At 50.5% G+C, this 134,393-nt stretch overlaps 4 protein-coding genes across 5 annotated transcripts in view; 2 read left to right on the top strand and 2 right to left on the bottom strand.

Moving 5' to 3' along the window:
• Window positions 1-19,601: 19,601 nt before the first annotated feature.
• On the bottom strand, window positions 19,602-45,968 carry LOC308225466 (mucosa-associated lymphoid tissue lymphoma translocation protein 1-like; the record flags this gene model as incomplete). Its single annotated transcript, XM_080626418.1, has 14 exons — window positions 19,602-19,964; window positions 21,441-21,566; window positions 28,038-28,189; window positions 28,316-28,447; window positions 28,689-28,816; window positions 29,409-29,483; window positions 32,956-33,133; window positions 38,546-38,749; window positions 39,559-39,585; window positions 41,632-41,728; window positions 43,314-43,492; window positions 44,133-44,286; window positions 45,549-45,667; window positions 45,959-45,968. 14 exons carry the CDS (start codon window positions 45,966-45,968, stop codon window positions 19,602-19,604), a joined length of 1,944 nt encoding a protein of 647 aa, XP_080482544.1.
• A 5,303-nt stretch (window positions 45,969-51,271) lies between these two features.
• Window positions 51,272-87,698, top strand: ALPK3 (alpha kinase 3; the record flags this gene model as incomplete). The annotated part of the gene is made up of 14 exons (XM_080626509.1): window positions 51,272-51,414; window positions 64,066-64,104; window positions 67,333-67,454; window positions 74,984-75,101; window positions 76,401-77,421; window positions 80,782-82,621; window positions 83,364-83,511; window positions 84,933-85,060; window positions 85,659-85,694; window positions 85,810-86,084; window positions 86,441-86,529; window positions 86,766-86,983; window positions 87,182-87,230; window positions 87,377-87,698. The coding sequence occupies 14 exons, from the start codon at window positions 51,272-51,274 to the stop codon at window positions 87,696-87,698; spliced, it is 4,548 nt and encodes a 1,515-aa protein (XP_080482635.1).
• A 1,935-nt stretch (window positions 87,699-89,633) lies between these two features.
• LOC308225465 (sodium/nucleoside cotransporter 1-like) lies at window positions 89,634-100,029 on the bottom strand (the record flags this gene model as incomplete). Its single annotated transcript, XM_080626417.1, has 17 exons — window positions 89,634-89,757; window positions 89,849-89,960; window positions 90,371-90,469; window positions 90,950-91,031; window positions 91,459-91,656; window positions 91,851-92,019; window positions 92,211-92,341; window positions 95,706-95,831; window positions 95,974-96,054; window positions 96,359-96,439; window positions 96,808-96,885; window positions 97,291-97,404; window positions 98,169-98,310; window positions 98,675-98,864; window positions 99,283-99,374; window positions 99,792-99,889; window positions 99,961-100,029. 17 exons carry the CDS (start codon window positions 100,027-100,029, stop codon window positions 89,634-89,636), a joined length of 1,986 nt encoding a protein of 661 aa, XP_080482543.1.
• Window positions 100,030-115,131: 15,102 nt separating this feature from the next.
• The window catches only part of SHF (Src homology 2 domain containing F), a 19,825-nt gene continuing 563 nt past the window's right edge, over window positions 115,132-134,393 (top strand). The window contains exons 1-7 of one of the 2 annotated variants that reach the window (XM_080626714.1): window positions 115,132-115,793; window positions 122,943-123,072; window positions 124,082-124,300; window positions 126,519-126,656; window positions 129,965-130,136; window positions 130,495-130,614; window positions 134,143-134,393. The exon at window positions 134,143-134,393 is cut by the window's right edge and continues 563 nt beyond it. In XM_080626714.1, coding sequence (XP_080482840.1) covers window positions 115,329-115,793; window positions 122,943-123,072; window positions 124,082-124,300; window positions 126,519-126,656; window positions 129,965-130,136; window positions 130,495-130,614; window positions 134,143-134,329 — 1,431 coding nt within the window. In that variant the 5' untranslated portion in view covers window positions 115,132-115,328 and the 3' untranslated portion in view covers window positions 134,330-134,393. The remainder of the gene's footprint in view (window positions 115,794-122,942; window positions 123,073-124,081; window positions 124,301-126,518; window positions 126,657-129,964; window positions 130,137-130,494; window positions 130,615-134,142) is intronic. The other variant, XM_080626715.1, reaches the window with a different exon arrangement.

Here is a 134,393-nt window from a genome sequence, read left to right as displayed (position 1 = left end):
CCATGGATGCTAATTGCTCAGCGTCTTCCTCGGATGATGAAATTCCCAAGCACGCACTAGCAAGTCCTACAGTTTAAAAAAAAAGAATAAAAACTAATTGTAGCATTTGTGCTTCACATCTTCCACAGTTAGTGGTGGCTTTGGAAGCGGTGGCAAGGCCACCCCTGGAGCATTACGGCCTGTGCTGGGCTCACCACTGTGAGAGAGACTGGAGAGTCCAACAAAGGGTGCCTAAGGTGAAGAAGGAACCTCATGATGAGGCAAGGCTGTGAGCACTGGGACAGCTCATCCTGGGAAGAGAAGGCTGAGGTGGGCAGGAATCTTATTGAAATGTGCAGATAACTGAAGGGAGACTACACAGCTGAAGGCTATCTTTAGTGGTGACCAGAGCCAGGACCAGAAGCAAAGGACACAAACCGAAACGCAGCAGGTTCCCTCTGAATACCAGGAACATTTTTTCACTGTGAGGGTGACCAAGCCCTGTCATAAATTGCTCAGGGAGGTTGCAAGTGTCCATCCTCAAAGGTTTTCAAAAGCCATCTAGATTTCCTGGCAACCTGGTGGCCTTGCTTGAGGTCGGACCAATTGACCTCTGGAGGTGTCTTCCCACCTCAGTCACCATGTGGTGATGTGAAGTATTTTGATGTTCAGATGTGAATATGTCACCCATTGTAGGAAAAGATGAGTATTTCCTGAGTTTGTTTTTCCTGTAACATGACATTTTTACTATCTACGCCTGGCACTGGACATGCAGCATTGTTCAAAACGCATTGTTTCTCATCGAGTTAAATAATTCTTTTTTTTCTTGTCATCAGTCCCATGGGAAAAACATTCCTTGGGTTTTTTTACTGACACCCATAGCTTCACTTCAGTTCAGAATTGGTGTCATCACCCTTCTCCTTTTGGAGGTGACTGCCTCCAGACCAATAGAAAGGCAAAGGAAGTAAAGAAGAGAAAACACTTCCAGTATTGCAACTGCTACCTGTATTTGCAGCACCCCTCTATGAAAAGCTGTTTTGGAAGCTGTAAGGTGTATCTATTAAGAGAGCTGACATTTCTTACGCAATTTATAAAGAACTGCTGCAGTCCTGAACAAGTTGTGGCTTGCAGGAAAGCCACTGTAATTTGAAGGATTGTGCTAATTAAGAAATATAATGCCAATGGGAATTTAGCTCCATCCATGATGGCCAAGGAGGAAAGGCAGCCCTAAAGTGGCTGCATAGGAAGCTACATTCCCCTCCTCAAGACAGCAGATACACAAAAAGGACTAAGGAAAATCTATATTCTTCTGTATGTGAGCTAAAAATCACTTTTGGAATTTATTTATTTATTTGTAGTCCAATGTGGTAACTTGACAAATCTGGAAATAAACAAATAGTCCTCCTTTTTTCTGAGATCTAAATTTGTCCCTTTAGGCTTGTTTCATCATCTGAACTAAAGAATTTGATGTGGAAGAGGCAAAAGCTGTGGATCTAAAGGAGACATGGTACAAAGCGCTTGGGACGTGTCAAGGCTGGAGCGGTGGGAACCTCTATGTCCTGGTGACACCTCAGTGAGGGAAGCCTTTGAATGAAATACTCTCAAGTGATGTCCAGCTGCATCCAAGATCTTCACTTTTCATTTCTTCTCCTGCTTGGGGTTGTTGGTACTTGCTTCTTAGCCAGGGGAAAACTACTTCTTCCCAGGTGCTAGCTATGTTGGAGAGTGGATGTAGGCAGGCAGGCTGGCAGCTACAGTGAGACCTATTTTTATTTATACATAACAAACATAATAAAGTCCTGAGCGTTCATGCCTAGGCAACTGCCAGCTTTCAAATCAGTGATTAATTTGTTTCTGTCAGAGCTCGGTGTTACAGAGAATTACCGTGAGCTGGTTGCAAAACTTGAGTGTTATAAAACTATAATTAATGTTTCAGAAACTCCGGGGAAAGTTTATTACTGGCAGAGTGAGAATGAATCTCCAGACACAAACATTCCTCTAAGATAACAGCATAGCCTTTGGCATTATCTACACAAGAAAAGATCAGTATAACTTAAATCAGGGTAATTAATTACACAGATGTCATCTGTATACATTTAAAACCATTTACTCCTTTCACTCTGGCTTTCTGGTGTCCCTGGCGCCCAGGGCATGCCCTTTCAACAGATTTTCTCCCCTCCCTTTTTGCTTCTGGACACATATGCTGATGAGCCAATACATCTCTTAAACAAAGAGTCCTCTGTACAACGACTGATCCACCATGAACATGGAAAAGGCTTGCCTTTACTCCACATCCATGCTCAAGGCAGCTTGTAGTCAGTGGCTGTGGTACTCGCTTGCAGTGATGGACACCTGACCTTAAATTCCTGCATCAAATCAAAGAGAACAAAGAGAGTATCCCAGCAAGGGTGAGAATAGAAATAAGAACCCAATTTGGCAAAATTCTGTTAGAGAAGAACTGCTTCATGCCCTGCCATGCTTCTGATTTCAATTTAATGGAGTTGGAGAAGTGCTGAGATGGACTGATTTCTGATGGGGAGGTTGTAGTCAAAGCGTGCTGAAATGGCAAGGATGCGTATTTCCCATATTGCCTTCTGCTAGTGCAATAGCAAACCTGTTTTACGACTCGACTAGAAAGCCAGGAGAGTAACTTCCAGACAGCCAGTTTTCTTCACCCACGAGAACTGCAGGCTCTGGTGCGGTATGGACATGCTCCAAGGTCTGGGCAAGCAAGGACCTTTTGCGAAATCTTCTGTGCTGACAGTAGAGACAGCGCAAAGCCCTGGGCTTCCTATTGCTCTGCCTGAGTAGCACTGATGCAACCACTTGCAGTGCTCTGCACGTGAGTGCTGGATTCACGGGGGGGGGGGGCTGGGGGATGTCGTGGCTTCCCCATATGTTTCCCAAGGTGACAAGACTGGCTTGAGCTGATCTTGCTTTTGTGCCTCCAGTTGCCCCATGGGATGGTAGTGGGACTGCTCTGAGAACCAGAGAGAACTGATCCAGGCTTTATATACCTCTTTGGGGAAGAAATTAAACTTATGAGTTCACACATTAGCTTGCACTTAGCCCCATAAACAGTTGTGTGGGCAAAGACAGGGGTAGTTGGCTACCACGTGGGAACCAGCCAGATGGAAAGCTGCTGGAGCAGAAAGACCAGTGGCACCAAGCCACAGCCCAGGTTACTCCAGGAAACTCTTCTGAACTTTGCTAGAAAGTTTAATCAAAGCTTGAGAAAGCTGCAAGAAGAATAACTCTGTAAGAGTTCTCTGTCCTAAACTGCCTGTAGCACCCTCCAAGCAATTTCAGTGCAGTTGTATCTTGAAAAGCCTCATCAAGATCACTGAGAGATTGCTTTGCATGTTTGTGAAAAGAGAGAGAGTAATGTAGATGCCAGTGCAAGGTCAGTCCATGTTGCAGGCATAGCTGAGGGGTACACAGGATGTTGTGGCCTTGGTGGTAGCCCTTGCGTAATCCCATAGTTTACCCAACACACTGAACAGTATCAGAGCAGTCAAGCATGGGCAGGCTCAGTCCCAAGACTGGGCTTTCTGCATAAAGCCTTTTCTTCAATCAGTTTCTCCAATTAACAGTAAAATCTTTACATCAAACAGATGAAAAGGGTTTTCTGTTAGGATTTCTTCCCCAGAAACCCTAACAGTCTGCCCTTTAGCTCCATCCTTACCCTCTTGAGATGGATCTGTTGGGGAAGCAGAGCTTGACTCTGTATGTTACAATAGCCTTTGGTTATAATAAACTATAATTTCTTCCAACAGGAGGAACAAGCAGTCAATATGACCATGTTTGAAGGTAAGGTAGGAAAGAACAGATGAGTAGATGAAATTGCACTGTGTGCAAATTATCTCATACAGCTAGGAGAGACATTTAGGATTTAGAATGTATGAATATGTTTCCAGGTGTCAAACAAGGATTAAGTGCAATGTAGCCCCCAAATGAAGTGTAGGACTTTTTGCTTTCTGTGAAAATACATTGATAATCCTAAGGTGAATCTGACACTTCTGGAACCATTCACTGGCTAGAGAGTTTTCATATTTAAAATGCTAAAACTGAAATCATGTACAGAACCTCATTCCAGTAAGAATAAAATAGCTCAGAAATGAGGGCTTCTGGTGCACAGCCTCATTGTCTGTGCCATAGCCCATACATAGGTGAGCACCCATCTTTGTGCTTCCTGATGTTGCAGTGATCTCAGGCATGTTCCCAGGTGCACACAGGAGACTTGCTGATCCTCCCCTGGGCACAATGAAAAGTCTCCAGGGCCTGTGAGGCATCTGAACAATTTAATCTGCAGTTGGGCTGCATGAGGACGGTTCCAGCCCCAGGCAGAGTGGCACATGTTGAGGCTTTATCTCACAGCCTGCATTGAGGAGCATGGCCAGATTTAAACTCTGCCAAATCTGGAGCAGAGGCTTTTCTGCATAGCTAGGGACAAGAGGACAGCCACCAACCAAAGGATTTTTCTTCTTGCTTTCCAAACATTGTGAGTTCCAAGGAATCCCAGAGATGAGGCAAAAGCCCTTCATGCTTGATCTCCACCCTGTCATAGTTTCTTCTTTTTCTTTTTCCCCTGAAAAATATTAACAAAACCTTTTCATTCATTTGAAACTTAAAAACTCAGTGCATTTTTGTTTCCAGAATTGTATGTTACTATTTTCTCTTTCAGCACAATAGTAAGAAAACACAGCTGAACCTGGAAAAGTTCATGTACGAATTCTGTCCATCGCATCATTAGTCTCCAAGTATTTGTTATCACATGGTTATTTAACAGCACATACTAAACCAGTCTGTTCCCTTTGCCAGGATAGTCTCCATCATATCAGGAAATACTAAGCTGCCGTGCAACTCATTCAGTGCACTTCATACTTCTCCCCTGAAAACCCACAACATGATGGACTGCGAGGCCACAGCTTGGAGCTTGACTCTGCTTTCTGGGAAATGGGCCACATCCATGTCACCCTTTCACAACACCAGGAGGGCTGTTCAATCCCCTATCAACACAGACTGCAGTTTGGCTCATGCACTTGTATTAGGAGCTGGTTTTCACTTATGTGGTGCCCCAATGTGTCTGGAGGTGTGCTCTGCTGTCCCTTGCTCCCTGGTTAGTCCTTTCACCAAGCTCTCAATCAAAGATCAGTGTCTCAGCAAAATTGCTGAATTTTCATTCTGGTTTGTATTTTAGTAATGTAAATGTCTTGCCTTCATCTCTGTGTCCATTATTTCATACATGAGGGAAGAGCCCCCCACATCTGCTCACTTACTCCACGTTCATGTTGCAGTGGGATAATTGCAGACAAATCACTGCAGCTGCCACATATCTTGCTTTCTTCCTCACTCTGCTTCTGCTGCCTGGCACACTTCTGCTTTCTGCATCGCTCTGCCTCCTGCATCACTTCTGCTTCCTGCATAGCCTCTCATGCATTTCCTTTACCTCTTGCTTTACCTCTGCCTTCTGCATTACCTCTGCCTCCTATATCACCTCTCTCTCCTGCATCTCCTGTGCCTCCTGCATCCTTCTCCCTCCTGCATCTCCTGTGCCTCCTGCATCCTTCTCCCTCCTGCATCTCTTCTGCCTCCTGCATTGTCTCTCATTTCTGCATTGCCTTTAGCTCCTGTAACACCTTTAGTTTCTGCATCATCTGCTCCACATGAGGGGCCATGGGCAGAGCCATTTCAGCTTGAGGCAGCCAATACTGGTACTACATAGGACATAGTTCAATGCCCCTCTGTAGACCTTGCTGGAGCAAGCTGGAGGTGAAGGCTGGTATTAAAGCAGCAGTAATTACTCCCCTGGAGAGGTCACAGCCTTCAGCAAGATCTCTTAGTGCTTTCTGAGGAGCAGTTTTAGATGCAAAATCTATTTATTTCCTAAAAATTGATCTTTCCTTGCCAATTACTTTCTCTTCCTTCTGCTCCAGACTTTTGGGGTTTTTCCCTAGAGGGAGAGGTACCTTGGGAATTTACACACCATATCTCTCCTTCCTCTCTCACTTTGCTTTCTCCTTAAATTAAAACCTGGCTTCAGCTGGGACAACTGGTGGTGTGTCATGTGTGTCCCAGAGGCTTTCACTGCATTATAAGACTGAGCAGGCAGAACTGGTCTCTGCTCTGCCTTTGATAAGTTCCCTTCACACTTCTATGTCCCTGGAACAAAGAGCACAAAGAGCAAGCTCCTGAACACAGAGTCAAGCTGTAATCGAGGAATTGCAGCCAGTACAGTGACACAGAAATGCAGTGCTGTCAGCAGCCCATGGAACTGTCTCCTTCCCAAGTCCTGTCTCCTTGGGAAGGGGATGCACAGCAGAGGTTTCTTAGGCTTCCGCCTTGTTGGCAAATTTGGGCTACAAGTCAACAAAATATGGCAGGGTCTTGGCACCAAAAGGTGCGTTTTAAGGTTTTGTTTAGCAGCAGAAGCTATCTGAGATGATTACTTTTCCATAAAGATGACTAGGGTGCGAAGAAAGGAAAAAATAACACCATGTATCAGGCACAGCATCTCATAAGAGGTGCAGGATGCTGAGTACTTTTTTGTTCAAAATAAGCTTTGGGAGAAAGGTGAAGAAAGAGAGGAAACTGTAAGGGACTGTGACAAACAGGCTTTTCAGAAAAAAAAAACTCCAAACCAAAAAAACAATTGTAAGATTTGTTATGGAGAAAAATCTTTTTATGCCTTAAAACCACTAGGGACTGGGATGATAAGAAAGCACTGTACTAGCAGTCAAAAGTCATCTGAAAATGAAGTTTTTCATATGAGGCCCCCTTTGACCCCATTAACTGTGGACATTAGAGTATTTTCATGGGGTTTTTATCCTGTTAGATGTTCACTGGGCCCTCCGTTACGCTGTGCTGTCACTCAGGATCCTAAACAATGGTTTGTGGTTGCTCTGATGTGTCAGCGGAAGACATTTAAGTAAAGGACAAACAAATGTCTCTGGCCTTCAAGAAACAATTTTGCAAAGGTTGAACTCATATTGACTCATCCCGGTGCAGCGGAGATGGGCTGAGCGCTCTTACTGCAGCCTACAGGGAAGCAAAAGCGTTTCCTGTGAGAGAAAATAGTGGAGGGGAGCCAGGAATGAATAAGCAGCCTTATTGCATTGGGGATTAAAAAACCTCCTGCTATGAAAGGGCTGAGTAGGGCTCGTTAAAGCATTGATGAAGACAAAGAATAAAATTAAGATGGAGTAGACAGGGTAAAATTATAACCTACAGCTTTAGGGTAGGAAGGAAGTGAGCAGTAAAGGAATTGGCCTGTGTGGGAGGCAGCAGGTTTCTCATCTTCTCCTGGAGCATCTTGCCATGTCACATTGCTAGAGGTAATGTACTGGGCTGAAGGGGTTTCTGGTGAACCTCTGTTCTATCCCTGTATTCCTTCTCCCTAGGGCAATGCTGCCCAAGCTGGACAGAATCTTTTCAGAGCGTCAGCGTGCTGCTCTCAAATGCCACTGCTATTGCCATCCCTACAAACCCCCATCTTTAAGGTACTTTTCTAAGAGAGGGGTTTATCTTGTAGATCCCATATTCAGGATCAGCACCTGTTCATCAGGCCTGAAACACATCTGCACTCAAAGCTTGGTGCTTTGGGTCTGAGGTGGGTGGTGGGCTTTTTTCAGGGAGCAGAAGCAGGGAGTGACGAATTGCCCTACGAACAGGCTGAGACCCTGAATTTGAAGCCAGCCCTGCAGAGTCAGGGCCAGCAGAGATGGATGCACATCACACAAGTACTTCAGGAAGAGATGCTGCACTTCTGACAACTGTGCAGGGACCTTGTGTGTCAGAGACATTCCTTTTGATCCAGCCACTTGAATTGCCTGAAGGAAATTGCTGGAGTTTGCTGATGTGTTGGGGGTTTGTGACATGTTTCCTAATTTCCTGCTGGGGGAGTCGAGATGGATTGACTGTGCTGATGTCAAAGGGAAGAGCATTAAATAGGCTCTTGCTTTGTCTCACTGAGTGATAAGCATCCATCACCTGAGGAACTTCAAAGCCTGATAGACACTGGGACTCTGAAGCTCCCAACACAAAAGGGATATGGACCTGCTTCAGTGAGTCCAGAGGAGGCCACAAAGATGATTCTGAGGGCTGGAGCAGCTCTGCTCTGGAGCCAGGCTGAGAGAGCTGGGCTGGTTCAGCCTGGAGAAGAGAAGGCTCCTTAAGGGGAGACCTTAGAGCAGCTCCAGTGCATGAACAGGCTACAAGAAACATGGAGAGGGGCTTTGGACAAGGGCCTGTAGGGACAGGCCAAGGGGAATGGCTTTAACCTGCCAGAGGGGAGACTGAGCTGAGCTCTTAGGCAGAAGCTCTTCCCTGTGAGGGTGCTGAGGCGCTGGCCCAGGGTGCCCAGAGAAGCTGTGGCTGCCCCATCCCTGGCAGTGTTCAAGGCCATTGTGGAAGGTGTCCCTGCCCTTCCAACTCTAGCCATTCTATGATTCTATGATATAATTTGGCAAGGGCTGTAGACAGAGAGCATAAATCTCATTAGACCAGCAGATACTGTTGCACGGGGGGAAAGACAAGCTCCCCTGTTGAACCTCCACTGCTCATTCCATACCATCTTTCTTTGGGAGCTCTCCAGAAAAACATTACACAAATGCCACTTACATAGGAAAAGCAACCATCCTCTGAAGTCTTTTTCCTCGTCACCCTTCAAATGCTACCAAAATGATCATCAAAACAAACTTGCAGGAAGCATGCTAAGCTAGAGCACCACACGCCAATCCTGTCCTGCAGACATGGCCGAGAGCACTGCCTGTCACTGTGATCAAACTACATTGTGTGCATCTTACACTATGAAATTCTTCTGTCTGGGAGGATTCAAATGGTCTCGCTGAAACTAGATGTGAAAACCAAAGCTACTGTATGAATTTACGTAGCCAATGTGTGTGAGAAACCCCCCATCAGTGTTAAGATACTGTCATCCTAAAGCAGCTGCTCTGCACTGTCTCTGACCTCTGAGGCATGATCCTCCAGGGAGACCTACAAAGTAACTTTAGAAAAGAGAATTACAACTTTCAGTAGCAGGATTTGTAATTCACATCTCCACCAGACATCAGGGATGCACCACCTTTCTCTGCCCATCCTATTTGCTAAATGTTTTTGCATTCAACAGGCAGTGACAACTGCCTTCTCTTTTTCTCTCTCTATTAGCTGTGAAAGATGTAATACCTGCTGTACTAGCTAATTTGTCCCTCTGCCCTCCAGGAACTACCTCTTGTTCCTCTCAAATTACTCTTATCTATTCACACAGTCAAGCTGTGCTTAGAAGAATCACTCCCAGATACCATTTCCCTCTCCCAGGTTTAGAAAAGATTTTTTTTAAGAGAAAGTGTGAATACCCATCCTACTCTTCTTGCAGCCCCAGGGTATCTGCACACACCCTCCTCCTGTGCCACCAACTGGGTGAAGGACAAAAGGAACCTTCAGCAGGGAGGAGTGTCCTTGTGTTGGCCACATTTCTGATTTTATCTTTTCTTCATGAAAAACAAACTTTAGGAGAGCGTGAAAAGGCAGAAGACAGAAACTAAACAGAATTTCACAGCAATTGTTATAGACTCCTAGAAGGACTTAGGGTGGAAGGGCCCCAGGAGGTCTGCAGGCCAACCTCCTGGTCAAAGCAAGACCCCACACTTGCTCAGGCCACTTTTAATGCGTCTTTTCAATGTATAAATGGAGCTTATAAGGAAGATGGAGAAAGACTTTTTTACCTGGACCTCTAGTGATTAGACAAGGGGCGATGGTTTTAAACTGAAATAGGGGAGATTGAGATTGGATATAAAGAAGAAATTTTTTACAATGAGACATGGGAAGAGGTTTCCCAGAGAAGCTGTGGCTGCCCCATCCCTGGCAGTGTTCAAGGCCAGGCTGGATGGGGGTTGGAGCAACCTGCTCCAGTGGAAGGAGTCCCTGCCCATGGCAAGGGCTTGGAGCTGGATGAGCTTTAAGGTCCCTACCAACCCAAACTATCCTGTGACTGTGATTCTGATGCATAGGATATCTATGACCCCAACACTCACAATTGAAAAACTTGTATTTATCAGTCCATGTGGAGGTAGGGATGTGGAGGGGTCCCCCACTGAGAACCAGTTCTTGTTTCTGATGTTAGAAGGTACAATTCTATCTTGTTGCTCTGCTTTTTTCTGGAAAGCAAGAAGGTTGTCAGGCCATCACAAGCCCCCTGCAAAACACTGGGTCTGTTTTGGGACACAAGGGAATGACTTAGTAAAAACGAAAGGCCTGGGCAAAAACCCAGTAACAGCCAAAAATTAGAGGAAAACATGCTTTTGGAATCACCTTCCCAGAGAACAGAGCATGTGGACCATCACGATTATTTCTGTACTTTTCTCTGGCTCATGAACTATGCTTCTTCCTCAGCCCGTCACTTCTGCACGTGCAGGGAAGGTCTGTCTAGACCAGAGGCTGCAAAGAGGGACCACACCACACCACTTGCTCATCATGACAGCAGTACGCGTTCATGCATGCATCCTGCACTGGCTCACACAAGATGCCTTGAAGAAAGGAAACCAGAAGACAGAACCTCAGAGGTGCACTGGAACACACCGGTGTGGGCACTGCTGTGCAGACTCACCACAGGAACATGTTGGATCCATGTGAGCTCCCTGGTGCTCATACTGCAGAATGCACAAGGGCGCATCCCTACAAGTATCAAGACATACACATCCAACCCTTGCCAGAGTCCCAGATCTCTTCACCACATCAGTTCACTTCCAGATTTCAAATATGACAGCACAGACACATTTATATTCCCCAGGAAGTTTTCCCCCAAAAGCAGCCCAAGGATTCCACGAGTGAGGACCTGAGAAAATGCAGAGGCCTCAGATACCTGGAGATAAGAGCAGACATTAAAAAAGTATAAACAAAGGCCATCATGATTATTTTGCCACATCTCCAGACTTGAGAGGAAGCTGAAATAACCTTTACATAATCCCATTAGCATTTCCAGTGAAAATAACGGCATTTTAGAAGGCAGAACAATGTCTTTTCTTATCATTCAGAAAGGTCAAAGGTATTTTTCTGATTTAATATTTTATAATTTATATTAAGCCACACAGAAGAATAAGGCAGCAGGTGGGAGTGACATAGAAGAAGCTGCCCTCTAGTTTTCCAGTAACATATCATCCAGCAGCTGGGCAAGAGCCAGGTGTGGGAGCAACACCTCTTTTCTATTGTCTGTACAGGCAAGAAAACTTTCTGTTGTGCCCTGCTGTGGTAAGGCCCCTGGATGCTCCTCCAAGCTCACTTCATTGCCACTTGACGCTGTTTCACAGCTGACACTCGAGCTGCTGCAGTCCAGTGGATGAAAAACCTTCAGCCTGCTTGTCATTGTCTGTCCTTCCCCCAGTGGGGCAGGGTGCTGGCACAGCCCTGGTCACACTGCTGCAGCCTCCACACTGGGAAGGGGTGAGACAAAAAGAAAGCTGAGGAGAAGAGACCACTTTGGATGGGGGAGCACGAGTGAGAAAAAACGAAGGGCGTAGAGGCTGGGGTCTCAAAAATAGGTCATGATTCCCATGAGGAACCAAGGCAGTCAACACACACATGGACATGCATCAATGGTCTCCATGATGATGACTTTGCCTGCAGAGTAGCAGCAGGTTGGGACCAGCACCTCTTCTTCAGGTCCACAAAATGCCCCATCTCATGGGCCCTTTGGCCAGGTAGGGACAAGCTGTTGAGTGTTATGGTGGGTGCCCCACTGCTGCACAGGAGCTATGACCATACAACACTTGGGTAAGTATCTCCTGTTTTTTATCTCTGGTAGGGAATGTAAATTAGGAGGTTATTCTGTGCTGAAACATTCTGGAAAGCCAGAGCTGAAATCTCTCACTTGTCTCTTCCATCTGTTTATTTTTACCACTTAATAACACGTCTGTCTCGTCAACTATTCCTGACACCCTGGCAAGAAAATCTAACTCAGTGAAGACAGCTTTATCAAAGAGACTTTAGCTCTTCATCACTGTGTGACACCATGTCAGTTCTTCTTGTGTATGAAGTCTGGTCTATGATTTCAAAGAGTGTCTTCCATCTCTTTGAGGACCTGATATGACCAATATACTTGAAATTGTTGATTATTATGCAAAAGGTTATCCAAACTGTGAAGATAAGAAGCAACTTCAAGCACTTCAAGGATTCTCATTTGTTTTGTGATATGCTTCTCTCTTCACTGCCACATGATGTCATAGACTAATTTCAAGTGATTAGTAGCAATGGCAAAATAGTCATTGAAATAATCTTTGATAGGGGAGAGAACTCTGGGACCATATGAAAAGGCCATGCTATCAATAATTTCTCACCATTAATAAGATCCTAGTCTGCAGACTTCACCATGACATCAAACTGGCTTCTGTCTTTGCTTTCCAAAGAGCTATCCCACTCTCTGCAGAGGGGTAGCTTGCCTGAGTGCATGTCAGTGGTGCTTATCTCCTGTTTAATATGGATAATCTCAGGTTTATTGCCTTTGCAGTGAATGGCTTCACTCACCTCTTTTAATTAAAACTATCCTCCTAGTTTTATTACTAAGCAGTCTGCTGTTGGGGAGGCCTTGGAAGAACTGAATGTGAACCATCTCACAGAACTGTTTTACCACCTTTCCCTTATTTTCTAGGCCTGCCATAAATTTGGAACCAGCCAAGCTGAGCCAATGTCCTTGTTTACTCTTTGGACAGGGAGCAGTGATATTTCACTGAAAGAGTCTTGCATCTCCCAGTTTGCTGTTCAGAATCACTCTGAACACATCTACTCTTTTGGGCATGTATTCTGGTAGCAACATCACAGAAGCGTTGGCTGGAAGGGACCTAATCCAACCTCCTGTTTGAAGCAGGATGACTGCCAACGTTAGGAGAGAGGACAGCCGTGGGTGTCTCCATGTGCAAAGCATGATGGATAAAGGCCATCTGTGACACACCGCCTTTGATAGCACTGCCTGGATTTAAGGATTCAGGACCTCCTTACTAGTCCTGAGTCTGGTACCTTATAGAATCATAGAATTACAGACTGGTTGGGGTTGGAAAGGACCATAAGATCATTTAGTTCCAACCCCCTTCCATAGGCAGGGACACCTTCCACTAGACCATGTTGTCCAAGGCCCTGTCCAACCTGGCCTTGAAATCTTCAGTTACTGTATGGTGTATGGTCTTGTTATGCTTATAGGAGGCAGACAACCTGGTGTTTCAGAAGCGATCCTCAGCTAATGACCTAATGAGTGCATTTTAGAAAAAAAGCAATTCCTCTCTGAGGTCAGGAGATCATCCTATCCAGTCATTGCCTACAGGAAAGGTAGCATAACTGCTAAAGAACATGACAACCTGCCCTTTAGGAAGCTCCTTCTTCCCTGAGAAGGAATGAGGAATGGCCACCTAATGCCTTCAGGATCTCTTCTGCCTGTATGAGAAGCTACCAGGAAGGGAGGAACAAAACAGCATTATTAAGTCTTGGAGTCTCCCTGTACGTCCCTCTATATTTTCTACTATACTGCACGTCTTTCCATAAGAGGCCACCCTGGCCCAGACCAACTGGGTTGGCATATGTATCTAGTAGATAGCACCACTAGCTCTGCACTGTAATGCAAAGTAGGAAATGATCTGTCAAGTTCTGTACCAAGCGTAAAGTGAAGAGAACCTACCAGTTTCTAAAGAGTAAATTCCAATTTACTCTTGTGTGAGGGAGATTTGTTCCAAAAAGGGGGAGACAACTGAGCTAGTAAGTGAAAGAGCTCAACGTTCCCCCATACATTCCCCAGAAACAACTCCTTCAATGAAATTATGCTTTAGCCAGTGCCCCATATGTGCTGTCACTCTGCTGCAGCAGAGACATTTTGTGACCCCATCTAGGGCTTTCCCTAAGTTCTCTCAAGGAGAGGAGACACCTCTGGGATGCTTCCTCAGCCCCAACAGCAACCAGACTTGTGCAGTAGGCAGCGTAACCCTGAGAAAGCAGACAACAAGCTACTGCTTTGCACAGAGGAGGCATTTTCAGCTCTGCTGAGGCCACTCCACTAAAACCACACAGCATCCAGCAGTCTTATCCACACAACACTTACCACTCTATAAGATAATGCTTATTACCTTTACTTCATGGTAACTGCATACATGCCACCCACTTTTCTGTAACCTTCCCAGGTTATAGCGCATCTTGCTAATCATCTTGGTCAGCTGGGCTAATCCCACTATAAGCATGTCACCAAACACCTGGATATCACTGGTTTTTACTAGATAAGCAGCAGAACTCAATGGCTGCTAGTACAGCTGGGATGCAAGTTTGTTGTGTCTGAGCTCACTAATATGACTATGGTGAAAGATGATGGAGATGATGGAGGCACTTGTCCCTCTGTTGCATGCTCTAGATAGGTAAGGAAGAAAATATATCTTCCCACTACAGAGGATGGAAATCTTCATAGATACCCACCAGCAGGCCCCAGCCCTTCTGTTCTGTATCAGCACCTTTGTTGAGTCCAATAGGAGACAGCTGCTGCCCAGAGCCAGCAGGGATGGCTCAGTGTCTAGTGAGGGGCTGTACAAACCAAGAAACATCCCATCTTCTGCCCTGCCTCCATGCTACTTCTTGCGTACTCAGGAACAGCACACAGCAGCAATGCCTCAATGGTGTCTGAAACATTCACAGTGACATGCAGATGCCTCAGCTACCCAATGGTGCCAGGAAGATCCTCATGGCATGGGGACATGCTTTGGTGTCATCTACCTCCATGGCTGTGTCTCTCTCTGGCCTGAGACATGAACTCATTGCTTCTGCTCCCTTCTTATCCCTAGCTTGCTAGTTTACTTGTGTGACTGATTCTTCAGATGCAGAGAGACCTACGTTACACTTATCTCTCTCTGGTTGACCCTGGTGAGTGGCTAGTCCAAGACCAATCTCCCCTTTCATTGCTTTGGTCATAAAAAAGCCAACTAAGAACAAACCTTAATGGATCTGCTGCCAACAGAAGGGTGCCAGGCTTGGGTGTATATGCCAGTGCACAGGCAACATGCTTCTTGACTGCATGCTGGGCCAGTGATTTTCCAGTAACTAAGTAAAACCCAGACAGAATTGGCATGTCCCTGATTCTGCCTGCCTTGTTTTCTCACTCCTTTTGGGCACATTTGCCTTGTTTTGTCAGACACTGCCAAATATCAACAAAAGAGCTGAAAACTTCATCCAACCAAACTCTAGAAAATCACATCAGGCTGTTGAGCAAGGTCCTTCCCTTCAGTACATCTGCATTAGCAGAGAAGAAAAAAAGGGCAGCCATCTAAAAACAAAATGATCTCGGTGTTGCTGTTTTCATCAGTGATTAATAAATGTTTTAAAGCTTTGGTTCACTTGGTGCTTCTCAAAGAAAACATAGGAAAAGCAACTGTATTGCCTGCATAAACGCTTCTAACTGCTGTTTGTAGCCTCTGGGCACAGAGTGGCACAGAAACAGTGGGAAGTGGAGGGTAATGGCTGTGGCTATGAATGGATAAGTGAAGGTATGGAGGCAGAGAGGGAATGTAAATTAGAGCTGATTTCTTGGTGCCACTTTGCCTGCAGTTATGCATTTAATGAACGAGTCCCAGCATTTAATGGGTCTTGTAGCCCTTCCGAGGGAATCACACTAAGTAACGGACTGGTTTTCTTACTAAAGGTAGTATGAAGACTAGACATTGTCCAGCCATAGGGTCTTTGCAGGCTATGTCCCTGCAAAGAAATGCAATGGAATAGCATCAAATTTCCAGGCTTTTACATTTGGAGATATCACCTGCTACTTCAGTGTATGAAAAGGCATGGAAATGTACTCAGAATCGATAGGGAGTGAGGGATAACCTGAAATGACACAGCAAGGTGGGCATGATATATGCTGTCAGATGGGAAACAATGAGAAGAATGGCTGCTTGCTGCAGGTCAGTGTCATGGCAGAGAACAAGCAACTGATGTGGCAGGAAGAGGTGAGGTCAGGTCACATAGATGTGAGGGTAAAATAGCATTGTTCAGGAGCCAGGATGGATGGAAGGAGCAGCAATGACAAGAGGAATTAAGCACTGAGTGGGCAGAGGCTGTTGGGACTACTTGGCCATGGGCATGCTGTAAGCAGAGTATGAAATGATGGTGCACTGCATGGAGATGGGTGCTCCCTCCTTCCTACTCTTCAGGCTGGCCACAAGGAGCTTATGGCCCCCAAGGACTATGGATGGAGATCAGGAAGGATGTGATCAAGAGAAGCACAGTAGTCTTGGCTGAGTTGCCCAGCCTCGATGCTGGGATATGAAAGCATATAATTGAAAATTGACTGGCACTAAACAGTTACACCACTGTGAGGGAGTTCAGATTTCACATGTAAGGGGGATGAAGGCACACATAGCTTCACCCTCTCCTACAATGAATCCAGCTGGCAGTAGGGCACCAGGCTGCCATGGCCAGAAGCCTGGGATTCAAACTCCACTTTTGCAATTCAGCTTTGCAAGTGCTTATGTTCTTGGTTATAACTGACTGAGGTGCATGGAAATGTGGTGGTAACCCTCGCCTTGGCTGCAGGGTCTCCTTGGAGGAGCAGAAGAGCTGGTGACAGGGACAAGTCCTGTGGCTGCACTGAGACAGAAGGACCCAGCCACCCAAAAGCCAGCCCCACTTTACAAAGGAGATGGATAATTCACAATAAATCCTGACATTTCAGCTACATGTTTCACCTGACATTATATCATCCTATCTCATGTCACTTGATCCACCTTCTGAATCCCAACTTCAATATGCAGTTACCTAAAAAAAGAAACATATAAAAGCCTTATGGTTTTGAACCCAATAGGTCAACAAGAACCCAGAACCCAGTAAGAACACAGCAGGTCAATATTAAAGTCAAACCCTGGCAATTACATCAATTAGAGGATAAAATGAAGACAGTTCAGTTGGAGCCACATGAAGCTTTTCTGCATCACACCAGCAGTGTTTTATTCAGAAAAAAAAACCAGCCTCACTTTGACTGAGGTTAACATTCACACAAGGTGACATTTGCCATGATTAGATGAGCCAGAAACACATTTTGTCCCGACAGTATAGCAGGGTGTGTACAATCCTCATAGGGGCAATAAGACTCACAGCTCCTAAATGTCTGCATAGGCATTCTCACTGACCTGTCTTAAGTTTCTGCTGGTGTTGAGTTGATCTTTGGTTCTCCCTTCTATTCGTTCATTATTTTTTTGGTTTATCTTCTCCCTCAGACCATCTTATTTAAAATACGTTCTGTCAATTATTCATCATTTTTACATTTTCTCTTAGGAGACTTTCTAGACTTTAGCCAGATGGGGCCCCTTTTCTTACTCTTGGCTCTACTCACTGTGAAGAGAGTAAAAGCCTCCCCTGTTCTCTTTGGACAGGTTTCCCGCACTTGTAGGATGGTTCATCTGGAAGCAACATTTCCCATTTTTTCATGATGCAACAGACATTGTAGATAGAGATGCAAGTATCTTCACTGCTGAAGAACCACAACTTAGAAAATGCTCTCTACACCACCCTTTTATACCAAGACAGAAGACAGGGCTTGGATGCTCTCACTACCCCACCATCCTTGACCTCTCAAGAAGTCTTTAAGTCTTTCTTTCAGAGGACAACAGCCAGAAAGAAGAGAACACTGGCAGTCTCTAGTCCAGCATCCTGCCAGATCACAGAATCATTAGGGTTGGAAGAGACTCCTGGAGATCTAGTCCAACTCCCAGATCAGTGCATTAGCACTTTCTCCAGTCCAGAGTGAACTGTCCTTTGAGAATCATAGAATCATAGAATAGTTTGGGCTGGAAAGGATCATTCCAACCCCCCTAAAATGGGCAGGGAAACACTAGAACATGTTGCCCAGGGCTCTGTCCAACCTGGCCTTGAACACTGTCAGGGATTTACACATATTTACCACTTCTTTGGGCAACCTGTGCCAGGGCCTCACCACTCTCACAGGGAAGAGCTTCTGCCTTGTATCCAACCTGAACTTCCCCTGTTTAAGTTTAAACCCATCCCCTCCTTGTCCCATCACTACAGCCCCTGATGAAGAGCCCCTCCCCAGCATCCTTGTAGCCCCCTTCAGATACTGAAAGGCTACTGAGGTCTCCACGCAGCCTTCTCTTCTCCCGGCCAAAGAGCCCCAATGTTCTCAGTCTGTCTCCATTCGGGAGGTGCTCCAGCTCCTGGATCATCCTCATAGCCTCCTCTGGACTTGCTCAAACAGCTCCATGTCCTTCTTATGCTGAGGACACCAGAACTACACACAGTGCTGCAAGTGGAGTCTCATGAGAGCAGAGTAGAGGGGCAGGATCACCTCCTTCAACCTGCTGGTCACGCTTCTATTGATGCAGCCCAGGACACAGTTGATTTCTGGGCTCAAGCGTACACCGAAGCCGGCTCACGTTCAGTTTCTCATCAACCAACACCCACAAGTCCTTCTCTGCAGGCCTGCTCTGAATGACTTCTCCACCCAATCTGTAGCTGTGCCTGGGATGAACGTGATGGGATCATTGGTCCCTGTTGAACTATTTGATCATCCTCCCAGGCCCTTGCTGAGCAATCACCTGGACCTATGGTGTAACCTTTATCAAACAAATATTAGAGAAGCAGGCAGGGAGGGGACTGTGCTCACTTGGGTTGTCCTTTGGGCCCTGCTCACCAGTGGGTCTCTCTGGACAGCTGGTTCTCCACAAAAGGCAGTGCATGAGGTTGCCCACAGTGAATGAAGACAGGCACTTAGAAAAAAAATCTTGCACTAATAATAACTTTTTTAAGGCTCTTTCTCCTCCACCCTGGTTTTTCCATCTCTCGCATGGAGGAAATTCTGCATCTGAGAGGAACTCAGGACTGCACAGGACTTAACACCCTTTAACGCCCCTGTGTACCATGCTAGGAAGGGACAAGTACCTGCCTAGTGGCTGCTACTGATGGAAAACCAGCCTCCATTGTAAACACACACTTGACAGAATATCTGACCTTCCTTTTCCTGGCAAGTAATTGTCTTTCCCCAAGTATAAATACATTCTTGAGAAATACATATAACTTAAAACCTGCTTTGGCACAAGCAGGACTCACAAGGAAAGAAAACCACACTCTGACCCCAAGGAAGAGCTTATATGTTCACATAATTCCATCTGCCTCCCTTGGTCAAGCCTTGTGTCCCCTGCATGAGTGCGATGAGAGCCAGCAGCTGTAGTTGGATTTTGAGGCTGCATCACTACTCTCCACAGGTCTGTAGTGTTTATGAGTTCCTCATACGGTTTAATGCTGTCACGTTGGCTTTCAGGCAATGCCCAATTCACAGAACGCATCAGGCGGTGCCCTTTAAGCTACGTGTTGTTCCTGGCAGTGGTGGGGTGGCCCTGTCCTCTGCTAGACATGACAACAACTCCTTGCTGATCCCTACCTCTCCTATGGGATGGAGTTATTTCCAGTGGGCTTCAGAGCCCACATGCCACAGAGTGCAGATGGGAGAATCATTTCCAAGAAAGCAGCCTTGGCCTCATTTGGGAAGGGCGGTTGCCAAGACTGGAATTCTCCCTCTGATGGATTCTGATGTATTTAGCACTCAAATAACTGTTATCTCTATTGAAAATAGCTCCTAAGGTTGGGCATGTCAGCCCATGGGGTCAGGGGTGGTCCTGCCTTGGGCCGGCCCGCAGCAATGCTGAGCAGAGGTCACTCAGGTCGCTCTCGTCATTCTCCTCTGGCTCACTGCTGGAGTTGGAGGGGTTGCTGCTGGGCAAGCTATGGCCAAAGCCTGTCCTCACTGATGCTTGTCCCTTCAGATCCATGCTCAGCGCCGCTGCATCCCGGAGGCACACACCACCTGCACAGGCTGGAGTTCTCCGGTAGTTTGGCTGGGAGTAATTCATCTGGCTGAAAAACTGCCCTAGCAGAGATTTCTGGAGGGTTGTCTGCAGGCTTTCACAAATCCTCTGCTTTGTGCTCAGCTGGGTGTAATGCAAATCCAACTGCAGGACCACGTCTGCCTGGAAGGGGAGAGCAAATGTCGCAACATGAATCGGAGACTAAGACTTGAAGCAGAGCTTTTTTGCTCTTGCTGCTGTCAACAGAAATGCCAGACTTGGCTGGCTGGTCTGCAGGCTCACAGCCCCATGCTGTGGCATGATGAAGCAATGCTACTGTCAGAGAAAACGAGCTGTTACATATATTCGTGATGTTTGTGGGACTCGGACACAGTTCCTTGATTTCATAACTTCTCCTGAAACCAAGCCACCTCACTGGACATCTCATCAGCCCCGTCAGGGCACTGCCACTGAGAGCATCACCTCTGAGATGCTGGCACAGGGAGCAGGATTGGAGTGGGACTGCACTCATGCAAAGAATGGCACATCTGTCCTGGCCATGGCACAGGATTGCTGCACATGCAAGAGGAAAGCATGCAAGGGAAGGGACAGAACCACTTAAACACACACTGCACAGTAAAAGCCAACCGTTTTAAACAGCAGCGCTCGACAAGGATCTATTTGCAGCCTAGGACTATTTTAGATTTTTATAAAAGATGAAGAAATCAGAAAATAACCGTATTCATGGCAGCCAAACCCCTGGCCATGAACCTGAGCATGGGGCTGTGCCTCAGACGCCTGACTGTATAAAGCAGGGAGATGTATAATAGAGCAAGAAGATTTTGGCAGGCAATGCATGGTCCAGGTCTCCCATCTGCACTTGAAAGCAATGCTGAATGCTTGGGAAGGGTTCAGAAAAGAGCTCCAGGAACAATCAAGGATTGTAAGAGCTGCCATATACCAAGGCATGTCACGCACTCAGCAAATGGAGCTCGTTGTAGGCAGATCCAGGCAGCAGCTCAAGAGCAATGTTTGGTGGGAGTCTGCATGGAGCAGAGCAGATGAGCAGCTGGCAAGATCCACTGCCTGGGTGCTACAGGGAAAAAGAAATCAGATGAGAAACTAGGTGCTCACTGCTATTTGGGGAGAGAGAATCTGCTGGAAGAGACAAGCCAGGGATCTAGCAATTCTGCTGCTCTGATGGGCTTTAAATAGTTTGAGGGTCTTCTGAAGTGTGCCAAACAGGCATAGCTTGGGTCATGCTTCGTATTGTCACCCTGATAGCAGGGGATAATCCCTCCTGCTGCTTGAGATCCTGGCCAGCCCTTGAGCAAGCACACAGCCTAGTGAGACATCCTTCATCCAAAAGATTTGGGCTAGTCTGATCTCTCCATACAGGTAAAGAACAGCCTTCATGGCTGGGCAGCACAGAAAAACAGAGCAAACCAAGGGAAAGAAGATGGGGTTTGTGCCTCGAAGATGAACAAGCCCCTGTAACATCGATCCAGATGTTGCACTAACAGAGGCATGCCAGGCATTGTCCATGCAGTCACAAGACACACAGAGGGGCACATCCAGCTCGAGTTAGTGGGGATGGAGAGTGCAAGTTATGTGAGGGTGCAGGAGAACCACAGATATTTGCACCTGGCAGCTCTCTACCTGAATTTTCTGTAGTCCACAGAGCTGGAAGACACAGTCCAGCTCCTCCTGCTTGTACACAGAGGAGAGCAGAGACTTGACTTGGTCCCAGTGGCTCTCTTTCGGGATGGCCACACTGTCCATCTCCTGTGTCAGGAAAACAAGAAGAAACATAAGGAAGTTTCAGCATCAGCCTGGCCATGGAGGTGCAACTGCCCATCAAACATGCTGCTTCTCTGCACACAGCAGTGCCCAGGGTTGGCCTGTGCCCTTGGCACTTTGGCTGGTGGAAGTACTACAGAGTGCAAGAAACAGAAATGCAGAGCTTTTACACACTCGCCCTGTGTATATCAGTGGGAACACCTAGCTAAATGTCCCATGAGTCATGTACTGGGAAAACTGTGGTAATAATAGGATTTCCAGCAGAGCAGATAGCAGCAACAGCCAGAATCATAACTGGAGAAGGGAGAAAGTTTTCCAAAGACATAGCTGGAGAAGTGGAGTTGTAGTGGGTGCTGAGTTAGCCCCCTACCAGCTACAGAACTGTCAATTCTTGGGGAATTACTCAAGATCATCCAAAACAGCCCCATCTCTATGGGATACTCTCCAGTAATGATCATATATTAGAGCTGCTAATAGCACAAGAAGGGACAAGAGAATAAGGGCTTTACGAAATAGCATCTTGCTTTGGATTTGAGCACTCCAGGATTGGTGACAGCCCATGGGTCCACCAGTCCTTTCCATAAGAAGGCACTTACCTCTGCCAGCTGGCTCTGGCAACTAACACGGTGTGATCCTGCTGCCCTGACTCAGCCAGCACTAGGATGTCTGGCATGGCTTTGGGTGTGGGAGCGGAGCAGCCCCGTAAGGCTCCCTGCAGCCACAGACAAAGCCAGTGAGGCACGAGGAGGGTTCGACCCTTGCAAAATATTCTTGCTATTGTCAGGAGAAGTTGCATTGGGCGTGATGATGAAGGAGGCTGTTAGAACAGTGCAGGGGGGCAGAGGTTAGAGAAGCCTTTACAGACCCTTCCTGAACTGCTCCCCCCTGCAAGAGGCCAAAGTTTTTGGTTTGTTTTTTTTTTTTTTTTGGCTAAGAGAATATTGAGGGTAGAATCTGCAGCATCAGGGTCCTTCCCTGCTTGAAAAGCTGGCTGAACAGGAGTAAACCCCATTGCTGATCAAAACTGCACTGGAGGCAGGCTGAAGGAATACCATTTATCTGTGTACAAAGCAAAGCCAAATCCCATCTCTGTACTTGGCAACTCATTAATGGAAATACAAACTGAAGGGAGCTTAGGGAAGATCAGAGCAGTGAATGGAGCCGGCAGAAAGCGAGATAGGTATGCCAGTGAGAGGAGAACACAGCTCACATGGGGATGGAGCAGCTCTCCTTGCCAGGAAGCCTCGTTGTTCCTTCCACCAGCCTGAACTGTGCCTGAAACAGGAGCACCGCAACTTCTGCAAGGGACCACTGCCCTCTCCTGGTCCCTCCTTCCCTGTCTTGTTGCATCAGGCACCTGGCTCCCAGCTACCTTGATGCCATCACCACTATGCTGAGCCCAACAGCCAGGTTAAATTAAACCTGGAGACCAGAGAGAGGCACAAACCAGAACCACCTGGATGCCACTGCTGCAGGGCTTTGGCGGGAAGTCTGCCAAAAGGAGTGGAGTGGACCTGCTGCGTCCAGCTAGATCCATTCTCCAGCACATGCTTCAGGAGGGATGGGATGTACATGCTGCCGGCCTTGCCCACCTGAACCTACCATGCCAGCCTCCTGCCATGAAAAAATCAGTGACTTTCTGAGCCAAAGGTGGTGTCTATGCTTTCAATAGCTTTCATGGACTCCTATGAAGGTGAAAAAGTTCTTTTTGAACCCTGCTAGACTTGTAATACCCATGACAACCTAATCACTAGAAAGAGAATCATTCATGGCCAGAAGCTTTCCTCATAGTCACCCCACTATTATTGCCCTCTCATCCTCATCCATGATGATGCTGTAAGCACCCTCCTGCAGCCTTCTCTGTAGTTGCCTCACTGCTGTTTCCCATGTGTCTGTTGATTCCTGCAGTCCTGCCTTCCCCTGAGGCATCCCCATTCCTGTGGCCTCTCCAAGAGTGGCTCCTCCAGGGATCCATCAGCCTGTCAGAGCCACATTCCCTTTGTCCCCTTGCAGACACAGATGCTAAGCACCTGCTTTTGCAATTGTGTTAGCAGCCTTTGCAGACACTGAATCTTCAGTGATTAACATCGCAGTTGGGTTTCAACTAGCAGGACAGGTGTGCTCAGATTTGTGCTAATGCAGTGGACTCTTCTAGACATCTGTTTATTGCTCTGCAATTCTGAGCCCCTTGAGGTTGGACCACCCATTTTTTTCAGCCTAAGAAATGCCTGGTGTACTACAGACACGACTAGCATAGATAGAACAATATCCCATCCCAAGTAAAACCAGGAAAAGCCAAGCAGCATCAGGAAGTTTAGATACTCTGAACCCCAGAGCCTCCCTGAGTGGGATGAATCCAGTCCCAAGCACTGAACATCCAAAATACCCTGACCCATTTAGCAGTGGGCCCATACTTTCTTTTGCTTTCCCTTTGCTGCTGTTGCCACCAGATTCAGCTCCAGGTGGGCTTTGGCTTCCCTAACCCCATGCCTATGTGCTGGGCCATATCTCTGTAGTCCTCCTCCACCACCTGCCCTAGCTTCCACCCCTTGTACACCCCCTTTTCACGTGCGAGCTCCGTTAGAGCCCCCTGCAAGGCCACACAGGCCTCCTGCCACCTTTGGCTGACTTCTTGCTCATCAGGTGGACTTTCAGAGGTTCACCAGCTCTCCTTGACCTCTTGCCTCTGGAGGGCCATGTAACACAGAAACACCTTCAAGACATTCACCTGGGCAAGGAACAACCTAATCTTGAGGGGTCAATTAAAGCCCTGACATATGAGGTTCAAAGCAGGTGCCAGTAACTCATTATCCACAAGTATCTGCCCCTCTACTATATTCCCAGCCTCAGTAGCCTCCTGTGCTTCCAGAATCTAATTGCATGCAGGTAAGTCTTCTCTTCCATTAGTCTCCTTTATCATTTCTGGCTGCGTAGGAGTCAGGAAATGGAGAAAAGGATTTTTTAAATTAATTATTTAGTGAACTCATTATTATTTATAAAAGTTTTCCCCCAGGTAGAATGTGTTCTTTAATGAAGAGAATGCCCAGGAAGTGGCAAGGCCAGAGTTTTGGCTGGCCCAGAGTTTCACATATTCTAAATGGGAAAGCATAACTGGAGAGGCCATTAGGTCAAACAACTCCAGATTGAGTGACTTAAAAATGAGCAGATCCAACATAAAAGTTTAAAAAATAAGCATTTAAACAGAGCAAAGAAATGGGAACATCTTGGCTCAGCATCATTCCTTTGTATGTATGTCCTAGAGCAGCCTCTCTCCCTGAAGACAGTGCTTGTCAAGTAAAAATGCAAGCCAGGCAAGACACAGGATGGGACAGAACACTGCCATTGGGCAGCTAAAGAAAATGGATCAATTCTATAAGCTATCATCATCATTATCTCTGACAAGCCCTACAGCAAGCCCAGCCTCTCTGCTTAACTCTGATAAGCAGAATGTGGCAAATGGTGGGAAAACTACCATTTCCTCAAACAAACAGCTCCCTGGGTTCATTGCCAGGGATTACAACATATACCTCAGATCTAGCCTCGTTTTGTTTGCCTTCAGCCTCAGCTCCTGCATTTCAGCCTTGCAAGTGTGGCACAGACAACCCCCAGCTCCCCTTAGGATCCCCAAGGAGGCTGGCACAGTGAGGATGCAGACTGCTTGCTCAGATCCTGACAGGAGCCAGGTCCCCTCCTGCAGATGCCCGTGCATCTCCCTGTGGTCTCACAGGGCAGTGGGTGTCCTTGCTGTGGATGTCTAACATGGAGCAGTTGAATTGCAATTCACTGAAATGGGAGGATGTGCTGCCACGTCAGCAGACACCACTGGAGGTCAGTGTGAGCCAGCACCGCTGCGGAGTAGGATAGGGATGGGGATCTGTGAGGAACTGAACTGAAATCAGACTCCATCGTTCGCTGTCTCTAAGGTTGGTATGAGAAGCTGAGATGGGATTCCACCGACCATTGTCTCAGAGCTGGGTGGGAAGAATTGACTCCAACGTCCATTACCTGGGTGGGAGGCGCTGAGACAAGATTGTTCTGTTCATTATCTTGAGGATCGGTGTGAGGAATTGCTGCCCATTATCCCAAGAAATGCTGCAGACACTTGAAGAGCTGCCTGCAAGGCCAACGAAACTGGTCTACCAGGAATGTGTAGTACCTGACATTAAGAACAGAGGCACTCCCCCCAGCTCATAATAAAAGGGGGAAAAGGTAATCGCCAGGAAAGACATCACCATGAGGACACCCTCCATGAGGACACTCTCCATAAGGACAACTCCACAAGGACACCTCCATCAGGACACCTTCATGAGGACATCCACCTCTGATGAGTACTATGGATTCTTGGGGACACTGCTCCGACACTGACTACAGATGATGGAGGACTCCTACTTCTTCTGACACCAACTACAGACCCCCGCTGGACCCACAGTGGAGACTCTCTCTCTCTGCACCCTGAATTCTTGCTTAATTTCTGTCTTTTTTTCCTATTTGTCCCATCACTATCTCCTTTTTTTAACAGTAATTTCCTTTTTTATAATAATTGTCTTTTTGTAATAAAGCAACTGATTGATTGTGGTACTTGACCTCATTTGCGTCTTAATTCCACTCTTGGGATCATGAACAAAACAGGTCCAACACTGGGGTTTTCTCCAGTCAGACCCAGACAGGATCCTACTGCCATGGCTATATCGGGGTCCCTTTTTCATCTTGCCAATCCCTCTTACAATCACAGAATCAACAAGGTTGGAAAAGACCTTTCAGCTCATCAGGTCCAACCGTTCCCCAGCACTGTCAAGGCTGCCACTAACCCACACCACTAAGGGCCTTGTCTACACAGTTTGTGAGCACTTCCAGGGCGGCGACTCCAGCCCTGCCCTGGGCAGCCTGTTCCAATGCCTGAGCACTCTCTGGAGAAGGAATTGTTCCTCAGCTCCATCTAAACCTGCCCTGGTGTAGCTTGAGGCCGTTTACCTCTGGTCCTATTACTCATTTGTTGGGAGAAGAGACCAACCCCACCTCACTACAACCTCCTTTCAGGCAGTTTTAGAGAGTGATAAGGTCTCCCTTGAGCCTTCTCTTCTCCAGACTAAACCTCCCCAGGTCCCTCAGCCGTTCCCCATCACACTGTGCTCCAGGCCCTGCTCCTCCAGCACCTCAATGTCTTTCTTATAGTGAGGGGCCCAGAATTGAACACAGGATTCAAGGGGCAGCCTCACCAGTGCCCAGTGCGGGGTGCTGATACAGGCCAGGATGCTGTTGGCTTCTTGGCTGCCTGGGCACAAACTGTCCATGTTCAGCTCTGTCAGTCAGCACCCCCAGCTCATTTTCCACCAAGCAGCTTTCCAGCCACTCTTTCCCAGGCCTGGACCATGTCTTGAGACAGCTCTGAATGCAGGAGCAAGCAGCTGGGTGCCCCCTTCCCAACTATTGCTGATGTGGTATGGATGCACACAAACACATGCAGACACAAGTGCGTGCGCACACACACATGGTTTTCATGCATGGTTAAGGAGCTCACAGCAGGAAACGATGCTCTGGCTCCTTAATGGGCAGGCTCAGGCTCCAAACCTCCTGCTGGACACACTGCGCTGAATCAGTGACCACAAAGTACTTAGGGGCAATGCCCCTCCATGAGAAACAAGGTCCAAAAAATCCACCACAGTCACGCTATGCTTCAGCAAAAGGGCTACAGAAAAGGAGAAAGATGGTTAGCAAAAAGGAGCAACAAATTAAATCCTTAGAGGTGGCATGGATATCACCAGAAAAGCCACACTGGATACGTGGTCTGTTAGGAAAGGTGTGAGAAGGGGTGTAAGGAAGCTGGTACAGCTCAACAGGGAAGAAATATATTGTTGCATTAAGATGTATTAGCACAGTGGGCTAAGAAGGCGTGATTCAGAAGAAAAGAATAGAAGCTGTGGCTGCCCCATCCCTGGCAGTGTTCAAGGCCAGGTTGGACACAGGGGCTTGGAGCAAGCTGCTCTAGTGGAAGGTGTCCCTGCCCGTGGCAGGGGTTGGAACTGGAGGAGCTTTAAGGTCTCTTCCAACCCAAACCAGTCTGTGGTGCTATGATACAAAAAGCCAGATCTGTTTCCAAACACAGAAAACAGAAAGGCTCTTCGCCTCAATCAGATTAAATGCAGTAATTTAATTGGGCAGACCAGAAACCAGTCCAAGGGTAACTGGTTTAAGGCATCAAAACTGCCACAAAATCCTTTTTGTGATGCATTAGGAGCAAGGCAGACAGTCTGCAGGGTACTGATGCATGGAAGGAGCACTCAAAAAGGTGTTTGCACGGAGGATTATTTGCATCAGAGGTAGCAGAGGAGGGGATTTGTTTCCATGGCGGTTCAGTCTTTCCCAGCCCTAAGGATCCCTTGGGCTCACCCTTGCCACCCTCCCAACTCCACTCTGAGGAAAGGAGCCCATTGGGAAGCCAGGGAAGGGAGGACTCACAGTGGGCAGGCAGAACATGAGGCGGGTATCTGCGATGTGGGCCGGGGAGCGCTGCAGCTTGGCACACACGTAGATTAGGTTGGAGAAGAGTCGGTGGAAGCGCAGCTCTACCCGTGCCCCACAGGGGAAGGTCACCAGCTTGCTCAGCAGCTCTGGAAGGGAAAGACAAGAGGGGTCTTGAAGCATCCTGCCAACAACTCCATGAAGATCAGTGTCCCTGAGAGGCACAGAGACCCCCAACCCTCTCATCACCCCCACCTGCATCATGCATGGCTCACCATGGCTGTGTCCCCAGCACTCGGCCCCTGCTCCCAAGGGACAGATCGGATCCGTCAGGGATCGGGCTTCCTTCAGAGTGTGCTTGATCTCCATCACCTGCTTCCCAGTAACCAAGGGATCCTGGCCAATGTCTGGAGGAGAGAGTTTGGAGGTGCAAAGGTCACTCCAGGTTCCTTATTTATCTCATCAGCTTTCATACCTTACCTTAACATCTTTGTACTGCTGCCAGTTTACTAAAAGCTCATATATGACATGGCCTGCAGTTTGGTTTTTAGGGAGGGATGACTGGCTGGCTGGCTGGCTGAGATGGGGTGGCTGCTATCAATTCTCACCCCTGCTAATGAAGCAAGTGGTTTCTAGCTCATCCCTTACCTTCTAGCACATCCTCCAGCATGTGTGTAACCTTCTTCTCTTGCAGAATATGTTTCTTCAGGTATTTCATGAAGATTCCAGAGCTGAACTCCCCATCCTGCAACTCATAGGCTTCTGCATCTTCGCTCCTGGAAGAGTAAGGAATTGTCCTCACATTTCTGCAAGGGGCATGAAGCCCTGGGGTGAGGCAGGGCTTGCTGACTCCATCCAGACTCTGTTGGCTGAGTCCAATTTGGCTTCTTAAGCAAGGACACAAAGTGCTTGGTTTTGGCCCAGGAGAGGGTGGGAAGGACACAGAGGGCAGTAAAGCCTCTTTTGCCAACCTAGGGGAGCGTCAGTAGTTGAAAAGCCAGCAGAACTGGCACTACAGCAGTAAGCAACACTGATCATCTCAGGAGGCTTCAGGTGATCCCCTCATAGCACATGCATCTTGGGCATCAGGCTCAGGCCTGGAAGGACAGATTACAGGAGCTGATGCCACCTTCATGCATAACCTGTAACTGATGCACAGGCTGCCACTAGTGATGACAGGAAGAAGGACAGAATTGCCTGAACACCAAATGCTAGAGGTGGAGGGTGAGAGCCAGAGGAAACATCAGAAAAGCTCTCTCAAGTCTCCAAAGCCACTATGCACAAAAGGATGAGAGAAGATATGGCTGAGCCAGCATTTGGTCCTATGTCATGGCTTGGGCTTGCCAAACCACATTTGCCACTACTTACGTGGCGTATCCATAAATAGTATTGCCCCAGGGCTCCAGTGGCTGTACCTGTGAAAGGGCACACTCAGAGTTGTACCTGGAAGAGCAGACAAAGGCACTAGTCAGTGTCAAGGACATCCATCAGCATGTGCCTGGAGGGGACAGAACCCCTAAGCTCCACCAAGCTCTAAGCTCCACCAAGTCCATCTCCTACAGATGGCAGTTAAGATCAACCCACAAAGAACACAACCACGAGGAAGTGAATAGATAGGGCTAGCTTTGATCTATCTGCACCGGTGAGCTGCTCCCTGCCTGGCAAGCGAGTCTGGGCTGTGGGTACAACCATGCCTCCTCCTTCCTGAGGCTGGTTTGTAACAAGCCCAGGCAGCACAACAGTGCGGAGAACACATGGGTTCACTGTTGCTCAAGGGACGACTGTCCACAAAGAAGTCAGAGGTGTGCACATTGCGTGGCTACAGCTCAACCTCCTGTCCCAGGGGTCTGGGGTGTCCCACAGTTCCCTCCCAGACCATGCACACACCTTCTGCCTCAGAAAACCAAAGCACGCTACAGCTGATGCACCTCTAGATCTCACTGAGGACGCACACCCAGGTCTCAGAAACCAAACCCGGTTCCAGAACCCTTGTCTAGATGCAGCGAAATGAGCTCAGACCCTGTTATTTCCAAAATGAGGTATAATCTCTAAAATGGTTCTGGTTTCCACCAAAAAAGATATTATGGTTGCACATAATGGACAAGCCCTGTCCACCTGACTGCAGTCAGACTGAACAGAATAGGGACTGACTGCCTCCAGTTTACACCAGTGACTTGGAACTGTTCTCAGTCACACGGGTATAAGAGCCAGGCACAGAGGTGGCATTATTCTCTGTTATTCAATTCCAGCACAGTTTCTCAGGGCTGCAGCTGGCGTGCTAAGGAGAGCAGAAAGGATGGTTGTGTTGTGAGCAGCCAGCACATTACCAGTTCTGGTGGTGCAGTCTGGTGATGTTTAATGGCAACATTCATCTGGCTTGTGTAAGTTCTTTAAAGATGATCAGAAGAGAAAATGTGGGAAAGGAGATATGCTTCTAAATATGAACACTGAGCAGAGAGATTTATCTGCTCCTAAATGAATGCAGAAATCTGGGATTCCAGGTCCAAAGAGAAGTAAGACATGGGATCCCAAAATAAGCCAAGCTTCTGTTGTCCCCACGTTGGGGACATCTACCCAAAGCTGCTGACATGAACTGATGCAAACCTTTAATGATGGCACCAGCAGGCATCCATGGCTCCAGCGAGGCCAGCTAGTGCCTGCAGCAGAAATGCTGGCTGTGATCCCGTCCAGCAGAAAGTGAGCTTAAGCAGTGGCATTTCCAGACTGTGACCTGACAGTGGAGAAGGTGGCAGGATCCCTCCTGCTCCAGACCCAAAACCAGTCTAAGTTACACAGTGCATCCCATGCAATCTGTTTCTGATCTGCATCCCAGTTAGGACAGAAGGAGGACAGAATCTCCTAAGTGGCGTATGCTAGAAACCCTCATAAATTAGGGAATTCCTGGAAGAGGCAATCACATTCACCCAGAATCAGCATATAAATGTACAAGGCTACACACAGGCTCTGTGTTCCTAGCTCCTTCTCTGCTGAAGCTGAACATCTGCTACGACTTGGCAAAGAGGGATGTGTTTCTCACCGCCTTGGCATTTCTGATGCCAACATATGGGATAAAGAGATATTCCGGGTGAGATCCTCTTAGCACAGACACAGCTCCTCCCAGTTCATGCATGGCTGAGTGGACTGTCAACAGACTTGCAGCACCAGTCCAACCAAAAGGGCATTGGGAAAGAAGGCCCCAGGAGCCTTGTTTTACAGAGCGGTGTAAACACATGCAGCTCTGAAATTCAATGCTTTGCTGAGAAGAAACAGCAACTTCCCAAGAAAAATGAGCTCAGGAGAGAGCTTTTACAGCAATCCCCACAAGCCTGGTGATAACGCCTACTGCACTGGGTGCTGTGCTTGCTGTGGGGAAGGGGAAGAAAGAAGTATGAAGCTTAGGTGAGGAAAAACAGCCTCACAACAATGCCTAAATATCACAGTGGTTCTCATGCTGCATCCTTTTCGCAACATGTCATTAAGGCTCCACTGAGCACAGAAACCACTGGCAATGCCAAGAAAAGAGGCATCAGCTCAAAAGCTATTTCATAGATGGTCGCTGTTTGTGTTAGCAAGCCCTGTGCAGACTCCATGTCACGACACTACCTCTCCATCACACGCTGCACTCACATGGGCTACCAGAGGCATTCTAACCGAGCTCCACCAGTGCATCCATGAAAGCCAAGTGCTCCTGCTTGGCTGCAAGACATCCCCTGCCTGGTATCATGCTGGGGAGAGCAGTAAGTTGCTGTCACATGTGCCTTGGAGGCACTCGATAGTGCAGGGAAGCAACATGTTCTAAGCAGCAGTGGTGAGAAAGAAGGAAGAAAGGGGATGCTTCACTCTGGGGCATTCAGGGCAGGTATCAAAGGACATCAAGCTCCAGTGACACTGGCAATTCAGAGCTGTGGCAGCCAGTGTGTAAGCTATTCAAAGTGAGCATTCCCAGCTCTAAAAGGCACCTAAGATTTAATAACTTTCCAGGGGCTGGCAGCTCTTTCAGGGCAGCAGTATCAAAATCCCTGTCATCTTTATGGTTCTTAGTACAGGAATCACAGAAGGAAGAGGGAAATTTCTACATTTGATCTCCAGGTCTTTTCTGACTTGTAAATCTACCTCAGGAGACTGAAATAAATGGACTAATAACAGCTTCTACTGGAATAGTCCACCTACCTCTGCTGAAAATGGACAAGTAGTAATTTCCTGCAGTCCAGAAGCTGCAGGCCAAGGGAGAATGATAAGAATGATAAGCTTTCCACAGACAGAGGAAAAACGCTGATCTCAGAGGAAAAATGCAGCAGCCTGGGTCCCACGTTACAACAAGAGCACTTAAGAAGCATATAAGGCCAGTAAAAACCAAGTACCGCAGATTAAAATATTTTCCCATCATGTTACTCTTTTCACTGAGATGTTAACTAAAACAGAGCCAGGAGAAGAGAGCCTGAGCATGTGGACAACATGCAACATGAAAGTATGAGGTCAGCAAGATGCTGCTACAGCCTCCTGGGTCGGGCGGTTCAGTGCAGGGGGCTGAAGCACAAAAAGACAAACCCTATGTTAAGTTTCAGCCAACAATTTGTGTAGGGCAGACCCATCCCTCCACAGGCTTTAGACAACTTGCCTGGTTTTGCTAGGCTTTTTCATCCCCAAAAATCACAAAAGGGTCTCCACCCCCTTCTCTCAGGCAGCATCCGATGACTTCAGCATCCGGGAAAACTGGTCTTCCCAGGACATCCTGCAATACTTGACAGTCTCGCTGACTTTACAACCCGATAAACTGGGCTGTGCAGCACAACAGAGGATGCGGTCCCAGCAATCCAAGGGATCACCCCATGTGGTTGTGTAGAAGCCCACTGCTGACTCCTCACAATGCCATGCTCTGCCCATTGCAGGTGAGGAAGCAGGAAAAGCAACCTACCATTTCCTGCAGGTGTCCAGCAGGATGAGGTTCAGGGCCGTCTGCTGCTGCTGCATCCTCTGGAGGATCCTCTGCACGCTGATGCAGTTCTCAGGGGCGTAGGGCTGTGGAGCATCAACTGGGACCATGTAGTTCCTCCCCAGATGTTCATACCCATGCCCGGCATAGTAGAATACAGCTGGTAACAGGGAGAGGAGAGGATGAGCCATGGTGTGAACCTGCACTTGTGGTCTTCAGCACCATCTGTCATGAAGCCCCAAAGTCACTGAGTTTACTCATTTCCATAACCATTTGTGCTACAACGCCCAAACTCAGCACCTAGGTAGCACTGAGGGGAAAACCAAGGAGAGAATGCAAATAGGAGGAGAAATGCAGTAAATGGGGAAGGATAATAGTAAGTTTGAGGGTGGTAGGATGCTTTTGCTCCAAAAGGTGAACTTTGATTGGTAATTCCTCCACTGATAATCATCAGAAAGGTGTGGACTGAAGAGAACTCCATGTTCTCAGGAATGCCAGGCTGAATGCCACCTTTGGACAAAGTCTTGATTAATCATCATCTCCTGGCAAGAATCATAGAATAGTTACAACAAAGTATTTTATCATTATGAAATATACCTTAACAGCCTTTTAAATAAGAAGTTTGTCAGCTTCCTAGTTTTGGAAAAGAGACTAGCAATGGATTAGGTGATGGTAAACACTCTCCAGATTTCAAATGTCTGCCTGTATTTACACACCTATAAGCTGGTGAAAAATTAGACAGAGACTTGATCTCCAGTTGTCCAGAACACATAGACCACATGCTTCAACAACCTCAGACCAGACACCAGCCCTGTAAGGCTGATGAGGAGTCAGACTTATCCAGATATTGATGGAAAGACCAATACCCAACAAGAATGTTGGTTTTGAGTTTTACTCTAAAGCACGTGACACTTCGAAAAGGTTTCTGCCTTCACAAGAGATGGCAACACAGGGACATCCAGCTTGGAAAGCCAGTACTGAGGAGCTAGCCACAGCCCAAGCTGGTGCTTCTCTCTAACCCTTGTGTTTAGCGAAGGGCATTCCTGCTGCACAGGGATTCCTACATGGGCTGCAGCTTCTTGAAAGAAAGCTGTCTAGTGGCCAACTACCCCCTCCAAGCACTGACGCCGCTGCTTGGGGGTGCTGGTGAAAGCGAGCTTGGGGAACTGAAACAGGTTAAAAATAGCTCTGTGAAGTGATGCAAACTACCACAACTGAGGGACAGTGAAAAATGAGAGGTCAGAAATGGGAACAAATGGCTAAGAGACAAACTCCTCAGGAGAAATTCCTTAGTCAAATTTGCTGCCAAAGCCCAAACTTCAGAGTAACCTCTCCTCTCTTTTCCCTCCAAGGTTCTTGCCTTGGTAGTTCACAGGGCACTCGCTCTGATCTCTGATGCTGCAAGGGATGCAGTGAATGGGGCAGGAGCTGAATGACTGAAAGCATGATCTCATTGTATGGAGGATGGAAAGCACGATATTACATCAAAAAAGGCCTCAAGTCATCTTTGGTTTCTATTCTCAGGGGATAATGGAAAGTTACTCAAATGCTGTCTTCACAGCTGCTCACAGGGTTTGGGTTCCTCTTCTTGTGGCTCATCAGCCAGAGGAAGGCAGGGCTCTGATTTGCAGAAGTTTTATATTTTTAGAGCTTGCAAATCAAAACCTCTGCTGAGACTACAAAAGTATAAAACAGGGATCCTTCTGCAAAAATCAGACGCAGGCACTTCAGGTTTGGCCCCTCAAGTTATCAAGCACTCCTGTATGTGCAAGGGAGGTGATGACATCCCTTACCAGGCAGCATCACTGATACTTGGTAAAAAATGAAATACTATGGAAAAAACCACAAAGAATGATCAATCATTAAATCTTGTAAATCTTGTAACTTTTGAAGCCTTGTTGTGTACCCTGAATGTACCAACAAGTGCTCCTGACACTACATAAACCACAAAGATTTGTGTTCAAATCAAAATGACATGAGTTTCACATCAGCTGAGGAACTTTGCAAATCTCTCCTGGACCTCCTCTCTCCTCCTGAACAGGAAAGTCAATGATTGGCCTAGAGAAGGAAAAGTGTATTTTATTCCAAGCTAGTATTTCAGTGTTCTTCCCACATCTCGTGGGTCAAAACTGCTGATCAGGGACAAGCTTCTGAGTACCAAATTTAAAAACGGAAGCTCCAGGCACTGCTTATAAAACAGGAAGCATCAGCATGCAGCTTTATTAAGGCATGACAGTATATTCCTAGTATTTCACTGACAGCTTTCTGCTCTCATTGCACTTCTTTGACTCGGGACTTTTTAGGACCTCAAAATAAAATAAAGGGAGATTCCTTGTTTGCCTGAAGGCTGCATGATTAGACCACTCAGGGAATGTTTGCAGCCTTCAAAAACCCTCTGCAGCTCTTCTGAGAGGAGATCTGGAGGAAAACCAGTCAGATGAGCTACTATGTCCCTACGGTGAATTAGAGAAGCCTTTGGATCATCTTAAACACACAGCTAAACAATATTCCTGTGCCTGAAAATGAAACCAGCTTTTGCTCTGGGGTTGAGAAATCTAAGAACAAATTCAATAACAATGACAAAATCCTGCACTGAGGCAGATAAACCCAGGTAGCATTTTGGCTGGGGCTGAGTACTGCTTGAGCAGCAAGCCTAGAGATAAGGGCCTGGAGCCACAGTGAACACCATGCTGAAGAGGAGCCAGCATTCACTGGGGACAGGGCTATGCTAGCAGATGCAGGATCGCCAGAGAAGCTGTCACCACTCTCCTTGGCCCCAGGGGATGCTGCTTAGATCCAGTGTGCAGTTTTAGGGACTTAGTTCAAGAGGAGGGTGGAGAAGCTGGAAAAAGGCCAGCAGAGGCTACAAAGATGTTGGCTTCTTGTAGCCAAGAAGAGGCTACAAGATATCCAGGGCCTGTGAGGAGAGAGTGAAGGAACTGGGCTGGGCTGGAGACCGGGAGGCAGAGGAAGGTCTAGCAGCTCCTGGAGGAACAGTTACAGAGACAACAAAGCCCAACTCTCCTGTCAGAGTTGACCAAACAACATGGGGCAATGAGCACCAACCCTTAGAGGGTCATGTTTGACAGGAGGAAAGACCTCCCTGGAGAGCGGTGCAGCCTGGGACAGCACGTGAATAAATGGAGGGCTCCACGCCTGGAAGTCTTGACCTGATAAGGAGAGCTACAGCCAACCCTAACCTTGAGCTGATAACTTCAAAGTCCCTTCTCACCAACCCCCGTACAAGTGTAAATCACAGACAGGTAAGGACATGCAAGGGAGGGCAGCCATCCAAAGGGCCCTGCCATTCTAGGAAGGACAGACACATCTTCAGCTCTTATCAGCATCCTGAAGCTAAATAAATTGCTAGAAGCAACAACATGCACCATGCTCAAACACTAATCCATGTGGCTATGTCCTCTCTTCTGATCTGCTCCAGCAAAAAGATGTATGAATGCCTCAGCTGGAGTTAAACCTCAGAAGACAGCCAGCCTCACTCCTTGGGCATGCTGAGAGGTGTCTATGTTAGACCAGAGCCTCTCACTTCAGCCCGGTGACAGTCTTTCACTATTCAGCCCTCTCCTCCCAAGCTCCCTGCTTCACTTGAATGTCTAAACAAAGCTCTCCTGACTTCAGCTTTGGCAATGGCTACACAGCAGATGGCACCTCCAGGTTCCTTGAACCAGAAAAACCAGGTAGAAGCACTGGAATGCCTCTATGCAGGTGCTTGTCTGACGTACATACATGGACATTCAAGTCTGGCTATCACACATGCCCCTGAGGGGCTTTTTAGTTTTAATAGGCTGCTTAGGTTGTTTCTGAAGCTGCTTTCTCACCACTATCTGCCCTGCATATGAGTTACATGAATCCTAAACCTCTCACTCAGTTCTTGATGTTTATCCTGGAGTTACTGCCCTGAAAAATACACAGTTTAGAAGTTGTTAGCTTCTTCCTAATGTGTGTTTTTATTACTAAGGTTAATTTAAGTGATTTGTGCTTCACCTGGTTCTTTACATTTTATGTAAGGAAAACAGCTGAAGAAATGCTGGAAGAAGCATCACAGTGAGAGGCATCGCACTTCAGATGGAGAAACCCTGGGGCAATCAGCAGGCAGACTGATCCAATGCCTCACCATGAAGTCTGGATGCCACCAATTACAGCAAGAGTCCTCAATTCAACCATGCTGCTGGGATCAGCCTGTGCTGGGGTTTACTGCCTCCAAATAACAGTAGACCACTCAGCTTAGAAAGCTGTAAAGAAAACCACTCACAGGCTATGCCTAGCAAACACCTGAGGCTTCAAGGTTCACTAACCCAGCTGTTAGCGTTTTTCCTGACAGTGCACAAAGTCAGTTTTCCAGGAAGGGTCAGTGGCCACAAATGCAGAAAAGCACTAGAAGTTTAAATAAGGCATGACAGCACGAAAGGTTTGCCATTTCCAAATAGTTTTCTGTCCAATGCTCATGAAAACAAGGGAAGTGCCATGGATAACATGCTATTCAGTCCTCAAGCAACATGAGTAGAGAATAGGAATGGCAGTGCCATGGGACAAGCAGAGAAGCCCACCAGGGATATCTCTGGCCTGGGAGAGGAGGTAAAGCCCAAGATACAAACAGATTTCAGAGAGCAACCACAAGAGGAAGCTGCAAGTGAAGTCACAGAAATATGATGCTGTCAGGTGATGTGCTCAGCTGGAGCGGTGACAACCATGTTCTGCCCTTCCCCACCAGCTCAGCCTCCCGGGGTGAGTCAGTGCTTCCAGGAACAAGGTGGCTTTGCAGCATTTCACTCAGGGCTGTCCCCTTGTCCACTGCAAAACCTCCAAACCCCCTGCTGAGCACAGGGCTGGAATTGTCTCACCCTGACCTTCAACAAGTGCCCTGCTATGCCATGCAATTGGGAGGGTGGTGAAGATAAGCCTTGCATGTCAGTTTGGAAGGAAAAAAAAATCTACACCTGCAAGGTGTTTTCAGGGTATCTGTCAGGGTGAGAGAACCTCAGAAACCCCAAAGAAGCTACTTTCACCACCACATCTGAACATCTGCTTTAAGACCCACAAGATCTGCTAGTTGGTTTTGTGTTTGAGGAATGCTTCTCTCTGAGAATAGCATGCAATAAGCTCAAAGCCCAACCTCAAAGCCAGCTGCAGCTGGGAATGCTGTTCTGCAAAAAAACCAAAGTCCCAAATGAGACCATCAGGAAAGAGAAACAGGGAAATCATTGTCAGCTGTAGCAGTCACCACTAAAAAGGAGCTCCGCCTCTCACAAAGGAGAGTGTTGGGGGCAGTTGATAGTCAATCTCGATTTTGTCATCTAAGGCAAAATCAAAACATCTTCTCCCATTCATCATCAGAAGCTCTGGCTCCCTAAAAGCCTGGCATCACTGCAGACTATGCTGCAGGTCTCCCTTGCCCCCATATCCCCCAAAGGAAAGTTCAATTTCCTCTTTTTTAATTCAACAGCTGTTCATAAAACTGCCAAATCCCTCCTCCTCCCTGTCCTCTACTGCTGCTACCTGCACATCAGCTGCTGCCTGCTCAGCACTGGCAGGTACTGGGCTGGCTTTGCCTTACCATAGACTCCTTTCCCCAGGAGCTCCAGGAACCGACTGACTGCTGCCTCCATCTCAGTCTTGTTCAGATCCAGAAGGGAGACAACCTGGAAGCCCAGCTGCTCCAGAAGGAGGCTCAGCTCAAACACATCCATGACGGGAGCCATGAGGTTGGGATGATGCTGGTAGTGGTTATTGCCCACTAAAAGTGCTATCTTGCCTGTAGCTAAAAGAAATATCAAGTGACAAAGCTGTAAATGCTCAGCAGGAGACAAGGTCTCACCTCCTTCTGTTGGAGTCAGGACATGGGAAATCTTTTCTTACATGCAGGCAGGAAGGATAGCCCCTATGTTGCTATAAGCCTGAAGCGCCCTGCAAAAAGCCTTTGGCTTTCTGAACACTCACAAAATACACAAACCATCATTTTGCAAGAAAGACTCGGAAAGTTTTCGCTTAACAACCAAAATCCCAGGAGTGCAGGAGGATCCACACTACTGAGGCTATTCAGCAGCTACCCTACCCTAACCACAGGTCTTGCATGCCAGTGGTGCCCGGATGCAGTGAGCCAGGGTAGGAGGTCCTTTCCCTCACGAGGCTGAAGGAGAGAAACCCCAGAGTCCTTGCTTTCATTTTATCCCCACCTTCCACTGCAGGAAAAACCAAATTTATGGTACTCAGCAGTGGTGGAAGCAAGGAGCTTTTCCCTGCTCCAAGGAGGTATTGCAAGGAAGGGAAAAGGTGTCATGTGAACAATACTTTTAAACTCACTTTGGTAGGCACAGATGTGAAGACTGGGTTACTCATTAGGAATAATCTTACTCCACTTGTGGAAACTGATCAGGGCTTGGGATGGGACTCATCCTGTGCCTTGCAGTTCTGATCCCAGAAGCACAGAGCCCATGATAATGTGGGCATAGAGGCTTGAAGCGATATCTGCAGGAAAAGCACTCCTATGCCTTGTCCTCCCTTCTATCCTAGAGCCTGACTTCTAGTTAAAGGAAGAATTGCTCAGGAAGAAAAGATGACAGGACTCACCAAAAAACTTTTCAGAGCGACATGTACCTGGAAAAGAGAGAAGAAATGATACACCTGTGTATCCAGCACTCCAGTATCAACTCCCACAAGTCTCAAACCTGTTCCAACATCCCCCAGCAATGCAAAGCTGGATCATACAGCACGAAGAATCCACACAAGCAACACTTCTTGGGCCCAACTGCTAACCTTAAAAACATTGGTCTGGTGATTTTAGGATGTATGGAATCCTGCTTGATGTATGAAATCTTGAGCAGCTGGGAAGCAAAGCTTGGAGAAGGGGCAGGCCAGGGGAAAGAGAGCAGCATGGAGGAGCTTGAACCCATCAGCACAGGTCTGGGCTACTTGCACCCGCCCTGTCTGGGCTGCCGAGGTTCCCGGGATGATTTGCCCACTTCCTCACTGCAGCAAAAGCAAAGGCAACACAATAACTAAGGCTCAGCATAAGCTTCAAAACAGAGAGTTCTCCCCATGAGCAGCCAGTGCAAAGGAAGCCACCTCTTTGCTTTTGATTGAGGTAAAATTCCCAGAGCCTTTCCCTGCCTTTTAGCAGTTCCAGTTAAGAAAAGCCACCCTAAATGTGACTCACTTTCATGACCTCCACAAGTTCCCTTGCCCAGTCTCTTAAAATCATCATTACGCAACAGCTCCAGCTTTTCCCATTTAAATTTCAAAATATAATCCAGCCCATGAGAAAACCCTAAAGCCCTACCGCTCAAGAAGAAGAAATCAAGGGCATATTTTTAGTTGCCTAAAACTCAGGTCTGGAAGAGTTTAGTACCTAAACCAGTGTTGCTAAATGCACTAGAGTTGCCTGGAAAGCCATTCATCCTTTCCTGCCCCTGACAGAGCTGACTGTTACATGGTAAAGCTATGCAACTGTAGCATCTTGAACCCATCCCAATGCAGTGCACCCTTCTCACTGCCTGTCCTCCCTGGATGCTGTTTTGCCACCTGTGAGGAGGCAGTGAGAGTACTCTCTGGCTATGCAGGGCCAATTTACACTCTGGAGCAATTTTAAAGCCAGCCTAAAAGGTGACATGAGAAGCTTATGGCATAGAAAAATCTCTAGATGGAGTAAGGAGCCAGTAAAGCTAGCCCATGCTATTCCTGTCGTGCAGCAGGGCAGAGGGCCAGAGCAGGCTTCACACACCGAAGGTGGAGCATACCAAAGGCTTTGGGGACCCATCTTCTCCCTCTTAGCTCATGCAGCATCAGGCCTGGGCTGTGAGCCCAAAGGACCCGAACCTTCCCCAAATAACACCATCCTTTCCATCTCTGTGTCTGAGCGCATCACTTCATCTCAGCAAGGCTGTAAATGAGTTTTAGCATAGCAGCCTGCTGCAATTCGGCCGAGGAGCTATTAAATCAACACCCTGGCAAGGCTAGAAAACTGCATGAGAATCCGAGAGTGCTAAACCTCCCCTCAGGTGTCAGGTCTGTGACAGACTGCAGGACCCAGGAGCATCCTACACCACAGGAGAGTGGATCACTGGCTTTTGGGGTTTTTCTCTTACAGACGCCGCTTTCCTCACTGCCTCTGAACTCTGTTATCAAAGAATCCTATTTATCACAGTGTGACAGATGCCTGTGCTTGCCGCTCAGCAGGGCTTGCGCAGCTCTGCTGAGATCATTGTATCCAGTATATCCAGGGTGTGAAACTGTACTATGCAGGCTCTTTCCCTGACAGCTGCCACAGCACTGCCAGGACACTCCAGATCTCCTGCAGAGGCCCGTTTTGCATCTCTACTCTGAAGTGTCACACCTTTGTCTCCCTGCAGAAGTGGTATTTTAAACTCGTGGTCTTTCTTTATGTTAATAAAAGTGTGCAAGATCCATCTGAGCCAGGGGAAGATGCAAGCACCAGAGGCATGCATCCTACTTCCCCTAATCACACCCTCTGGAGCCCAGCTTCCCCCTGCACTGATTGAGCCACAGGGTAACACCAGCACTTGGCTCCCTGTTCACCAGTTCAGTGCTTCCAGGCAAGACAACTAAACCCCTTTCTGCCCTCCCATTACTTTTCATGCTAGAAGGTGATTTGCAGCAAAGCAGACGCGGGTTGGCTCTGCTCACCTACGTGAATATCCACTGCATTAGTCCAGTGCTCGCCGTGGCTATTGGAGGCACAGCAGAGGTATGTGCCGGAGTCACTGACCTTTGCATGGGAGATCTAGACAGAACAAAAGTTAAATCACATTATTTATGATGAAAGTTTACAACCCCCTGACGGTATCTGCCAAAGGCACCTGTGTTCCTGGAATGAAAAGTCTTTATTCTTCATTTCTTGCCTCACCAAGCTAAGGTTTCCCATGACTTCTGTCTTTTCTAGGAAGTTCAGTGGCACCAGAGGTATTTAAGGCCAGGCTGGACAGCGCTTTGAGCACACTGGTCTAGGGGGAGGTGTTCCTGCCCATTGCAGGGGTGTTGGAACTAGATGATCTTAAGGTTCTTTCCAACACAAAGCATTTTATGATTCTATGCTTCTATGCTAAGGTCTGCTGCTGACCCCAGCTTCTAGAGCACAAGAATCCCCTGCCCAATTGCCTTCCCTTCTTTATTCAGCAGCCCCAAAACCCTGTGTCATAGCCATACTCTGCCTCAGGAGCCACACTGTGTGTGGCCAAAATCAGAAGGTTGCCTGGTTTTCCTCTTGGGTATCATTTTCTAGATTTCTGATCATAGCTCTCTTCTGGCAAGTTTTCAACCCTTATGCATCTCTCTTGACATTGACAATAATCACAGCAGTACTGGCTGGTGAGGACCTATGTGGTTCTCCAGCCCAGGCTCCTATTCAGAAAGCCACCACTGGGTCAGGTTGGCCATGACTTCATCTAGTCAAGTACTGAAAACCCCCAAGGATGGACATCTTGTTGCCTTTCTGGCTCAAGCAGCATCACCCACCTCCAAATGAAGAACCTCTTTCTAATCCCAAGCCTGAACTTCCCTGGGAAAAGCACAGTCTGAGACCACTGTCCCCTAATATCATCTATTACTCCTGAGAAGATATTGGATCTCTTGTCTTCATTACCCTTCATGTGATGCCCCACAAGGAAATCTGCCTTTCTTGCTTCAAGAAGACAGCATTGTCACATTCAGCCAGTAACCCAAAATAAAGCCACACTTTTTGCTGTGTCCCTGACTCTTTTCTGTGAGGACTAACCACTTTTCCTTCTAGCTCTCCTGCAGGCAGGCAGCACTCCTGCACCTCCATCAGTCCACAGTCCCTGCGCTGACATACAATAGCTGTTCACGTGCCACTGCTGCAAAAAGTAATGAAAAACCTGCCAAGAGCCCATGACACATCCATGAATTGGTTATTTCTTAGAGAAGCATCTGCAGCTTTGAAAGAAGCCCAGAAAACATATTCCATCTTCACCTGGAGGCCTTCAGTCAGCTACCAAAGCAACTGGGGTGATACATGAAGTGCTCTCCCACAACCCTGCAAGGCAGCAGGGAAAAACTGCTGAGCATGAGGCTGCTTCTCAAGGGCTGGAGAGACTGGGAGGACAGGCAATGAGACACTGCTTTCTGCTGGCATCCACCTATCACACAGATCAAAACACGCCCGAGATTGCCAGGGAGATGCAAGCCAGGCTTAAGAACTGACACTGTCACATCCAGGATGACAATGACACAATTTTCAACAGTCTCTCCAAGGTTTCTAAGGCTCTCCCATGCCCACTACCCAGCAATGAGCTTCTCCTATCACCCACCTCAGCAGCCAAAGTGCCTGAACTATCCCAAGACAACATTACCCAGAGTTTTTTTCTCTTCTGGTGTTCTAGAAGGTTTCCATTCTGGTACCACTGGTAGCTGGGGGCTGGGACCCCCATGGCAGCACACTGCAGCTGTAGCGGCTTACCCACCTCCACCCTCTGCTCAGTGGGGTTGAGGACGATGACTGGTTCTCCTTGCCAGAGCCGAGGGGGCAGTCCTGTGAAGCAGCGACACAGAATTGGTCCTCCCTCCGCAAAGACAGAAAACAGGGGTCATTTTTTCTCCCTGTACAAGAACCTGTGCACACTGCCAGAAAAACAAGCTTTTCCACCCACTCCAAGAGGTCCCACAGGATGGCTGTGCTGCAGCATCACCACTGCACCCTTTTGCTTTGGGAGCAGGGAATCCTGGAGAGTGACACCCATGATAGTAAACAACACACCAAAACCCTGCCTCTGGCTTCCCAAACTTGATGCTTGCCCTTTCCTGCCAATGGCACAAAGTCAACATGCTGACATCAACCACACCTGGAGTTATTTTTGCGCAGCTCTGAAATAGCCATATTGCCTTGTCCAGTACCACTGTCAAGCACAAACAGGCAAACACCCAGTATAATTCTAGGAAAGAGGAGCAGGTACCTACAGCTGAGGTTATGCAGATCATGACAGGAACCTGAATCACCCAGAGAATGGGCACAGAGGTCTGGGTTAGGCCTGCAGGCTCATGTTCCTGAAGCAATGCTTCTGTATTGTGATTTTTGAGCTGGGAGGACACACTGCCCCGAGAACCGCACAGGATCACTGCTGCAAGGGTGGGCAAAGCATAAAATGTGGAAAAGCTAAAAGACATGCTCATACCTCTGGCAACACAGTGATGGACCTCCACCTTCACCCAGTCAGAGAAGATGGCATTTTTGTAGAGGTCGTTAATTCTGCAGGTGTAGAGTTGGGTCTGTTGTGCAGTGATGGGCAAGTCTTGCTTGGTAGCACCAGGAATCTGGTTGCAGGCAGACTAAAGGGAAAACACAGGTGGTGGGCAGCAAGTCCCCTTCATTGCTGGTAGCAGAAGGCACCAGCAGGCACCTTGTAAGACCAGGAAAAGTGCAAATTCTCCCTTCATCCAGCTGCAGGGATGTGAGAGAAGGAGCTTTTTCAATGCACACCCCACCCAGCACTGTTTTAACTTATTTGTCAGCAACATGGACAGTGGGATTGAGTGCATGTTCAGCAAGTTTGCTGGCAACACCAAGCTGTTGACATACTGGAGGGAAGGGATGGGATGCAGAAGCACCTGAACAAGCTTGAGAGATGGGCCCATGTGAACCTCATGAAGTTCAACAAGGCTAAGTGAAGAGTCCTGACCCTGGGTCAGGGCAATCCCCAGCACAGACACAGGCTGGGGAAGACAGGACTGAGAGCAGCCCTGAGGAGAACTTGAAGGTGTTAGGTGAGAGGAAGCTCCCCATAACCTGTCTGTGTGTGCACACTTGAGCCCAGAACCCTCCCGTGTGCGGGGCTGCACCTCCAGACTGTAAGCAGCCGGTCAAGGGAGGGGATTCTCCCCCTCTGCTGTGCTCTGGGGAGATCCCCCCCCATGCAGTCCTGGTTCAGTTCTGGGGTAACAGAACAAGAGGGAAGTGGAGCTGTTGGAGCAAGTCCAGAGGAGGCCACAGAGATGCTGTGAGGGCTGGAGCAGCTCTGCTCTGGAGCCAGGCTGAGAGAGCTGGGCTAGGGCAGCCTGGAGAAGAGAAGGCTCCTGAAGGGGAGACCTTAGAGCAGCTCCAGTGCCTAAAGCGGTTGCAGGAAACCTGGAGAGGGGCTTGGGACAAGGGCCTGTAGGGACAGGACAAGGGGGAATGGCTTTAACCTGCCAGAGGGGAGACTGAGATGAGCTCTTAGGCAGAAGCTCTTCCCTGTGAGGGTGCTGAGGCGCTGGCACAGGGTGCCCAGAGAAGCTGTGGCTGCCCCATCCCTGGCAGTGCTCAAGGCCAGGTTGGACACAGGGGCTTGGACCAACCTGCTCTAGTGGAAGGGGTCCCTGCCCATGGCAGGGGTTTGGAACTGGAGGAGCTTTAAGGTTCCTTCAAGCCAAGCATTTGATGATTCTATGATACTATGTGGGGCAGAGGCCATTGTCATGTACATGTACCCTTTCCCCCTCTCCTTCTAGCCTCCTTGTTCGCACCAGGTCTGCCGGCAGAGGGCCATTTCTATCACTGTGGGCAGGGACCCAGCCTAGTGCCACACCAGGGCTACCTCTGTTCCCACCATTACCTGGTACTGACAAAACCATTGGTATTGCAGCAACGTCTGTCCTTTGGCTCTGCACCGCAGGGTGAAGGAGTATCCCAAGGGGACGGAGACAGATACTGGCTGCTCAGTGATCACAATGGCTGTGGAGAAACAGTGAGCAGAGGTGGAAACAACCCAGCATTCATCAGGGACTTCCTCCCACCACTGGCCAGGTTCTATGGGCTGCAAGAGGGGTCTCAGCACCCACCCCAGGACGACAGGACATTTGGAAAACAAGGGATGCTCGGCCTTCCGTGCCCTGGGGCTGCCACGGGGCTCTTGGGTCATCTCCCAAGCCCAAACTCAAGGGGGGCAGCACTTTTCGCTCTGCAGGGCAAAAGGAGGTCAGTGCTCAGGCCGCGCTGCCTGCTGGCTCCCAGGCAGCCGCTCACCTTCCTGCATCGCTTCGCCGGCGGCTCCTCAGCGACTCTCCTCCCGGGGAAGCGGCAGCGGCGGCATCTGCGGCGGACGGGACGGCAGCGCCCAGAGCTCAGGGGGCGGTTCGGGCCCGGCGGCAGGGCCGCTCACCCGGGGCGGCAGCGGTCGGGCACAGTGGCGTCGGTGCGGGCTCCGGCTCACGGAGCACCCCGCGCGGGGCGGGGCCGCGGCCCCACACTCACCCGCCGCCCGGGGAAGGCGCCGCCGATCCCGCACTTCCGCGCTGCCGGGCCTGCCCCGCTCCCACAGCGGAACCGCGCGGGGCGGCGCCGAACGACGCCGGGGCTGCGCCCTAACACGGGCCGGCCCTGGCCTGCCCTGCGCTGCGCGGCTCTGTCCCGGGACGCTGCAGGAGACACCGCGCGCTCGTACCTTCGGCTGCCCGCCCGTACCTTCCCCGGCCCGGGTGTCCTCAACCCTCCCCACAGGGATCTTCCCCCCCTCTCCTCTGGTCACCTTCTCCCCATTCCCACGGATGTCCTCATTCTCTCCCCACGGCGCTCTTCTCACCCACTCTCTGCGGGTGTCCTCACCTCTCTCCCGGGGAGCTGCAGCCCCAAGGCTCATGGTGAAGCCGCAGCTCTGCTCCGACGGCAGATGGAAACCCTGCTGGGCTGCTTCTGAGAAATCCCCGCCAGCTGTGCCGGGCATCACGAGGGGCCCAGGGGAGGTGACTCTGGGCCAGACCGCCTGGAGGTTGCACAAGCCCCTTTGGGACTGGGCAAAACAGGGGTGGCCGGGGATGCCCTGGTCCCGCAGGGGAAACGACACGTTGGTGAGCACCAGGACTTGTTGGTGAGCACCAGGACTTGTTACTGCTGCAACTGTGACTTTCATTTCCAAAGTTAGGGCAAGTAAGGTCAGACTCATTAAACCAAAACTTATAACTTTTGAAGAGATGAGAGGACCAGTACCTAAAGTAACCTGTCAGAGGGGAGACTGAGATGAGCTCTTAGGCAGAAGCTCTTCCCTGTGAGGATGCTGAGGCGCTGGCACAGGGTGCCCAGAGAAGCTGTGGCTGCCCCATCCCTGGCAGTGTTCAAGGCCAGGTTGGACACAGGGGCTTGGAGCAAGCTGCTCCAGTGGAAGGGGTCCCTGCCCGTGGCAGGGGTTGGAACTGGATGAGCTTTAAGGTCCCTTCAACCCAAATCATTCTGTGATTCTATGACCCCATAGAAAGGAGCTAGAAATAGAGAGGACAGGGCATTGACCAAGGCATGACTTCTTGTCATTCCCAAAGAACTTCAAAGTGACTGGGGAGGGAGTGTGACACAAAGCCAACTGGGATGAAGCAGGTCTGGGCTCAGGGGTGCCCCAGTGATGGGTTCCCAGCCCCAGGGCAGACAAATTCCCACCAGCCTGGCTTCTCCACAAGCCAATGGTCCTGGGCAGCAGGTCCCCATGGTGCCAGGAGTGATATGACCAGGACTCCAGCACAAAAGGGACCACAGACTATCTGGAGTAGAAGCTGTGAGAGACACTCTTGCTCCCCTGCTGATATTTCCCCTCCCTCCCCGAGGCTGCTCACACTGTGCTCCTGCAAAGGTAGGAAAATGTGCTACATCTAACACAATCCAGAGCAATCCCTGCTTCTACAGAGACTGGTCTTTTCCTTTCCTGAATACAGGGAAGGTGATGCTTAGCCTAGACTTGTAGGGCCTTTCTTTGTGCTTACCTCCCCACCTGTCTCTGAGATCACACAGATCCTCATTTTCTTAATTTCTAGAGGGTCCAGCCAGGCATTTGGAAATACACCCTTGCAGGTTTAAAATAAATGTATTGCAAATGAAGGTTCTGGCTGAGTATGTGCCAGTAGCCCCTTGTCATGCCTGTCGTGCAGAATTATTATAAATGCGGTGCTGGTAGCTAATAAAAATGATCATGAAATTAACCCTGGCACCTTCCTGGAGCTAAAGATGACACTTCTGGTTGATGCAGCATCTCTTCAAATAGCTGCAGGTTGCTGTTTTTCCCTATAGACTGCTTCTCTAGGCTCTGGAAAGAGCATCCTCCATCAAATATCCAGACAAAAGATGTCATGCTCATCCTCTGTAAGAGCCCTTCACTGGCAAGGTCTGCTTGAATGTTTGGTAAAGAACCCGGGGGGGAGAACTTGCTGACATCACATTGGAGCACAGGAATGAGCCTGTGAGATTAGAAAGGGAGGAACTTATGTGAATGCGTGCAGGGTGGAAAGGGAAGGATACATTGTGTGAAAGGAGTGAGAAAACGTCTGCCACTCTCGCTGTGAGCCAGTGCTGGATTTGCAGGCAGAGGACGAAAGCTTTGCTAACAAGGATTGAAGCCTGGTGGCTGACTCCAGCTTAGGCTTCAAAAATTAAATGCTGAGAGAGCACATTTCCAAATGGAGATGAGAGCAGAGGGCACTGTCACTCTCTGTGAACAAATGACAGGAAAACAGATGCTGCAGGAGGAAGCTGATGTCTCCGCAAGGCGACAGGCGACAGGCACAAGAACCATTCAGAGCCTGAAGAGGGCAGAAAAAAAATGCATCCACTGTGCATGTGGGGGTAGGATCAAACACCACGGCAGGCTTCATCTCACCACAGCCAAGCTAAACCTGCACTCAACATCCAGGTTTCTCTCCGCTTCTGGGGTGAGGCAAAGGACCATCATGTGACTGGGGTGGGAAGGGACCTCTGGAGGTCTCTGGTACAGCCTCCCACTCCAAGTAGGACTTCGATCAGTTGCTTGGCACCTTGTCCCATCCACAGCTGATTGTTTCCCAGGATGGAGATCACTGACCTCTCTGGGATCCTTAGAGGAGATTCTTCCCCCTCTTACGGGGCAATTTCTTTTCCTAACGTCCATTCAGAACTTTCTTCCTTGCCCTATCACTCTGCACCTCTGCGAAGTGGCTGGCTCTGTCTGGTCCACACCCTCCTGTGAGGTAGTTGAAGAAAACAGGGAAGTCTGCATTTAGCCCTCTCCTGAAGACTTAAACCCCAGTTTCTGTCTTCCTCTCTTCCTATGTCATGCGTTGAGTTCTCTTAACCATCTTGGTGGCTTTCACTGGACTCACTCCAGTATATCAGTGTCTTTCCTGTATTTGGGAGTCTGAAACCAGGCAGTTTCAGGCCTTACACAGAGACCCACCTGTTCTGGACACCTTTTTCAAGATAGTCTGGGCTCTGTTCTATCAAATCAACACCCAAAGAGACAGGGCCCATGGTGAGGGATAGTAAAATAATGTGTAATTCATATGCTGGGACTTGAATTCATGTTTCCTTGAGCTGTGTGACTTTAAAGTCCTCCTCCTGACAGAAACAGAAGCAGGAGAATGCCACCCTGGGACTTCCTAGCCTAGCATCCTGCCTTCCACACTTACGGACAGCCAGAGCACAGCAAAGGGTGTGAGATCAGGCCATGCAACAGTGAGTATTCTTTCGTAGCCTGGAGACCTCTTGAACCAAAGGTAGTATCTTTGTCCTGAGTAAACCTCAAGAGATTTTCCTTCCACAGATTTGTTCTATGGGGTTTCTTAACCCCTATTAGCACTGAGCAGCCACAGCAGTGTGTGGAAGCAGCTAATGCCAAGATGAGGGAGGAAGTATCTCCCTTTTACTGATTTTACCTTCTGCTAATTTCACTCGATGCCTCTATTCTTGTTCTCCTTGTCCCTCACAACTCAGTCATATGCACCTCAGCTGTTCCAGGCTGAAGAGTCCCAGTCTATGTAGTTATTCTTCCTGCAGCAGTCTGTACCTCTGCTCACCATTGCTGCCCTTCTGTGAGTTTCGGGCTTGGTTTTGTTGAGTTTTTTTTTCAAGTCTACTGTATTGTGCTTGAGATGGATTATACCTGAGTGGCACTAGTCCATGCAGAGCCCGCTGCTGCCTATTGAAAATGAGTATTGTTGTTTCCTCTATGGATCATGTTACATGCATTTTATGGAATTTCATCTGGTATTTTACTGCCTGGTGAAAGTGAGACCTTCAGGCAGCTCTTTGGGATCACTGTCTTTCCCCTTAATTCCTAGAACCCCAACGAAATGTTTTATGAGGTCCATCTCCTTTGCATTTTCTAAGACCAAGTATCCTTCTCTGGTATCACAAATCCAGATATTGTCATGCCTGATACTATAATAACCTGCCTACAAAAAAGCAAATAAACTCCAGTACCTACACCTGAGATGGCTCCTTCCAAAACACTGCTCAAATGCAAGACTTCTGAGATCTGAGCTGAGAAAAGCATTTCACTGGAGCTTGAACGGAAGAACTACAAGTCTGACCAGGCCTCTGTCGACCACCTGGAGAAATCCAGATTTGGTGTGCTTAGGATGACATCATAACTACTGCAAATACAAACCCCAAATTGTTGGCCCAATATACACTGACTCTGACAGGTCTAACAGGATCCAAGAAAGTTTATATGAGAATAAAATCCAGTTGGGGGTCCTGGCTTTGGATTCAGTGGTGTCTGCAAGCACTGCTCTACTAAATTGCATGGCTGCACACTTCTCAATTGCAGTGTGAGCAGACAGCTGATCTGCAGCTGATCTGCACCATCCATCAATCCTGCGCTGTAGAGATGCTGTGCCACCAGCGATGTGCCCATGGCACACAATGCAACAGCCTGACAGGCAAGACAAAAGTGGAACAAGAAAAAACTCCCATTTTATTAAACATTATGTTTTCACTTGGTGTTGAATCACTGCTGGAAACAGTTTGTGACGTGTACCCACCTTTTATAGCCATCTTTTGTGCTGTCCTTTTCATGGAGACTGAAAAAATGACATCACAGTCCTTTTCCCAGGCAGCACGGGATAAAACCCCAGCCACCAAGGCGTGAGATGCTCCAGAGGCCAATGCAAGATGTGACTGCCGTGATTGCACCAAGTGGTGCCGCTGCCCAGGGTGGGAGCCTGTTGCTTCAAGAAATTGGGCATTTTTTAGCTGGTCCAGAGATGTCTTCGAGATGCAAGAAGTCCCCAGGCTGAGGGGGGTGGGGTGGTGGGGGTGTTATTATAAATGAAATAATAATGCCGTTTCTCCTGAAGACAGAAGCTCGAGCTGCCAGCGACGGATGGAGGAGGGGGCCGTGCAGCCAAGCAGCAGCCATGCCCCAGCCGAGCCGGGCCGGGCCGGGCAGGCGGCCCCCGGCCCCTGGAGGCCGGGCCGCAGCCTCTGCGTCAGTCGCCACCGCCCCCGAGTGACAGCGGCATGTGCGGTGCGGCTATAAATGCCGGCGGGGACGGTGGGGGGGGGCAGTGGCGGGGTCGGGGCAGCTGTGGAACGGCAGCTGCCATGGGCTCTCCCCGCCGCGCCCTCGGCGGCCTCCACGGGCGGGGAACGGACACCATAGAGGGGGCGGAGGAGGCCGAGAGCGCGGCCTGGGCCTCCCGCCCCGACCGGCGCAGCTACCTGCTGGGCATCCGGCCCCAGAACAGGTGAGGAGGCCGGGCCGGGGGGAAGAGGCCGGGGTGCGGCGGGTGTCCCCCGGCCCGGCCGGCGCCGTGGGTGCATGCTGCCGCCGGGCCCTGGGACGGGGCCTGCGGGATACATGTCGAAGGCAGGTGGAAGGCCGGGGAGTTGTGCGCGGGGACGAATTGGCCGGAGCGAGGCGGGAGGAGAGCAGGCTGGCAGCGGCCCAGCATGTAAGGCAATACCCGGCCCCGAGCAGGCCGAGACGCCGGCTGAGCTGGAATTGGAACGGCTGTAACGGCCTTTCCCGGCCCGGAGATCTCCTCCAGGGTGGAAACACCAAGTGAGGGCTCGAGCTCTCTGAAAGAGCTCGTTTGCTGCAGCCACCCGCTTGCTTCCCAGGAGAGGCCGCGCTTCTGTGGTGATGCAGCCGGGGCAGGTGCTGAGGCCATCGCCTTGCTGTGAAATCACGATGGACACGAGCTTGCACCTCCCAACTTAAACTTGGGTACAGGGTTCTGCGCTGACCTTCCTGCCTCTACTGTACTGAAACCGTGTGTGTTATCGACACCAGACGCCAAGCAAGGGGCCCGCAGAGTGTGTGCCTTATCTTATTGTCAAAAAGGTATTTCTACAATGTAGATACAGGCCAAGCAGTGATGAGAACAGCATTCCTAGGTCAGAAATGGCCTTAGGCACAGGGTCTGTGGTGGGAATAAGGCTTTGTTTGCATGGGAGAAGGTATGATAAACATGTTGTCAACTGAGACTGAGGTTAGCAAATACAAAAATGCAAGGCAACGAGCCAGCAGAGGCAAAGGTGTCAGTGATTGTGCTAGTCATTCAAAATAAATTACTTTGAATTCACTAGGAATGCTCTTCAGTCTGTAAGCTCTTGAAACAAGTGTGCCTCTTTCCTTTCAACAATTTATGAATAATCCATTTCCAGTGTGTCAAGCATTGATGCCTCAAAGAATCAGAGATTCGTAAAAATAAATACAGGACCAAAAGAGATTAGAAAGCGCTATCTGGAAGTCAGATGTTTAAACTGGGGTAATGCCAAAGTTAAATTGCTTTAATTCAGTTCCCTTATCGTTGTATCGTAGCATGCGATCTAATTGCAGTCTATCTGCATACCATGGCATCTTCATTACCAACAAATGCCCGTACAGCATCCACAACCAGGCTGTGACCTTGGACCATACCAAAAGAAATCTGTAATCAAGTTTGATGGCTTCATTTTGCAGATTACAAGTAGAGAGTCTTTAAGTAAATAAGATGTTGAGGTGTTTTGGTTGCCTGTAGCTTGAACTTCCCCACCGCTCCCTCTTCCCCCTCCCTCCTAGTATGTTCTAATTGTAGCTTTAATCAGTTTAATCAGGGAGGTTCATCAGTCCTTCAAGCAATACTTCTGGTGTTTCCCACTGACTTATCACAGAGTGGTTTGGGTTGGAAGGGACCTTAAAGCTCATCCAGTTCCAACCCCTGCCACAGACAGGGACACCTTCCACTAGAGCAGGTTGGTCCAAGCCCCTGTGTCCAACCTGGCCTTGAACACTGCCAGGGATGGGGCAGCCACAGCTTCTCTGGGCACCCTGTGCCAGCGCCTCGACACCCTCACAGGGAAGAACTTTTGCCTAGTGTATAATCTCAGTCTCCCCTCTGGCAGGTTAAAGCCATTCCCCTTTGTCCTGTTCCTACAGGCCCTTGTCAAAAGTCCCTCTCCAGATTTCTTGTAGGCCAACTAATACCTAACTATTGGAAGACTATTACAAGGTCTCCCCTGAGCTTTCTTTTCCCTAAATCCCCAAAGGGATCCTTAGGGCCACAGAGAAAGGCACAGAGAGATGTAGCATTTCTGACTGGGTTGATACTGTGGTTTAGGCACAGTAAATCCAGCCTGTATCGGCAAAGCTCTGGGTCCTGAACACCTTGAACTTGTCAGGGTAGTGCTGTGGGCGGGTGCTTCGTGGGACCCTGATGCTTTTGCAGGTAAAGGGACACTGTGCTATGACACTTAGATCAACAGTGCATTCCGTTTCCAAACATTGTCCAGTCCTTTTTTCAACCCATTTCTGTATTTGTTCTTCAAAGCCCATAGCAAGTTAATTTCATTTTGCCTGTTAACTTCAGTGGCTGCCACTTCTGTTGTAAGAAGCACAGAGTAAATATTCACTGAATAGCAAAACTGACCTGTCCATGTGCTCATGACACCTTCCAGTTTCTCTAATGAATTAGAGAGGAGGAATTTAGAAGTCTCGTTCCCTCCACAGCCCTGAGAGCACCTAAAAGACTTGAGCCAGAATGCATGGAAACTGTGTTGTTGTCTATAATGCAGGGCAATGGCTTGAATGAAGTGAGGCTTTTTGTCTTGTAATGAAATAATGTATCATATCAATTCTGGAAAGCAAGCAAGTGGAATGATGTAGCAAGAAGATTTGCAGAAAGCAATTATGAATTTAATTAAATCCAGGAGCATCTGCAGAACTTGCGTCGGAGAACTTGAAAAGCAAGATGAGTGACATGCCTAAGAGCAGATAACATTCAGCAATTCTCTAACACAGCACAGTATTTGAATTTGGTGGGTTTGGAGCTAACAAAAATATGGGACAAGTGATGCAGACACAGAATTGTGGTGGGAGACTGCTATGGTGGTTAGAAAGCAAAAATGGATATTCTGATCCAAACCCAGTGTGGGGTTGTTTTTCAGGCTTCTCTGTTGCTGTCTTTATATGTATTTGTAGAGTGTGCTTAAACAAAATATTTGCCTGCTCTCTTCACTGATTCTTAAAGCAGTGGCAAGTACAGTGTCATGATGGGGGTCCTTATAGGCATGGAAATATCTTTATGAGAATAAACTAAGGTTAGCAATTGCTGCTTCTGATGTGGCTTGTGAATGTGTTTCATCCATGTGCTTGCATTCATGAACCACATAGAGAGCAGACTGGACGATTTTACTTGGTCTCCCTAATCCTATAGGAGGAAAGGGATGTTGTATAAATTAAAGGATGCTAATTTGGAAACCAGAACATGGTCTTTCTTGTTTTTAACTTGCAGAATTTGTCAGAGGTGGTGCTCCAGGGGTCAAAAGAGCAGAGGTGTTGAGAATGGCTATAGAGAGAGAATCCGTCTATTACATGGAATATTCAGTATATTTACTTTTCGTACCCTTGGGAACTGGTCTTTAGGAAGAATCTTTTCTGTGAGCAGATAGTTCAGTGGCAGGAGATCACTGCTTTTCCTTCTCTGGTCTTTTAACATACCAGATATCAGACAATGTGAGGAGCAGCTTATGGTCATGGTGACTTGTCTTCTGCCCTGGCAGTTGACAGGGGTTTTTTATTTTGGGGTAGGTTTCTTTTTTTTAAACTCTTATGTCTCAAAGCATTTGACTGTAATTACTTCACAAAGTGAAAGGAGAAGCTGTCAGTCCTCTCCAGGGTCTGCCTTGGCTGTATTCATGGGCCACAACTTCAAGCCATGTCTTCAGGTGTCCTTAATGTACGAACTAGCTGAGTCTGAAATACGACTTGTGCAGAGAGGTGCGATTTTATATAAAAACTTCATCTGAGTCCTAGGCAAACTCCTCTATTGGAAGTGATCTGCCCCTCTTTTCTAATGCTGATGTCTGCTCTTTGGTCTCGTTACAGCATTGCCTCCTTGCTTAAATATCTTTCTACTGTCATAGCTTCATCGTATGCAGATATTTATAGAGTATAGTGACATTGCCTCTGATCTTTTCTTGGATGCTGTCTTTGGTTGTGGAGGCAGCTGAGCTCAGGAGAGTGCTGTGCCACCTGGCTTTTCTGGCTAGAAGACATCCTCAATCTTGTACCTCTTGCTTTGCACATAATATCAAATGAAGGTGAAAGATATGTTACTATAATAAAGTGAGCTGAAAACTCAAGAGTGCTTATTTCCTGAAGAGCATGGGAGGAGCATAGCTGTCTTAGCTCAGAGGAGTTCCCTCTTCAGCAGCTGGGCATCTGTAACTTACTATGGGACCTTGCTATTCATAGTATCATAGAATGATTTGGGTTTGGAAAGGACCTTAAGGTCATCCAGTTCCAATCTCCTGCTGTTGCAGGTTATCTTAAGTTTTACTGAATCTTTCTATATTTTGTGTTTGTTTGTGAAACAGTTATCTATAGGAACATCTTGATTTAAGAAGTTAGCCTTTAGGTTAGCATGGGTTGCTGTGTTATTGAAATCTGACACCGTGTTGCTTGGAGTCCTTGTTCTCTGTAACATGTTTGCCTTAGTCCTTACTCACTAGACCATAAGCAGAGCACCCAGGTCTATTGTATATAGGATGAGTTATTTGACAACCTGGCAAGGTAGAAATTTAGCCAGCCAACTTGGCAACAAAACTTACTTTTAAGATGTCCTGAAGTAAACTGCCTTCATTATAATGCTAAAAAGCACACCCACAGATTGAGAAGACCCTCGCCCAAGTGAAGACCCTTCCCCTGCGCAAGTGTAGTAGCAGAAGAGAATATTATAATTGTATGCAAATCACTGTAACTGGGAGTGTTCTACCTTGTCATTTTTGTGTATAAATGTAACAACAAAATCAGCATGGGGTGTGCTTGATTTGTGGAAATTCCACCCGGCACCAGCACTGCAATAAAGAAGTGCCTGCTTCTTAATGCTACATTAGGATTAAGGAATTTTATTCTCCTGACTTTCAGTGACACTGCCATGGGCAGGGATGCCTCACACTAGACCATATCACCAAAGGCTCCGTCCAACTTGGCCTTTAGCACTGTGGGGGATGGAGTATTTACCACTTCTTTGGGCAGCCTGTGCCAGTTCCTCACCACCCTCACAGTAAAGAACTTCAGGACCCACGGATAGATTTCAATGGACTTGTGCACATTCAGGTTCCTAAGATGATCTCGAACCTGATCCCCTCCTGCAGAGCGCCTAAGGTCTTCATTCTCCCACTCCCTGCATCTGGATTCCAAGACTTTGGTGGTGTGGTCAGAATACTTGCCAGTGAAGAATGAGGCAAAGAAGTCATTGAGAACCTCAGCCTTCTCCAAATCCAGGGTAGCCTGTTCTCCCGTTTCCTTCTGGAAAGGGCCCACATTATCTCTAGTCTGTCTTTTTTTGGCGACATACCTATAGAAGCCTTTCCTGTTGTCTCTGACATCCCTGGCCAGACTCAGTTCTAACTGGTTCTAACTTAGCTTTCTTGACCTGATCCCTAGCTTCCCGCACAATGTCGCTGTGTTCTTTCCAGGCCTCCTGTCCCCGCTTCCACCTGAACACGAGATCAAGCATGGCACCTCTCCTTGTTGACTCCTCTGATACTTGCAAGAGGAAGTTGTCTTCCGCGGAATCAAAGAACCTCCTGGATTGCTTGTGCCGGGCCATACCATCCCTCTAACAGATACTAGGATGGTTGAAGTCCCCCATGAGGACAAGGGCCTGCAAGCGTGAGGCTGTTCCTGTCTGTCTATAGAGAGCTTCACCCACAGTGTCCCGATCAGGTGGCCTGTAGCAGATCCCCTCAGTGATGTTCCCTAACTCCCAAACTTTTGGTTGGCTATTTTGGCAACAAGTGTTCTAAATCCCTAATAAGAAACCTTTTGGTGCTGTTGCATCTGGGGAAATTCAGTCCATTTATTGTGTCGGATGGAAGTGTCCCAAACTCTGAAAGGAGGGAACATCCAGTACCCACTGCAAAGGCAAAAGTAAAGGCATCAGTAAATTCATCTGTGATCTGTAGGATCTCTAGGACGGAGGCATCACTTTCCTCTCAGTGCAATTATCTGCACAGTAATGCTTGGTTTGAGTGGGGCTCCTTGGCAGTTGTGCACATTGAATAATAATCCCAAACTTCACATTTTGGCCCCCATTAAAAAGCCTTCTATCCTTATCTTCTAGAAGGTCAAGCAGAACTGACTGTAGGCTGATGAGCTGATAACCTAGGCTGGAAGATCAAGATGTGGAGCTGGACAAACAGTGGCCTTCAGGGCCAGTGTTAAAATACAGAATATATCACATGTGTAAACTTTGTTCTTCTCTGGAAACTTCGTAAATGGAGACATTTTCCAGGCCTGGAATCCCATCTGATTGCATAGACAGGAAAGCATGATCTGCTCTGAACTGGGCACCTCTTGTTCCACAGCAGAGGCCATTTCCAGGAGACGGAATGAAGACCTGCTCTATCCTCACACTGTTTCAGCAAGAGGAGAAAGATTGTGGGTGAATGAGGCTGTTGTATGATGCCAACTAAGTCTCACACTTTACAGCATCACCTGGTACAAGAAAAGGAAGGCAGAACTGTTCTGAACAACTTTATTTTCACCTTGCTGCTTTTCTAGCCCACAGCTACAAAAATCTACACACAATGAGTTACTTAGGAAGATGTCAGCTTTCCTGGGCATTTCATTGCCTAGTATTTGCTTTGCTTTCACAGTATCACAGTATGCTAGAGATTGGAAGGGACCTCAAAAGATCATCTAGTCCAATCCCCCTGCCAGAGCAGGAACACCTAGATAAGGTTACACAGGAATGTGTCCAGGCGGGTTTTGAATGTCTCCAGAGAAGGAGACTCCACAACCCCCCTGGGCAGCCTGTTCCAGTGTTCTGTCACCCTCACTTCTTGTTTCTGAAGTTTCTTCTCAAATTTAAGTGGAACCTCTTGTGTTCCAGTTTGTACCCATTACCCCTTGTCCTATCATTGTTTGCCACTGAGAAGAGCCTGGCTCCATCCTCGTGACACTCCCCCTTTATATATTTATATACACTAATAAGGTCACCCCTCAGTCTCCTCTTCTCCAAACTATAGAGACCCAGCTCCCTCAGTCTTTCCTCATAAGGGAGATGCTCCACTCCCTTCATCATCTTAGTTGCCCTGCGCTGGACTCTCTTCAGCAGGTCCCTGTCCTTCTTGAACTGAGGGGCCCAGAACTGGACACAATATTCCAGGTGCGGTCTCACCAGGGCAGAGTAGAGGGGAAGGAGGACCTCTCTCGACCTACTGACCACCCCCCTTCTAATACACCCCAGGATGCCATTGGCCTTCTTGGCCACAAGGGCACAGTGTTGGCTCATGGTCATCCTGCCGTCCACTAGGACCCCCAGGTGCCTCTCCCCTACACTACTCTCTAACAGGTCGTTCCCCAACCTATACTGGAACCTGGGGTTGTTCCTGCCCAGATGCAGGACTCTACACTTTCCCTTGTTATATTTCATCAAGTTTCTCCCTGCCCAACTCTCCAGCCTGTCCAGGTCCCGCTGGATGGCAGCACAGCCTTCTGGCGTGTCAGCCACTCCTCCCAGCTTAGTGTCATCAGCAAACTTGCTGACAGTACACTCAATTCCCTCATCTAAATCATTGATGAATATATTAAATAATACTGGTCCCAGTACTGACCCTTGAGGCACTCCACTAGATACAGGCCTCCAACTAGACTCCGCCCCATAGACTACAACTCTCTGGCTTCTGTCCTTCAGCCAGTTCGCAGTCCATCTCACTACCTGATCATCCAGGCCACACTTCCTCAATTTAGCTATGAGGATGCTGTGGGAGACTGTGTCAAATGCTTTGCTGAAGTCAAGGTAGACCACATCCACCGCTCTGCCATCATCCATCCACCGTGTTATTTCCTCATAAAAGGCTATGAGGTTGGTCAAGCATGACTTCCCCTTGGTAAAGCCATGTTGACTGCCCCTCATAACCCTCTTATCCTTGATATGCCTTAAGATGGCACCAAGGATAAGGTGTTCCATCACTTTCCCAGGGATGGAGGTGAGGCTGACTGGTCTATAGTTACCCGGGTCCTCCTTCTTGCCCTTTTTGAAGACTGGAGTGACATTTGCTTTCCTCCAGTCCTCAGGCACCTCTCCCATTTCCCAAGACTTGGTAAAGATGATGGAGAGTGGTCTAGCAATGACTTCCGCCAGTTCCCTCAGCACCCGCGGGTGCATCCCATCTGGACCCATGGATTTATGGATGTCCAGATTGCTCAACTGGTCTCTAACCCATTCCTCGTCGACTAAGGCAAACTGCTCCAGTGACCTGACTTCATGCTTTCTTTTATACTTTCTCATTCCTTGATGTCTTTCAACTAGTTGCCAGTTTAATTTGGACCATAAAGGCAGCAATAATGCAGAATTAAAATACATAGATCTGGGCCATCTTCAGAGTGTTACAGAGGCTGATACAGAAACATGTAACTTAATTTATTTTTTTCCACCTTCTCTGTTAATGCCATCTAGCTCTAAATTCTTACATGCAAGTCTGTGTTTATCTTTGCTCAAAGTAAATAACCTGCAGAAAAACTGTCATATTTCTCCAGCTCCGACATCAATTCGTTCTGTGACCTTGCCAAGCAAAGACTCAATACATCCGCTTTCCAGTCTGTAAAATAACAATGTGTCTTGTACAGCTCCATAGCACTCACAGCTGCTTTATCACAGGATTGCTGGTAATTGTTGTCATGGTATATGAAACACAAACACACTTGTTCTGTGCATGCATGAAGCACTTGACAAGAAGCGGGACACATGGCAGGAAAGAAGCATAACATATGTACATGAAAGCTTCATTGTTGGCTTTTAAATGTTGAAAATGGGTTGCTATTGACATCGGAGAAGACATTTGGAGTGCTTTGTATTTGTCTCAAATAGTGTCAACCTTGGAGGCAGAGAAGTTCATATATGAAATCTTATACTTGGAAATCTGCATGTGTAAAACATGCCCAATAATGTCACCGGTGAGAATGCCAGCAAGAGGAAGAATCTGTAGGGGATTGCCAGGGCCATCCCTCTGTCCCGCTCCCAGGATGGAAGGGCTGCCAGTTCTCATTGGGCTTTTCTGAGGAGGTTTTGTGCAATGCTGATTCCATCAAAACAGAACTCATACGTCTCAGCCTTGCTGTTGTGACACGTTTTGCTGTTTACTTGCTGCACTGGACAACTTGTGTGGCTCAGTTTTTGTGCTGTGGAAGAGCATTGAAATATATTAATGACTGTTGCAGCTCAAGCTGCAAGTACAAGTCCCTGTACTTGTACATGTGAGGATGGAACCACTGTGAAGCCTATTTCAGAGTTTCCTGAGCTCTTGTCAACTTCCGTATGAGAACATGAGCTGGAAGAAGAAAGATTTCTGTCTCTCAGGGAGAAGAAATACAGAAAGAGGATAATTTCAAGCAGTGATTGCATGAGAGGGTTAGAAAAGGTGCCAGATTTAAAATCTATGTTTTTCAAGCAGTTAACTTTTCAGTGCCAGTGGGGTGATGTACCAGCCTAGGCCATCAACCTCAGCAGTACTTTTAGTGACGAAAAAAAGTGGGTGGTGTTGATGGTTCCGCCTCCTGCCAGTGCAGCAAGACTGAAATTTGGCATGTCCAACCCTAACTGTTCTATGATTCTGTGTGCATGAAAAATAGGGAAGACTGTCTTCACTTCCGAGCAAAATTATGAGTCATTGAAGAGCTAAAACCTTTAAGAGGATGATAAAATTCCATGAGAGTTTGAAAGTATCTGATAAAACAAAATTCAAAGAACTGAGGCTGGTAGAAGGTACATAGTAGAGGGGTATAATTCTACGGTACAGTACTACAGTGGTTAATAACCAAACCTGTACTTGCAGGGGTAGCTGTGCTTCAGTTCATAAATGCAAGGTGCTGGAAGAGGCTTTCCTCCCACTGATGCTGGACATGCATATCTGTCTGAGCTCCAGTAAAGAGAAACCAGTACCTTTAGACTTTGATTCACCCACTGTAGAGGTGTTCCTCAGGGTAAGATAAGTGTTTGCTTTCGTCCAGGAGCTAGAATGTTCCCAAGCTTGCTCAGGAGAGACACATTCACTGCTGATGCTGCATTTCATGAGCAGAGTCCTGTGTTGTGTGCACTAGCAAGTCTCTGGGGAGCTGAGGACACCGACAGCCCAATCCCAGAGTATCGGACTAGTCATGCTGGGGCATCTGTCATGCCTTGCATGGAAGCCCCATGTTTCCAATCATGTGGGTTTGGTTTGGAGTCTGGTGTAGTTATGCTGCTGCAGCTCTGTGCGGGTATGATGTGAATGTCATTAGAATGAAGGGAAACACCAGCTGCCTGCAGACAGGGCTGTTCTGGCATTCAGAATTTGATCTTGCTCTCTCTGTGCTTAAATCTCTAGACTGGAAAGCAAATTTTACTTGGTTCCTTAGCATATTGAGGTTAAACTTCAGTTAATGCATGGATTTTACCTTTTTCTTTTGATAATATCAAGGATCCTGAAGAGACCCTCAGACCATGTTTCAGGATGTGCAGTGAATAAAGCCCAGGTTGTGTGCTCAACACTGGGGATTAAAAAGAAGTATTGATGAAGCTCCCTGTTTGAGCACATTTGTGAGCACAAGGGGTTCATGGCACAGGCACCCTTCATTCTGACTCTTGCTATTTGAGTGATTTTCTTTATGTACAAGCCAAAACATCTTCTTGTTTGTCTTATGCAAGAAAGCAAGATTAAAACCACTTCTGCCTACACTAGCATTCTCCAGCAGCATTTTAGGATCTTCCCTGCTGGCTCCTCAGGCAATTCCCATGTCCTTAGTATTTCTGGAGGCTAGAAGGACATTTTTCTCTTACACGGGTATGCAAAATGTTGATGGGTTCATTTACTGTTGAAAAGTGGTGGTTCAGATAATGGAAGCACGTGAGTTATCTTTCCAGCTGGACAGAGCTGCCTGGGGCAGCCCAGAGCACATGGACCCAGCACATGGGTGCTATTGGCCCAGTGTCAGCTCTGATGGCTCTGCCTGGGAGGGTTGTGGGAGGTCAGGGCAGGCCGAGAACAGCTGGAGGTACAGTTTGAGCTCTCTAATCTGTTACGGTGTCTGGGGGTGATGAGGACAAGGTGATGTGCTGGTCAGTAAGGTAATGCAAAGGCATGCCTTGCACTGTTGGAAAGGACATGGGGCTGAAAGGAATGCCCTAGGTAGTGGGGTTCAGCTGGAAAGACAAAGGTCTTCTGTCTGATTTCTCCCATGGGCCAGCCCAGCTCATGCAAGATGGATCAGGTGGCTGATCCTCAGCCTGTTATGGTTAGTGTTTGATTTTTCTAGCTGGATAACACCTGATCTGTTCATCCTCTGACCGTGTGAACAGCATTTGGCAAGGGAGAGGGATTAGGATCATGCGGTTGGGATTGGAGAGGGTGAAGCCACTGCCAAAAGGGCAAGTGCCACCCATATTTCTTTGGTTAAAGCTATTCCTGAGAGCTGTCTAAAACTTCTTCTTTGCTCTCCTGATCTGAAGGAGTCAGTGTGCTCTTCAGAATGCTGTGTTTTTTTCTCAATTATTTGTGTAAAGTGTCAGACCTTCAAGCTGAACTGCTTTTTTACTTACTAATCCCATTCAGATTCTGCCCCACAGGTGGAAGTGCCATATGGTTGGCAGGAGCACTTTTAAGAGACCCTCTGTGGTAATTTTTAGGGTAAGACTTGAAGTCCTGCCGAGCTCCATGCTATTGGAACAGGCACAGAACCCAGATGTGGTCATTTGGGTAGGAGACCTGAAGAGGTGCACTTTTGTTGGTTCTTCATGCTGTCTTCTGTAACTTTATCATAAAGCACTGAAGTTTGGTTGTTCAGTGGTGGTCTTTAGTGCACAAGGCTGCAAGGCTGAGAAGGTTTGATCTGTCTGCGTGTACCAATATAGGAGTCTGACTTCTTACATCCCAAAGGGGATGTCTATACTGCAGTTGCTTCTGAGGATATAATGGTGAGGCTGTTGCATAGGCATAACTAAGATATAGCTCAGTGTGATTAAATCACTGAGTTTACGTGCTGCTGACTACCTGGTACCTAGTTAGTTTTAGGCTTTTGATTGTCCTGTGGGTGACCTGAGGATCCAAGGAACTGCCTCTGACTGCTGTGGGTCAATGCCAAGAGGTTATTTCCTACAGCCTGTAGAGGGCTGCTGCCACAGAATGGTAATGTGGCCTTTTGGCTAGGACATGAGTCCTTGAAGACACTTCTTTGGGAGAGCTGGTGGCCACTGGTAAGTAGCTCATCTGGGTGTCCCTTGTGTAGAACTTGGGTGTTTGATTCCACTCACCCCCTCCCATGAGTTGGTTAATGTTATAACGTGTTAGTATGTTCCTGCAAAGAAAGCAAAACCTGTAGCTTCTTGTGAAGTCTACTTCTTTTACTTTAATTTTTTGCCAGACCCTAGTAATTTGGGTGGCAAGCTAGGAAGCTCTATATAGTGACCAGAGAGCTTTCAGCTTCTCCAAAGAGCTGTCCTTGGAAGCGCAGAGGGTGACCAGCTCAGGCCACTTGCTTTGCCAGCAGAGAAGTGGGCTTGCAACGGTTTGTACTCTTGCCTGCCGTTTAATCCAACATCTCCTGGGGTGGAGTTGCTGCTTTGAGCACAGCGCTGCGGATGGTGCATGGAAGGCTCAGGTGCTGCTTCTTGGAAACCTACTTGTATAAATGTCTTACACTTATTCTCTGCGGTTAACGACTATTTCATTTTTACAGCCTTTGATTTCAATTGATAATGTGGCTTGCTCGTCCTGGCAGTCAGCCTGAGTGAGGCAGTTGTGCCTTCTTTTAATAGGAACTCTGACCTGTGCAAAACAACTCATCATTAATCATCTCTGTAACGGTCTGTTTATTTCAGCTCTTTTCCATGCTTCTCCTTCTAATGTTTTTTATGCTGTTTTTTGCTTAGCTTATCAAGCAGCAGATTCTCTCCCTCCAGTTTAGGAAGGTAAAACTACGTTGCATTAAACTGCTCTGACCAACACTGAATCTGGCTGCACATGATTAATCTGTAATGCTTTGGTACCGACTAATTAGTAGAGAGCCTTGAAGTGATCTAACAGCCTTATTCTGCATGATTGGATCCCTAATACGTGCTTGAACTGCAGACAGCAAAGTGAATGTTCATTGTAATTCCTGTGTTAAGGTGCAAGAAATATTTCTCTTTCTTAGCCAAGGGATGGGTGCTCAGCTACTTCTTGATATTAAAGAGAGATTTCCATCCAGAGACATTAAAAATTAGATGAGCCTGCCCTGATACTTTAAGAGAAGCATTTTTCTTCTCCCCCTGCCATCCTGTGCCTTGTTGTGAAGATCCTCATTCATTTGGACTCTGCCCTCAAATGCACTTATACAGCTGTACTTTGCCTTTGGCAAAATAACACATTTGGAAATCGGTTGCTATTACTGACTTGCTGCAGAAGCAGGTAGAGGAATGACTGTGGAGGGAAAGGCCTCTTCAAAACACCCCTGTAGCTGTTTGACTGCTAACCAAAGAGTAAGGAAAATAAAATAATGATGAAAAGGAATACACTTCTTAAATCTCCTTTTCCAGCAGACTGCTTTTGTATGGAAATCCCTCTTTAATGTGAAAAGGCTACTGAATTGCCAGTGTCCTCTACTGAATTGATGGTGTCCTCTTCCACAGGACAAAGGCTCCAGGGCTTTTCTGCAACAAAGATGTAGCTTCAGGAAGGCCTGGAGAAATAGAGGCTGCTGCTTTCTGTCAGGATTTCTTGAATGCTCTGAATTACTGGTTTAGAAAGCAATTTGAATTGGACAAGTCTCATTGCAGCTGGAGGGAGTCAGCTGAGAGCCCCACAGTGCTGCAGTTTCCAAACCCCCTCTACCCTCTCCCTCCCTGCGACTAATATGAGGGTTTCTTTGAAAGATTAAATAGACCTTCCAGGGCTTCCTGCCAAGTGTATGTTGGGCAAATCTCCTCTTATTCGTCTGCTTTGCCTGTGGAGCCCTCAGCTTCTTGTGATGCTGCTTTCCTAGAACATTCAGTAGCCTTTGTTGTGTTTCACCTGACTGTGGGATTTGCACTGAAGGGACCAGACTTATTCCTGGCACTGCCTGCTGATACCGATGGCATGGTACTGGGATTAAACTTGGTCATGAGTGTCACTATGTGTGTGTGTGCATCACTTTTTTTGAGATGCTGATCCGGTTGCTCTGCTGCTGGTGTATGAAATGTTCGTTGATGCTTGGAAAATTCCTTTATGTAGATCTAAAAGGCATTTACTGGCCTAGGGCTGGGGATCTGTATTGAAGGGGCCAGACCAGTAAACCCCACCAGTAACTGCCTTGGTACTGGATTGTCTGCCTTGCTCTTTGGAAATGGGAGGGTTTTTTTCTCCTAGGGTTGGAGCATGGAAAGGTTTCTTTGGTTTGAACAGCTGTTGGCTTAAACAGCCCTTTCCTGGCCTTGTAGCTGTGTGAAGAGTTGCTTGCCCCAGTCTCCTGGGGACCATTGATTTCCACAGAAGAGTCTGAGCTGTAGAATCTGTTTTTTACCCCATTGCACATGTGTTTGCATATAGACAGTGCTTATAACCCTCGTTCAGTAGATGAGTCAAGTTTGCAACTACCGCAGCTGTCCCCGTCCTGTATCCTTGCCCAGCACAAAGTGCTTGGGAGTTTGGCAAGATTCCCGCTGCTTCCCAGCTGTTTGTTACTGAGGGATTCATCTCCCTGTGTCTCTTACAAACCTATTCTATCAGGAAGCCAGAGTGAAAATGATAGGACTGCAGCCTCCAGGTAAGTTTTTGGATGGATGAAACAGGCAGTTGCTATGGCTGTGGCACCTTCAGTCCCTGCTGCAGAGCCTGTCATAGCACCTGATCTTGCAGGGTTCATGCTAAACATGGTGGGGTTTTTTTTCTTCCTGAACAAGTCTGCTTCCTCAGCAGGTAGAGCATGAGTAGCATCAGCACCAGCATTCTGCCTGCAAGCTGAGGGCTGCTTGTGAGGCTGGGGTCTTCCTTATGGACCTTTCACCATGTGCTATGAGCACATGCTCGTGGTGGAGCTGTGTCAGGAATGATTTGAGAGTTTGTTCTATCTCTTGCATGTCTCTAGAAACTGATCACTTGTTTAAGGAATGTCTTTCAGTGCTGAAAATGCTATAATTAGAGCTGCCAGCTACCAGTTCTGTTGCAACATTTGCTGTTTCTCCTAAGATCCTTGCACTTGAGACCTTGGGGTCCTCTCTCCTTGTGTAAACGTGTAGTGTTTTAATTCCAGAGGGGAAAACGAAAGAAGCTCTTCCCTTCCAAGAGCCCCACAGCACTATCCAAATGAAGACTCAACGTGGAATTATCCCATTTTCCTTTAAGAAAGCTCAGATCTTCTGGGGCCTCTCTTGGTGATGCTCCAACGGGGTTGGCAGTGCTGTATGGTGATTTATTGCAAAAATTGAATAGTGCTTAAATGACTGGAGAATATAAGTTCCTTTTCTGAGCTTCATAGATTGCACTGTTTGGATAGTTATGGCTATTTGGGTGACTCAGCCTGAACTTCAAGGTCAGTGCCTGAACTCATGGAGTATGTAGTGTGAGTGCCTACCTGCAGCCGAGTGAGGTTAAAGAGGGAATGGATGTCAGCTTCACATACAGTTCTTGGGCTCAGAAACCTGCAAGCCAGGATCAAGGTCTCCTTCAGTGAGCTGTCCCTGAAGCAGGCAGCTTGTCTTAGTTTGAAATTTTCAAAGAGGTCTGCTGTGTTCGGGAGACATGTTCAGTTGACACTTGGCCTGAAATTACATAGAAAATCTTCACACATAAAGTCCCAGTGAACAGAGCAACACTTGAAACACTGGTAGTGCAGTACTTGGAATGTGAAGCTGACTTTGTTAGGGTCCTGCTTTGGGCCTGCTGCCTGATTCAGGAAATGTTCAGGTGCAATGGAGACATATGGTTCTTGACATTCATTACCCTGATAGCCATAAAAGTGAAGACAAAGAGACACTTTAAATTAGCAGTCATCTTAGGGGAGAAATAAAGGTCAATTACCCTGACACTGGACTGGACTTGTGAACAATCTGCTGTAGAGATGATGGGAGGGAAGGAAGGTGTTCATAACAAGAGCTTAGGCTTCTAAGATGAGTTAGAAACTGGACCCTGTGATTTTTCTAGTACTTTGATGTCTAAGAAATGCTTCTTGAATCTTCCAGGAGCACCTTCTGCGCAATCATTTCTCAGCTGACGGAGGAAACCCAGCCACTATTTGAAACCACTATCAAATCCCGTTCTGTGTCCGAGGACTCTGATGCTAAATTCACATGCATAGTGACAGGTAACAGTGTCTCCTGTGAATAACCCGGTCCTGCCTCATTTGCTGGACTTGCACTAGTTAAACTCTAAAGCAAGTGATAACAAGGCAACACATTAAGAAGTTCACTGTTGCCAGAATGCAAGTGAAGATTCAGCAATTGCATGATGATTTCAGCTTTAATTTAAGGGGGAGGGGGAAAACCATCTGAGATTGTAAAGAGGCAAAGGCATATCCTAATATCTCAAACAAGGCAAATTACAGACCAGAAAATGGAATATGCTGGTTACTGCTTGGGCCAGCTACATGTTATTGTCCTAGTCTCTGCTGCTTCTCTAATCCTGGACTCTGTAACTCAGGAATATGCAATTTTGAAGACTAAGGCTGTCATACTGGAGCCAACTCTGGCTCTCTTCACCAGCTGTAAGTGGTTAGAGTGCATTTGCATCAGTGGTAAACTTGTGCATCTGTCAACAGCTGAAATAAAAGCTGGTTTCTGCCCAATAAGCTAACATCTCACCTTGGGCAAGAAGGGGTTAGGCCAATAACAGGAGGAGGGGGAGACTGAAAAAGAGGGCTGGTACTAAGGCATTATGGTGATGTGACATGGCAGGCATTGGTGTAAAGGTAAGCAGCTCCTTTGCAGGTGAGCTTTTGTCTTTTAAATATAGAGACTCCAAACTCTTTTTTTTCGGTAGTCTGTACGAACTGTGTAGGATTATGACTCTGTGATCCTTCCTGATGTTGCTCATGTCAATTTTTTAGATGAGTTGCTCGGTGAGAGACATTAAACAAGTCTGTAAGTTTTGGAAGGAGGAGGATGTCTCCAGTTAGCCTCTTAGCCACAAGGACCAAGACTTTCCCAAGATTTAGGAAATCTAGTCTGCAATTAAAAACATGCTTGTAAATAAGCTGTGCACCAGGAAGAGCAGACTGAGCCCCTCTGAGAGCTGCTGGCTTTGAATTCTTGCCTCTTCTGTTACAGATTCACTTGTTTTGCAGGTCTGACTTTCTGTGCTTGCAGGGGTACAACTGTTATATTGTTAACCTCAGCAGACCACTTCCTGCTTCTAGAGCAAAAGTGGGCTACAAGGGAGATTGCTCCAAACCATGCCCTTTGGTGATTCATTAGAAGGGCTTTCCCAATTCAAGTTTTCTAAAAGCAAAAGCTTAACATACTGTTCTGTAACATGGAACTCACCATTCTGTAAGCCATGAGTGTCAGAGGTCAAAAAATGAGTGATCTTTAAATATATTAGGAAATCCTGAGTAGCAGCAGATAAAATTCTTCCATCTCCCCTTCCCTGAAAGTGTAGAAGTGCTGCAGACCCAGACCATGACTGCTTACTGCAAGGACATGCAGTGGTATTGCTCTCCCTTTTAGGATTTCTTGCCCCTTTTAAAGTATCTAGTCTTGACTTCTCTCACTGGCTTAAGCCTTCAACATCTGCACCTTGAGGTTAACAGCTGCTTTTAACAAACTTCATCTCTTCCAAAGTCCAGATGACACCATCAGCTCCATGTAGACTCTGTCAAGGTGAAGTGCATTTGTGCATCTGAGCATTAGCTCACCGTGAGACTAGCTGGAAGGAAATGCCCTGCGTGTGTGATGCCCAGCATGTACAGATTCCTGGGGAAGAGATATTACAGTCAGCCCTACGAAGGAGGCCTTGTAAATGCTATATCCATGTTCTTTCCAGCATCCTACCTGGAAAAGCTAGAGAAATTTCATTGTATATTGTGCAGGAGACATGCTGCCAAAGAATAACCTCCTCTGCTTGTACCAAAATCAAAGTATCGATGTCTAGAGACAGATCTGGTCCCTGCCCAGTCTGTAGCTCTTTCTGCAGTGCATCATTGCTCTTGGTAGACAGAATGCTGTCTGCCAGTTCTGGATGACCTGCTGGTGCTGTGTGGCACAACTTGGTGTATTATATGAAGTTGAAAACTTCACCTGGTACTAGTGTCATTTTCTACTCAAGTGAAGAAAAGTATCAAATAAGCCTCTTCAGCCTATAGCCTATTGCAGTATTTTGTAACCTGGTAAACTAGATTGAGGGATGTCTTTATGCAGTTCAATTAATAAATCTACAAACCTAGGAATCTTCATGGAAACGTCCTTAAAAGCAGCCTGAATCACCTATGCCACATGGTCATCTCTTGCATGTGGCTCTGTGGACTATTTTAGGAGCTCAAGATCTCTTTGGGAGTGAGAGGCAGGAGGTGCAAAGCGAACTCTGACTTTGAAGTCTGATCAGTAGTTCAGCTATCTCCCCCTGCCATGATGTTTACATTCAACTGGGAGACATTATTGGGAAAAAAGAAGTGGTGGTTGCCTCCCTGGCCAGTGACCAGAGTGGAAACAGCTCAGTTCCACTGCTGTGGCTGGAGTACAGCGACAGTTTGGTTCATAGATGAGCAGGAGGCAAAGGGCAGACTGTCAGCTGCTCCTGTTTTGACTCTCAAGCCACAAATATGGATACCTGACCTACAATAACTTTTTTTTTTCCTTTCCCTGCTTCTTGATCAATAGTAAGAGTTACAGAGTGGTACAGTCCCACATCTGTCAATACCAGGGACTGTCCTGGGAAGGCAGCAAGGTGCAAGTATTTGAAGAGCCAGCCTCCAAAATGTACTGGGTGGTGCAGGCAAGAAAAAGAACAAGTCAGGAGAGGCAGACCTGATGCTCTTGGGTGGTTGCACAAACCCTCCTTTCTTCCATTTGTCTACTTCTGCCTGCTAATGCTGTCCCTAGTATGTCTGATTTGATTGTTTTGGGTCAAATCCGGCATCAGTTATGACATGTTTTCTTTTTTAGACAAAATTAGTTCATCCTTTGTTCTCTGAGAGATGTGAAGAGGAGAATGAGAACATTTCCCTTTACTGTGCAGGTTCTTACAGAGCAGAGTGTATCATGCTTCTCTGCACCAAATATTTTCCTTGATGGATCTGTCTGGACTTCAGGATCTCAAGGGTCATCACATATTCTTCCCACTAAGTGGATATTGGGCTCTTCTCTTCAGAGAATGGCCGTTACTGGAGGTGCTACTACAGGGGGTTTATAACTTTTCAGCCATTTCTGTATAGTGTTGGCCAGGAAGAAGGGATATTGGCTGATGAAATCTAGGGGCTTAGATGAAGAGGCCTGGGCCTATGACTGCTTGTTAGGGAATGAGGCAGGTTGAGAGAGGTGATGACTGGATCTAGCCAAGACCGTCGTATATCAGAACAGGTATTGCCTGCTGTTGTGCAGCTGCCTCTCCAGCACCATTTCATAGAATCATAGAATGGTTTGGGTTGGAAGGGACCTTAAAGATCATCTAGTTCCAACCCCCTTCCTTAGGCAGGTTCAACCCCTCTGACCTGGCTACTTAAATCATCAGCTCAGGAGCATAGTCCCATCGCTGCCTTCGTGGGTCAGTGCTGTGCTGAAGAAGTGTCCAGCCTGGTACCTTTACCATGCTATGCAAATGCTTGGTCAGTGTGAGCATCTGCACTGGGTTGAGTGGCACATCCCCAAGGGGATGCTAACAAAACAACGTGACCAGAAGCAATCTGGTTTTATTGTAGGGCTACAGAGGGGAAATGGCTCTGCCCATGGATTGGGAAGAGAGTTGGGGTAACATGAGTAGAAAGCTATGGGCTTAGTGGATGAGGATTTTAATAAGCATAAAAGTTCTCAATTTGTTGCATCTATGGTGGCCCTTATAGTGAAATATCTGAAGGATGAGAGTGAAGAGAAACGCAGGGGCTGCAAAAGAGGTGGATGGGTGGGTTTGGGGATGGGGTAGTGAGTACAAGAGCAGAGAGCAGGCTGATGGGGGATGAGGATGCCTGAGTTTGGGGCAGCAGGGCAAGAGAGGGATGGAGAATGAGCACCATTTGCAGGCTGGTGGCATGGGGAACTACCACTCAGCGCGTATCTGTCCCTCCTGTTAGCATTACTGGAAACCTTCTTATCTTCAGGTGACTGGGAGCTTCAAATCCATAAAGCCAGAAAGGATGATATCTTACCATGACTTTTCCTCCCAAAATTGCCTGAAGCACCTCCCCCCCTCCACATAGCTTGTGTAGAGCAGAAACAGAAACCCATGGAGATTACGTGTAAGTGTTCTAAACCCTTTCCACCTTCCCAAGTTTCAGAAAATTAACTCCTCCCCACCCCTGCCTCCCAAAACTAAAACAAAATAAACCCCAAAGTTGCTTTAAACAGAGTTTTTGTGGGAGATTTTGGATAGCTCTTGCAAGAGCTGTTTTGGATAAGGTCACCAAAGCTTTGAAGACTTCTCAGACGTCAACAGCTTTGGGAAAAAGAATGTTTGATCTAAATCTGGCAGTCTTGGTGGGGAAAAATATTTCCCTGGGTCCTGCAGCAGCTGGAATATACACTTCTGACAAACACTTCTGCTGGGCTCAGTGATGGGCAGTAGACACCAGCCCTGTTTACAGGCACCACTCTGTCTGCAGCTGCAGGGCACCCGCTTGTGGACACAGGGACCAGCTGCTCTCAAATCCTCCTCAGCATCAGTTGCAGAGGGTCTGTAGCAGGGACAGGTTCAGGAGGGGCGAATGCCTGGTTTATGAATGGGTACTCTGTTTTGCAGAGTGCTTATGCTAAGGGTGGGCATCCATCACCCCGCAGCATGGCACTGCCCACCAATGGAGCCCTCAGCTCAGCCACCCTGTCCCACTTGTGCCATCCCTGTTGTGGCAGTTGGATGTGGATGTTGTGGTTGCAGGGGATGTGCTGGGAGTGATGCCTGTCCACCCTTAACCCCCAGACCAGGGGAATTTATTTGCTCAGCAGCCTGAAGATGGATGCCTGGAGTGTCAGCAGCAGCTCCCCCGTCAGTGGAGCACAGGGCATGCAGGGGCACCTTGTCCTTGCACAGACATCTCTCCATCCCCTGCTTGGTTCCAGCTGCAGCCCCTGAGGAGGGACGGCTGGTGTTTGAACAGCCAGCTGTGGCCACTGTTTATGTGTGGGAGCTGGAAGCCTTTCAGCATTCCTCTTCCTGCAGGTTTCCAGCCAGCACTTGCCTGTAGCTCTGTTTCACCACAGACTGGAGCATGCAGCAGGAGCTAGTCCCTCCTTGCCTGCACTGGGCTGATACGGTGGTAGCCCCCAGTAGGGAGCAGGTAGCCTCAAGGACACAAGTGCTGCAGGTCAAATGGAGTTTAGGCTCAACAGGAGGAAAAGCCTTTTGTCAAGGCACTGTGCAGCTATAGAAACTGCAGCTCTTTCCAGCTGATGTCAGCTGGGAATGGGAATCAGCTGCAGAGGCCATGGGGGGACATCACATTGCTTCTTGGAAATGATACGTTTCAGTTCCCAGAATTAAGTGTTGTGATTGCTCTTAACAGGGTATTAGGAAAATCTACCTGCCAGCTGCCTGCATTACAAACCAGGGGCCTGCTGCAGGTCTTACCTGCAGAACAGGCATTGGGAAGGGTAGAATTGCTCTGGGCAAAGTATGAGCTGTGTATGAAAATTGTTTTGTTCCTTATCCTTGGAGAAGACAGAAACCGCCACAGGTTCATTTAGCCCAGAGTCCTGCCACGAAGTACAGTCAGTAGCTAATACTTATGGAAAATATAAGCAGCAGCGTCAATCCCTGGTGATCCCATCACTGGGATACTCTCATGGCCTCTGCCAGTTAGCAGTTGAGAGCCCATTTGCTTCAGCCACAAGTACCATGTGGGTCTGCAGACCATGGTGGACAGGGACTGAAGGGGAGGATGGAGAGCCTTACAGGAAGGGCTTCAGGAGAAAGTTATGACTTGGCTTCCTGCAAAAGAGAAGGAAGGAGGGGCTAACCAACAGAAAGCCAAAGCTGCTGATGGCAGCAGTGGAAAGGGAATGAGGTAGCAAAGGATGTGAGAGGGTGAGGACGGAGAGGGTGGATGCCAGGAGCAGTGCAGAGTAAGAGACCTCAGTGAGGACACGAAGATAATAGAGTAAAAACTAGTATGGGGGTTGTCTGGGCTATGGGGATGGCTGCTGTTCATGGAGGAGCGCAGGAAAGGACTGCTTTCTCAACCCTCTTTAGTTCCAGTGGGCTAAGTCCCTCCAGGGGCCAGAGGCCACTGGAGAGCCCCAGCAAGTAAGGGATGAGTACAGGGAATGTATCAGAAGAGGAGATTGGGGCATGGGGAGCTAAGCAATACATGAGGAGGAGATTCTGAATCTGTCAAAACCAGAGTGGATTCCTGCTCATGAGTCCTTGCTCCTGGTCTCTTGCTTCTGCTATGGGACCTTCATGGGAGCAGGTGTAAGCTGGGCTCAGGCATTGCTACAGGCTGACATCATCTCTGGCTGGTGCAGGTTCCTCACCCTGGAGATGAAAAGGATCCTCGTCAGCTCTGAAACCTGTGGGTTTTCAGCTGGGAAGTATCCAGGATGGGTAGGTATTGCCCTCTCCCTGCCTTCTCTCTCATCAAGTCATCAAGTCTAGATGCATTGCGTATTCCTGGAGAGCCCTTGCTGGCTCCATGCCGGGGCTGTCTATGAGGGCTGACCCCCTGCTGCATTTTGGGGGTATCAGGGGCTGGTGGGGAAACCCTTGGGAACTAGTGGAGGTGAGCAGCGTGCTGGACTCCTTCTCTTTAGCAGCATGGAAAGCCAGCAGAGGCGTTTTCAGGAGAGATAAGTTTCAGATATCTACCTAGGGGCTTTGAACAACTGTTGAGTGCATCAACTTAAGTGGAGGCATGATGTGATCATTGAAACTTTTATTCCATGCCCTTAAGGCCAGCTTGGCTGGGCTGGGAACCCCATGTAAAGTATTGGAACCAGTGCTGGCCACTGGTTCAAGAGTTTTCCCTTGAAAACTGCTATTACTCTGAGCTAGAGCTGCTGCCAGTGGGAGGTGGGAGCTGTGGCTAGCACTGGTCCGTGTGGGGCACCCATGCTGATCCACCACTGCTGTTGGTGTCAGGGACCATGGCTGCATGCCCAGCCTGTTAGCCAGCCAGTCACACACCACATGATGTCATTCTCCTCAAAAGGCAGGTGACATCTGCTGTCAAGTGACATTTGTAGGACACCAAGCTGGCTGTGATGCAATCAAGGTTGTTTCTGTTCAATGGAAACTTTTGGATCAGCTTACAGGCTGTGACACTTAGCAAAATCCTGTGAGCTCCATGGAGACATGAATGCCTGTTTTCTGACCTTAGCCTTAGTCTCATCAAAACAGGCCTCTTCATACAAGAGTGACAGTGTGCTCGCCTTTTCCTTCCAGCCAGGGTTACAAGAGACAATCGTGTGATCTGCTCCCCTCTGTTCAGGAATGAAGTGCTGGCATTTTTTTCTCAAAAATAGACCTATTCCTAGGAGTGATAAAAGACTTGGATAAGCCCATCAGGTTTCCACTCACAATGCTTTTTCTGCTTTGTGATTTAAAGTATGCACTGAGCCTAGAATAACACGTATCCTATTCCGATGGAGTGTTTAGTGTTGCTGTTGATACCTTGTCCCCATGAAAGCAGGCTTGCTAGGCTACTGGGTGCAATGTTTCACACCCTGACGGGTGTTCCATCCATCTCCTCCCCAGGGTACCCGCAGCCGGAGGTGACGTGGTATAAGGATGACGAAGAGATGGACCGCTATTGTGGCTTACCCAAGTATCAGATATTCCGTCATGGAAATCGCCACACCCTGCAGCTGTACAAGTGAGTAAGGAAGCTGGAGAGAGGTTGGATTTGGTGATGGGAGCTCTGAGTGTGTTTTCAGTATTTGGAGGAGCAGGCTGTCAGCAGTGATCTCCCATCAGCACCCGTGCTGGCCCCTCCTGCTCCCCATTGCGATGTTCCTGGCTGTCCCTTCCTCTTCAGCTCTTCACTGATAACTCTCCAATCATATCAGTATGAGATCCATTACTGCATTCAGGGATAGCTACCATAAGAAATTCCTCTCTGTGGAGCCTTCCAGTGCTGGTAGCAGCATGCACTATGGTTGTTCCAGACAAGAGGTGAACGTTAGGGCTGGTTGAAGGTGAGTGAAGGGAATGCACTGTCTACCTCCAGAATGATGGTCCAGGGGATCAGGCGGGACAAGGACAGAAACAGTTCACAGGAGTGTCCTGAGCAATGGCAAAGAGGGGAAAGGGCTGCAGCCCTGTCCCAGGAGGGCCCTTCTTAGCTCTCACCATGAAGTCAGGGAAGGAAAGGGCTCCTTTGGCACTGGAATGATGGAGCCAAGGGCCTCTTTAATTTAGCCCTGACTACCAGCTTCTTTTAACTTTAAAAGAGGACTGTGTCTCTGGAGAACCAGGCACACCGTGTCCACAGCAAGCAGAGACCTGTCGCACTGCAACCTGGATTTGGGATGTCAGAAGTATTTTGCGCTTTCAATGTCCGAAAGTGCAGAATATCAGTACTGATAGTTCTGTCATCCTCATGCTTCTAGCCTGGGCTTTTCTGCCGCCCCGGGTGTGTTGCAGATTTCTGTCAAAGGCTGGATCACCTCTCGCAGGATCAGGGATCTCCATGGGCCAGGCATCCCCAAGGGGTGACAGCAGGGATGGCATGCATGTGCTTGTGCTGGTGCCTGTGAAGTGGGGTGGGAAGGATTTGGTAAGGCAATAGGGTGGAGGAAGAACAGAAATGTCACGTAGGCTGTAAAGAGCTGAGAGGAGACCATCTTGCAGAAGAATGTGGGCAAGAACAGTTGGGAAGCCTGATGCTAGCTGTTCCTCCTCCATCACAGCCCTGTCTTATCAGAGTTACAGCCTGGGGGGAACTGGACACTGATTTAACATCCAACTTGCTTATCTGCCAGTGCTGAGAACAGGCAGAGCCCAGGAGGGAGGACAGCCCCAGGCCTCCAGACCTACTGTAGGCACCTCAAGGGCCACATCTTCATTTTCTCACCCTCCTGGAGCAAGAAGTGGGAGAACGTGCATGCCTGTGTGTCCAGCTGTAGTGCCTGGGGAGGGTGGGCAGGTCTCACACAGAGCTTTTGGTTTCCAGGTGCCAAGAAGAAGATGCAGGCATTTACCAGGCCTCAGCTAGAAATAACAAAGGCATTGTGTCCTGCTCTGGTGTGCTGGAAGTGGGAACCATGACGGAGTTCAAAATTCATCAGAAGTGGTTTGCCAAAATTAAGAGAAAAGCTGAAGAAAAGCTGCGAGAGATAGAACAGGGCAAGAAGCGAGGGAAAGAAAATGTGGAGGTGGAGAGGCTGCAGGGAATGAGCCCTGATCGGCTCCAGAGAAAGCGGAGGCTGGTCAGGGATATGAACCTCCAGTCAGGAGCCTCTCTGTGGGAGAAAGAGGATGCAGCAAAAGTTCATGTTGCCGATTCTCAGTCCAGATTACACAAGGATTTTGCTGAATCAAAGGAGCAGCCAGTGAAGGCGATGACGGGCTTTCCAAACAAACTGAGCGCACCATTGAAAGCAGAGGTGACCACCAATGGAGATGCCTCTTTTGAAAGTGTGGAGGAGAATGGGAACAGCTTTCTTACATACATCTATGAGACAGTGGAGGACCTCACGACTAAGCCAGTGGTGAAAGACTCTGCAGCTAAAAAGAAAAAGAAAGTGGAGGCTCCTCCAGCAGCAAAGCAGGAAGTTTCCAAACGAGAAGAAAGTGGGCGAGACAGGGCCAACCCCTCTCTAAATCCAAGGTTTGCCCCTCCTGTCCCCTTACGCAAGAACACACGTTTGAGGGGGGCAAATGATCAAGAAGTGGAAAGCAGCCTAAAAATCAAAGAGCCTGGGAAAGCTGTGAGTCAGGATGGTAAAATCAATGGCGACATGCACTTCTCTTTGAAAGAGATGTATTTTGACAAGCAAGTGGAGCCGGCAGCAAGGAAGGAGGAGGCGGGAGCCAAGGAAGAGACTGTGAGCAAGGCTGCCCTGCAGCCTGTGGCAATCATCAGACAGCCAGAGGATGCTCCATCGTCCTCACAGGTGGCAGAGGCAGGACCTGTGCTGTCCGACAGACAGAGAGCCCGGCACCAAGCACAGATGGCGGAGGGAAACAAAGCTGTCAGTCCAGAGGTAACTACGGCAGAAAGCAGCCAACACAGGGGTTGCAACAAGACAATATTCATGCCACATTTTTGTATTGTGGGAGGCTGTGTGTACCAAGGCTTCATAGGTCTCCACTGGCAAAAGCACCCAGGAAAAAGGGCTTCCTGGACTTCGTGTGCCCAGACAGCAGGGCTTTCATCCCATCTCTGAATAAATGTCATATGAGGTGGTGAGGTGTACGTCAGGGCCCTGGTCTCCAGGCGGCCCAGGGCATGCTGTGAGCTCTCCTGTTTAATCGGCAGGCTGACCTCACATGAAATGTTTCCAAATCAGTTAAGCAGAGAGCACTGAATGGCTATTTATAGCTGGGGTGGATGCCTTGTACATATGACAAGCAGCGAGACTGATGACATCTGTTCAGTTTAGCAATAGAGTCTGAGCTTCGGCCAGTGTTTAATGAGCCCCATGCAGACGAACGTGGTGTGCCAGACCCACCATGTGAGCTGTGCTGGGCAGGGCGCTGGGTTCTGTTTATGCTGCAACATGTATACAGTAGGTCTGGGCTATTTTTTGGCTCTTCCCTGGTGGAAAAACTCTGTTGCACGACTTACTGTGGTGTTGATGCAATTACAAGGCACAGCACCTGCTCCTGACCCTCACTGCATCTTTTAGTCAACTTCTATTTTAATAATTTAACCTGAAGCATTTTCCATTAAAATACTAGATTGGAAACTACCAGTCTTTTATATATATATATATATATATATATATATATCTTTCTCTAGATCCTTTTCCTATAATGACCCTTTTTGTGGTAAAAGGTTCTCCAAGTCCAATTTGCAGGTGTCATTATGGTTCAGCATTTGAGCTATGGTAGGTGCAGGCCTTCAGTACAGACCAAGGCTACCAGAGGAGACACTCCGGGTGCAGCACATCTCCCTTGGTAGGTAATGCAAATACTATGGGATATGGAAATATCCACAATACAGAAAGTGGGATTGCTGGGTGCTCTGCTAAAATAAAACCGCTTTCTTCCTCTTCTAATTTTCTTTAGCCATAGGTAGGAGCACTGCTTACTGGTAAGAAAACTACTGTGTTATGCAGTGAACATCTGTGTGCCTTGCTACAAGGCAGCACCCTGAACCCATCTTTAACCTGACCCATCAGCATAACATAATGCTGCAGAAATTATTGCTGTGCATGTGAGCCCATGGCAAAACTATTTGTTTTCTCCCTCTGCTCATTTTTACACCCTTTGCTCTAAAGGAGGGATGAAAGTGTTGGTGTGTAGCAGCTAGACTTGGGCTATCATCCCTGAGCATTTGACATGCATCAAGGTATTTTCCTCTTCAAAAACCCACTTTCAGAGGGAAACTTACAACTTCCCAGCTGGTGTGCTTTTGAGTAGACAAAAGGGAATGCTTTTGGTTTGAATTTGAATGCTTCAGCTAGTTGGTGATGCTGGGGAAAGTGTTCAAGCTTTTGTGTGACCAAATAAGCTATTTTAAAGCCCTTTAAAACTGATTCCAGACATGTTTGAGGATATTTTCACTCACCAAGACACCTAGCTTGTCTCTTTCTTTTTAATCTTTCCCTTAAACAAGACAGGGTCCTAACATGTTTTTTTTCCTGGCCTTGTGACTTAGCTGGGCCTCATGCTCAGGACTTCTATTTTGAGCTGCAATTGTCCATAGCTGAAAGGCTTTGCAAAATGCAAGACTGTAGCCAGGCTCTGAACAGCCTCACACACAAGAGCAGAGAAGCTGGGTTTGCAGAACAATCATTCTTGCCTAACTTTTAAACCAATGATTTTATTATGTTTGTTTTATATGCCCCTAATTTGAGTGTTTTCTGATCACTTAAGGACAGATGCTTTTCTGAAAAGCCCCCAGAAAACTTTTCTGAATAAGCTTTAGTTCATGATAAGCAAATATCCCCAAGTCTTCTTCAGCCAAAGAGATGTCCCCATTGGCCAGCAGCATTGAGCAGAACCACGTCTGTGCATCCCATCTGTGAACGTGGTCCACCTCCAGCTCCAGGGCACTGTGCTGTTCAGCAGAGGGGCCAGTGCTGGCCCTGCAGTTAGATGGGCTGTGTCCGTCTCCTTCCCTTTCTGCACCCCAGAGGACCATATACTGTGGTAAAATCCAGCAGGGTTTCACTGCATGAAACTTGTCTGTCTCTTTAAATAAAACCTTTTAAATAAAACCTGGCCTTTGGCATTCTTTGGAAACTGCCAAGGAACAGACTTGAATAATGAATGCAGGAATGATCTCCCTAAACCTGCTTCTCGCACCCCAGATGATACTCACATTGCCCTAACGGTTGCTTGGGAAAGGGTTTGCTGAGACACCAGCAAACCTGTTTTTACCAAGCTTTCAAACGAAGCCAAAAGAGCACTAAATAGAAGGGCTAGAGCTCCACAGCCCTCCCTTCCCATGGACCTAATCTTGGAGCCTTAAACCTCAAGTCAGAGACCTCAGTGAGAAAATCCTTAGCAGCAGATTATCTAGGATGGATGAGGAACCTGTCATGTGCATGCCCTGATCCCATGCAATTGTCCTGATGTTGTTAGCTGAGCATCAGCTGGGCACAGCATTTATCAGTGGTATCACTGCCTCCCTGATCCTTATCCTACAAGAATAGACAGTGCCCCTTGGCTGGAGGATTTTGTCAGATTTCCTCAGGATAAAGCCCAGCTGTCACAGCTTGCTGAAACGTCTGCTGGTGTGAGCTGCAGTTGGAAACATTTGAGCTTCTCGAATGTCAAAGAAACAGGATGGTTGAATAGTGCAGATAACGTCATGGTGTACAGTTTCGCTGTAAATCATTTGGGCAGCCTCATCTGGATAGTGTGTGATCTGCTGATTGCCCTGTCTCAGCATGGAGATTGCAGAGACAGTATAGGGGGAACACTGAATCTTAAGAAAGAGCAAGGAAATTATAAAAGGTCTCTGCAACGGCTGGTGGAAACGTGACAGTTTTGCTCCTTGGGTAGGTGCTGTGTCAGAGGAGAGGGAATGGTTCTCATCTGGAGAACTGTTCCATGATTCTATGATTTAAAACTCACTGAATGTTTTAGAGCAGCCAATTTCCTGCCTGGATGTGCAAAACCAAGGCACTGAAAGGCAGAAGAGCTGTAACTGATTAAAAGACATTTTGTGCAGAATGACAGGGGACTGTATGACCCACTACCATGGGATGATGGTGAAACCAAGAGACCCTGGACGCGTGAGTATCAGTGGTACCAGGTTAATACTTGTAATTCAAGCAGAAAGTTGGGCAGTGCCATCTGGTCCAGCTGGACCACAAGCCCCACTGAGCAGACCCAGGCAGTAAAATAGTGCTAATTTTCTATTTTCTTTTTTTTATTAGGTTGCAGCAGCACTGGGACAGTCTGCTTGTGATCTGAACCATCCAGTGTCTGCTCCAACTGTAGAAGCTGGTCAGCAAGCCAATAAGTTAAAGGAGCTCAGGGAAGAGATACCTTTCTGCCAGGAGACCAGGGAATCAGGGAAAAGGGCAAATCCTCGGCTGAGGCCACAGGAACCACCAAAGCCACCAGCACCTTCTCCAGACCACGTGCAGCCCAAAAAGGAGCAACCTGCCTCTAGGAAACAGACAGAAGAACATTCCCATGCTCTTGAGGGCAGAGAGATCCAACCAGCACTGTTAAATCAAGAGGACAAAAGCCAAGGAGAGGAAAAGCCATTACTAAAGAAACTGAGTCTTCCAGAGCACAAAGAAAACACTCCTCTTGAGCAAATCACATGTCAGACAGCAGTCAAGGATGGGAAGAGCAAAGAGGCAGGAGGGGAGCTATCTGGGAGCCATCACAGTGTAAAGGCAGAAGGGAGAGGTGCAGCAGAGCCATTTCCTGGGGCTGTGCACCCAGAGGTGAAAGGGGCACCTTCAGGACATCTGGAGACAGAATGTCCAGCTCCTGATACAGTTCAGCTTGCCACAGAAGAGCCACTCCCTGCTCCTGCAGTAGCTCAGGAGGCACTGCTTGCAGTTCACACTGCCCCAGGGATGAAGGCCACAGCAGGAGAGGTTCAGTCTGGAGCACAGCTGCTGCCTCCTGTGAGCAGAGAAACAGAAGTCAGACAGGTAGATGGATCTGCCCCACAAGAGAAGTTTTCAGCCAGCATGTTAGGCGAGGATAGTGCCAAATCAGTGCCTTTGAGAGCTCAGGGGAAGGAAAGAGGAGAGCTAACAGCCACAGGTCCACACCAGGAGCTGGCAGCACCTTCAGGCACTTTTGACGGAGGTGCTGAGGTTCAGCCACAAGTACCACCCATCCTGCCTCGCCCCGAGACACAGCAGGAGTTGTCTTTGGAGGAAAAGATGCAGCACAAAAACCTTGTTTCCTCCTTGAAGAACTATCTGCTGCTGCTTTTAAAAATGTCAGATAGCAGTAAGGATGCCACAAAAGAAGACACTGACCCCAGTGACAAGGAGCAGCCTGATGCAGAGGAGCTCATGCTCCCAGAAATAGGCATTGCAGGCCTGAGCCCCCGCACCTCAAGGAGAGTTTTGGAAAAAGTACAAAACAATCAGCTCTTCCAAACAGCAGAGAACTTGCCTCTGACTCCCAGGACATCCAGGAGGATCACGGGCATGATTAACGAGGAATTCATTACCAGCAAGGAGATGCTGGCTTGCAGGCCTGTGCCACCCAAGAGACGTACCCGGGTTGCTGCCGAGGGAGAGGGACTGCCCCAGCTCTCTGTGCCCTCCATCGTGGTGGGCAGCATTCCAGCCCCAGGAGTGGGGCAGCCTCCTAGTGAGATTTCAAATTTGCCTGCAGCAAGCCCTGAAAAAGAGAGTGCTGGTGGCCCTCTGGCAGTTCTACCTTGTGCCACGCCAGAGGAGCTGGCTTCCGGAGCCCGGCGCAAAATATACCTGCCAAAAACCAAGCAGGTTGGGCAGGAAGAGGAGGCAACCCCAGAGAGCCCAGGCCACATGAGAAGTCCAAACGTTTCACCACAGCAATCCAGGAAGAACGCGGCCCTGTTGCCATCGCCTGCCCTGGCTCTGTGCCCTCCTGCAGAGCAGTGCTCACCAACCCTCACGAGAAAGATGGCCACGTTGGAGGTTCCTAAGCTGTATGAGGAGCCCACAGGTGACAGCAGTAGTGACCATGAGGTCCCTGAAGATGCTAAGCCAGAAGCACAGCCAGCAGAGTCCAAGAAAGCAAATAACCCCTTTAAAGGTAAGGGAAGAGGTAATCCCCATGGAGCATGTTTTCTTGTTCCCTACAAAGGGAGGCTGGCCAGCTGAGCCAGTGATAGTCAGCTGGGGCCACAAGAGGTTTGTGCATTTGCAGGGTTTTTAGCATCACCCTTTGGCAATGTGAAAGCCAAATTCTGCCACAAGACTTCTTCCCTAGTGCAGGCAGGGCAGAGGAATACAAGAGGCAGTAGCACTGAGACTGGCTATCTCCATAGCCTGAACTTCCCTGGCCAAAGGAATCATATAATCCTCTTGTTCTTGGTCTCTGTGTTCTGGTCCTCACTATGCCTCATGCTGGTTTGGGGTCCAGTGGGCATTAGCGGGGTGCACGCTCTTTTCCACCTCCATGGTGAATGACAATTTGATTCCTTATGGCATTGAATTAGAAGAAAAGGCATAATCCTGATCTTGAAGTTCTTGCAAGAGCCATTTGATACCCTCACAGGAATCAGCACTCTTGCAAAAGTAAGGGTAACCTTGATAAATCCCTACTTCAGTAGATAAATGTTTCCTCCGACATTGCAGTGTTATTCTGCTTTGCCTCCAGCCATGCAGACCATGAGACCTTCCCTGAGAAGGCGATGTTATACTAGGCTGTGCTGACATGCGTGATATCCAACACCAAAGTCCTAGGCAGCAGCACTGGAGTAGGCCGCCCTGCCCCTGGAGCTGCAGCCAGCAGTGTGTGTCTTACCATCAATCTCTTTGCACCCTGTCCTTAGCTCCGCAGGTGATTCGTAAGATCAGGGCAGAACAATTTTCCGATGCATCAGGAAACCTGAAACTTTGGTGCCAGTTCTTCAATATTTTGAGTGATTCTAAGCTGATGTGGTACAAGGATGAGATCCCTGTAGCAGAAGCACAAAGGAGGTAATCTACCAGCTCTGCTTCGTTGTAGTCCTTGTGCGTAGCCCTGGGTTCGTGTGTTAAATCCAGTTCCTTGCATTTACTGGGGTGAAGGTGCCCCTTCTGTTGAGGCTGCATGGGAAGCTCATTGCATGGCATGGTATATTGCAAACTTTATTCTCAGTTCCCAGGGAGGGAGGGATTGCCCAGATGGGAAATTGCTGCCGAATTTGTCCTATTGATGCTCCATCTGGAGCATGGTTTAAGGGCTGATGCTTTGAGTAGCAGAGCCCTGGGGAGGGCAGGGCTGAACCTGAACCTTGGGGAGGGCAGGGAAAGTGCTGTGCCCATCTCAGAATTTGAGAGCTGGGTGTGAGCTGCAAAACTGGAACCCCATGTGATACATGTGAGGGTGGCAGCTGTGCTGGAGGGTCTGCACACTGCATTCGAGGTGCAGGGGCTTCCATGCAACTGCCACTGACAAGCACCAACAGGGAAAAAGCAGCTCTGGCTATGCCCCCTCTATCCCAGGGCACTGTCCTTGCACAGGGAGAGCATGTTTGGGCAGCTGGGTGGCTTGGTGTATCTTGGATGCTCCTTAGGGTGCATTATGGAGAGCAACTTGTTCTCAAGGCCAAGGAAGCTTGGTGGAGTAGGATCAGATTACCTGATGCCTTTGAGCATCCCTTGAGCTCCCTTTATAATAAGCAGGCAGGAAGAGGTGCTTCTGAGGCATAAACAGTCTCCTACAGCAGATATCTGAGCTGGGGCAGATGGACCTGGAGTAGCCATTGCCTTTTAGCTGACCAGAGCAGAGCCTGCTCAGCCAGCGGCTCTCAGGTCCTACCTTTTCCCTCTGCGGCCTGTCATCCCTTTGCTGGTTCATGCTGGCCATGTGGGGCAGAAACAGGCCTTTGGTTCTTTTGGAGACTTATCTGTGTAGTGTGCCACCTTGGCTAGATGAGTTGCCAGCCCAAAGCCTGGTGCTACAGGCTGGAGAACACAGAGCTCATGCTTTGCCAGTCCCTTGGAGAGGGACGGGCTTCAGGATGGGGAGTGGTGTCTGCCTTCACTCATGAGCAGCTGAAAATGAAGCTGGACACCTCTGTAGCTGTTTGACTTCCATCAGTCCATCCAGATGTGAGTCTCAGCCCAAGCACAGCCCTGAGCCACACTCAGAGGAAAGTACCTTTATCTGTCTGTAGCCAGATTTTGCAAAGCTTGCCTGGAAGACGAGTATCTCTGCGAGTATAAACTGCAGAGCAGGACTCCTGGTACCATAAGGTGCCAGGAGAGGAGCTGGGATGCCCTTGGGCTGGCTTCCTTTGTAGCCCTCTTCCAGCCCTCTAAGGGCAGCACAGTGCCCATCCTCAGTGCCTGTCACATGGCTCCCATGTGCCCACATGTGTCACACAGGGCTGAGGCCATGCTCTGGTTTCTTCCAGCGCTGGTGATGAGAGCCAGGCAGCCTTGGCTGTTGTGCAGGCATCCCAGAAGGACTGCGGGGTCTACCGATGTGTGATCAGCAATGAGTATGGCACTGACTCCACTGATTTCCTGCTCAGCGGTGAAGGTGAGGAGCCTCTAGCAGCCTGGTAGCTCTCCCAGCTTCCTCAGTTGTGCCATGGGGCAGCGTGACAAACCATGCAGAGCTTGGTGCCAGGTTTGCAGAGCGGGGGAAACCTTGCACACCCGATAACAACACCTCTGTGAGGTGCATCTGCCTCCCTGTGCTAATAAATCTACAAGGATGCTGCAGAGGGACTATTCATCAGGGACTGTAGTGACAGGACAAGGGGTAACGGGTTCAAACTTAAACAGGGGAAGTTTAGATTGGATCTAAGGAAGAAATTCTTTACTGAGAGGGTGGTGAGGCACTGGAATGGGTTGCCCAGGGAGGTTGTGAATGCTCCATCCCTGGCGGTGTTCAAGGCCAGGTTGGATGAGGCCTTGGGTGACATGGTTTAGTGTGGGGTGTCCCTGCCCATGGCAGGGGGGTTGGAACTAGATGGTTTTAAGGTCCTTTCCAACCCTAACTATTCTATGATTCTATGATTCTATACATGAGCAATTCATACCATCTTCCTTGCTGTCCCTTGGTGTGGAAGCACATGGGGCAGGGTGGGATCCTGGTAGGATCTTGACATCTCTCTGCTTTCTGTCCCATATAGTGCTGTCAGGATTTATCTTGCGGGAAGAGATCGAAGGTAAGAGCCGAGTGCTGACAAGCTGCGACTGCTTGCACAGCGAGGGGCAGCAGCTCTGTGGTGGGGGCAGGTTGTGTCCACGTTGTCCTCCTTCACCAGCTCTTCCCTCCGCCAGTTGGTGAGGAAATTGAGATGACGCCCATGGTGTTCGCGAAGGGTCTGGCTGACGCAGGCTACTGGGGAGATAAGCTCTTTGGGCGCGTGGTAAGCGAAGACATGGAAGTGGGTGCTGGTTTCCTGCACAAAGCCTGCCGGGCAAGAGCTATCTACGGCCTGGAGCCTGTCTTTGAGTCTGGCTGCACCTGTGTAATCAAAGTGCACAATTTCATTGTCTTTGGGACCAAGAATGAGAACAGTCTGATCGAGAAGAACTACGACATCACCATCCAGGTGGGCATCCTTGTGGGCCAGCCTCCACCTGTCTCCCCCACACCTTCCCTGTCTGTGCCACAGTCCCCAGCTCTGTGCCCACTTTCTTAATTGCCAGGATGGCAATATTTTGAGTGCTCTGGAGGGGCTGAGCTGCATTCCAGCAGGCTGGCAATGTCCTTGTTATTCTCAGCTTCAGCTCTTCTCTCTGAGCAACACAGAACTGCTCAGAGCTTTCCCTGTCACTTGTCCTTTGACCATCAGGGCAGGGAAACAGCTGGCAGTGCTCCCAGGGGATGCCTGGCCAGGCAGGGTGTCCCTCGGATTCGTTGGGGCAAGACAGGACAGGTCCCTGACTCTTCTGTTTGCGTCTCCAGGAATGTAAAATCCAGAACTCCAGCCGCGAGTACTGCAAGATCTTTGCTGCTGAGGCACGAGCTGTCCCTGATTTTGGAGCAGTGCCTGAGTAAGTTCTGCAGCTTCATTGGCTTCACATCCTGGCAGAGCACCCTGGGAGATGGTGAGAGGGTTACCTGTGGGTGCTGGGGACATCCCAAAGGGCAGTGTGCTCTTCTCGCACCCTCAGACAGAAGGGGCGTCGGGGAAAGGCAAAAGCCAAGGGTTGTAGACCACAGTGTGAATCTCCACTTGCTGCAGTGAGAGCGTGGCTGATGCTGAACCTGCCTTTGTGCTCCCATGCAGGATAATTCCTCTGTACCTGATATACCGACCAGCCAACAACATCCCTTACGCCACGATGGAGGAGGACCTGGGTGCACCCTGCGAGCAGTACTGTGTCACTGAGAGAGATGGCAGCTTGGTGGCACGAGGCACTTCAGAGATTGTGCTCAAATGCTGCACCTTCCAGCATTGGGTCTATCAGTGGACAAATGGAAACATCCTTGTGACTGACATGGAAGGTAAAGGCATCTGTCATCTGATTTCTGTGACCCCTCACTACCTTCTGGCCTGTGAAAGGAGGAGGAAAAGCCCTAGCCGTGCCCTCTTGCCTTTTCCCCCATGTGCCATGGAGCCGAGCTCCCAGGACAGTGACCTGCTCCTGCTGCCAGTGCCTGTTCTTCTCAGGGAGACACTGGTTCTCCTCTCTTTCATTGCAGGAGTGGGCTGGAAGATGACCAATGTGCGGATTGCTACCAACCTGAAAGGGTGAGTGCCCCCCTGAAGCTGTCCCCAGCTCCTGCTGCTCATGTGGCAAAGGGCCACGGTGGTGGCCAAGCTCTGTCTTCAGCTCCCTGCTCCATTGGGATGTCTCCTGGTGTGAAGCAGGGGCTGAGGATTGCTGTATTTGGCAGGTACCAGGGGCTGAAGGAAAGTTGCTTCCCCTCCCTGCTGGAGCAATTCACGACCGCTCACCAGTGTAACCATTACTGCAGCATCCTCGGCCTGAAGACGCTGGAGCCAGCCAAGCCCAAAGGCTCCAGGAGCCCCTCCATGGGTAGGAAATCTGCGCAGTCCAGTCCCCAGCTCCAGAAGAAGGGGCTGGCAAGTCCCCAGGGTACACGCAAGGCTGCTGTGAGCCCCAAGAGTTCTCGGAGAGCAGCAGAAACAGGGGAGACCCCAGCAGCCTCCAAACCCGGGTCAGGAGAGAGCAGCAGGTCTGGCCGCCCACAGTAGCCAGCACCGCTGTAGCTGGGACCTCCTGCTCTGGACCCCCATCCAAACAGCCTGGAGGCAGCATGCGGCCAGGTTGGGAAGGGGAGACCTTGGCAGTGGCCACTGCCACCACTCTTCTCCCTTTGGCTCCTGCCCTGGCCCACGGCACTTGCATTGTGTGGTGTATGGTAGTGGGAGTCATGGGGAGAATGTGAGCCTTGGGCAGCGTGGACCCCTCGCCAATACCACTTTACAAGAGCTGCTGCTGGTGGTGGATCTCCTCCATGCTCAGGCTCACATTCCTCTCCCGACTCTCTGTTTCCCTGCCTTAAGGCAGGGGCTGTCACACCTGCTCCCTTGGGCTTTGCAAGCGCTATGCCCCCTGCCTGGCTCCCCTGAGCAAACTGGGAGTCTGGGCTGCTCTCCTGGCTCCCAGCACCTCATGTCCCTGTTTCTGTCCTCCATAAAGTTTCTGTCCTCCGTAAAGCGACTGGGCCAAGCCCTGCCAGCGCTCTATGTGAAGGATGTGAAGCCCAGCAGCACACTCTGATTTCCAAGGTTTTGCTGTGGAGGGGTTTAGTATGACCTGTAGGGCTCCTGCTGGCATTGTGTGGGGCTCTGGGGTCCAGGCCTGTGGCAGGGCGCTGGCATCAGTACCGGCAGCTCACAGGGATGGGATTTTGAACCCCTGCACCCTGGGGTCAGCCTTCCACCCCCTTGCTGGGCGGATGCTGGGGGCAGCAGTGCTGCTACAGGTGCTGCCCAGCACTACAGTAATGTTGCTCTACCTCACATGGGGCACCCAGGAGCAGGGTGAAGGGGCACCTCCCATCCATGTCAGGTATATGTGGGTATCCAGCCTATAGGACTCACCCCTCCTTGCCCACCTGCCATATGCAGACCCCGTACACCCTGCTCAGCTCCATTGCACAACCCGGTCATGCTCATTTGGCATCACCCCTGCTTGGCACATGCCTTATTCCAGTGGCAGCTAGCAGCACTCGTTCCAGGTCCCACTGCCCTGTGTCAGGAGGCAGTGATGGACAGGCAGTGGTGCTCATGCTGGAAAGTAAAGCACCCTGCATCACATCAAGCCTCCCTTGTGCCCATCAGCTCGCTCAGGTGTGCAGCAGCCACCAGAGCGTGGCAATGGGCAGCAAGGCTTGCAAAGAGCCCCAGAACTGCGTGCTTCATCATGCTGAAGAGCATCACCTTCCCTGAAGCTTTAGAGGAGGGTGCTGGATGCCAGCAGTGCCACCCTGCACAGCGGTGTCCAGAAGGGTGGCTCTGTGCAGCTTGGTGAAGAAGCTTGTCCAGAAGAGACCGGGCTGGGAGTGTGGCATGCTCTGGGGTCCTGGTGCTTTGCTGTGGGGTCATTGTAAAATAATGATGTACATAGCAAGGCTGCATTGGTGAATGGGTGCTCTTGAGTGCAATAAAGTGAGGACTGGCCTGTTCCCCACTGCTGTGGTCCCTGTGGAAAAGATGCACCCAAGCACAGCAAGATGGGGTGGCTTTGTGCTCGAGGGAAGAAAATGTCTTCAAGTAATGGTTTTTACTTTCATCCGCACCCTACAGGAGAGAAGAGGGTGGCTGGGCTAGACCTGAAAGCTGAGGTGGAACATGACAGAGGCTCAGCTTCTGACGGCTGCAACAAAAGCTGGCTGCGGCAGTTGCAGTGTGCAGCCTGAGCAAAGCACCTCATGCTGTGTGGGACAGCCATGGTCAGGGGCCAGAGTGGGGTTGAGGGCAAGTACATGGGGATTTCCATGATTTATTTGGGAGCAGTTCCCTTGTGTCTGCAGGCTAGCACCTAAGGGTGCTGGTTGCATGGTGCAGCTGTCAATCATCACTGGAGCAGAGGAGACCAAACTTGCAGGTTTCTGATGGGGCACTTCTTAGGCTTGGGGCCAGACTTTGCAGATGCTGGTGTTTCCAGGCCGTGTTTGCATATCTCTAGGTTGTCCCCTCGCAGGTAGTGTGGTTGTAGTGCCCACAGCACTGTGTCAGGCACCGCATGCCCTCTGCCTGGCCGGCCCAGGCTCCCGTGAAGGAGAGTGTCCCACTGTCGAGCACCGAGCTGGAAAGAGAGGAGCATGGTCAGGATGAGGTGCTGCCACTGCCTGGGTCTCTGGGCAGGACCATACGGCTCTGGGGCCCTTCACACCCACCTGGCAAAGAGCTGCTTGCAGCAGGTATACATGGCATAGCTGGTAGAGCTGAAGTTGGCAGTGCTGAGGAAGGTCACGCAGTCACCCACCTCCGTTGGCACATGAAGGAGGCCTGAGGGACAAAGTCTCCTGGCTGGGGCTCTTGAGGGACCATGCATGCACGTCCCACACCCTGACCCTGCTCCCCAGTCCCATACCCTCACCCTGTGCTTTCTTGCAGATCCTGTACCTGGGACCATGCATGCACCCTCCCACCTCACCCCTAAGACTGTTGCAGCAGTGATTCCAGGGAACAACTTGCAGTGCCCCAGAAGCTGTCCTTGAAATATCCCCAAGCTCAAATGAGGCTGAAGGGCCCCAGCACAGCTGCTGGGCAGCCCCTGCCAAAGCCGTGAGGGGAGAGCAAAGGGTTTGGAGGCCCTGGCAGAGCCATCAGGAGGACATGCATACCTGCACCTGCATTTATAGGTCTTTGCCTGTCCCTAGTTCATTCTGGCCCACTGGCAATGGGCAGGGACTTACCTGCCAGGCAGGCATTGAGCATGGAGACACACGTGCCAGTGAGTAGGGCTCGCAGCACAACCGATGCCAAGTCACCCTTGCGCTGGGGAACCATGGAGGCTGCAGGGACAAAGCAGAGACTGGGATGAGTTAAGTCCTTGCTCTGGCTCCACCCCAGGCTGGGAAAAGATAGGGATGTGTCCTAGGTCCCTAGCTGGTTCTGTCACATACCGCCCTGCCCACCTCAACCGCTGGTGTCTGGGTGCCACGGCAGTCACAGCCAGCACCCAGCACACTGTCTGCACTGTGCCCACTCTGCGATCAACCAGAGTAATCAGTGCTCTCAACACTGGAGTCTCTGCTCTTTGCCGCATGGCTGAGTGGCACCTGGGCTTGTGGGACATGCACATGCTTTTGCCCATGGGTGCAGTGCAAAATCATCCCTAATCACCTCACACAAATCCTGTTTCTTATCTCTGTGCTAGCAGAGACTGAACATGGGGGATTGAGGGCAGCAAATTCCTTCTGCCCTAGTTGAGTCCTTGGTCCCGAGATTGCCCTGCACCATTGCTAGGCACCCAGGACGTGGGTCACACTCACCCAGACCTCCCAGCATGATCCCAATGGAGCTGAGGTTGGCAAATCCACAGAGTGCAAAGGTGGTGATGTTCTCAGCTCGCTCCTGGAGGGCACAGCAGGAGGAAACAGTTATCTCTGCCCAGGAGCAGCCCCAGAGCTGTCATAGTTCCCAACCCAGACAGACATGATGGAGATAAGTCCCCCATCCCAACCCTTTCTCCTTCAGCTAATTTTGGGAGCAAGAATGCAGATGTTAGGCAGCCTGCCCCTGGGAGAGGCTGGGCTGGGGGAACAGGAGGCCCTCTGGAACCATGATCTGCCCCACCAAGGCGCAGGATAAATGGGAAAGAGTTTCACTGACTCCTTAGGATGACCCCATACCCAGCAGTTAGTGAACATCCACATCTAGTTGGCCATAAGTGCCCTCCCACCCCAACAGCCATCCTCCTGCCTGACCAGCCATGTCCCATGCCCCATTTCATCAGGTTCCATCCTGCCCTGTGCCTGGCAGGGCGGGAGGTGCCCCTCACAGATATCCACTGCTTCCGGCTCCCATCCCACTCTTCCAGACCCGACAGACGTTTTTTCTTGTATGTGGCCAGCTGCTGGTATGCCACAAACTCATTCAGGAAGATCTTCATCCCCAAGAGCTCGGCCACCAGCGGAGAGTCTGCCCAGTCTGCCCCCATAAGAAAGGCCAGAGGCCTGAGGACGTAGGAGCAGATAACCTGGGGAAAGGATCCCAGAAGGGAACAACTCAGAGCTGACCACCTGCGCAGCCCCAGGCTTGGGGCAGACACCCGCTGTCAGCATTTGCCGAACACCCAACAAGGGTCTCAGCAGCCTACTGAGGCAAAGGTAGGGATGGGTGGGGGATGTAGGATCTGGTAGCCCAGATGATGGGGCTGCACCTTGGGGATACCTGGAAGGAGAGCCCTTCGATGTCTACCATCTCCCCAAACCAGCGCAGGGCAGCATTGATGAACTCCAGCACTGCCAAGAAGGCAATGAGGTTGGCTGCAATGTTGGCTACGAGCCCTACGGAGGCTGAAGCCCCATTGCTTGCAGCTTCCAGGATGTTCTGCTCTTCTCTGTATGGAAAAAAAAAAACCAACCAATTGGTTCCTGTGGCCAAGCATTCTCTGTGCAAAGTCAGCTCCCAGTCTGTGGCTCTCCCAACCTCAGGCCACCCGGAATGTCCACTTGTGCCCCCCAGTTGACCCCATGGCTTCCCCGCACTGGCATGATGCATGCAGCCCCATTCCACCATCCTCACACTCACCCCCTGGCGAGGCGGACGCTTGCTTTGTCCTTGAACTTGGACTCTTCCACTTCAGGGTAGACGAGTTTGGACATGGCAAGGGCGCAGGGCGCAGCCATCACGGAAGCTGCTATCAGTGATGCCGCATCTATCTACAATGTGCAGACTGTGGGCTTAGGCAACTCCATGCAAGGCTGTGCCCCAAGACATGCCACCCCAGGGAACCCTAGCACATTGCTGGCATCAGCAGTCTGGGCTTCTCAGGATGGGAAAATTGTCTTTTTCCCCCGTAAGCTGGCCATGGCATGTAGGGCAGCTCGCCTGGATAGAGGCATTGGTGGAACTGAAGTGATCTTGGCCTTGATGGTGTAAATTCTCCTGCTGTTTGACCTAACCATAATCATCCTTGCCCCTTCCTCATCCCTTTCTATCATTATGTGCAACATTGCGAGCTTTTGCCTCCTGACAAAGGGCCACATTCAGTTTCACACCTCCCCTGCCTGCCAAATGGCAATGTCTCGTTTCTCTGACCTTTTATCCTTGAATACCCATTTAAGGAGACTAATTAATGTTTAAATAGCAGGATCTCGGCCAGCAGATCGAGGGCAAGGTTTATTCCTCACTATAGAGCACTGATGACCAAAAGAAGTGTGATCAGCAGGTCAAAGGAGGTGATCCTGCCCCTCTGCTCTCATGAGACACACTTGGAACACTGTGTGCAGTTCTGGTGTCCTAAGCATAAGAAGGACATGGAGCTGCTTGCTGCCTAGCAAGTCCAGAGGAGGACACGAGGATGATCAGGGGATGGAGCACCTCCTGTATGAAGACAGGCTGAGAATCAAAGAATCACAGAACCATCAGGGTTGGAAAGGCCCTCTGCAGATCATCCAGTCCAACCCCTTTGCCAAGGCAGGGCCACACAGAGCAGGTCACACAGGAACATGTCCAGGTGGGTTTGGGATCTCTCCAGAGACAGAGACTGCACAGCCCCCCCTGGGCAGCCTGTGCCGGGGCTCTGCCACCTGCAATGGAAAGAAGTTCTTCCTTGTGTTGAGGTGAAACTTGTTGTGTTTTAGTTCATGGCCATTGTTCCTCATCCTGTCACTGGGCACCACTGGAAAGAGTCTGGCACCATCCTCCTGGCACCCGCCTTTGAGGTATTGATCTGCATTGATGAGTTCCCCTCTCAGCCTGCTCTTCTCTAAACTAACCAGGCCCAGCTCCTGCACTATCTCCTTGTAAGAGAGATGCTGCAGATCCCTGATCTTCCTTGTGGCCTCCACTGGACCCTCTCCGGTAGCTCCTTGTCTTTCTTGTACTGAGGAGCCCACCACTGGACACAGAACTCCAGATGTGGCCTCACCAGGGTCAAGTAGAGCGAGAGGAATAACCTCCCTCGACTGCTGCCACACTTCTGATGCACCCCAGGATACTCTTGTCCCTCCTGGCTCAAGGGCACACTGCCGCTCATGGTCAACTTATCACCTACCAGCACTCCCAGGTCCCTCTCAGCTGAACTGCTCTCTAGTAGGTCAGCCCCAGCCTGTGCTGGTACTTGGGGTTCTTTCTCCTCAGGTACAGGACCCTGCATTTGCCCTTGTTGAACCTCAACAGGTTTCTCTCCACCCAATTCTCCAGCCTATGGAGGTCCTGCTGAATGGCAGCAGGGCTTCAGGTGTATCAGCCACTCCCCTAGCTTTGTATCACCAGCAAACTTGCTGAGGGTGCACTCCAGCCCTTCATCCAGGCCACTGATAAACGAGTAAGACCAGACCCAGTATTGCTCCCTGGGGAACACCGCTGACTACAGGCCTCCAACTGGATTCTACTCCACTGATCACAGTGATCATGACCCTTTGAACTCTACCGTTCAGCCAGTTCTCAATCGACCTCACTGTCTATTCATCTAACCCACATTTCCTAAGCTTACCTATGAGAGTATTATGGGATACAGTGTCAAAAGCCTTGTTGAAGTCAAGGTAGATGACATACACTGCTCTCCCCTCATCGACCCATCTTGTTATGTCATCACAGAAGGTTATTAGATCGGTTAGGTAAGATTTACCCTTGGTGAATCCATGCTGACTACTCCTGGTGACCTTCTGTTCTACATGCTTGGTGATGGCTCCAGAATGACCTGTTCCATCACATTTGCAGGGATGGAGGTGAGGCTGACTGGCTGGTAGTTTCCCGGCTCCTCCTTCTTGCCCTTTTTGTAGATGGGAGTGACATTGGGCACCTCTCCCATTCTCCATGATTTTTCAAAGATGATGGGTGCAGCTCCCTCAGCACCCACAGGTGCATCCCATCAGGGCCCATGGATTTATAGGCTTTAAGTCTGTCTAACCTATCCCTAACCCAACTCTCTATGATCAGGGGGAAGTCTTCCTTTCTCTGGCCTTCTTCTGAAAGTTGGGGTTGTTCAACCTGGAGACGAGCAGCTGTGTGGAGACCTCAGAGCAGCATTTCAGTATCTGAAGGAGGCCTACAAGAATGCTGGAGAGGGACTCTTCATTAAGGACTGTAGTGGTAGGGCGAGGGGTGATGGGTTTAAACTGAAACAGGGAAAGTTCAGGTTAGATATAAGGAAGAAGTTCTTTACTGTGAGGATGGTGAGGCCCTGGCAAAGGTTGCCCAAAGAAGTGGTAAATGCCCCATCCCTGGCAGTATTCAAGGCCAGGTTGGACAGAGCCTTGGGCAACATGGTCTAGTGTGAGGTGTCCCTGCCCATGGCAGGTTGCTTGGAACTAGGTCATCTTAAGGTCCTTTCCAACCCAAACCATTCTATGAGGCCACATCTGGACATCATTTCCATGGCTGAGATGCTGATGAGCTGGAGAGGGCATCCCTGGGTGGGTCAGGGCACACGACCACCAAGGCCATGCTGGGGGAGTGGGGCTTGTTCACCTGGGAGAAAAGAGGACTGGGAGATTGTAGTAGCTGTTCCAAACTACATAAAAGGGGGGGTGGTGGGAAGACACTGCTCAGAGATGCCCAGGGAAAGAGTGAGAATCAATGTCACAGTTTCAGTGAGAAATTCCAGTTGCATATATGGAAAAAGTATTCTCCACAAACAAGGCTCCTGTGGGTCCTCACTTCAGGGAGGTGAGGGGGACCTCATTCCATGGGATGCTCACCACCAACCTGGACAAGGTTCTGGGCAACCCCATGGGCTTTGCCATCACATCATTTGGATACAAGGGTGGATCAGAGATCCCCATAGGGTCCTTCCAAGCTAAATTATCCCATGATTCAGTAAGATCTCCCCTGCTCACTGTGCAAGGACACGCAATGAGGGTCCCACAGCAGTGCCTCCTACCTGGCAGGGCTCAGGGTTCTGGCCAGACCAACAGAGGTGAGGCTGGACACAGAGGCACCCTGCCCTCATCCTGCTCATGGAAGGGAACCATGGGGCACCTTCTGGGGGCTTTCTCTCATCCACAAGTCCAGGGCAGTTCTCGTGTGTCAGGACCCCGTGGCAGGGAGCATGGGGCACACATCTGCTTATGCACTCACCCCAAAGGATATGTAGGCACCCATCACACTGCCTGCAATTGTAGAAAAGCCACCAGTCATCACAGTGTGGATTTCTGAATGGGTCATGTCTGCAAGGTATGGGCGGATGAGCAGCGGGGCTTCGGTCTGCAAGAGAGAAAGCCCTGTTGTCCTTGAGACAAGGACATGCAGGGCTATAGGTCTCCTGGAAAGGGAGGAGAAGACCCTTCCTCCAGGGCAGGCTCAGCTGCAAGGGCTGAGGAGCTCAATCTCCTGCCCAGGACCTTACCTGTCCCACAAAAATGTTCCCTGCCACACTCAGTGTTTCAGTGGAAGTGGTGCCCATTGAGACCTGAAGGATCCAGGAGATCTGGGGAAAGACAAGGACACCAGGTTTCCAAAGACTCCTGGCACCCTACAGGGCCCTCAGGCTGCACACAGACGGTCTTGGGAAGTGTTCACAGACCAGGTAGCAACATCAGCTCCAAGGATGGACTTTCTCAGGAGGACATGCAAGAAAGACAGGGTTTGTGTCTATTCTTTTAGGCAGAACAAATCACCCCAGATTAGTACTATGCCAATTTTCCTGGAACATCCCTCAAGCTGGTCACAGTAGTCAGAGAACCCACCAGGTTCTTTCCACTACCATCCCAGAGCCAGGTGTGAGGCCCTACCTTGACAATGAGCCACTGCATGATGCCAAGGTAGTAGAGGATGGACATCACACAACTGAAGAAAACAACGATGGGCAGAGTCTGTAGGCAAGACACCAGGGCATAGGGTTAAAGGAGAGCTGAGCAACACATCTAAGTACACTTGGGGACCAAGCCCCTCTGACCCATGAAATGGGCATGGCAAGGTACTGCATAGCCAGCCCTCACTATTGGGGTGCCACAACTTTGGGCTGGCAGTTGGGACAGGGGACCAGTGGAAACCCCTTATGGCACTGAGGAGGTCCATGAATGTTTACAAAGCTGAGGGAGACCCATGCTTGAGCTGGTTGAGCTCTGCAGTAAACATGGCTGCGTTCAGCTCCATGCTCTTCAGAATCCAGCAAGGCAGCCAGACCAGAAGAGAACCAGGCTCGGCCTCTCTCTCCCTACAGCCCATACCCCAAGCTGACCTGAAAGGCGAAGACTTCTTCAATGAGCGTGTTCCCAAAGACAAAGCTGGAGCCAGCTGTGGTGTAGCCCAGGAAGAACTGCAGTAGAGAAGTTACATGGGAGGAGGGAGATCTCCATTAGCTCTCTCCCTGACATCTCACATCTACCTAGCAGGAGTCTGTCCCTCCAGCCCCATAGCTCACTTAACCACCACACCAGATAATGATCTGCTGAAACCTAAGCTGTGGACACTGGTGGGCTGTCTCCAAGTGCTGGGGCACAGCAGCAGCCTGCATAGGAGACTGCACCAGAGGATCCTGGCTGCTGCAGAGAACCAGGAAATAGCTGGCTTTTCTCCAGTGTCAAACAAAAATGCTTCTAAATGTGCAGTCCCTGCAGCTTCCCCACCCCATGCCACCCTCTGCTCTTCTTGCAGGTCCTTGCATCTCAGGGGGGGCTACATGGAGGGCACAAGCAAGGGGTGGTGTGAGCACATGCAGTACCTGGATCTGGTCACCCAGCCACTGGAAAGCTTGGATGCCAGGGGTTGTTCGGAGGATTAAAAGTCCAAATATGAACTCCAAGCCAAGACCCCAAGAAACAGCTCTCCAGGACACCTGGGGACCAAGAGCAGAACAGGGACTGAGATGTCAGTGAAGCCTACAGGCTTCCCTTTCTTAGCTTCCTGCCCCTTTGACAGCTGCATGTGGCAAACACCTGCATGAATGTCATGGGGATACTAATAAAGAAATTGGAACAGTAATCCACAAACATAGTTTGGGTTTAGAGGAAGATGAGTTGGTGGGACTCAGAAGCTGGCTGGTGGAACATAATCTGCCAGGCTTACCCAGGAGGAGAAGGGCACAGAGACCTTCTGATGGTTTGACAGCTAGTACAGACCTGCTGGATCAAAACTTCCTCTTCATTAATCCTTTGGAGGCAGCAGATTGCCCAAAACAGTGAAGCAGGTTGGTTTGGAAACCACTGGGACTTCAATCACTTCTGCCCAAGTCACCTGAAGCTCTGGCCCACCCTCCACCCGCAGGCATCTGAAATTCAGGCATGAGTCTAGTGCTGGGTCTCTGCATCTGACCCAGCTGAGAGACCTGATGGAAAACGCGATAGAGGCACCATGAGGGAGCACGGTGATGAGCAATGGGAAAAGAGCAGTGGGTGGCTTTGAGGCTGGTTCCATCCACCCAGCTTAGCTCCACATGCTGATCCAGCTCTGCCCAGGAGCCCTGCTGGATTCTGCTTCCTCCAGGGAGCTCCAGCAATGGGCCATAAGGGGATGCCAGTGGGAGGGAAGCACATTTTTCTCAGTACTGGGAGGCCACATCCTGTGAGAACACCAATGGCAAGAAACATCTGAAGCACATACTGCGCTGTGGTGCTTGGAGCAGGCAAACAGGAACAGCACCAGGAAGCAGAAGCCAGCCAGTGAGATGAGTTGCTCTGGATTTCTGGCAGTGTCCAAAGCCAGCCATATGATCAGGCCTCCCAGGAGGGCCACCCACAGCAGCCTGCAAAGGAAATTCCCCGACCATCACAGAGAGGATGTCCCCATGGGGAGAGAAGCTCATGAGGGGCAGAAGCTAATTGTGTGGGAGGTGCCACTGTGAGGTCCGTGCATCTGAAGAAATCTGGGGCTCGGACACAAATGGGGCTAGGAACAGCCATCATGCTGCTGAGGTAGAGTAGCAGGATGTTTCAGCCATGGCTTTTAAGTGGTTCCCAGGCTGGGCCATTCCTCATCATTCATGAGGTGCTTGCACAGGACTAGGGCATCTCTCCAGTGCCACCAGCTGCTGGTTGTGCTGGCAGGGCAGCCATGGGAGAGGGGACTCGGTACTGGGAGGGATCTGGCCCTGCCTTTTTCTGACTCACCATTTCAGCCATAGCCAGGACTTTTTGAAGTATTTCCAAATGGGGCTGAGGAGCAGCAGCACCTTTGCCCCACAGTGCTTCTTGAAGAGGCTCCAGCAGATGAAGAAGACAACCACAGCAGTCATCACAACCAAGGGAAGGGCTCGCTGGAAGTTGAGCCAGCAGGCCGCAATAAAGTAGCACAGGTAGGCTGGAGAAGGCACATTGGAGGTCAGAAATATCAGGCCCACAAGATCATGGATTCATAACACTAACCAGGGCCAACAGTGAGGTTAGTTTCCTTGTGGCTCCCATCTGTGCACAAGGAGGACTTAGGGAGCATCAACCCAGCAGCCGGGCTCACTGGTGACAGCACCTCAGCTGTCTAGGGGCACATGGAGCAACCAGAACAGGCATGGCAAACCCTTTGGGTAGGTGGATAAAGGGAAGGAGGACAGTGAGGAGCAGGTAGCCCTCATGGACAGGAGTGGTGACTGATGAGGGGGCAGGCCATGGGTTGAGAGCAGATACAACCTCCACATGGGTGGCCATGCCCAGTTCTTGGAGGCTGGGGACATGGCCAGCCAAAGGGATGTGGAGATGGAGTCTCAGCACTGGGAAGTCCTCACCTACTCCAAGGAGCGCCAGGAAGACCCTTCTCAACACCTTGGCATAAGCCTTGCAGAAGCGCTTTGCCTTGGAAGCCGGCTGCACAGCCTTCCTGGGGAGAGTCACATGCCAGAGACTTGAGAGGCACAGAAGATGGATCCTGAAGGTGAACCCAGCCCAACTCAATGGAGCCAGGTCATAACTAGAGGGTGCTTGTGGCAGCAGCATGGTTGATAGGTGTGCTTTGGCCTCCTGCAGCCCTACTGCCTGCTTCCAGGAGGAGCGCGCTGGCCAGCTGTGGCCAGCACACACACAACACCCTGGGCACAATGAGTGGAGGCTTGTGCTGGGTGGCTGCACTGCTGACTGCACCCTACAAAGCCATATGGAGTCATCAGGCACTGTCCCTGCCATGTGGTCAATACCACCCTGCTCTGCTCTGTGATCAGGGGAATCACTGCAAGGACTGCAGACTTGCTATGACCACTGGAAACACCCTACACAGATGCATCTCCAGGGGTTATCCTACCTGCAGTAGGAGGAGAATCTCCCTTTCCCTTCGCCTCTCCTCTCCTCTTTGGTTTCACCACGTGGACCATCACATCCATCACAGAGTCTCTCCTCCCCCTGGAAAAAACAATTAGCTGGAGCACTCCGATCAGCTCCTGTACCACACGGGAGGGGAAAGGAGGACTTACCACAGAGCTGAAAGCTGCGTTATCTGAGCCCTTCCCAAGGTTTTCCAGGGTTATCTGGTTTTCTTCCATCTCCAGAAGTGCAGCAGCTTCAATGCATTAGAGAAACAGCACTGCAGGGGAACAATGCTGGCTGGGAAGAGAAAGACATGATCACCTCTGGAAGCATGCATGTCCAACCCTGGTTTCGAGTTCTGGGTCCTCAGGAGGAAAACACCCTTCGCAGTAGAGATTCAGAGTAGTTTCTGCACCAGCACATCAAGGGACCACCCCATAGGATCCTCAAGCTGTGGGGAGGGAATACTGACTCCCTTGTTGTCCTTTCTCAGAAGGTTTGCTCTTCCACGTCTCCAAGGAATTACAGGAGAGGACTAGGTGCAGCAGGAAGAGCTGGTACTGCTCCTCCAAGATGGTGGTAGTGGCCACCAGCCTTTGTGAGCAACCCTTCCAGTGAGATTCTGCAAAAAATAAATCTGGCTGCATCCCTCATCGGGTGCAATTGAGTAACACCATAGAACCACAGACTGGTTTGGGTTGGAAGGCACCTTAAAGCTCATCCAGTTCCAACCCCTGCCACGGGCAGGGACACCTTCCACTGGAGCAGCTTGCTCCAAGCCCCTGTGTCCAACCTGGCCTTGAACACTGCCAGGGATGGGGCAGCCACAGCTTCTCTGGGCACCCTGGGCCAGCGCCTCAGCACCCTCACAGGGAAGAACTTCTGCCTACTGTCTAACCTAAATCTCCTGTTTCAGTTTGAATCCGTCACCCCTTGTCCTGTCACTACAGTCCCTGATGAAGAGCCCCTCTCCAGCATCCTTGTAGCCCCTTTCAGACACTGGAAGCTGCTCTGAGGTCTCCACGCAGCTTCTCTTCTCCAGGCTGAACAGCCCCAATGTTCTCAGCCTGTCTCCATACGGGAGGTGCTCCAGCCCCTGATCATCCTCATGGCCTCCTCTGGACTTGCTCCAACAGCTCCGTGTCCTTCTTATGTTGAGGACACCAGAATTCCACCAGGGCACATGTCCTCACTTCCACCTTCTATAAGCTTCTTTCTTCCTTTTGAGTTTGACCCCCTGCCCTCTAGGGCTATATCCCACGGAACCTTACTGAGCAGGTTCCCGAAGAGGCCAAAGTCTGCTCTCTTGAAGTTCAGGGCAGTGAGCGTGCTGTGTGCCCTTCTCACTGCCCTGAGGATCTCAAATGGAATAAGGAAGAAGGAGAAGGATAAGGAAGGCTAAGGGTAAGGAAGGATAAGGATAAGGATGAAGATAAGGAATGATATGGATAAGGAAGAAGGTCTTTTTATGTTCGTAACTAATACAGTGCAGCAGGAATGGGGAGGAGTAAGTGGCAGTTTGCATGGGGACTGGTCCTTAAGGAGAATCATACTGGGAGAACTAGTCCAGCACAGGCAGAAGAATCAGTGTCATGCCACGGCAGGAACCCTTGGAGCACGCCACCTCGGCTCCCTCCAGGTTCCTCTACTTGAAGAAAGATGAGGGAAGAGCAAACAAGTTGCAGAGAAGGCAGTGATCAACTGTAGAATCATTTGTGTGTCAGGACAGAGGAAGTAAGGAGTTGTCCTTGCTTTGGAGGAGAGTCATAGAGGTCTGCATGGAGAAGGTGGAGAAGGCAGGGTCATCGCCTGCTTCCTCCAGTGTGAAAATTAGGGTTCACTGAAGGGACTGTCCCAGCCCTGAATGCAACGAAAGGAGGTGAGTTTTGGAGAACATCCCCTTCAGCTTGGGACCTCACAACAGCTCAAGGTAGCGGCTGGTTCCATGGGGACCATTGAAGCATGCTGGCCCCCAGTGTGTCCCCCAGCTGCTAATGAGCCTGATGGCCATGGTAGGAACCCAGGACCCCAGATCAGGGCCTCCAGCACCCCCAGTGTCCCCCAGGGCTCAAGGACCCCTTACCAGGACCCTGGCAGGGAACAAGAGGACCTCTCTTCCCAGGCCCACCATTTCAGGAACACCCAGCGATCCCTCTGGGCTTAGTGACCCTCCCAGCACCCCCAGTGCTCAGTGACTCCCCCAAGAACCCCAAGGCTCCTGGCTCTCTCCATCCCTCCCAGGCTCAGTGCCCTCCACACTGATGCCACCACTGTGACCCCTCAATGCCACTCCCTCCTCCCTCAGTGGCTCAGCTGGCTTCTGTTTTGGTGAAGCCTCTTACGCTGCCATCCACTTAAGGAGTGGGGCCACATGAACAGGCAGGCAATCAGTGGGGCAGCAGGTGGGTGCCCCCCATGCCCCCGCACCTCGCATCCTTACCCCCACAGCCTCCTCATGCCATGTGGTTACATGCCCTTCTGCCTTCCCCGCTGCCTCCCTGTGCCCCACGCCCTCACACCTCCTGTGTCCTCCTGCCCCATGCCCTCATGCACCCCATGGCCTCACACCTGCCCCGAGCCCCATGGCTACTGCCGCCCCGGCACCCGCCGTGATCCTGTGCTCACCTGCCAGCCACACTGGCCACACAGCGCCTGTCCCCACACCCGGTTACCTATTAACAGCTCGGTCCAAAGAGCTGGGCTGGGCACACTGCGGCTGGGGCCGCCCCAGCTCCTCCCAGGTCCTACGCCCGAGCGCCCACAAGGGCCTGGGCTGGACCCCAGCGGAGTGGCCTTGCCGCCCAGAAGAGGCTGCGCTGGGTACCTTTACTCCCAGGTATCCAGCCTTTACTCTACTCTGAGAAACGCTTCCCAGGAAAAGAGTCAGGCACAGGCAGACTCCAAAGCTGCGGTAGTGCAAAGTGGTATCCCCCGGTCCTGCACAGCACGGGATGGAAAAGGCTGCAGCCGGTGGAATCGTTGCCTGCTGGCTTGCGCTGGAAACAGTTTTTCCACGCGGGATGGGGGGAGCCGAATCCCCACGTGCGGGCACCCCGGGTTTTCCTGCACGGGGAGCGGTGAAGTGATGCGGGGCCAGCAGGGCTCGGTTCGGAGGGCGCTGGTCTGGCTTCGGTGTATAGCGAGGGCGCTCAGCGTTGCCCGCGCCCGTCACCGCACTGGTGACACGGAGCAGATCCCGAAGCACAGCTGGCGTCAGCCGCGCGTGCACGGGCCACGTGCTCCCCGCCATCAGCACTAAGAGCCGCCTTGGCAAGGATGGCGCCCACAGCCCTGGTAGCGCGCCGTGATCGTATAGTGGTTAGTACTCTGCGTTGTGGCCGCAGCAACCTCGGTTCGAATCCGAGTCACGGCATCGCCCCGGCGATAGCACGGCACAGGGGGCTCTGGTTTTTTTCCTTTTGCGCCCCGACGACCTGATTCATTATTTTTCCACGTCGTGCCAGTATTTCACTGTTTCGGTTTTTTTTGGGTTCCTGGCGGGGCGCTGTGCTGTGCTGCCCAGCCCGTCCTGCCCGGGGCTTTGTATGGCCGCGGGGGGAGAGGTAACGGCGCACGGGAAACTAAAAGAATATATAGAACTAGTACAGATGAAGCCATGGGGCAAAATGGCAAAAGAGGAGCCCTTCTGCCGTGGTACCGCCGAAGCGATGCCGTGACTCGGATTCGAACCGAGGTTGCTGCGGCCACAACGCAGAGTACTAACCACTATACGATCACGGCGCGCTACCGAGGCCCCAGCCACCGGCATTGCTCAAACACCCCTTAGCGCTGACGGCGTGGAGCACGTGACCGGAGGCGGACAGGGTGGCTGGCGCCCCGCCTCCGTCACGCGGTGTCTCCATAGCGACGCGCGGTGACTGGCGGGTGCCCCCACCGCCCTCGGCGCGGGCAGGGCCGCACGGGGTTCGCCCCGCCGCGTTCAGCCCTTCCCGAGCGCGGCCTTGCTCCCCACCTGCACCATAGCCCGGCCCGTGACCCTGGCCCTCCCCATGCCCCTCACCCTGGCCTGACCCCACTTCTAAGACCATCTCACCTCCTTCCCGGGTCCCAGCCCCAAACCTAACCCTGTGTCTCATCCTGACCCCCACCTTACCGTGGTTTTAACCCTCTCTGACCCCACTCCTAACCCTAACTCCCCTGCTCTGGCCTTGGCTCAACTGCAGACTCTGATCGTGACCATGTCCCTGCTTCCAGCCATATCCTTCAGCTCTTGCCCCAACCCTTCCCTCAGCCTGTTACCCCAGCCCTCACCATGCCCCAACCCCAGGTGTATTCCCACCTCTCACCGGTCTGCACGTTTCTCAGTAAATAAAGTTTCTCTTCGCTGCAGCATTTACTTGTGAGGATGCTGAGGTGCTGGCCCAGGGTGCCCAGAGCAGCTGTGGCTGCCCCATCCCTGGCAGTGTTCAAGGCCAGGTTGGACACAGGGGCTTGGAGCAAGCTGCTCCAGTGGAAGGTGTCCCTGCCCGTGGCAGGGGTTGGGACTGGATGAGCTTTAAGGTCCCTTCAACCCAAACCAGTCTGGGTTTCTATGATTAACAGCTGGGCACACCAGCGCAGTGTTGACAGATGAAGTGGGAAATGGGGGGCTAATGATGAAGTTGACTTTGTGACCCAAAACAGTGGCAGGTATCAGTCTATGCAGTGGTTCCTGTTTCTTCCTGGTGAAACACACATTAATAGTAAACGACTGTTTGCTGTCACTTCTGTTGCTTATTTTTACAGTGCTCCAGGTATTGAAGGGGCTGTTATTTTTCACAGCTACACAAAGAATTCACAACACCTGGGATCAAAAGCATGTATTTGTTTCCAATATTTTTAGAGCAATCAGGGCACTTCAAGGCACTGGGATGGCCCAGGTGACTCACACGCCTCTGTGATGCCACACAGGAAAAGGTAGTCACAGAACCCCTCTGCTCCTGCTGCACAGAGAGCTCGTCACTTGGCATCATCTACAGGCACCTCTGGAGTTTTGTTTGCATGTAAGAGTGTGCTGGAAGAGGTGGAAGTTTGCAGCCATGCTGCCCATGCTGGGCAGGGCTATGTCCCTGCACCATATCTGTCGTTTTTTATCTGCTGCAGCTGGTGAATCCTAAATCTTATGACTCTTCCTGAGACTCAGGACAAGCCAGTGGAAGTCCCTGTACACTTTGATTACTCCATGGCATAATTACCTCTGCCATCTTGATCAGGTCATCTTGCTTGTATCCAGCCCAAAAGAGTTCAGAGTGGTGGAGGAAGACAGAACGGCCTTTTGTGTTCCCCTTTCTCTATGCCCACCTCGTTCTTCCCTCAGCCTCTTTACTGATGACTTGCCCTTGATGTGCAGGCTGCTCCCTCAGCAATGGTGGGAACCTTTGCAGTGGGAGATGCTCTCCACAACACCAAACCTGGCTGATCAGGAGGTGGTGAAGGAGCGGCTCTTTGGTGGTATCTGCATGACCTGGGCGTCCACATGGGTTTTTGGTACTGCCCTCCCCCCCCAGTGCTGGCCTTCTCCCTCCATTTTCTGCCCTCCGAGGATCCCAGTCTGTCTCTCCCATAGTGCTGCAGGGACACTGCTCTTACTCATCTGTTCCCTGACACCATCTGTGTCCTCATGATGGAACTAAAGTGGGTGCAGTGCCACTGTTAACAGATGCGTCTCCTCCCGTATCCAGGGAGTTTAACACCATCACCAGCACCTTGACTGCACTGTGGAGAGAGATCTGATCACTCAGACATCTGCAGGACAGGGGCTGCTGAGCCACAGAGGTGGAGGTGGAGTCATTACAATCTCTGAATCTCAAGGTACAACCTTGTGGAGGGACAGGTCCTTGTGCTGCCCTGTGCCTGGTTGAGGTGATTTCCTCCACACTGGGCTGGTAGTGTCGCAGTGCCACTGAGCTAGGCTGTGTCACTGGTGAAAGGATGAGCCCAGCTCCATGCTGGCCTGCTGTCACACATAGTCTTGGTCAACTGCTGCAGATGTGGGTCAGCACATCTGCAGTGGAGAAGAAGCACCCAAGAGAGGTGGGATGGTTTGGAGGTGTGGACCACCACTGGCAGGACGTGCTGCCCATGCCTGGTGGCGATGGAGAACCTACAGTGACACATGCAGGACGAGGGGATTCCTCCTTGTGCATTTGCATGGACAGGCAGAGTGGAACCCCTAAGGTTGGTGTCCACAATGGTCTTGATCCCGGTTTCCAACCTGGCCTGGTGCAGAGCTCACATTTGCATGGTGTGTGCTGGGTGCTGCTCACATGGTGTGCATGGTACAGGGAGAAGGCAGTGGGGCTCGTGCTTGGAATGCTCAGCAGACTTTTCTGGAAGCGGGAAGCTGGCCAAATAACAATGATCTCAGCTGCTGAACAGGCATGACTGAGATAAATGCTGCAACTATAAAGAGGAGTTGGCCAAACATGGAAGTGAGCCGGGAGGTGGTGAGTGGACATGGAGATAAGCAGCAGGGGCCTGGCTGGTGCAGAAGAGGAGATATGAAGCTGATGCCACCCATCACTTGTGGTGGTGGCCCCATCCCAGCATAGCTTCTTACCTAAGGGCTGTCTTCCCCAGGAGGACTCGGATATGACCACTCCTAATGAAATCATGCCAGGTTGTCAGGGCCTCAACAGTCCACTGCTGTGTGATTTTGTTCACAGCTGCTGCCAGTCTGGCCCACAGGGTCAGGACTTGCCAGGGCATGTTCACTCAGTGTGGAGGAAAAGAGATGAGCTTGTGGGGGCTTTGAGGGATCCTCTGTCTGCTGGCTGACCTGACGTCCTAAGGCTCTGCTCAGCATCTGGGTGGGATGGCTGCTCCAGGCAGGTGCCTCAGCTTTTCCCACCCTCCTCTGTCCCTCAGAGGAGGCTTTTCTTCAAGCCCTCTGATGCCTGTGGGTTGTACTCAGTGGGATTTTAAAGATGCCTGCAATGTCAAAATGCCCGTGCAGCCAGAGAGAGAGTGCTGCTAGGCCCAAATGTTGTCACTCTGTGGCACAAACATAAATCTTCCGGCTGGCACAGAAACAAGAGTAATTCATCACTGCATGGCCGTCTCAGCTGCTCTGCCCCTTGAGTGGCCTTTCCAGCTGTTCCCTCACTGGGGCAGTCCCTGTCCTCCTCTCCTGGTCTCAGTGAGGCAGATGGAAGGCAGAACGATCCCCATGGCCTCCTCTTTTGGTCTCACATCCCGAAAACAGGTGCAGGAGTGGCACTGGTGCACAGAAAGGCAGGATAGATGCCAGTCTTGCAAGGTGCACAAGGTGCTCTGTGTTTTACTGGTGATAGGAAAAAGTGCACTGACTCAAGCCAGCACTGTTATCTTTGGATATTCTGAGGCCATAAATTCAGCTTACAATTTGCTCTGCTGCTGAAAGCCTACCTTCCTTCCTAAGCAAATCAGAGTGACTTCATTCCATCTAGCACAGTATCCCATGTTCCCATACCCATAGGCACTGTGCAGAATGCTGGAGGAAGACGAGGCCAGGGAAGTGTCCTGGGGCTGGGATAATTCCGGAGGTGAAGGTTTAGGTGGGATTTGGGAGTAAAGGGTAGCACATCTGAGCTGGAAGACAGTTGCAAGCAATCTGGCACAGCTCTCTCCCCACCATTCACCTCCTCATCCTCTTCTAGCTCATGAGACATGCACCAAGGCCTGAAGGAGAAGGACTCAAGTATTTCTTGACACAAATGTTCATACGTGATGCTCTTGAAAGACTTTATGAACCCGTAACAGTGCATGAGATGGTCCTGGTTCTTCTAAAGCCCAAGCCTCAAAGGACATTTTCCTGTCTGCCAGTGCTATGTGGGGCAGGCAAAAAGGCTACAACAGACCGATTTTCTGCTTGGTTATGTTTTGGGATCTCCTTGTCCAGCTCCAATGTTTAGAGATCAAGGAAAATGGCCCCCAAAATGTATGGAGAGGGATTCACCAAAGCTGTCCTGTCTGACCTCCAAGGAGCACAAAGCCTGGAGCAGCCTCTTGAGCCCTTTCCTTTCTGGTCCAGCACCCAGATGAAGATGGGATGTGATAAAAGTGTCCCAGGACAGAGTCAGCCACTCTGCAGTCCCACATAAATGCTGCCACATGTTTGTGTGAGTCCTGCCTCATTCCAGCTGCCAGCACAAGCTCTCCCTCTGCCTTTGTGCCATGACTGGAAGCCTCCTCCCGCAGCAGGGATTTATAGCCTGCGCACAGCCACCTCTTAACCCAGCTTTGTGATGCTGAGCAGGCAGAAAACAAGCAGCCTGCCTGGCCCTCACCTTTCTATGTCTTGCATTCCCGTCTGAATTCACCTTAATTTTCAGCCTTCCAGCCCTTTCAAAGACATGGGGCTAGGTTGGTGGCAAAAGCAACCAATTGTTTCCATCTGCATGGGGGGAATGGCCCATTTTGCTCTTGTCCCATACCCATCTTCCTGATGGCTGATGGCAGGCCTATTAAGAGATATAAAGGGGATGCCAGGGGTGGTTCACACTCCCTAGGCAATGTAAAGCTACTGAGTGTCTGGACAAGGACTCAGCTGTGTGAGCATGGCCATTGCAGCTGGATTAATCAAACCCACCATTAACAGTCTCCTGGGGTGTGTAGGTCCCCTGCCAGCCCAAGAGCACAGGCCTTCAACTGTCACGTTGCTCTGATTGAGCTGCAAATGTTCCAGCTCCTTAGTTTGCTCTGCCTCAGATCGATGAATGCAGGCAGCTCCAATCAATTTCACTTTACCACTTGCTATAGAATTCAGATCCATGCTCTCCCAGCTGGTCCCGCTTTCTTTGTTCGTTCAAAGGAGAAATTCAGGCATCTTATCCCACTTGGACACTGCTGTGCCCTTGCAGGGTCAAGCTCCCTGGTAGGGGCAAATAATCCCCCCATGGATGGAGATGTTCCTCCATGCCCTCCCCATTGGAGGGACAGCATGAAGGGGCTGAATCTGTGCTATGGCTGGAGCCCTGAAAGCATCAACTTGGCTGGGCAGAGTGTGGAAGCAGGTGGCTGTTACCATCAAGCCAGCATCTGTCATGAGGCTTCCCTGCCATGACCCTGATTTTGCTGGGGCAATACTGAGGGCAGGTGTAAAGAGTCCTCCTTCAGCTTGGCTGCCCTGTCCCCCCAGGCACCGAGTATGGCTCCAGGTCTCCAGGGCTTGAGCCCACGCAAAACATTTTTATGGAAAAATACCAAAACAAACAAACAAAAACCCAACCAAACAAAAAACCCTCAAAACCAATCAATCAATCAAACAAACAAACAAACACAACACAAAAACCAAACCAAACCAAAAAAACCCAACACACCTGCAAATTTTACATAGTGGCTGTTTGGAAATTTCCCTCAAATTCATACCTGTGTTTGTCAGTGAAAGATGTGTTTCTCACCCTCTGGTGTCAGTCCTGAAGTAATTTTTTTCTTCTATCTGTCACCCGGCTCTCTTGCTGGCTTGTTTCCTGGGTTTGTGGAAATTAAGCTCCCCATGGCTTTCCACACCTCGTTATGTGTTAATGAAATAACGGATCACACCAGAGAGCAGTTATGATGCTCAGGGTCATGGATGTGCAGAGAGGGCTGTCAGCGCTGAGAGCAGAGGAAGAAAAGGTGCTCGGCATGGGTCGGGCAATGACCGATCTATCTGGCTTCAAGCTGGCAGATGTCTGTCAGCAAGTTGTCATTTCTTCTTTTGGTCAATTAGTGTGGTTTCAGTTATATTACCAACTACATCATGATTTCTTTTGACAGAAAAGTTGGGGAACTGCAGAAAGTGTCTGCAAGAATTTGCTCCATGTGGTAAATATACATGCTCCAGGCATATCCCTCATGTCTGGACAGGCAGGGTCCGAATGGCCTGAACACACCTGCAAAGCCCGGGTCTGCATCGTGTGTGTGAATGTTGACACAGAAATGTCCTAGTTTGTGATGCCTGGGAGGAGCGATGTGTCACATCATATATGGGACCTGGTGTTGGCCATGTTCTTCCAGGTTCCTCCTTACTTTCCACCAACTTACCACCAGTCTTTGGCCCTTGCTACCTCTGTGCAACATATTGCAGCAGGCTGGGGTGAGAGGAGGCTGCAGAGCATCTTGTTCAGAGCATCTCTTCAATGCTAGCCCTCTCCATAGCACCTGGCAGCAAGCTGGGATGGGCGGGCATGGTTGCTCCATGCCATTCCTTCCAGCCTGGTGGGAGCTGGGATATCCAGAAGGGATGACTGAAGCTTGTAGGGTTCTAAGTATTATGGAGCAACCAGTATGGAATGTACTTGGTCTGCAGATGAGGGGCTGCTGGAAGAACAATGATTCCAGCCTGGGAATGTCTTGCCGAACAAAAGCATGCTGACTGCATGACATATCTGGGAGCAGTATCCCCTTCCACACGGACAGCTGCTGTGGTGAGAATGGTCCATCTCACCCACTGCCCAGTCTTTGGTGGTCTCCTGGTGCCTATCTGTAGCAACATTTCCTCTCGACACAATTCCTGTCTCTAAATATTTGCAAGGCTCTTCCTGCCAGTCTCTATTTAGTGGTGCGTGATGGATTCCTTTCCGTGGATTTGTTCAGTCTTGTTCCCAAGCCACACAGCATCTGCAGTGGCCCATGGCAGGAGGGCTGCTCTGCACTGAGTCACTTCCTTGGGTTTACCCCAAATCTACCAGTCTCTCTCTAACCTCCCCCTGCCGTGCAGATCTCTGTCCTGTGACCCCAGTTGTTTCTTTTCCATGCCAAAAAGCCCTGGTCCATCATGCACACCATGTACAAAAGCCTTTGACCATCCTGTCATCCTTCTCTGCTCATTTTCTGGATCTGCTGTATTCTTGGGATATGGGGCCCAGGACCACACACAGGCCACGACTGACCTGGGAACAGTGGCACCTGTGCTGTTGCCTCTACCTTTTCCTACCCCCTCCTATCAGTTTTTAGAGAGAACCTTTGCAGGTTTGACCTTTGCTGAGTGCCAAGGAGATGTTTTCACGGACTGTCAGAGCTCCCGGTCTCAGAGCCCGTCACTTTAGTCATGAGGCAGGGTTTGGGTTCCGCATAGGTGTCACTTCCCTGATGTCAGCTGTTGTCTCAGATCCCAAAAGTCCTGAAATGTGTAGCATTCATCCAAAGAATCCAGAATAATTCAGTATTATTAGCAGATTTTGTTACTTCTCTACTGACCTCATTCATCAAAGGATCTGCTTGGGGTAATGCAGGCGATCTCTCTCAGCTGGAATTCACTTTAAGAGAACTGTGTCACCTCTTCTCCAGCATGTCAATTTATCCATCTATTCTCTAACGATGCCAGTTTCCTACTCCTTATGCCAATTTTTGTTCATTTGCAGAGAACAGATGTGTCATCTATCAGTCTGGGACTCCCTGGCTGCCTCTGGGGAAGCATTTTTGGTGCCACAGTTGCCACTTTCCAGTCCTCAAAAACCCTGGTGTAGCCAGACCTCGGGGGAGGTTGGGGTGTCACCCAGCAGTTGTGACATCCTCCCAGTCCCTGCTGTGCTGCATTAACAGGACTTAAGCAGGGTGCTCACAAGGAGGGAAGGGGCTGGAGTCACCACAGACATTTCTAAGCTCCTGGAAATGGCTTTTATTGGAGCTGTGGAAGAAGTACCTGGCGATCCATGGGGCTGCAGGTTTCCCTGAAAGCCATGGGAGATGCTGGTGTCAACATCTCCCATGCTTGCAGCTGACCCAGTGCCTGACTCAAGTGACACGTTGGCAAGTGTCAAATGCTAAATTCAGCCTCAACATCACTTCGGGGTGAATCATCTTTCAGTGCCTCCTGAAGAGCATGCAGGAGCAGAGACCTTCTCCTCTGAGTCACCAAAACCTGTTGCCTGGGGGATGCTAGGCTGTGTCCACACCACCCAGGGTTAAACTGGAGAGGAAGGTTTACCAAGACAACGTAGCCTGAGCCCTCCTAGGCCCAGGGAAGGACCTGTGTCCTGTTCTTGGCACGGCTGCCAAACACGTCTCCTGTCCCCAGCTGTGGGTGAGCGCAAGGAGCACTTGGGGTAGCTGAAGCAGTTCCTCACACCCAGAAGGACGGTGAGGTCTAAGGATGCACACAGCTCTCTACAGGGCTGGCAGAAGCCCAGAAGACATTGCCTTGCTTTTTCTTCCTGGTGCGTGCTCGAACCTGCCTGGGAAGTGTTTACCCAGGCAAGCTATTAGATAGCTATTGCTGTCTTTGCTAAGAGGAAGGGCCATGCTGTGAGCTCCAGCCCAGAGACAATAGAGAAGAGCTCCTGGACCCTTTAGAGATGGAGAAGAGGGTGGAGGCAGAGCTCCTGGTGCAGAGGTCCATCCCCTGGTCCATACAGGTCACTGCAGAAGGCTTCCTGTCTCCCCTGTTCCTGTGGTCCCTAAGAGTGAGCCAAAAATCACTTCTGTGCAGCCATGAGTTGTTCTCCTGACTGAGGACTGTGTGCACAGGGGCTGCACCACCATTGTTCTCCCCCAGTGGCTTGTGGGCCACGGGCAGTGTGAGCAGCAGGCAGCCCTCGGGGCTGAGCATTGGCTGTGCGAGAGAGCAGCCGGAATGTGGAGTCTGGCACGCAAGAGGCGCAGCGTGTGCTTTCTGATCCTCTCCCATCTGCCAATCCCGCCCCGCGTCCCCTGCCAGGCCCTACAGGAGCGATGCTGTGTGACAGCCATCTGTCACAGCGATCCAGTGAGTCTGCAGGTGGAGTGGCATTGCAGCCACAGTTGCAGTAGCGGGGTCAGTCTCTGCAGTGCAGGCATCAACCCTGGCGTCCCAACGTGCCTCATATACAAGGGATGTAAGCAAGTGGGGATTGGAGTGACACCAACTGCAGCATGAGACACAGATGGAGCTTGGCTTCAGTGGTGCGAATACAGAAATCTGTCGGTGTGCAAACCTGAAATGAGCTGCTGTGAATGGAGGGATGTCGCTAGTGTCTCATCATGACTGCAGACGAGCAGCACATATCTGTGCTGAACCACACGGGGTGTAAGGAGCTCATGTGGTTTCCTTCTGGACTTCCCTTTAAAGTTCCAAGAGCACAAAGAAGAATCTAGCCCAGCTGTGTTCTTTTCATCCTGCTGCCCCATGTTGCTGTGTGGGTGGTTCAGCCCAGGAGAAGCCCATATCTAGGGGGAGCTCAAACCTGAGGGCTTAGGTGGGTCCAAGGATCTTATTAATGCCCCTCCAGGCTCTGCTGGAGCCTCAGGTAAGAAAGGGATGTCCTATGGGTTACAGATCAGAGAACAGGGTTACGTTAGGCCAGGTGCCCACCTGCCAAAAGGCCAAAAACGAATTTAGAAGAGAAACAGGCCCAGCAAATGGTGAGGAGGTGCTGGGATCCTAGGTGGGCTCAGATCACAGACCTCCCAGCATGGCCCTGGTGCAGGTGCCTCTCCAAGGAAGCATCAGAGCTGTGGAAGGATGTGAGAGGATGGGTTGGGAAGGCAGCACCTCTGCAATTCCTCTTGCACGGTAGTATTCCTTTTTTAAAAACCACCACCACAGGCAGATCCCTCCTGGGTCAGCTCTCAGGAGATGCTGAGTGTGTTTTCCAGGCCTGAGGATTTAACAAGAGCCATCTCCAACAGATGTTGCTGAACATCCTCCTTGGTTACTGACAGAGGGTGGAAGTGCTCTCAATCTCATGTGCCATCAGCCTTGCATCCTGCTTCCTTCCAAATGCCAGGCAGATTTATTGAGAAGCTCTGTCTTTTCTGCATTTTAATAACAATCTCATCATCCCCATCTGCTGGGATTGAGGTCTGCTTTTAGACCTCAAACACTGCCTTGTATTTACTCTGTTCCTGGCAGACACTTTTTCTCCTCCTGATGCATTTTGAGTCTTGCATTTCCTACGCTCTGAAATTTCCAGTTTTCGTTTCTTGGGGCCATGGCTGTCTTCTCCCTAGGAGGAAGCTCCCTTGAGGTTTGGTTGGACCTGGGGGATCTGGCTGGGTTTATGGTGCTCATAATAAATCCACACATCTGGGACTCAGTGAGGTCACCTGGCATGTGTTTGGCAGATGCCATGCCAGGCTGGCACAGGAGGCTCAGATCCTCAGCAGCCCCATCCCAGCTCTCCTCCTGCACAGGGGCTGGAAAGAAGGGTGGTCACCATGGGAAGTTCTCTCTCCAGGCATCCCCCCCTCCCTGTGGCAGGCACCCCAACAGCCACATCCCAACATCTGTTTCCACAGCGAGGCAGGAGTCTGGCTCGTGGTGTGAACACAGCAGGACCACACTGTGACATCTCTCCCCCCCTTCCTGGATATCTCTGCATGGCTTCACCTCCGTGGTGGTCCTGCTTTCAGAACATCCTGCCTCTAGCCCTGTCCTTTTCAGGTATGGTTGACCGCGACCTTTGGGGGATTTGGCCTGTGCGCAGTGCTGGGATCAGGTCTGGGTGAATGGTGTGCACTCAGGAAGCGGTGTGGAGGATTCAGGGGCAAGGTCTGGAGCCAGGGCAGTGCAGAGTGGCTGCTGGGGGTTAGGAGGACACAGGGAAACAGCCAGTCCTGGGTGGTGGGCACTGGTGGTGGTGGCTAGTGACGGGGTAATAGTCAGAACGTTTGTAAGCGTGCTGTTTGCCCTACAATGGCCTTGGCCTCTGCTGCCACGCTCTGACACACTGCTTCCAATGCTACTTCCCTGGTCTGCATGCTTGTCACCACTGTCCCCTTACCAGCAAACCCAGCCCTGTCTGGGCTGTACCCCAGGTAATGTCCTCTAGCTCCTGTCCTGGCCCTGCATGTGCTGGGCCTCAGCGCTGCACGCTTGCCTGATGGCCCTGCACACCCAGCCCTGGCTCAGCCTTCTTCCCAAGCACCTTCCCCTGGCTGGTCCCTGCTCGATCCAGTCCCGCGCTGTTTTTGCGGAGGTCCGTGGTGCCAGCCTGGTGTTTTGGTGACTCTCTGGCGATCAATATGCCCCGCGGGTCCCGCACGCGGCTGGTTCCACGCACGCCATCGAAGGAACCCGTACTGCTCCGTCTCGTTAGCAGGGTCCCCGGTGTCCCTCCTCCCGGTGCCACTGCAGGCACCTTTCCTGCGCTCCCAGCTCCGAGCCATGCTCCGGGGTGGCTGGCGGCGGAGGCAGCACCCACGGCCGGGTCAGGCCCGCAGGCTCCGGTCTCCGCAGCAAGAGGGACTGGGCGGCCCGTGGGGACCCGGTTTTCCCTCGGGGCCGGGGCGGGACGAGAAGCCCCTGAGACCAAGCCGAGCGCGAGCGGCCGCCTGGAGTGCGGGGGTGGTCGGCCCAGAGCGCCAGCGAAGGCCGCGCCAGGCGCGGCGGTAGGCGGCCCGCGCGGCGGGGGTGCGGGGCGGGCCCCGGGGGAGGCGGGCCGCGCCGTGCCGGGCCAGGCAGCGGGGAGGCCGTGCCGGGCCGTGGGGAGCGGGTCCGGGGCAGCGGGGCGGACGCAGGGGGAGGGGGGAGCCCCGCTCGGAGCAGGCGGCGCGGCGGCTCCGGCAGGTGGCACTGGCCGCCTCCCCCGGCCGCCTCCCCCGCTCCCCCCCCGGCCCGGGCTCCGCCGCCGCCTCGCTCAGTCCGGCAGCGCCGATGCTGCTGAGCGGAGCTGCGGCCGGCTCGGAGCGAGGCGGCTCCGCCGGGCCCGGAGGGGCCCCTCAGTGCGTGGGCACCATGGCCCGTTGGCTCCGCGAGCACCTGGGCTTCCGCAGCGCCAAGCCCGCGCCCCCCGCGCCTCCCAAGCCCGACTACCGCGCCGGGCCGCCGCCGCAGCCGCCCCCGCCGCCCGGGGGCGCCGCCGAGCCGTTGGCCGCCGCCCAGCCCGACATCGTGGCGGCCTACCGGCTGCAAAAGGAGCGCGACTTCGAGGACCCCTACAGCGGGCCGCCTCCGTCCGCCGCCCCCGACGGGCCCCGATACGTTTCGCCCAAGCACCGGCTCATCAAGGTGGAGGCGGTGGAGAAGGTGCCCGCCAGCCCCTCGCCTCCGCCACTGACATCCGCTGCCCCCAGCTCGCCGCCAGCCGGCCCCGAACTGCCCGACGAGCCACCGCAGGAGGTGAGTGTCCCGGCACGGGCACCCCGCCGCGCTCCCTGGGTGCCCCAGCCCCATGGCCAGGGGGATGCTCTGGTTCACCCCGCCGGATCCTCAGCACACGCTGCAAGGAGCAGGGCCAGGTAGAGTCCAAGCGCCAGGAGCCTGCGGCGGCAGGAGCCACGGCCGAGGTCCGCGGAGGCTCCCGCTCCGCGTCCCCTTGGGTCCGGCAGCACCAACATGCTGGTCACACATCAGCACCCGCGGCGCTGCCGGGCGACCCCGGCTTCTCCTCCGGCTCCCACGGGAGGCAGATACGGTCCTCAGCAGGAAGTGTCGCTCACTGAGGTGCGGGAGCGCTGGGCCTGCCGGCCACCTTCCCCTTTCCCGTCTTGCCGTTTCCTTGCAGCCGAGTGCTGGGCACTCTGCAGAGGTGAAACCTCCAGCCGGGGAAGGCGCCCCTCATCACAGGACTGTCTCCAGCAGCCTCCGGGGCTGGGGCCGGTGTTCCGGGGCCTCCTTCCACTCTGTGCCCAGCGGCGCGGATCTCCCGCTGCCCGCTTACGAGGGCCTGCCCGTGCCCAAGGCCGGCTCCCCCGAGCTGTTGTATTGCTTTGTCAGGGAGCCTCAGCGCCTCTTTGTCTGCCCCTTCCCAGCCGGCTTCTCGAGGGGAGAAAGCGAAGCCTGGCTCTGCCAATATTGAAAAGGACGAGAGAAACGTCCCCAGCGGGAGGCAGGAGCCGGGGAGAAGCTCCCTGTAGGGAGATAGGTTCTGAGCGGCACAAGGACCTGGCTGCGGCCGTCGGTGTCGGGCCTCTTGGCGGAAAGGTTGATGCGGGGACTACACAGATAAGGGCAGGAGCCCGTTGGTGCTGCTGCCTGCAAGATGGGGCTTGTCGAGTGAACCCGACGGGTTTGCAGATCTGGCTGGTGGAGGGAATGGTGGATACAGTGATCCCCTCTGTGGTCCTGTATTGCCGGGCAGCATGATTAAACGAGCACCAGGCAAACTGCTCAGGAGTATTTTAAGCAGGTAGAAAAACTTGTCGCTGGTGGATCTTGGAAAGTTGCTAATACTGACCAATTGCTTTTAGGAGGTTTCCGGAGGGGCCTGGCAGAAACCCCCTTTTAAGCCAGGATCCTGTAAACGGGCCACTGCAGGCAGCAGAGGAGGAGGGCACTGGCAGCGGGGACCAGAGCTGCTGTTGTGGTGATGTGTGGTTTACTGCATGGTTTTTCCCTTGGAACACGTGGTGTGGGATCAGAGGGACCAGGAGCATGTGGTGGTCATAGGAAGGACTCAGGCTATGATAGGCAAAGGGGTGAGCAGGAGCTGCAGGGAGTGGGTGGGTACTGCAACGGTAAAGCCAGGCTGTGCTGGTGTCTGAGGGCTGGGAAGAAGCTGGGAATTTTAGAGAAAAGCCAAAAGCTGGGATACTTTTGGGGAAATCCCTCTAACAGCACTAGGCCAAAGAAGACCCTCATTTTATCCAAGGTACATGGTGATTAATCTCCTGATCTGCGTGTCTCTGAGGAGAGGAGGTTTCTAATTCTTCAGGGCTTCAGTACGTGATGGACACAGGCAGAGCTGTGGAGGCTGGGTGAAGCCTGACATAAGGTGGGAATATTTGATAATGCATGGAGCTGTCCATTAGAACAGTTTTCCTGGAGGAGCTGTGGAGTTTCCACAATGAGGAACATCTTTGTTGTGATTGAGCACCCTTTGTAGCTTCTGCTGCTGGCCTTGACATTGGGCTGAGCAAGTGGGAGGGTTCTCCAGTTGTTGCAGGGTCACGGTGATTATCTCTGGAGGTGGTCCAGGAGGATGGAGGTGCCTGCTGAGGGTTGCTGATGCTTGTAGCTCTTTCCCTTGGAGACAACATCAAGTTATCCTAGAGCAGGGAAGGCAGGATGGCCTGAAGCCTCTGCTGAGTTCTTTAAGCCAAGATAATGGTTGTGGCAGGGGGCTCTGTGCTCCCATTCTTAGGAAGAGGTGATGGGCACTGTTCCCTATGTGTTGTAGGGACTGGGACTTCGAAAAGCCCTCAGGTGTAGGCCTTGAGTTGTGGTGATGCTGAAGGTGAAGGGAGAAGTACAATTTTATGTAGAAGCAAGACTGCTGGAGCAGAGAGGTTTTTTGCTAATGATTGACAGTGAAAATCACCCTAATAAATGTGCAGCCCTTCCAGGCAGGGAGACTGAAGATGGGCAGACGTGGAAGGAGCAGCTATCAGTTCCTGGTTGTGTGGTTTGGCTGAGGCTCTGTAGTTTGTGGTATGGGCTCTGCGCTGAGTTTGGGGGTCTGAGCATGTTCCCTGGAAGCCCTGTGTTCACTGTAGCTGTCCTGCCATTTCTGGAGAATTGGAGAGAGGGCAGGAACATCTTGGCAATGACACCCTTCCTGCCTGGGCCATGCAATACTTTGCCGTCATAGCATGAGTCACGTCTTTCTGACTTGCATGGAATCTGCAACATCTTGTGGGGATGCTCTTAGAATGAGCTCTGCGGTGGCTTCTGCTCCATTAGAAACGCTTGCTGGACATGCTGGGGACCAGCACAGGCCCTTCTCCGTCTGCTTGGTCTGGGCAGTGCTTTCCCTGTAGCAGTGGACAACAGACGGGCCCTGTATGACTCGAGGATACCCTGGAGGGGTGGTGAGGTGGATACCCTGGAGACATCTTCTTTGCTGTGTTTGGATTGAGTGCAAGGAGCAATGCCGCCAGGATGCAGTGGGGAAAGGCGTGATGAGGGACCTACCTGCATTGGGAACACCTGCACCCATGGCATGCAGTGTGCTTGGGGACTGGGTTGGGCATCTGCCTTGGGACATGGGGACATCTTTGTCTTGTGCCCACTGTACTGGTCACTGGTGTTTTTGCTGGGTGCGCAGGGTCGGTGCCGCGGGGTGTGGGAATGGTTGGCCAGGAAGCTTCTGGGCGTGTGTCCTTCCTGCAAGAGCCTCCCTGAACTGAGTCATCCTGTGCGATGCGGTGCTGTCTGCCCCGCGCTCCTCCTCCTGTGCCATGGGTGCAGGCCTGGGCTCCCCGCCTGCCCCGGCGAGCTGCGGACCAGACCTGTTTTGGAAGGCCAGCTCTATGTTTGCTTTTGGGTTTGGCTTCGGCGTCCACTGAAAGCCAAGGTGCAAGATATATGAAACTGAGAGATTTTCACCTGACAGAGTGAATGAAGTGAATATAAATTAGAGCAGCTCCAACATTAAACACAGCAATCTCCTGGGGGACCCCAAACCTGCCTTATCTCCAGGGCAAGATGGGGTGAAGAGCTCCAGCTCTGCTGTGGCATCTTGGAGAGCCACTGTCTGTCACATTGGGTGGTGGGCAGCATAAAAATCCGGTGATGATGCGGTCCTTCACCTTCATGTTCTTTTGATTTTTTTTCTTACTGTTGGCATAAATAGTAGAGTGAGGCCAGCCTCAGCACGGCAGCAGGGATCTGGGTGCGCATTGCCACAGCAGACAAACACGTGAAAAACTGTGTGCAAGGAGGGCATGTGTCCAAGTGCCAGAGGTGCCTGACTGCTCTCTGAAGGACTGGTCTGCACTAGGAGCTACCCTGGTATGGTGGTTTTGCATGTCAGGCTTTTGCTTTACACCTAAATAGTTTCAAATCTAATAGAGCTTGTACTGTGTATGAGCAGGCAATGCATCGGTACCTAGGCATCTGCATGGTGCGCTGTGATAAGCTGGGTGATGAGTGGCTCCCTCTGTGATATGGGAGGCGAGTGAAGCATGGAAATGCCTGGCCTTTAAACGAAGCAGGGGGTGTCTGGGGCACCCCACTGAGCTGCTCTGCCAGCCATCATGGCGCCTGCACTAGGGCAGCGCTCTGTGCACCGTGGCTGCCGCAGAGAGCTTTGCGTGGCTTGTGAAGTCCAGTGCTCAGATTAGGAAATGTCAGAGGTGTAGTTTCCTGGCAACTTTAGTTTGGCCCCACATGCAAGGGCATTAGGATGCAATCTGTAATTGTGTGATCCCTGCCATCTGCCCCCTATGAGCCCTCACCCATTCCCAGCATTAGCTGCAGCCTCCAGCCGCTCCAGCCTCAGAGCCTGGGATTCTGTTCTCGCTTGCTTGATTATGCATCCCGAGGATGCAGTGCTCTTGCAGACAGTTGGGAGTTGCCTTCCCACCTGTTCCATGGCTCTCCACAGTAATATCTGATCATTTAAAAACTGAATGGGTTTACATTCTTAGCAGCCTACAGTGGGGAGACTTTGCTCCTACGAAGAGTCATCCTTGAGATAGTGGAGGAGTTTGCCAGTGTGGCAAAACCCAACCAAACCTGGGAGGCTCAGAGACTCATACCCTTGATCTGAGCCATTTGCTTTGGGTCTGAGCTAAGCCCAGCAAACATGTCTTGGCTGTGTAGAGCCTGTCTAATTGCTGAGTGCCTCTGTATCCCCCGGCAAGTGAAATACCCAATTTTAGGGGTCTGAGCAGAGATGTGTTAGAATTCTCCACCATGCTTTGCTTTCCAGACCTGGAGGCATCTGAGTGGGGACCACTCTGAGCTTGCTGGAGCTTGTGTCCCCCTCCCTGGAAAGCAAGACCAAAGCACTGAGGAAATATGAAGAGGGCTTTCCTCTGGCTGGGGAGGATGACTGTTGTGTGCAGAGGAGTCTTTCAGCTTCTGAGCTGCTTCGCTGGTGCCCTGTCTTGTCCGAAGCTGCTCCCTGTTTATGGGATGGGAGATGGAAGGTCCAGGACTGGTGCCAGCAGCAAATCAGGTCTATGTCTGTAGCTGAACGCATGTAGGAAATGCTCGTGGCACGTTTGAATGTGGTCAGGTTGGGCTTGGGGTGGGAGGAATAAGCAGGCAATCCTTTTCTGAGTCCTGGAGGGTCAGCAAACTATGCTCACAAAACAGCTCCACATCATGCTTGGAGCCGCAAGAGCTCTTTGCAGAGGGTATGCATTGGTGCCGCCTCACAGGTGCTTGCATGTTAAGCCCATGTGTCTGTGCGTGTTGGGACGCCTGCCCGCATGCTCCTGCCTCCCTTGGCACCAGTGCGTATGTGAATAAGTGCACAGGGGACCGTGCTCTGCGGATGTCATTGTGGTGAAGCAAAAGGCTTTTTGCAGTTTTCCAAGGCGTGGGTGCCCACTGGATCTCCAGGCTGTTCGGAACAGCACGCACTGATCTGCCCTTTGGATCTTGCAGGCAGTGAATGGGAAGTACCTGTCTTGCAGGCAGGAGAGAAAAAGGGCGTTGAGAAAGCAGAGGGGCTTCCTGCAGTGAATTTGCTGTTGCTGTTGCTCATCTCTCCGCTCTATGAGCGTTACGTCCCAGTGACAAAGCATTTGTAAAAGTCACCAGTGACTTAGATTTCCCTTGGAGGGTTTCTCCCCAGTGGTGGCAGGCAAAGGGCTCCAGCTCCCCTGGGTTCAGCGTTGTCACTTGGTGCCCCCGGTGCCTGGCAGAGCCTGAGCGATGCCACATCTCCCTCAGATGATGGAGCAGGTTTCCTGTCTCCTGCTGCAAAGCCGGGGGCTGGCTGCTCCCGCAACCCTGTCCTGGGCCCGTCCTGCAGAGCCAGTGGGAGGTTTTGCTCTTTTCCTCTCATCCGGGGGAGGCTGGTACCCCGAGCAGCATCTGTCCACTTGTGAGGGGTAAGAGCATCTGCTTGCTCCTGTGCTTGAACCCCCCATGTACTCACCCTGGCTGGCAGGCTTTGCTCTGGGGATGATGCTCTGCTGTGCGCTTGTGCTCCAGCATGGAGGAGCTGGCCTTGGAGAGCTATCCCAGCTCCCCACTCCATTGGCCAGCCCAGAGCAGGAGAGCTTACGGAAGTAGTGGTGAGCTGGAGTGGGGGAAACCATGTTCCACAGCTCAGAGGGATGTGAAGGCTCAGGGCTGTGGAGGTGTTTACAGCTCCAGTTCCTGTTCCCTTTTCCTGCTGGCTTTTGCTTCTTGAGGTCATTGTAGGCCATTTTGCACAGGAAGGAGGATGAAGTGTTTTGTTTTAAGCCGCTTGTGAGACCTGGATAGGAATGTGTGAGTCATTCTGGTCTCCAAGGCTGGCCAGGAGCAGGAGCAGCATGGTGAGGACAGACCCTGGCACCAGGTAGGATTAAGCAGCTGCCACACCGTGCTTGGGCCATTTGGTTCTTTCTGTGGGAGCTCTGCATAGCTGGTGTCGTTGTGGCAAAACCTATCTTGCCAGGTGGTCCAGTCTGGGGTTTGCAGCCTGGTGGGGGAGCAGACCAAGTAAAGGTGCTTGGGTGCACTAGGACCCTGCTGGAAATGTTGCCTGGCTCTATTTTGGGACCAGGCTTTGGGGCTGGAGGTGGGATGTAGAGCTCCAGGCTTGCCAGGGGCTGCGGCGTTGTGCGATGGAGTGCTGCAAGCTGGGAAGCTGCTGAGATGCTGGAGCAGATGTGTGGCTCCATTGCTGGAGGGGATCAAGCTCTGGGACATGCCTCATACCCTACTTTAGGATCACCTCCTTTTTGTTAGCAAGAGCAAATCTCAGGCATTTTGTGCCATTCCTTTGATGTGACACTTGAGAGGCTCCTGGTCCTACTTCCTGGTGCCTCCTGAAGGAGCCTGGTCTTACGTTACTTGGGACATGTATGGGGATGCTGTGGGGGCCTTGGAAGGAGCAGAGAAGATGCCATAGGCTGTTCTTAGGTCTTTTGTTAAAAAATATCTTAAAAATGAGCCTGCAGGAGCCCTGGAAAATAACCAGTGAGTTCCCAGTCGTGTCAGTGCCAGCTGACTCCCCTGTCCTGGGATCTGAGCCCCTTCTCCGCCTTGGGCAAGGAAATGTGGCTGCACACAGGGAGAGTATCTGTACACCATGGTGGGGGTGGCACTGCCGGCAGGCCCATGTCGTTGCGGGGGCCTGGCTGGGGCATCTGCATGGTGCTGGCAGTGCTGAGCTGATGGTAAGGGAGAAGGCTGGGCTGCCTTCTGCTCTGCTTGGCTCCATCCCAGCTTTCCGGACAAAGGCTGGAGCATTTCCACAGCTGAGTGCCAGTGCCTGGAAAGCCACCGGCTGCCAGCACCTGCTGTGTGGGGTGCCATGGTGCTGCTGCTCTGGCTGCTGCTAGCAGAGCTCATGGTGAGGTTTCAAGGGGCTTCAGCTGGTCCCTGATCCTCCCCAGAAAAGGCAGGGAGGATCCTAACCTTCTCCTACCTTCCCTCTTTCAGCTGGCTGTCCTGGAGGACTACGCAGATCCCTTTGATGCGACACAGGTGGCAGGTAGCCAGGCAGGGCTGGAGAAGGTGGCAGAAAATGATGGATACATGGAGCCGTATGAAGCCCAGAAGATGATGGCTGGTAAGGTGGAAGGCTCTGTGCAAAGGCCACTCTTTGGACCTCTGGTCCCTTCCACGTCAATTTGCTCGCCATTCTGCTCTCTTCCTTGCAGCCTGTGACAGCACTGTGATCCCCAGACAAAGCAAACCTGGACAGTTGCTGTGATGTGGTGCACGGCCACATTGCAGGCAGATTTTCTCAGCTTTAGCCATGTGTGATAGGCTTGCCATAGCCAGACACCACTGACAAGGGTTATCCACCAATGAGTATTTATCCCTTCAGTTTTGCCCCCCAGGACCATGGTGCCTGCTTGCCAGACTGAGCCAGGAGAGACCTGACATTCGATGCATCAGGCATAAAACTAAGATGGATGTGGAGCTATTTAATTTGGTTCGGACTGGGCCAGACCATGCCATTGTGTGCTGTGGCGGGCGAGGGGAGAGCGTGTGCTCCCCAAGGCGTCCCTCCTACTGCTGCAGGGTCACTGTACTGCTTGCATGCTCCAGGCTCTGGCTTTGCTTTGCAGCTCCATGATTTTCCTGGAGTGAGTGGTTTCTGGAGAGCTCATATGGCTTTTTGGACCAGACCATTGCATTTCTTGGAAAAATCAGCCAGTGGTGAAGGGAATGCTTGTGGGAGACTTTTGTTTGAGGGAAGAGCATTTTATTAAACTAACCATGCTGGGTGTTCAGGGAAGAAACCTGGCCTCACTGCTCGCAGGGAATGGGGCTGTGGGGTGCTCTGTCCTCATGCACCTTGCTTTGTGGGGCTGCCCAACAGTGGGGATGTTGTACTGTGGGAGAAAAGGCATCTTGGTGCTGTGGAATGCTCCGGACCCAGCTGTCCAGCAGCTCCCCCATTTCTGGCAGGCACGTGCTGGAAGTTTGGGCAGTCTCCTGCATCGCTGATGCTTCCTACCCCACGTTGCCCTCAGATGAAATTGAGCCCTTTCATTCAGTAGGTCTCTGGAGACCATGCCCGGTGTGTGTTGGGCAAAAAGCTCATGGTCTTTTCACTCTTCTCTTGTTAGAGATCCGCCAGAAAGGCCTACGGGAGGCTCCTGCCCGGCCACTGCACCTCTACGACACTCCCTATGAGCCTGTGCTCGGAGGGCTGGATATGGATGGTGACCGTCCAGCTTGCCCCAGGCCCAGGGAGTCCCGGCTGCCGGAGGATGATGAGCGGCCACCGGAGGAGTATGACCAACCCTGGGAGTGGAAGAAGGAGCGGATCTCCAAAGCCTTTGCAGGTGAGACGAGAGATAGGAGTAGCTGTAAAGCAGCTGATGCTGCGTTGCATTTTGCGGGGGGGAAGCTAGCTCCTTGGTGTTCCTTTGTCTTTTGGGGATTCAGTAGTTTTGGCTTTTGCATTTCTGTGGTTCAGGGAGCAGTCATGAACTTGGAAAGGCTGTTTCTTTTCAGCTGGGAGCCAGGCTGGATGGAGTGGTGGATGGAGCTGCCTTGGCAGACTGTCCAGTGCCCATCTCTTGTTTCCCCTTCCCCCTTCTGACTGATCACAGCCTCTGGTGCAAGTTAACCCCACCTGAGCTTTGAATTGCAGAGGAGTGGTTTGACCCTGGGCTCAAGCAAATCCTTCCTTCATTGGGGCAGGAGGATCCTCCGGGAGCCTTTGGCCAGGTGATTGTCCAGGCCCCTGACCTATTTTCTGTGCTACAGGATCGATGGTGTTTGTGTTTGTTAATGAGGAAATCCATGCTGAGTATTAGTGCTGGCTCCTCCGCTGGCGCTGGCTAATTGCCACACTCTTATCTAGGATGCATTTTAATTGCGGCATTGTATGTTTAAGCTGCAGCTGGCATGCACAAGGTGCTCGAGCCAGCAGCAGTCAGTGCTGCGCAGAGATGCTTGCTGGCAGAGAGAGTTGTGGAGTCTTGGGACTGTTTCACCTCTTGGGTTTGGGCTCTGTGAGCTGTTTGCTGTCTCTATGCCATGGCATCTACTCATGCTGTGGGATTGCATTCTTACCATTGCACTCGGCGGGTATAGGGCCAGTGACCCTGGCACGCTGTGCTGAGGATTCAGCTTATTGGGCTCCGTCATGAAACACAGTGCGCTGCTGCCTTAGGTTTGTGCTGAGGTGTTTGTGCTCCAGATCTGGGCAGATGAACTGCTTTGCTTGATGTCTCTGTGTGTAGGTGGAGTGTTCACAGGTCTGGCTTGCACATGGATGCATGTGGGCACTCCCCAGGGTGCTTCAGGCTTGCTCTGAGTCCTGAGGGAGTCAGGCTGCCATGCCCTGGGCCACATTAGGACCTGCTGCCTGTTTTCTTCTGAAACCAGAGCAAGTCCTGCTGTGGCTTGCAGTGCATTTCTCCTCTCTTGCTGTGTCAGAATCTCTCTGCTGGCCCTCTTCCCCTTTGGGGGTCTGCAAGACCCCTGTTGACGGGCAGCTAGTACCAACACAAGGAAGCAAGCCAGTGGTGCCTGGCAGGGGGATGTGGACCCCATGGGGTGGTTGTGAAGCACCTGGGGCAGGACAGATGTACGAGCAGGACAGATGGCAATGGAATGCTTGGTCAAGGTCCCCTGGACAGATGTGTATGTGGGATGGTGGTGATTGCAGGCTCCCCCATGCCTGAGAGAAGTTTGGCTAGGAAATCTGATGGAGGAGCAAGGTCTCTCCATTGGGAGTGTGCCCCATGTTGGGCCTGTTCCTTTTCTGTGCTGTGGAGGAGAAGGGACTGCCAAGCTGGCATAGGGCTTCCAGGAATTTAGTCCACAGGTGTCACGGTTTAAGCCCAGCCAGTAACTCAGAACCATGCAGCCCCTCGCTCACTCCCTCCCTTCTTCCCCCCCAGCTCCCAGAGGGATTGAGAAGAGAATCAAGAGAATGTAAATACCATGGGTTGAGATAAGAACAGTCCAGTAACTAAGGTATAACACAAAACCACTACTATTAATAAGGGAAATAACAAGGGGGAGAATATAAAACTAAAAGGGGAAAAGGAAAATAAAACAATAAACACAAGTGATGCCCAATGCAATTGCTCACCACCTGCCGGCTGATACCCAGCCTGACCCAAGCAGTGATCTGGGCCTTCCAGGTAACTCCCCTCAGTTTCTATACTGAGCAGGATGTGCTGTGGTATGGAATACCCCTTTGGCTAGTTTGGGCCAGATGTCCTGTCTCTGCTTTCTCCCGGCTTCCTGTGCCTCTCCTCACTGGCAGAGCATGAGGGTGAAAAGTCCTTGATCGGAGTAAACATTTCTTAGCAACAACTAAAAGCATCGATGTGTTATCAGTGTTGTTCTCAGACTAAAGTCAAAAACACAGCACTGCACCAGCTACTAAGAAGGAGAAAAATGACTGCTACAGCTGAACCCAGGACAACAGCTCTTTCCCCCAACAACTGCACTCCTTCTCCATGGGCCTGGTGTTGGTGATGGTTTTTTCTAAACTCTTTTCTTTCTCTCTTCTCCTGCTAATCTCCCTCTCCCCCCATCCAGTTGAAATCAAGGTCATTAAAGACCTGCCATGGCCACCGCCAGTGGGACAGCTCGACAGTGGTGAAAGCCCCGCGGACAGTGAGGCTGGTGCCTCCGTCCCTCCGCAGCATGGCCAGCCCAGCTACGAAGACGCCAATGGTGGGTCTTGGGTGACAGTGGGTTATCCAGGGGGACTGTCTGGTGCTTGCCATGACCAAGATGCTGCAGCTCTTTGATCTTGCCCAGACCTGGTGGAGCTCTGTCTGCTGCCTGTGGTACTGCCAGACACCCACCTTCCTCCTCTGCCTTCCCCAGCTCCTCCTGCCCTATTCACTTGTCCTGTGCTGGATGCCAGACATTTGTCTTTGCCTCTTCTGTGTCTTCGCTAGCTCCATGACGCCTCTTTGCACGCAGTGGTCAGGCTGTACCAGGGCATTATTTGGTGGCAGTTACTACCTTCTCTTTTATTCTCTTCTCCTTGCCTCCAAATTCCCAGTGTTTGATGGCTGCTTTTACAGTCTTTTTGACAACTGCTCTGAGCATTTAGCTGATGTTTTCTTGTGACTCTTAACATCCATGGCCCTTAAAAGTGTGGTAGCAGCTAATTCAGATCCAACCGCTGAAGTTGAGGTGGTTTTTTTTCCCCTTGAGCCTCACTTTGTCATTTACTTCTGCTGTTTCCTCCACTGTGTTATTACCTTGCTGCTCAGTGACAGAAGGTCCTTCTGGATTTCTTCACTCTCACTTTTTCTATCCTGAACAGCTAAATCTCCCAGTTACGCTCTGTCATCTCAGGTTTGCCTTGTTGTGAAGCCTTTTTTGTGTGTGCCAGTAGCAGAGCTGCCCATACATATCCTCCCTTGTACTCTGCTAGCAGTCTGGCTTATGAAAGCCAAATATTGCTGCTTCTCTTTTAACCTACTATTAAAATTTTAAGGACGTTGCTCTTACGCTGTGGTGAATGTGGATTTAGGTTTTGCCAAGAGCAATAGGTGGGGGCTTTGTTGAAAACCACCCAGACTTTTGGGGTTGGGCTGCTGCCCTTGTGGTGGACCTGTGATACACAACTTTTCCTCTGCACCCCAGCATGCCATGTCTGCCTGTGTTTCACTAACACTGCTCCTAGTAGACACTGTGACATGCCAGGTGCAGATGGCTGATTTCTTTATCTGCAGTTACCCAGGTTTCTGCATTGCTTCTGGAGAAAAACCAGTATAGCTTTTGGGGTCTCCCAGGTGGGTTTGAGCACGAGGTTGCACGTGACAGCTGATTCTGTTGCTGATCATAGTGAGACTTCAGGAGTGATGCGGCTGCTCTGCTGTGGGGCTATGAGCCAAACCTGCAGTGATGCTACAGGCTGAGATCAGTCCCGAAAGAGAGAGGTCTTGGCAGAGGGAAACTTCTTGGTCATTGACATTTTACCTGGTTTTAGCAACAGAGTATTTCCCTTTCCCTCCTCCCCCCCCCACTTGCTTTGTTGTGTTAAGTTTATTTTGTCAGAGTTTTGCCTCATTTTCTACTTTTCCTGTCTGGGGGTGACTTGAACTTTTTGAAGGATGTCATCTTACTCCTAGGGGCTTGTTTTTAATATCCTGTTTAATCATGCACATGCCTCTGTCTCTCTCTGACAGGTGCAGTGCATTTCTTCTGAGTCATTAACGTGATGACTCTGTGCCGCCAGCACACTTTGCTGGTTTGATTTTTCTGGCTTTTTAATGATTGCCTCAATTTTTAGGGTGATGAGTTGAAATTGAAGCCTGGATGTTATGTATGAGGGCAAGCCTGGCCAGTGAAAAGACAGAGCACTATAGAGGCAGGGCTTGTCAAGCCCTAATGCCGGGCATCTCTTTCCCAAGCTCTTTCTCTGGGGATTTTAAGCCATGATAAGTTGTAGTCTTTTGGCTGGATTTCCTTTCAACTGCCTTCTTTTCTTCTTGTTGCTGGGAAGCTGATGACCTGCTCACCTGTGCAGGGCCCAAACAAGGTTTCCCTCAAATAGCCACCATAGAGGATGCCCTGTTAAAAAGAACATCCCTTCCAGGGCAATATTTTGCCTCTGCCCTGCAGCAATGTGGCCTCATCATCCTATGCTTTTGCCTCCCCCTTGAGCAGCCAGGGAGCATTAGGAGGGGGAAGGTGCCAGCCTGGGACATCCCACTTTTCCTGGGAGCTGCGGGTGCCTGAACTCAGCTACCTCCAGGGCGATTGTGCCTCCATGCACCAGCCACTGGCAACCTTGCATCGAGGCAGCTCTGCCTGATCAATAAGTCATTTGTGTGAGGGGGCTTGTGCTGTAGGGGAGCAATAATGAATTCTCTGGAGGAGGGAGAAACAATATTGTTAATGTTGAAATCATCCCACACGGAAATAACAGTCAATGGGAGGCTGGGTCCCTGGGGCACATCTCAGTTAATCCCCTGCTGCTCACCAGGCCATTGCACATTGTTGGTGCAGGAGGACCTGTGACTGGGCCAGTGCTGGGCAGGCAGCTGCACTGGGAAAGCACCTTGCAGTCAAAATGTCCCCTTCATTCCTTGGGGAATTATTTTTTTCACCCCAGGAGATTTACTTGTGCCAGCAGAAATGTGTCCATCATTTCCAAACGGACTGACCTCTCCAGCTTCATCTACCCCCTCCTCACGTTTTTTTGTTTGTTTGTTTTTCCCTAGGCTTGGAGAGCATCTCCTTACTGCTTCTCACGTAAATCTACCACAACGGGTGAATCTCTGATTGCATTTCAAAGAATCATTGAATGATTTGGGTTGAAGGCACCTTAAAGCTCATCCAGTCCCAACCCCTTGCCACAGGCAGGGACACCTTCCACTAGAGCAGCTTGCTCCAAGCCCCTGTGTCCAACCTGGCCTTGAACACTGCCAGGGATGGGGCAGCCACAGCTTCTCTGGGCACCCTGTGCCAGCGCCTCAGCACCCTCACAGGGAAGAGCTTCTGCCTAAGAGCTCATCTCAATCTCCCCTCTGGCAGGTTAAAGCCATTCCCCTTGGCCTATGACTACAGGCCCTTGTCACAAGCCTCTCTCCAGGTTTCCTGTAGCCCCTTTAGGCACTAAGGTCTCCCCTTAAGGAGCCTTCTTTTCTCCAGGTTAAACCATCTCAGCTCTCCAGATCAGAGCTGCTCCAGCCCTCACAGCATCTCCATGGCCTTCATTTTCAAAAAAAGGAAAACGTTTTTGAGGCTTGCCTGGAAAATAATTTCCAGGGGCTCAGGTGCTGTGAGGACCTCAGTCCTGACATGGTGAGGACTCAGCCTTGTCTATCTTGGGGCAGTCCAATAGCTGCTCTCCCCTGCCCTCCATTGCTTAGGACAAGGGGACAGGGCAGCGCAGTGTGTCCCAGCATGATGTGATGTGGCTCTGGCTCTTTCTGCTGGCTCTGTCCACATGAGGAAAGCCGTGAGCCCAGCCTGTCCGCCGGTCTCCACTGCTGGTGTGACGTGTGTCTGTCTTGTAGGTCCATCGGAGGGGCTGGGGTATGGTCGCACCTCACCCTGCAGGGAGGAGAAGGCCAGGGCTGCCCTGAGGCATGGCTCCAGCAGTCTAAAAAGCACGAAGACGCCCATCGCCGAGCCTGGCCCCTTTGTTGGGGAGAGGATTGACCCTGCCCTGCCCCTGGAGAGCCAGTGGTGAGTCCTGCCTGCTCTGGGTGGCTACTCCAGTATCCTTATGGCTGCACCATGCTGAGCCCCGGGTCAGACCTGTTTCTTCATTTTTCCCTGGCCTCACCTTTCTGCCTGCTTGTCCGTGCTGCCCATCCTGCAGTTGTGGTGTCCCCATGTGCCCTCTGAAACCCTCTGAGCTGCCTGGTGGAGTCCCTGCCCCTTATCCCCCATCCCCAGTGGTGCCACCCACATCCCTCCTCCTAAACAGTGGCTGCTGTCCCTGGGGAGGTTCCAGCAGTGCTGCATTGCTGCTGCCCCAGGGCAGGGTCCTTCCTGGGGTGTCTTTTCTGCCTGGCACATCTGGTTCCTCTCCAACCTTCAGCTGGTACCATGGGGCCATCAGCCGGACGGACGCAGAGACGCTGCTGAGGCTGTGCAAGGAGGCCAGCTACTTGGTACGCAACAGCGAGACCAGCAAGAATGACTTCTCCCTCTCCTTGAAGTGAGTGAGCCCAGATGAGGCTGGGGGGTGGTGGACCCACAGTAGAGGTGACTTGGTAACGTAGGTGACCCTTCATGGATGGGTGCCCCATGCAAACGTATGCCTGTGCTGATGGGGTGACTGAGATGACCACAGCATGGTCAGAAATGGCTGGAATACAAAGTCTGCACTTCTCTGTGGTGTGTCACAGGCTTCTGGTTTGGTGCCTGGCAAAAGTATGTCTTGGGAAGGCTTGAGGATCTGGAGGCACACTGCTCTTCCCTTGGCAGTGCTAGTAATCCCTCAAACAGATAAAATGATGCGCCTCACTGCTCACCTGAATGTGTCTGGTTATAGCTTCCAGCTCTGGCTTGTTACCTTTTTTTTTTTTTTTTTTTTTTAGCTTATTTTCATGAGAAAAGAAAGTCTGTGTGATCTGTTCATGGAGATGCAGGTACCCATCCCTGCCTCCCCAGCCCACGTAATCATTGAAGCTGTTGCTCAGCAGCACTGTAGAGAGGGCATGGTTTAGTGTGGGGTGTCCCTGCCCGTGGCAGGGGGGTTGGAACTAGGTGATCTTAAGGTCCTTTCCAACCCTAACTATTCTATGATTCTATGAATTACCCTGCTCTGGTTTCCCAGCAGGAAAACCTCACCCCTCACATTTTATACATACATATACGTATATATATATAGAGAGAGGGAGCTTGGTTTCTGCTTGTTTTTGGGGGGGGATCTTTGCATCCTCCTCAAGTTTTCCAGGTTCCCTGAGCACCAAAACTGCATGAACATCACCACATGTGTCCTGCTGAGGAAGGGGGGAGGTGCCCATAGCTCTTCAGCTCTTTTGTGACTCTTGGGGCATGAAATGAAAGCTGATACCTGTCCTGAAGATGATGATGGATTATCAGATGCCTTCTTGCCCTTCTGCTGGATGACTATTTTAAATCTTTTCCTGGCAGATGTGAAAAAAGTATTTATTGAGCACTTCAGTCATCTCTGCCCAACAACAAGCCACATACTCCTATGCTTTTCTCAATATACTTTAAGTTTCCTCGGTGCTCGCTGTACCTGCATTGCTCCCTGGTGGTTTCAGCCTCCCAGTTATTTCCCAGTGACACAATTGTGAATTAGATTGCTCTGTCTCTATCTTTCTTCCCCTTTTATTTCTGCCTTCAGCACCAAGCCAGGGCCAAAGTTGAGCTGGGAAATATTCTTTCTTCCTTCTGCAGTTCTAGTTTTTTTTCAAACAATAACTCCCTCCTTTTCTTTTTTTTTTTTTCTTTTTTTTTTTTTTTTTGGTCAGAATTTGTACTGATGTTTTAATTTTCTCAATATTTGTTCCTTGCTGTGGCTTGCAAGCAATTTTGAAGCACATTGAAGCAACAGCTTCTGATGGCTGGCTCATACTTGAGGCTGCAAGAGATCCTCTTGGCCATCACCTTGTGGGTGGTGTAAGCCAGCATGTGTGATGACATTTGGTTGTTGATGGGGCTTCCTTCCTCACCAGCGTGGGTGTCCCTTTTCATCACCTCTCTACAAGCCAGTCCCACATTTCTTTGGGTTTTGTTCCTTACTTCTTAATAGCCATCCTTAGCTTCGTGACAAAAAGGGCCAAATCCTGTTCTCAAACAGCATATGTGTCTAGGACATGGCCTTGCAATGGCGTCCCTCCTCCCCAGAGGAGACTGCAGTGCATCCAGGAGCTGCTTGGGCATTACCTGTCCATCAGCTGTGATTGCAGTGAGCGCACAGCCCCAGGAACATGATTTTTACTCCACTGCCTTTCTCTATAGAGCCTGTTCAAGGAAAATCCCCTGGGATGCATTTTATATACCTGTAAGCTGTCTGTCTGCATCTCTTTCTATTATTCTTTTTTTTTTTTTCGTTGAGGAAGGAGGGGCAGCATAGGATATGGTCTGAAAGAGAGCTCCCATGCTGACCTAAAGCCCTTTTGTGCTGCTTTAAAGGAAAATATGCACTAGAGAGAGCAGTAGGAATGCTGTACCCATAGTATGTCAGGTTGCTGGAAGGATTTAGCCCTGCTGTGACACTCCTGGCTGGTCCAGGCTGGGCCCCCACATTGCCCGTTGTGGACAGGATTGTAGTGTGAATGCCTGAAACACTTGGAGAATTAATCCCTGCTGGATCGCACCTCCGTGAGAGTGGCTGAGGCCACGATGCAAAGGTTTGGGTCCTTTCTCATGTCTGTAAGGTGCTTGGCAGGAACAGCAGCTGCCCCTTGTCTTCCTCCCACCCCTGCTACTGGTTTCAAGCCTGTTGAGTTTGCAGCATGCTCCCTCAGACATGTCTCCAGGGGTCTGATCTAGGTCACATCCCTGAGCTTGTGACAAAGACCTCTGGATGAAATATAACCAGCATCACCTCTTTGTGGATCCATGTGGCAGTGCTCCGGCTCCAGACCTGCACTGACCCAGCACCAGGCTCCCGCACCCCTCTCACCTGCCAGCACAGGCAAGGGCTGGGTCTCCCTGGAGATGGTGCAGTGCTGAGGGCAGCATTCATGGGCAGCTCCACGTGTTAGCGCTGCGACCACATGTGTGTGTGCAGGTGCACCTTCACAGGTGCCATGCATGGGGCAGCCCCGCAGCTCCTCCCTGCACCCTGCCACTGGGATGCAGGATGCGGCTAGCTATCGCTTTTCCTTGGCTCCTGGCAAGGGGCTGCGGCTCTGCCCTCCTGTGGGGCTGGCTCCTTGCCTCTCAGCTCTAAATGGATTGCAAACCCATTCTGTTAATGCAGCCGGGCTGTCCATTACGGGTACCGACTCCAGCTGGGGGGAAGGGACTGGCCTGCACAGCACTGGAGGCTGCTCAGCATTGCTGATGAGGTCCTGTCTGCTTTTAAGTCATCAATATATTGCCTTAATGTGCATTCCAGACACTGCAGACAGGCTGTGGCTCTCCTCAGAGACGCAAATTAATAGCAACAGGGCCATTAGCCCGTCACTTGGAATCAGTGCTCATGGCAGGATCTGACAGCGCAGCCTCATATGGCTCAGTGCCCGTGCTGTGCCAGGAAATGGCCTCACTACACTGAGTGGGTTCTATGGAGTCCTCAGTGTTGGCATTGAGGGGGATGGGGACCAACATGCTGTGGGCTGAAGGAGAGAATCCTGCTTTGCCATGGTGAGGCTGGAGATAGGTGAGCTGAAGTCCTCCCGTGTGAGCCTTGGCAGTTGCAAAAGGGGCTTTGCCACATGCGAGGGGCAAAAGCTGCTGCTCTATGACACCCTGCAGCAAGAGTCCCAGCTGCTCCTGCCTCCACATGCCTACCCCCTCCAGCCTTGGCACTGTCCTTGTCCCTGGATCAACCCCTCACACCCCTCTGCATGGCCATGCTCCCTTGGGGGCACACAGCTGTGACCTCTCCCTCATGTTGTGGGCTTTGTGTGGGGTTGGGCAAGGGCAGGATGGTGTGGGCAGGGCCATGGTTGGGTTGCCTGTTTCAGGGAGGGGGAGATGTCAGGAGTTGATGGGAGGCTGAGGCCAGCTACACCCCTAACCCTGCCTTCATTTCTCCTTGCAGGAGCAGCCAGGGCTTCATGCACATGAAACTGTCTCGGACCCAAGAGAACAAGTATGTGCTGGGTCAGCACAGCCCACCCTTCGACAGTGTGCCAGAGATCATTCATCACTATGCGAGCCGCAAGCTGCCCATCAAGGGGGCTGAGCACATGTCCTTGCTCTACCCGGTGGCTATCCGTACCCTATAGCACTCTCCATCCACAAACCAGGCTCCAGGCTGGGTGCATCTGAAACTGGTCCATCTGCAGGGCC

This window comes from Psittacula echo (genome assembly GCF_963264785.1).
Source record: "Psittacula echo genome assembly, chromosome: 10".
NCBI classification, from domain to species: domain Eukaryota; kingdom Metazoa; phylum Chordata; class Aves; order Psittaciformes; family Psittacidae; genus Psittacula; species Psittacula echo.
Note: the sequence above shows the minus strand (reverse complement) of the source record. Positions and strands in the feature narration are given on the sequence as shown.